General features: G+C 49.0%; 6 protein-coding genes across 24 annotated transcripts in view; 4 read left to right on the forward strand and 2 right to left on the reverse strand.

The window, feature by feature from the left end:
* LOC1269702 (vinculin) overlaps positions 1 to 1,639 on the reverse strand; it is a 12,998-nt gene extending 11,359 nt beyond the window's left edge. For 2 of the 3 annotated variants that reach the window (XM_061645612.1, XM_061645610.1), the window contains exon 1: positions 1,496 to 1,639. The gene's annotated coding sequence lies outside the window, so the exon portion shown is untranslated. Of the gene's footprint in view, positions 1 to 560; positions 1,386 to 1,495 lie in introns of those variants that run through there. The other variant, XM_061645611.1, reaches the window with a different exon arrangement.
* Positions 1,640 to 2,567: 928 nt separating this feature from the next.
* LOC1269701 (DNA polymerase theta) lies at positions 2,568 to 9,967 on the forward strand. Its single transcript, XM_564726.4, has 4 exons — positions 2,568 to 3,919; positions 3,986 to 5,224; positions 5,284 to 7,370; positions 7,430 to 9,967. Exons 1-4 carry the CDS (start codon positions 2,654 to 2,656, stop codon positions 8,829 to 8,831), a joined length of 5,994 nt encoding a protein of 1,997 aa, XP_564726.4. The 5' UTR covers positions 2,568 to 2,653; the 3' UTR covers positions 8,832 to 9,967.
* A 2,565-nt stretch (positions 9,968 to 12,532) lies between these two features.
* LOC11176104 (rhodanese domain-containing protein CG4456) lies at positions 12,533 to 15,741 on the reverse strand. Of its 4 annotated transcripts, XR_009764519.1 has the most exons (6): positions 15,586 to 15,741; positions 15,258 to 15,471; positions 13,684 to 13,869; positions 13,348 to 13,513; positions 12,914 to 13,073; positions 12,533 to 12,691 (listed from the first exon to the last, which is right to left on the reverse strand). XR_009764519.1 is itself a non-coding variant. In XM_061640928.1 (5 exons), exons 2-5 carry the CDS (start codon positions 15,454 to 15,456, stop codon positions 12,637 to 12,639), a joined length of 606 nt encoding a protein of 201 aa, XP_061496912.1. In that variant the 5' UTR covers positions 15,457 to 15,471; positions 15,586 to 15,741; the 3' UTR covers positions 12,533 to 12,636. The 4 variants fall into 4 exon arrangements, 3 of the variants coding, with proteins under 3 accessions (XP_061496912.1, XP_061496913.1, XP_001687900.2); XM_061640928.1 differs by lacking the exon at positions 12,914 to 13,073; XM_061640929.1 differs by lacking the exon at positions 13,348 to 13,513 and having other exon boundaries at positions 15,586 to 15,739.
* Positions 15,742 to 16,238: 497 nt separating this feature from the next.
* Positions 16,239 to 25,861, forward strand: LOC1269698 (mediator of RNA polymerase II transcription subunit 12). Of its 7 annotated transcripts, none has more exons than XM_061640921.1 (11): positions 16,239 to 16,364; positions 18,051 to 18,869; positions 18,950 to 19,737; positions 19,807 to 20,050; positions 20,133 to 20,257; positions 20,330 to 20,541; positions 20,614 to 20,873; positions 20,958 to 21,472; positions 23,813 to 23,920; positions 23,989 to 24,285; positions 24,359 to 25,861. In XM_061640921.1, exons 2-11 carry the CDS (start codon positions 18,425 to 18,427, stop codon positions 25,562 to 25,564), a joined length of 4,200 nt encoding a protein of 1,399 aa, XP_061496905.1. In that variant the 5' UTR covers positions 16,239 to 16,364; positions 18,051 to 18,424; the 3' UTR covers positions 25,565 to 25,861. The 7 variants fall into 7 exon arrangements, with proteins under 7 accessions (XP_061496905.1, XP_061496911.1, XP_061496910.1 ...); XM_061640927.1 differs by having other exon boundaries at positions 16,275 to 17,852; XM_061640926.1 differs by having other exon boundaries at positions 16,275 to 17,555.
* A 5,770-nt stretch (positions 25,862 to 31,631) lies between these two features.
* Positions 31,632 to 90,378, forward strand: LOC1269697 (mucin-19). Of its 3 annotated transcripts, none has more exons than XM_061650969.1 (6): positions 31,632 to 34,382; positions 38,813 to 38,871; positions 75,763 to 86,714; positions 86,787 to 87,174; positions 87,237 to 87,880; positions 87,952 to 90,378. In XM_061650969.1, the coding sequence occupies exons 3-6, from the start codon at positions 75,780 to 75,782 to the stop codon at positions 88,153 to 88,155; spliced, it is 12,171 nt and encodes a 4,056-aa protein (XP_061506953.1). In that variant the 5' UTR covers positions 31,632 to 34,382; positions 38,813 to 38,871; positions 75,763 to 75,779; the 3' UTR covers positions 88,156 to 90,378. The 3 variants fall into 3 exon arrangements, with proteins under 3 accessions (XP_061506953.1, XP_061506955.1, XP_061506954.1); XM_061650971.1 differs by having other exon boundaries at positions 87,252 to 87,880; XM_061650970.1 differs by lacking the exons at positions 31,632 to 34,382; positions 38,813 to 38,871 and adding an exon at positions 47,292 to 47,394.
* Positions 90,379 to 91,166: 788 nt separating this feature from the next.
* On the forward strand, positions 91,167 to 114,753 carry LOC4576491 (E3 ubiquitin-protein ligase AMFR). 6 transcript variants are annotated; one of them, XM_061650972.1, is made up of 11 exons: positions 91,167 to 91,309; positions 92,781 to 93,075; positions 98,536 to 99,268; positions 102,115 to 102,207; positions 103,717 to 103,800; positions 103,973 to 104,053; positions 108,146 to 108,301; positions 111,763 to 111,853; positions 111,916 to 112,279; positions 112,358 to 113,179; positions 113,258 to 114,753. In XM_061650972.1, the coding sequence occupies exons 3-11, from the start codon at positions 98,717 to 98,719 to the stop codon at positions 113,538 to 113,540; spliced, it is 2,526 nt and encodes an 841-aa protein (XP_061506956.1). In that variant the 5' UTR covers positions 91,167 to 91,309; positions 92,781 to 93,075; positions 98,536 to 98,716; the 3' UTR covers positions 113,541 to 114,753. The 6 variants fall into 6 exon arrangements, with proteins under 6 accessions (XP_061506956.1, XP_061506958.1, XP_061506959.1 ...); XM_061650974.1 differs by having other exon boundaries at positions 111,934 to 112,279; XM_061650975.1 differs by having other exon boundaries at positions 91,172 to 91,309; positions 92,582 to 93,075; positions 111,934 to 112,279.
* Positions 114,754 to 141,365: the final 26,612 nt, after the last annotated feature.

Below are 141,365 nucleotides of genomic sequence, written 5' to 3' on the forward strand. Positions count from 1 at the left end.
GCTTATCAGTCTTATCGGTGGATTGCTTCAACGCACGCTGTGCATTGCGTTAAAAATGTCGAATTCCACCGCTTACATCTAGAACCATTTTCGAGCCAAATTTAAATGCCGTCGTTTGGTGTGAGATCATGCCCACTTTTTCGAGCTGTAAAAGAAACGAACACTCTCCAAAAGAAAGAAAGAACCATCGCGACCGGGTATAAACAATTGTGCTTCATTGGCTGTGGCCCACCGAGGCAGCATTCGCATTCGGTCATCGATAATTATACACACATTCCGTTCAATGCACACCATAAACTTGACTTTCTTTGCAAATGCCACCCTTTTTTTGCTTCAATTTAACGCTCACACACACACACACGCGCGGGTTTGTTCCGCTGCTGGACAAGGGATCAACCGAGCAATCGCGAGAGGAATGCAGTCGTTGCACTTTTTACTGGATCCGGATCTCTTGCAAGATCACACGGACGGTTGGGGGTAGTTCGTCTCACCATGAGCAGCATTTGTCTCATCCGGGTATTCACAGCCTCCTGCAATCGTCTTCCACATGGGGAACTTACACTGGCGCAAAGCGTACTGCGATCGTGAATGCTTCTAATTCCACGGTAAGCACGCCTTTTTAATTTACTTCCACACGATTTCCAACTTCTATTCAAACACCACCGTTCACCAAAAACGGGCACAAAACTCGGAACACGGGGCGACGACGGTTCTCGCCTCACCTGCACGAGGGAATCTATTCAAGTGAGACACACCGCAACACGCAGCTGAGGATGGTGGGGTCTCTCGCGCGCTGAGATGAGATCATTCGCGCTTTGCGCGAGAGTGTGTTGTGTGTTTGTGCTTTACCTCCCTTTTGCTTTCTTTGTTTTTAAGATTTTCTTCACCGCACACGCCACAGACACACACACACGCACACACTGTAGGGCGGCCGATCGGCCAATGCATTCTGAGATGGTTACACCGTTACTCGAACAGCACACCGCGGATGTGTCGCGGATTCGCTCTTTGCTCTCGCACGACATTCTTCTTCCCTCGCATGGAAATCTGTTGCAGGCGGATTAATCTAATTTGCTATCGCACAAGTTGCTTCTTCGCGTTATGAAATAAACCTTAAACTTGCGTTGCGATGCGAATGCGCCACCCAAACAGTATCTGGGTGATGAAGTAACCTTTTCTTTCCAATAGAAACCGCAAACACGCTCCCCAACCCCAACGCTCACGGCACCACACCAGCAGGCTCCGCTCCAACGGGAGCAAATCACGTCTTCAACTTCTATTTTCTCTACACACAACACACTCGCACGCACGGGAGCAATTTTACACCGTACACGGAACACAGCTCAACAGAGAGGAGCAGAAGAACGGTGCGTTTCCTTTTATGGGCGATTCTTAAAACAACATATTTCTATGCACAATTCTTCGCTGTTCTATTCCAAACGACACTTCCAAAGATAAATTGTAGGAAAAAAAGAGAAAAAAAACGGGAAAATACCTGTGTGGGGGAGGCACTTTGTACACGCTTCGGCTGAGGGAGGATTATGCGAGACGTTTTGATCAGGGTCCGCGGTTTGGGACAGCACCACCGCTCGCACGAACGTTCTGTATCAGACAGAAGTGTGTTGTTCTTTTTCTCCTGGCATTTCATTTCATGGCCCAGCGAGGTGTCGGTCTCGCACGTCGACAGCGTTTGACAGCACAAGTGTCACCAGAAATTACGCATGTCGATTGTCAAGGTTATTTTTCATATAATTATCGTGAGCAAATAAACAATTTTATCTCCAATTATACCTGTAGCAAATAAACTTTCTTTTTCGATGGAAAAAAAAATTAATGTGTTACCAAGGAAATAACAAGCCATGGCCACACCTTCTCGAAACCACTTTGGCGCCATCGCGATGTAAACAAACCGCTCGGCTGTCAAAGTTTGTTTTCAAAATCCCGCAACAACCAAGGTGGATTTAAAAATATCAGGTGGTGGACTCTAGTGCATTTTGACAATTCGTCACTTGACGTAAGGTCCCCAGGATTCAAACTTTGTTTACATTTATTGAATTTGTTCATATAATTTATCTACCCCATTTTTTCAATTAAATAATCTTTAAAAATATATTTTGAACTTTGCGAGTTCTTATTTAACATTAAAACATAGATTAAAGTGTGTTATTTTGTGTTATTCCGTGAATTTATTCTATAATTCATTGTGTTTTCGACATTTTTGATGATAAAAACTAAGAAACCATTATATTTTCAACTTTCACATTAATTCCTCATTATCTACGAGCCGCATGGACCATTCACGTGAGATTAGAACTCTTACTCACATGATTTTACATTTCGTGCATAAAAACATCATCAAATCTTTTGTTAATATATCTCATTTTTTCGATAAAATCAATAGACATACAAAAATGCACATAATAACAAAGAAAACTGCTCTATTTGCTAAGCTTTGTGTGCGGAAACCAATGGTTAACGGTTTTAAAATGACGTAAAGTCCCTCAACTATGGCGACCCCCCAAAGGCCCTAATCCACCACCTGATATTTTTAATCCACCTTGCGCAACAACCGAAACCTCTGTTCCCAACAGCTGGGTGGTGCATTTTTACTTTTGTACCGTGTTAATTTTCAGCTAGGTGAACGAAAACAAGCATGTTTTCTCAGTCGTTACAGCTGGGAGATAAAACGTTCGACGCCCTGGAACGCCAGCTTGCTAAACCGGTAACGCCACTAACCAACGGTCGGACAACAAGATCACACCAACGGAGCAAAGAGTTCCAGCACGCACCGAGTAGCACCGAAGAGGCGATTGAAGAGTCTCCCACCAATGGCAAAGGTCATGCCGAGCTGTCCCGCCAACGGAGTGTGCGGGAAAGGCTGCAGATGGTATCGACGCAGTCGCGAGGACGCAAAACCAAAAATCGTACCACTCGTACGGCGGGTCAAGAGCAAAAGTCAAACAGCAGCGATAACACGAAGAAGGATGCTACGAGTCCTTCGCTTTTACGGAAAGACAATTTATCTGAGCTGTTTAGCAGTGATATTCAGTTTGATGCTAGTCCATCCATCCGAAGAGATACTTTGAAGCGCACACAACGGGTGCGGGAGAGCGCAGCACCAGCGGACGAAGGACCTTCGCCGGAAAAGCAACCCTCAATTCGCCAGAGCGATGAGTTCGATGGGCTGTTTCAGAACAGTGCCTTTTCCTTAGATGCCTTACGAAGCCAGTCGATTGCAGCGGGACAAACCATGCCGAAGGAGAAAGAAGAAGAGGGCAGCTTTCATACACTTTTTGACCACAGCGATTTTACGCTGGATAAGGAACAGCAAACGGTTCAGTATCCGGAAGCGGAGGCGAAGATGACCGAGAGTGAGCTGGAGATCTTTAGCGAAACGCTGTTCGATCGTGCCATCACGGCCGAACCGGCAATGGATGAGCTACTGGAAGCAAGTGACTTTGTGGAGTCGCTGCGTGTCGATTCCGCCGACGAGGATGTGGCCCTCGATATAGAGAATGTAACCTTTTCCCAGCCACTAGCGTCAGCGAGCATAGCTTTGGCACAGACACAATCACACGATGTCAGTGAGCGACGGTCCAAGCATACGGAAATGGACGATTTTATCGAGTCAGAGATGGCCAACTCAGTGCTGCGTATGCCGGTGGATGCTTCGCTAGCGGACACAGTGGTGGGGAGGGATGGGGAGAGCAGTGGCTTGTTTTCTGGCAGCCTATTGAACCATTCCACAAAACCAGAGACTGCAAAAAGGCCACCACCTACTAGCATGAGCCTGGACGAGACGAAAGATTTACGATTGCTTGCCAACTGGGGTTTGCCGAGCACGGTTACGAGCGAGTACGCCAAGAAGGGCATCGTTCAGCTGTTCCCCTGGCAGGTGGAATGTTTGTCAAGAAAAGAGGTATCATCGTACTCCCTGATGTTTGCATGCATCTTCCTTTCTAACGCACCGTTTCCCATCTTGTAGGTACTGCTGGAAGGAAAGAATCTCATCTACAGTGCCCCTACCTCCGCCGGCAAAACGCTTGTGAGCGAGTTTCTGCTCGCGAAAACCGTCACCGAGCGGAAGCTAAAGGCCATGCTGATCCTGCCATTCGTGGCCGTGGCACGGGAAAAGATGCTCTACCTGAAAGATCTCCTCGAGCCGGGCGGGATGCGTGTGGAAGGTTTCTACGGTGGATATCATCCACCGGGAGGGTTCGAATCCGTCGATCTCGCAGTATGCACGATCGAGAAGGCAAATTCCATTGTAAACCGTCTGCTGGAACAAAGCGCCCTAACCACGCTCGGTCTCGTGGTGGTCGATGAGGCACATCTCATATCGGACCCCGGACGTGGTTACATCCTGGAGCTGCTGCTCACCAAGATCCGCTTTGTGGCGGCCCGCTGCGAGCATCGGATACAGATCGTGTGCATGTCGGCCACCTTGCCGAACATCGATCTGCTTGCCCGATGGCTTGAGGCGGACCTTTACCACACCGACTTTCGACCGATCGCGCTGGTCGAAATGCTGAAGGTCGGTAACACGATCTACAGTGCGAGTGGGGAAGCGATCCGCTATCTAAAGGGCACCCTGCACGGATACACCGTGCCGAAGGATGCGGACCACGTGGCGCTGCTCTGCCTCGAGACGATCCTGGACGGGTGTGCGGTGATCGTGTTCTGTCCCTCGAAGGATTGGTGCGAACAGTTGGCGATCTCGCTGGCCAGCACGCTGCACACACTGCGCAAGGAAAACCATCCACACGACGAGCTGCGGCGACGGTTGCGCGAGCAGCTGGACGGAGAGCGCCAGGAGGAGGTACTGCTCCAGCTGCGCAACTGTCCGGCCGGGCTGGACAGCGTGCTGGAGAAGACGGTACGGTACGGGGTTGCCTTCCACCATGCCGGTCTGACGACGGACGAGCGCGACATCATCGAGGGTTCGTTTCGGGACGGTGCGCTGCGAATCATTGTGGCCACCAGCACACTGAGCAGTGGGGTAAATCTGCCCGCCAGACGGGTGATCGTTCGGACGCCCAAGTTTGGCGGCAAACCGATGAGCTCGCTGACGTACAAACAGATGATTGGCCGTGCTGGACGTACGGGGCGGGACACGCTTGGAGAATCGATACTGATCTGCACGCCGGCAGAGGAAAAGATTGGCCGGGAGCTGATTGGGGCTGAGTTGCCACCGGTACGATCGTGCTTGGACAGCGAAAACTATGTAAGTAAAAGGTGAATTGTTGGAGTATTTTTGAAACTGCATTGCTCGTCTCGTTTTAGGCTCATCTGAAACGGGCGATACTGGAAATTATTGCATCCGGCAGTGCGACCACAACACAAGAGCTGGAAACATTCGTGAACGCAACGCTGTACAGTTGCGAGCGAGATTATCGATTCGAAGTGAACGATCAGCTGCTGCGCCCGAAGGCTTCCAGCTCGAAGAAATTGCCCACCGGCGAAGAGGAGGACGACAATGAGGAAACCGATCCGATCGTATCGTGCATATCCTTCCTGCTTGAGTATGAATTCATTCGTTGCTTGCAGCAGGACATCGTGGAGGAAGACGGCTCCACCACCGCCACTCCAAAGTCGACCAAACGCACCGTCCTCAGTGCGACACGGCTCGGTCAAGCGTGTCTATCTGCGTCGCTTCCGCCGAAAGATGGGTTCCTCCTGTTCAGCGAGCTGCAGCGTGCCCGCCAGTGCTTCGTGCTGGAGTCGGAACTGCACGCCATCTATCTGGTGACGCCCTACTCCGTCGCCTACCAGTGGCAGCAGATTGATTGGATGGATTTTCTCGACCTGTGGGAAAAGCTGCCGAGCGCATCGAAACGCGTCGGCGAGCTGGTCGGCGTGAAGGAATCGTTCATGGTGCGGGCGATGCGTGGTGCCGCCAATCTGGACTATCGCACGCTGCAGATACACAAGCGCTTCTACACCGCGCTCGCACTGCTCGACCTAGTGAACGAGGTGCCATTGTGTACCGTGGCCCGTCGGTTCAAATGTTGCCGTGGATTGCTGCAGAGCCTGCAGCAGGTGTCGTCCACGTTCGCGGGCATTGTGACGTCGTTCTGTGCGTCGCTCAACTGGACGCTTTTGCAGCTGCTAGTGGCCCAGTTTCGCGAACGATTATTCTTCGGCGTTGCGCACGAACTGCTCGACCTAATGCGCATTCCCTCGCTGAACGGGCAGCGCGCTCGGTTGCTGCACGACGGTGGCATTACCGGGCTGGTACAGCTGGCCAACTCGGACCGGCTAGCAGTGGAAACTATCCTTCACCACCGGACCAGCTTCGAGGCGGAGCGTGTGCGTGAGAATGAGAACGAGTACGACGCGGAACGACGAAAACGGCTGCGTAATCTTTACCTCACTGGCCGGGCGGGCGTAACCGTGGAAGAAGCGGCCCGGCTGCTCATTCAGGAAGCGCGCACCTATCTACAGTTGGAGCATGGGCTGGCCAATCCGAGCTGGTCGCAAGCAACAGAAACGAAGCCGAATGAGAGCTCCTCTGAAGCGAAAGACGAACAAGCAGCGCAAGATGAAAGTAAACGATCTGTGGCGATGGTGATCGTGGAAGAACAACCCTCCTCCAGCCTTTTGCTGTCGAATGGGGAATCATCCAACTGTGCAGCAGCACACTTTCACAACTCCCTGCTGATGGCGGACAGAAATGGCCAGGAAGACAGGAAGCAAACGGACATGCATGACGACGATAGCAGCAGTTCACGAATTACAATTATCGACGCTTGCAAGGATTTAACGACGTTCGAACAGTTGCGGCAGCTCGTTACCGATAAAACTGCCATTACGATCGCTTTCGGGGTGGAGCAAGAGGAAACCTCTGTCAAGAAAGCGACCATTGGAAGTCATTTACGAGCAGTCGAAACGAGGAGGACTAACCACAACGCTTCACGGTCCTTTACCTTTGACGATAATCTTTATCTCGCTGGCATGGCCATCAAACTGCAAGACGACACCACGTCCACCGTGTACTATATCGATCTGCAGGAGGAAGCCACCGCCATCGATCGTGCCGAAAAGGTTCGCTTTGTACGCACACTGTTCGGCAGGGAGCAGCTGACGATTACGATGCTTGATGTGAAGGATCAGTTGAAGATCGTTTACCGATCCGGACTGATACCGGTCGCGGAAGGCGACGAGGTGCTGGTAGCAACGTTCCAGGATCCTCGGGTAGCCTGCTGGTTGCTGCAAACCGATGCGGAAACGCTCACACTGGATGCAATGATCGAGCGGCACTGTCCCACACTGAAGCAAGCGGAGCTGAGATGGACCGGACAGCGCTGGGTAACGCCCAAGTGGACCGGACACGGGTTGAACCATCACAGCCCATTCGATGCCAAGCAGCGGTAAGTCGGTTTAACCACTGCAACGGGTGTATTTTAAATCTCCGCTTGTTTCTCCACAGAACCGCCGTTGAATGTCTGCTCGTGAGCGAGTTGATGGCATGCGTAAGTCAGCGTCTTGCCACTGCCAACGGTGACTCACTGTCCATCTGCTTCACCTCCCGTGAGATGCCCGTCCAGCTCGCGCTAGCCAGTGCCGAAGTGATTGGCTTCCCGGTCGATCGCGAACGGCTCGGCGCACTGATCGCGCAGCTAAAGGCGTGCCGCGATCGTATCGCGGAAGAGGCACGCAAACTCAACGGCAACCAACGGCTTGACTTTGGTTCGTCACGTGCCGTTGCGAAAGCGCTGCGATTGGCCGGGGGAAACGATCGGAAGCAGTGCCGCACGGTGCGTCAGGTGCTGGAACGGTTGGAAAGCCCACTGGCGGCACTCGTTATCGCCTATCGGAAGATAGAGAGCAATCTTACCCGCACCATCGAACCCCTGTATCGGATCGTTCGGCCCGGTTCGAACCGGGTGCATGGGCGCAGCTTCTGTTTCACCTCCACCGGTCGCATTACGATGCACGAGCCCAACCTGCAAACCGTAGTGAAAGACTTTACCGTCCCAGCCAGGCTGACGGAGGGAGGAGGAGGAGGAGGTGATGCGCCACCGCCACTGTTCAGCTGTCGCAGCACGTTCGCATGCTCCGATCCGGATGGCGGGACGGTGTTACTTTCGGCCGACTTTTGCCAGCTAGAACTATCCATTCTGACACACCTGTCGCAGGACCCGCAGCTAATGGCAGCCCTGGAAGGCGGTGGCAATGAAGCACCAGGGCACACCGAAGCACGCAGCGACGTGTTCCGTGCGCTGGCGGCACGCTGGAACCACTACGAGCGGGAGTCGGACGTGAGTGACGAGCTGCGCAACCGCACGAAAGCGATCGTGTACGGCGTAATCTACGGCATGGGCGTACGCGCAATGGCGGCCGAACTGCAGCTCGACGAAGATGCGGCACGGACGCTGATGGAGCAGTTTCACGCCACCTATCCCGAGATCCGCCGGTACATCGAGCGGGTCGTGCGGTTAACCCGCCAGCTCGGCTACATCGAGACGCTTACCGGGCGTCGACGCCACCTGCCGGCCATCACGAGCGAGAATGCGCGCGAACGGTCCGAGGCAGAGCGGCAGGCGGTGTGCACCACGATCCAGGGTTCGGCCGCCGACATCCTGAAGAACGCGATCGTGCGCATGAGGCGCAATTTGCGCAAATATCGCAACGTGCTGGAGCTGGAGCGGATACGGTTCGTGCTGCACATGCACGACGAGCTGATCTACGAGGTGCCCCGCAGCCAGCTGCACAAGATTGCCAAAATACTCAAATCAAGCATGGAGAACTGTGCCAAGCTGAGCGTGCCGTTAAGGGTAAAGTTGAAAGCAGGCCCCAGCTGGGGCACGATGCAGGAAGTGAAGATATAGGTAGAAAGATAGATAGATAGGTAATAGTGTAATTTCATTAGAATGTAGCCTTTTTTAAAGTGACCGTTTAATAGCTAATCGATAAAATTAAAAGCAGGCTCCATCCAGCTCCATTGTTCACCATCCAGCCCTTTCAAAGTATAACAAAGATGAGTCAACGGTGATGCCGTTACGCCATAGCAACAAATTTGAATCTAGCTAGCTCTGTTACCATAAACATGCAGTCAAGTGTATCGCACACCACCACCCACCACCACCCCCCCCCCCCCCCCCCCATGATTATTATCACGACTACAGTCTGTTCCCGAGTTACCCGGTTTCTGCGTTCCCGGCGAATCCGCGTAACTCGAATATCCGCGTAAGTCGAATTTCACATTTTTTGAATAAAATACTATTCATTAATCAGAGTTTTTGATTTTATTTAGTACTTTTATACACTTTATCATTTACTTGATATGATTTGTGCGAAAAATTCTAATATTTCTGGCTTTTAAGCGGTTTCAATTTGTTAGCAAAAATGCAATTCATACCGAACTTGAAGCAAATTGTACTGATTTGACATTTGATCTGTCAAATTTAGAAAACCGCGTATCTCCGAATCCGCGTAAGTCGAGAACCGCGTAACTCGGGAACAGACTGTACTCTCAAACTGCGCTGCAAGCAATATCAACTTCCGTTTGGAGCTGGAACACACAATCGCTCCAGTCTTAGTCGGAGGGGACGATAGTTGGTCATTTGTAAACACTTTGGGTGGCTTGTATTGTATTGGTGTGTGCGAAATATGCTACAATGTATTTGCCAGTGCCGGGATCAAAGCCCGTTTGGTATAAAAACCAGCCGCACGTCCAACTTCAGCATCACAACCGTGTCAGAAAGCAGCTGAAACCAACGCTGATTCCACACACATTATTCAAACGCTACAGCTTAGAAGCAACACCGAAGCAACAACCATGGACAAGCAAACCGCGACAGGACAGGCTATCAAGGCTGCGGTCAGCTCCCTGCCTAAAGGGGCATCGGATGGTCAACGTCAAGCTGCCGTTACAGGCGCCATCAAGAGTGTCAGAAAGTAAAGAGATGCTACAAAATAAAAATTGGCCATTTACGTGGCAGAATGTGTTCTGCTAATTAGAAAATGTTTGTTTTCGTAGTGTACTAGCCGTCCTTTTGAAAGAAATTTGGGGAAACGCTTGGAATGTTGTTAGTGTTGTTAGCTATTTGTCCGCCTGAAACACACTTAGCACGGTCCAATCCGGATTCCTCCGTTCTATGGTCCGGGTCACTGACCAAAGGATCGACAGATAGCGATAATATGTTGGAAAGAGAGAGAGAGAGAAATAGAGAGAGAGAGAGAGAGAGAGAGAGAGAGAGATAAAAAGGCATGTTGAGGTTGCACTTGAGCTGCGATTTGTGCAAGTCGATGTCAGCAGGACCAGTGGTTATTAAACTTCGCTGACCGAATGAGCCAATTTGTATATAAATGATCGTAGAATTCCGTAGAGAGTTCGTGTACAGCCAATTTAATAAAGAAAATATAAAATTGTTAAATAGTTCTATGAAATATATCATATGAAGATGAAAAAAGGGCTCGCGCTCGCTCGCACTCGCTCGCGATCACTAAGGATAAAGTTGGCCTGCTAACTAACTTATAATTCAGGAAATAGTATATTAGTTTGTTGTTTTTTTGCCGTACAAGAGACGCTTGTCTTTATATTAGCATTGGTTTTATTTACGGTGCATCCGACACTACCCCATTGTCATTGTGATGAAAAGCAGATGGCAGGCCTCGGTCGCTGATGTGCAATTTATGTCATTTGTGATGACAAAGTTCAAATTTGCCCACAGTGGCCCAGGTGGCTTGTATTGCATTGGTGTGTGCGAAATATGCTACAATGTATTTGCCAGTGCCGGGATCAAAGCCCGTTTGGTATAAAAACCAGCCGCACGTCCAACTTCAGCATCACAACCGTGTCAGAAAGCAGCTGAAACCAACGCTGATTCCACACACATTATTCAAACGCTACAGCTTAGAAGCAACACCGAAGCAACAACCATGGGCAAGCAAACCGCGACAGGACAGGCTATCAAGGCTGCGGTCAGCTCCCTGCCTAAAGGGGCATCGGATGGTCAACGTCAAGCTGCCGTGACAGGCGCCATCAAGAGTGTCAGAAAGTAAAGAGATGCTACAAAATAAAAATTGGCCATTTACGTGGCAGAATGTGTTCTGCTAATTAGAAAATGTTTGTTTTCGTAGTGTACTAGCCGTCCTTTTGAAAGAAATTTGGGGAAACGCTTGGAATGTTGTTAGTGTTGTCTATTTGTCCGCCTGAAACACGCTTAGCACGGTCCAATCCGGACTACACCGTTCTGTGGTACGGGTCACTGACCAAAGGATCGAAAGATAGCGATAATATGTTGGAAAGAGAGAGAGAGAGAGAGAGAGAGAGAGAGAGAGAGAGAGAGAGAGAGAGAGAGAGAGAGAGAAAGATAAAGGCATGTTGAGGTTGCACTTGAGCTGCGATTTGTGCAAGTCGATGTCAGCAGGACCAGTGGTTATTAAACTTCGCTGACCGAATGAGCCAATTTTGTATATAAATGATCGTAGAATTCCGTAGAGAGTTCGTGTACAGCCAATTTAATAAAGAAAACATAAAATTGTGAAATAGTTCTATGAAATATATCATATGAAGATGAAAAAAGGGCTCGCGCTCGCTCGCACTCGCTAGCGATCAGTAAGTATAAAGTTTGCCTGCTAACTAACTTATAATTCAGGAAATAGTATATTAGTTTGTTGTTTTTTTGCCGTACAAGAGACGCTTGTCTTTATATTAGCATTGGTTTTATTTACGGTGCATCCGACACTACCCCATTGTCATTGTGATGAAAAGCAGATGGCAGGCCTCGGTCGCTGATGTGCAATTTATGTCATTTGTGATGACAAAGTTCAAATTTGCCCACAGCATTCGTATTACAATGTAGAGAATGTATCCAAAATATGCTAAAAAAAAGTCGGTTGGAAAAATGAAATGTATACATTGACTACGAAATGATACAATCGATCCAAATCTATTCCTAAGCAGAAAGTCAATATTTCCAGCCCCAATTCATTGCATTGCATACTGAGCAGAATGTATCCAAAATGTGGCAAATCACAACCAAACGATCAATATAAAGTAAACATGAATCGTTTATATAAGAATGTGTACCATATCTCGCAACGAATAGATACAATCTATCCATATGTGTACGGATTGTGCATTCCGTAAACATACCATATTGCTGTGAATCAGCATTAAAAAATCACAATTGGAGAGCAGTCGACATTAGTCTTGACAAAGAAAGCTAGTCAGGAGGCAGTACCCGTAGCTAATCATGATCAGCAAGGAAGCTGGAGCAGAAATAGTTCGTGAAGCCGTTAAATCAACTCTGACGGCCAAACACCAACAGCACAGCGAACTGAAGCGGTAGAGATATGGAACGAAATAAACGATCACATTCGGATTAGAATGTTCTACTCATCACACAATGCCATTGCGTTTACGGTTTGATCATAGTTAAATGTCTTACGAAAGAAACCTATCGTACTGTTTTACCTTAAGCAGTTGTCAAGAATCTTAAGCAAATGGAAAGCAAAAATGTTAATCGACAAAGGTAATTAAATAGGGTCATCTTTAGCGAAGTAATAGAGTCAAAGGACGATGTTAGGCTGAACGTATGTAGTTTATTCCACTGTCCACCGTAAACTGGGAATGTTGAGCTAACAGGCCTCTTTAAAGTAGAGTCTAAAATCCACTTCTTCCCCGTCTCACTTTCCCTGCTTTTCGGCCCACTCCGTCCAGGATCCCTTGTAGTTGCGGGCGCTAGAAAAAAAAGTAGCAAAACAAACCCGGTTAGCCTATTGAAGGTTCAAAATAAATAAAAGTCTTAATTGAACACATAATAGATGAATTTTAAAGACACCACCATCCAACCACCCCCCCATCATCAATAGGAAGGATGAATTTCAAAGCGCGGACGATGCGATCGCGTAATTTAGGCCCGTTCTACACTACTCTACCGATCATTTGCACCAAACTACCTACTTGGTGAATCCGAGACTGCTAGCCAGATCCGTCGCCTTTTGCGCCCTTCCACCCATCTTGCAGTGGAAAATCACTTCCGTGCTGGTGCTCGGCTTGTCGCGTCCGAACTTCGCTTTAAACGCTTCATCGTCCAGCTTCAATCCTTCCTCGAGCTGAGGCACTGGAATGGGAAAGTTTGGAGAAAAAAACAAACAAACACGATGCACTTACTAAGCATGATGGTATGAAGGCGCGGAAAGGGGTTAAGCAGGCAAAGAAAATGTTTCGAAATGTGCACCCGATCGCATCGCATCGCAAAAGCAAGCCCCTTTTTACAGTTTGGGAGAAATTAGTGAGCCGATTCGGTGATTGCGGAAGTCTTATTAGTATTATACCACCCGCTAGGAATGAGTTGGAAATCGACGGCGAGAAACAATATTTACTGCGGTGCTTACTTTCGATAACCAAGCTCGGCAATCGCTTCAAGTGCCATCTGACTACGCCGACCGGTGCGGCAGGAAAGGATCAGATAGTGATCCAGCCCCGGCTTCGGCACTCCATACTGTTGGGCAAACGTTTCGTCGCTCGTTTCCGGCCCGAACGCCTGCTTTACCTTATCCACTGTGGAGCGAATGTGAGCGTGATCCAAGATTGCCACGATTGAAGAAACGTTATCGTTAGTGTTGGTGTGCAATAAGGAGGAAAGCAATGGGGCTCACGGGGACAGCAACAGTGTGGAATAATTGAGAATGAACGTTTCGCTCCTTCTTAGAGGGTACATAGACACTTACGGGGAATATTAATGCTGGTAGGAATTTTGCCCGTGTCGGCCAGCTCATCCGGATTGCGGACATCGATCAGCAGTTTCTCCGGGTGGTTGGGCAGGTCCAGCACCTCCTCGTATGTAGCGATCGACATCGTGTTAGCACTGTAGCAAGCGTTGTTGTTGGCCGTCCTGTTGGCTTGTAGGCTTTGCACTGAAACGAACGAATATGAACGATAGAACGTTCCCAGACGCAAGTTGGTAAGTTGGGTATATTTTGGCTGAGTTGTTGGTAGATAATAGAGTCTTATCGGAGTCGGCAAGATAAGGATAATTTTAATTTGGCTGCCACAGATATGGCTGCCAACAAACAACCGTTGGATGTGATATTTTGGAAGCGATAATTAACCTCACGCTTGAACTTATCGTATGCAAAGGGGGAATAACTTTATTACACACTGCAAAGAGATGTTCCCGTTGGCACTTTGGTCACACGACTAAGCCTACGCTTGCCGTATTGTCAAACATGGGAACGTGAATGTTTTGGATTCCGTCGCAATCGTTGCCTTGGCAACATGTATTCTCTTTACACACCAAAAAAAAACGAGAAGGAAATGCTACAGCTTAAACTGGCAAGTCATGCTTTGCTGCGTACTCCAACCATGATCCGACGTAGTTCTTCACGCTAGAGCGAAAGGGGAAGTGAAATAATTAGGATTAAAAACACAGTTTCGAGAAACGTCAGCGAAATGGTAATTAAATCCGCCATATCTTACTTCTTGAAGCCCAACTGGTCGGCCACGAAAGATGCCTGCCCTGAGCGAACGCCCGAGCGACAGCTGAAGATGATCGGATCATTCGTAGCTGGTTTCTTCCTGCCATACTTCTTCTCGAATTCCTCCGGGCTGAGGCTGAGCTCAGTGCGCACGGTTTTTACTACCGAAACAAAAACCCCCCATTAAAGCAAACAATTCCACCAACGGCGAGTGAGGCGAGAAGGGGCCTCGTAAAACTTACGCGGAATGTTGATGCTGGTCGGTATCTGACCGGTCGCGGCCAGCTCGGACGGTTCGCGTACATCGATCAGCAGCTTCTCCGGATGGTTTGGCAGATCGTCAACGTCCGCAGTGGTGGCCACCAGCTGCGGTTCTATGCAGGCCGGTGCAAACCGATTCCCGTCACAGTCGTTCGGGGCTGCCGCAGTCACCGCCACCAGCAGCAACACCACGGTGCAGCGAGAAAACAACCAAACAATGGGCGCCATCAGCGAGAAAGATGCTTTCGTGATCGTGTTTCAAATGGAAATGAAGCTTTTGTCCGGCAGCAACCTCAGAGACAGAGGCGCTGCGAGACGAAAAATAAAAACCGGTTCCATCGGTCGGATGGAATGCGGCGAAACACAACATCCCACAAGCAAAAACATGCCGCGATTCATCATGTCGATCGTACGGAAAATGGTGATCTCATGCAAAGGAGTGTATGATCAACAACCGTGCACGTTTCGCTTATGATTGACAGACAAATGGACGCTGATAATACAGTTCGCTTATCATGCTTTTTTTTTGCTTTTTTCTCTCTTTTTATGTACGAAAACTCTCTTACCGGTAGTGGCGAAGCCGCGAATGTTTACACTTGCCATACGAAACAGTACGTCTTGCCGGATGTCGAACACTTTCTTTGGCACCGAACAACTAATTTGCGGGCATGTGCGAGCGACCATTACCCGCGGCCATTGACCGCTGTGGGAAAATCGGCGAATGTGTGAACCGACGCACCGTGCTGCACTTGTTCCGGGCAACATTTTGTCACCGCCGGTCTTTTGTAAGGGTGGGAAGAGATGGCGCGATTTCAAAGCACAGAATTTGACCGATTAAAGCTCCGTGTGAGCGGGTATGTATGCGTTCAGTTATCAGACAGTCGGTTTACTTACGTAATTAGAAAACTATCAGCTGGCAGGGCAATTTGCGGTGGAGATTTTCCGTACACTTGTTGCTACTTTCGGAATGTTTTGCTTTTAACCGCTGCCCCCTGCTGCCAGCTAGCTGTCAAACTTCAAACTGCTTCCCGGTGAAAAGGCTACACCACACAGAGTGACCAGAGCTACCGATTTATCTGTATTCCTACCGATTTTTGCTATGACTACCGATCCGTTCACAGATGATTACCCTAAAACTACCGATAATACAATTCAAATTGAAACTCCTACCGAAAACCGGCAACAAAAATCTGCCCACACTGATACCAATTCGCATTTGCTTGTTTTTGTTCTTCTTCTTCATTGTTTCCTCTCCGCGAACAACGAAACATTGGGCTTCAAATGGAGCGAAAATGGTCAAATTTACGCAAAAACGCATCTTTCGTTAAAAATAGCTTCGGCGTTTTGTGTTTGTTTATTTCTTTTCGTGCACGTTTTTGCCACCTATTTTGATGCTAATCAATATAAAATATAGTCCCAAACACTTTCCACCTACCATACCGATCCGTTTTGCACGTTTCCTTCCATTTTCATTCATTGTAACGAACCGATGCGTTTTCAAAACAGCGGAACGCGAAAAAAAAAACGATTGGACCTCGCGCAACTTGCGTGCACCGTGGCGCCACCGGCGGAGAATGCAGCAACTAGCAATTCTTTTCAGATCGGCGGCGCAGAGTTCGTCGTTTGTCGATGCCGGAGTGAAAATCGAATCGTTTTAGTGCTACGCAACGAACGTAAGTGTCGCAAACCAGTGCCAAGCGATGGTCAACAGCGTCGAAATAGGGAATCCACTGTTCGCGTACGTATCCGCACGGTGGTAAAAGTGTCTGTCTGTGGCTGCCCTTTTGCGCGATCGAAGGGGGGCTTTCTCGCGCGCGCGATCATTTTGCGATTGTGCGTAATAATCTGGCCGCAGCAGCAGCAGCAGCGTGCGCAACAGCAGTGTGCAAAGGAAAGCGGGCAAAAGGTCGTGATCGTGATCGGGGTTGGAAAACTGTGTTTGCTGGAAAATGGTGTGTGCGAAAATCAGGCAAGGGTGCTCCCTGAAGGAAGTTAGCGAACGAACGGGTGGTAGCGGTGGTGTGTAGTGTTGTGGTAGACGAGACGTAGAAGGCACACGGAACAGTGAGGGAGGGGCGCAAAGGCACATTCCATTCATAGCAGGCTCTTCTTCTTACTCGCTGCGTGTGTCGGGCGCAGCTGTCTCGCTCCGTCCGACGGCATTTAAAGTTCACACCAATACAAACACACACACACACAGAGCGCACACAGCAGCGGGCAGCGGAGACGGCTGGTTGGTCGACCGAAAGGTAGCAGTGGGAAGCCATGGGAAATCATCATTCCCCGTTTGCGGATAATCTAATCACCTGCGCAAAACATGTAAACATCAAATTGGATTAGTTTGACAGACAAAGAAGAAGAAGAAGAGGAAGAATAGGAAGCGAACGGGCAACGGCGACTTGATCGTGTGTGTAACCATCTCGCCACAAATCGCGTACCCAGTGCTCTGTGTACACAGTGTGCTGTGTGGTGCTACACACGTGAAGGTGTGTGCGTGTGTCCCTGGTTGATGAGGGACAGACATTCCTTTCGTCCCGCATTCCATCGGTGGTACAATTCACCTCGTTTTGCTGCCGTACCAATACAGTGGTGTTGTAAAAATCAAACACTCAACGGCGGCACTACCACCATCGTCGCGGAGTGGAGAGCATTTGCACACGCGATTTTGCAAGGAATGTGTGGAGGGAAGCAAGATATGCTCCCCAAACACACAACCATCATTACCGCCATCATCATCATCATCATCATCATCACCGTCATCATCCGCGACCAGATATCGGTGTTTCGAGTGCTCAAGTTAAAGAGCGCGCGCGGGAGACGCACGCACGTGGGGATGTGCGCGATGTGGCTGCACATTCCATTCCGTATGTGTCATTATTATAACCCTCTCGCATCTTCTTCCATTTTTCTTTTTACCGCGAATGGGAAGGAACACACATTCAACATTCTTTCCCGTGCGTTACCTCGATCGTTCAGATATATATATATATGTGTGTGTGTGTGTGTATGGCTCCCGATCCTGAACACGCCAGTGTGGACGCAGTTGTGCGTTGTGCTTTGTTTTGGAAGAGCAGCGCAGTAGGCTTAGTCGGGGGGCTAAGACGATTTTAGCCGGATTAACGACATTCCAGTCGGGCGCATTCTTCCTCACACCAGGGAAGGTGCGTCACACTAGTCTCTGAAGAAGAATTAAAATTTATCGTTTTCTATTGGTTTTGTCCGCTGGTAGTTAACGTACGAAATGCAAGTTTTATGCGCACGCAAAAAGGGTCTTTTTTGTGGTTTAGTGTCCTATTACTGTTAAGTTTCGATGCAAAGTTCTTCCTTTTAACACGTTTTATCTTCTTTTTCCGCAACAGGATGGAACCGTATGTGTGAACCTAAAGCAGCATAATTTATTCACGACCTAAGCAGAGTTGTGCGATCGAGAATCGAGAAGTTTTTTTTTCAATAACGTGTGTCCCAGACCCTGACCCAGTGAAGAGAGAATCTCGATTGATTTGGGAAATGAAACGAAACTATCATTGTGAGTGCTAATCGCTAAAGGCTCTGCCAAACGAATCAGAACGCGGGAAAGAGAACACAACATCAATCGCGCAGTTAAGAAACGTTGCCATCCCGTGCAATTTGAATGATCAGCGTGTGTGAATATCGCAGCAATACAAAGCCGAGTGTAATAGTGGTAGTGTAAAAACCAGGAGCCAGGTGCGAAAACCCTTTCCTCCAACCAATCATGTCACATGGAGGAGCAACACGCTACTCGCAGTACGCTTCGAACGGGGCAGGACCTCAGCAATCGAACGGAACCGGCAGCGGGAAAGCGTCCTCCAACAACGCGGCGCAACAGCAGCAGCAGCAGCAGCAGCCCCAAGTGCCGTCGCTTCCGTTCATGCGCCCTCCGATGCTGGTGACGTCGTCCGGTGCCTCAATGCTGCCGCCACCCCCGTGCCCTCAAACGCCACCGACCGGTGGTGGTTCCGGCGGCGGCGGTGGTGGTGGTGGTTTGCCCAAGTATCCCGGCTCACCGAACGGCAGCCTTTCCGGGTCGGATACGGACGTTTCGACCTCGAACGAGAACCTGTCGCGGGAGGAACGGTACGTGCTCAGCCATGCGCGTGTGGAACCGCAGGGCGAGGAGAATCTGCAGGGAAATGTGACACCGGTGAATGAGATCCAAGGTAAGAATTGATAAAGAAGGCAACATTTTGGATAGTTGGCTCATGGAAACACTCTCCTATTTCTATTTCACTTTGCACAGGACGATTCATTGGCGATAAGTTTTCCTCCAACACTTCCTCGGATTCGACACGGTACGCCACACCGACCGGGGGCAGCAGCAGCCGAAGCATGTCCGAAACGCGCGGCGGTGGTGGCGGTATGTACGCGAACATCGGTTCCGCCCCGGACGGTCCCTCGAACCGCAGCTCGATGGCGGGCTCGAACCGCAACTCGCTCAAGGAGCCAAACTCCAACCGCTCCTCGATGGATGTGTCCCAGTCGTCGTACAACACGCTGATCATCCACGACGACATCTACAGCTCGGTCGCATCGTCCGGGCGGGAGTATGCGGGCAGTCCGCCGCCGTACATGAAGAAGGAGCGGCCCCGCTCGTACGGTGAGGCCGCCCCGGCCGCTCCGCCCATGCAGGACATTTCGGAAATCAACGAAGAGTACATCAACAAGAGCCACGTGCTGAAGCATCTGGCGAAGGAGGTGAAGCTGTCGCGGGCAACGACCGCCCGCAACAGCCGGCAGCAGTCGAGCAGCGGTGGATCGGCCGTATCGAACGGTGGTGGGAGCGATGTTGGCGAGCAGAAAATGTCGTCCCACGGGACGGGGGGCAGCAAGGCAGCACGGCGGGGCAGCGAAGCGGCCACCGGCGGAGGGAGCGGGAACAGTGCGGCGAAGCTGAAAAGCAAAAGCCAACCCGACCTGACCCGCATGTACGACATCGATCCGGAGGAGGTGGAAGCGCTGGTCAAGGAGAATCAGGTGCTGAAGCAGCAGCTGAACAATTGCTATCTGAAGGTTGCCAAAAGTCAAAAGGTATCTATCCTGATGCGCATTATGGCGTCCAAATATTGATGTCTAATGTACTGTACTTTGGTTCTACAGTTGGAACAGGAAATAGCAAACATCTACCGAGTGCACGAGGAGCTGGTGCAGTCGTGCGATCGGCGGGAGCGTTTGGAGCGAGCGGCCCGCACACGGCTGCAGCAGGACTGCCGCCGACTGCAGGAGCTGAATCGAGCGTTCCGGGACCAGGTGGAGGTGTACCAGAGCCAGCTGCACGCGTCGTCCGATCATCAGCTCGGCCGAACGCAGCAGGACGTGCTTATCTCACAGCTAGTGAATCAAAGTGAGTAGCTTTTTATCGATTCGAGGGAAGCAAAAGAGAACATATTAACTGAACCATCTTCCGCTCCGATGCTTATTTGCAGACAAATCGCTAATCGACGCCAATCGACGGCAGTGCATCGAGCTGCAGGCCCAGAACGCGACGCTGGAAGAGCAGCGTATCCACATTAACGTGCTCGATACCGCCCTGAAGCGTCTCGAGGAGGAGGTTGGTGTTTGTAAGGTTGTTTGTAATAGACTGTGATGACTGAAATGTTGCCTTTTTTCGCCGAAATTCCAGTGCCGACAGAAGCAGGTGTACGTGGAGCGCTGTGCGCAACTGCAGCACGCACTACAATCGCTGCAGAATGCGAGCGAACGACGCGAACAAGCCGAACGGAAGCTGCGCATCGACTACGATAACGATATGGCGAACCGGAGCGGCAGCAGCACCAACAGCGAAACGGACAACCTCAAGTGGCAGCTGCGCGAAAAGGATGCGCAAATACTACGGTACGATCACATCAAAGCCAGTCTAATGGTCACTCATTCCAATAAACTAATACCACTGCTTACTCACCACAGGTTGGAAGCAGAATGTGCCCAGCTGGAGCAGCGCAATTTGGAAGAATCGAACGTGCGCAACGTGGCCAAGCTGGCGATGGAGCGCAACTCGCAGGAAACGGAGCGCATTCTGGCCGAGGCGAAGCAGGAAAAGATACGCTACCTCGACGAGGCACACGCGGCCAACCGGAAGGTCACGGAACTGCAGACCCGGCTGAAGCTGGTCGAGAACCGGCTCGCTGAAAAGGACGCAATGATTCGTGCGTACCAGGGACAGAAAAGTGTGTATTTTCCCATTTCCCCTTGCTAGTGACCGACCGTCCTTGGAATTGTTTGCTAATAAGTGGCTGTCTTTCGACTTGCAGTTTACGGCGGCTCGACAAACTCCTACGGATCGTACAACCTATCGTCGGATAGCTTCGCACTGAATCCACTGGGAGCGTACAACTCGCAGGCGTCGTACGTGGACGTGTCGAGCGGCGCATACGATGTGGCGACCGGGGCCGGCGCCTCCCTGCTCGACCCATCGTCCGTCGTCGTGGGGCCGTACGGTCCGGCGGCGACGGCGGCCGTCGTGTCCAGCTACGCGTCCACCTACGGCCCGACCACCGTCAGCAATGCTTCCTCCTTCGCCCAGAGCTCCCTCAATCTGCCCACCGGGGCCGGTGTGGGCGGCGGGAGCGGGGCAGGAGGCGGACCGGGCGGTCCGGTCGGTGCGTACTCGTCCCCGGGCAGCAGCAGCACCACCTCGAACTACAGCAGCACGGCCAACTTCGGCGCCGGCAGCGAGCACACGATCTACGACAGCAAAAGCTACGACGCGCAGCGCAAATCGATCGACGATCAACTGAAGCAGCTCGACGAGCAGCTGCTCAGCAAGGTGAGTGAACTGTCGCTGGTGGAGAAGCAGCGGCAGCTGAACCAGCAGGCCCGCGCGCTGGCGGCCAAGCTGAAGGCGGTCTCGGCTAGCGGCGGACGGGCCGGCTCGTCCGGCCTCGGCACGGCCAGCGAAACCTCATCGGCCGGCTCGAGCGTGGACGCGAACGGCAACGGTAGTACCCTGCTGCATGCGGCCCCTACTAACCTATCCAAGCCGAGTGGCACACGCAACACTGCCACCAGCACCACCACCATTGCTTCCTCCACTACCTCCTCCTCGTCGTGCGTCGGGGGCGCCGGTGGCAAACAGCTTCGCAGCAAGGCGCCCGCCCCATCGATCGCCGCCTCGACGAAGAAGCATGCCCATCACAGCATGGCCAAAACGACGTCCACGCCCGCAATCGCAACGAAGAAATCGCACGGTGCGGCTGCAACCGCGTCCGTGGGCACCAACACTACCGGCAGCGCGACGGTGGCAGGCAGCAGCAGCAACCATGGCAAGAAGCTGGCCGCATCCTGCAAAAACGTCTCCACCTCGGCGACCGATTCGTCGTCCTCCGAGCCGGAAACGTTCTACTGAGGGGCCGCCCTCTTAACGCATGTCCTGTCCCTTTTCTTCCCTTGCTACCTTCCGCATCCCTCACGACCCCCGCGACAATATCATTCCGCCTGCATGCCGTCAAAACACCAAAGATAGAACAAAACGAAGAAGAAGCAAAAGCTGCATCCTGCATCGCGCACTCGCCCATGGCTACGGCACAACTTCCATCGACAGTTGGCCCTTTGTGCGTGAGTTCGTGTGCGCACAAGGTCCTTTAGTAGTTGGCGTGTGTGTGTGTGTGTAACTGTTATAGTTTGTATTTATTTCTGGAAAAGATTAACTTCCGGTTGTTGCACACACGCACACACAATATATTTGCACACTCTGTGGCCAATCGTTGATCGATATATGGCACCGGGAGGGGTTAGAAGCTGTGCCCGGGCGCGCGCTCGGTCCCAGTTGTGATTAGTATGCTTGTTTTTACACATAATATATCGATATTTTCTTCCGGAAGTGGAAGTGGGGAGGGGGGCGGAGGGGGGGGGAGAGGGATAGGGCGAGCTCGCTGGAATGATGGGCACCGCGTGTCCCTTCTATACCTTTTACTATCATATTCTCCTTAGCATGTAAGCGGTGTAACTAATTTATTTTGTATAATGCGCTCTCCATCTCACGGGTCAAGCGAGCAACCCGTCGTAAGTATGCCTTTTTGGGGGAGATTGGGGGGCTATGTGTGTGTGTGTGAGTGTGTATGTTTTATTTTATTGGTTTTTAGCCCCCCTTACCCTTCCGTTGGGTTGCTGGGTTTTCTTCCGCTGAGAACCGCATGACTGCATGACACTAGCGATAATAAGTAAGCGCAAATGAGAAAGAGAGAGAGAGCAAGAGCGGGAGAGCGATAGGGAAGGGTTCGTCGCCTACAGTAAGGATTAGCTAGAGGAGCGCAGTAGGCCTACTACAAATGGGCGCACAGTGGAACAGAGAATAGAGCTTTTAGAATGGATTTAGTAAAGCGTTCTACAGTATGAGCGAAAGGGCAGCCTAACATACATAACCCCGCTTCTCGATAGGTAAGGGATGTGGAATTTTTATCCATCCCCTAGGTACAAGGTCCTAGATTGTAGTGTTGCCATCATCAACCATCATCAACATCGTCATGTACAGTAGGACTCTCGAGTGAACGTTTAGGAAGCGCTAGGACATGGAGGCAAAACAGACGAAATAAAGTCCAAAATAGATGCATTTAAAAAGAAAGGAAAAGCCTTTAAACGCGTTTTTGTTGAAGTGTGTGTGTGATTTTGTTTGTTTTTGTTTTTGAATGCTTTCTTCCGCAAGTGTGTTCCATTTGTTTTAGTGTTTTCCAATTTGTCCAATTTGTCGTTGGCTTTTCACTCTTTGCTGTGCCCTCTTGGCATTATGTTTGACTGTTACGGGTGCCGTTCGATGTGTGTTGTGTTTGGGTAAGTGTTTTTGTTGCTGCTTTTCCGCTGTGCTTTCCCCCCGTTTTTTGAGAAGTGTTCCGATCGGCCATTTCCAAACCGTTTGATGACATTCACTGGAAGTTACAAGCGATGCCACCCACTGCTTGCTGGATGCGTGTGCTCTGCGGTTGGTTTTGTGTGTTTTCGCGGATCTTTTCCTGCTTCCCAATTGCTCTACAAAACCGCACAGGTAAGTAAGTTTATTTATTTATCGATATTTTTATAAAAGAGAAACCTATCTATTAATGCATTTCAATGTCGCTGACCCCACGATGAGTCATAACCTTAGTTCCGGTGTATCGATTCTTCCCCATTCCAGCGAGGACTCTGCTGCTTCCCTAGCCTAACGACCAAGAAACCGATCCAATCGCTGCTGGCCGACGAAGTGTCCGTACTGTCGACGAACAACAGTGAAACGTTTCTACAGGTAATGCAGTAACACATAGTTCGCTGCTCGCTCTTCAATTTAATGCTTTTTTCCATCATTTTTTTCAGAATTTGGCCCACATTGGTTCGGACCGGCGATCGGAACAACCGCCCGATCGCGATCAGCTGAGCAACGGTGGCGCCGGCGGCCAGAAGGCGGACGATATGGTGCTGCTAGAGAAGCAGGGTCGTTGCTCGCAGAAGCTCCGGGGCGGCAGCAGCTCGTCCAGCGGCACACTGGGCAACTTGGCGCACGTGTCCCAGACGGTGGGACAAAACATGACCGACATCAGCAACATTGGCGGGACGGGCGGTAACGGTGACGCATCGAGCGGTGGTTCGGGAGTGTCCAGCACTGGCAATAAGGTAGCGTTTGTGTTGGAAAGTCCCTTTCCCCATTGTGTCAACCGTTTAACCCTCTTCAATCTGATCGTTCTAGGTTTCGAAGATGTTGTCCGGCGTTTCACAGCAGCGCGGTTCCTCTCTCCCGCCGAGCGCCCTGCCCAGGCCACCGAGGAGCTTGAAACCGCCGCGCAAAATCGAGTACGGTCGGCTAAGCGACGGCGGTAGCGATAGTGGGAAGAAAACGCGTGCCGCAACACCGCCCTCACCAGTGTCCTCGTCGGGGGCTAGCCAGAGCGGCGGTAGCTTGAAACGCTCGGGGCGGGAATTTTCACCCGCCAAGGGTGGCGGCTACGTGGAGATGAAGGACACGCTGCAGCTCACCAAGGACTATCAGGGTGGCACGTTGAAGCACAAAACGTACGGCTCAATGACGACGGTCGGTGGCGGAGGGATGCAGGCGGGTGGAGTGGCCCCATCCAAGTTTGGCTTCGGTTCGTCCAAATCGGGCACGGGGACGTCCGGCCCGGCGGGGAGTGATTATCCTTCCACGAAAAACTACCAACGGCTGGAGGACCCATCGGCCGGTACGTCCGTTGGCCATCATCACAACAACAGCTCGTCCCAGTCGTCGTCCCAGTCGCGGAAAAGCTCCGGCGACAGCTCGGGCACACTGAAGCGCTCCCTGTTGCCCAACACCGGCCGTAAGCCGAACGTTGGAGGCAGTCACGGCATGCCCAAAGGTGGTGGCTCGCGAGATTCGCTGAATTCCGCCTCGTCCGGGTCGAACCACTCGAACTTGGGACAAACGCGGTCCAGCCCGCAACCTCAGCCACATCCCGCCGGTTCGGGATACAATCAGCAGTCGCATCAGATGACTTCCCGCACGCCACCACGCTTTCTACAGCAGCAGCAACACCACCACCATCAACCATCGACCTCGGTCGAGTCGAACAAATCGAGCTACCACAGCATACCGGCCCAAAGCAGTGCTCAGCACTTTCACCAAGGGTTCTTCGCCAAGTTCCCTGGGTCGGTTCACGCCGGCTCGCCGGTGAGAACGCTGCAGCAGCATCCCAAAACGTCGTCCTCACTACCCAGCTCCAGTATTCTGCATGCGGCCGCCAACTCGTCGGCAACGTCCGCGATCGGCCAGTCGTCGACGGCTTCCCTGCCGCCGAAACCATCCATGCTGGACAAGATGGTGGCCGCTGGGTCGTCCGCCGGTAGCCAGCAGCAGCAGCAGCAGCGACGGGGCAGCAGTTTGGCCCGAACAGAGAACAAGTATCGTATTCAGTTTTGAGCCTGTTGCTGGAGTTGATGTGCAAACGAAGGATGAGTCAGAGACGTAACACATCACACGTGCCAATACTAGTTTGTAAGTAGTCTAGCGAAGGGGAAGTGGGATGCCTTAGTGCGCTGCGAGTGTTTGATTCCCTGCCCTCCCTGCCCTCCATCCCTGGTGAACCTTTCTGTGTATTAAACTCCCCATTTGTGGCTCCAAATTTTGGTATTTTTTATAGCATACGAAGCAAGGAAAGAGTGAGCTTATAGAAACGTACAGTAAATAAAAGGGTTTCCAAGATTCTCCGTCCTAAAAGACCGAATTTGTTGAAAAAAGGGGGTGTGGCGATGGGGCCTCACTCTCTCATATATGTGTTCACTTTCAGACACCGCACGATCGATCGCGATCGTCGATTACACAAACGCCTCGCTGGCTCAGTGAGGTGACCTCCTAAACGAGCGCGACTGAGCGATTCGTATCTAGTCCATTCTTCTTCACTAACGGTAACTTTCGCGATCTTCACCCCACACCGGTTCGCGATTTTGGAGCACGGCGGACAGGGCAGGGTGGCAAAGACCCCATCCGCCATCCGACCTGGAGTGATGGTTAGGGGAAGGGGTAGATGTGCTGGCAAAGTGAAACGTCTCCGATGCGCAATGCGCGCGCCGCGGTCCGCGGGCGAGATGAGAAGTGGTTAAACAACTTTCCCGTTTCTTGTTCCGGTTTGCTTGCCTGCGTGAAGTTTCCTCCCCCCTTCCCCGCTCTCTTTCCACCTCCAACTCGCACACGGTTCGAACTGCTGTTCCCCTTTCGCTTAGTTTTTCTCCTTCTTCGCTCGCAAGCAAGAGCGCGCGCGGCTGAAGAGATTTTATGCGTCGTGCAAGTTACGAAACTAAACCGCGCTAGGGGTGATGCAAAACTTTTCTTTTTTGTTTGCTGTATGGGGTTGGGAAAAGCTTTAATGACAAGATGGCGACAAGAAACCTTCACCCTTGGAGCCTGGAATTGTGGAATGCTTGGAAGGTTAGTGTTGCGCATTGTAATGCGCAGGCATCCATCCATTGCAATGCGTAAGTGCAGTTGAGTGGAGATGTTACCAGTGGCAACCATGATGGTAGCGAGGATAGTGTCGCAGATGACTCGGATACTTTCGACCAGGCAACAACCAACTGAAACATGAAGCAGCAAGTATTGTTAGAGGCTTTGAGTGTGCTATTGATATGGCGATCGCCTGGGAAGTGGTGTAGTATCTTCAGCCGGACAGCCACATTTACAGCGAAATCGAAAGATGCATAATCCAGGAGAATCGTATTTTTTTCAGGCTTCATGAATTCCTGTCTAAAGCTAAGCCTAGAAGACTTCAAGTGCACATTTAATGCCATGCACTACCAACATCAATCCAGGACTATCGGCGCCGATGATGGAACTACTCTTGGGTTCCTTAAGTCTTTATGTAAGAGCGATGAGATTTAGCATTTGATCCCAGAAAGATGAGTACCCTAGCACGTAGACCAAGACGGAAAGCCATGGTCCCATGTTCCTGATAAATGGCCCTATCTTCATGATGTATTCCACCTTCAGCGAGCAGTCTTTCAATCCCATTTCCAAGTAGGATATAGACCGGATATCTTCAAAAAGCAGTCTTGTAGCATCGTGCCGAGCTCTCCAAACACCTAGTCCTCTAATTACTACGACACCTACCTCTAAGTGAGTTTCGAATCGGCCCGTTCACTTCACCGTTTAAAGACACTTTATCGTTACGCCATCCGTTTGCAAACGTTTCCAGACCTTGAAACGTTTTCCTGTTAGATCATGGCCACCGTGATGCATGCTTTTTACATGATTTGCATAGTTACGTCAGGTTGAATCTTCTTGGTCGAAAGAAGGCAAGAGAGAGAGAGAGAGAGAGAGAGAGAGAGAGAGAGAGAGAGAGAGAGAGAGAGAGAGAGAGAGAGAGAAACCGTCCACCTTTTAAACATGCAAATGACATTCATTCTCGGCACACACAGGGCAACCTCAACAAAGAATTGGAAAAAAGTAGGTAAAATTGGTAAAACGGTGGCACTCTCCCCCCACCACCAAAGTTTGAAAGGAGTTTTCGTTTGGCCTAAATTACTCTGTGGCCCAATTCCCGACACCTTCTTCACACACCGGGGGGGTTGGTGGTAGGTTGTCGTCGTCGTCTTAAGTCCGCATTACAACATAAGAAATTATTACCGGAAGAATGCGATGGAGTAGGTGGTAAAGGGTGGATAAGTCAGAAAATTGAATAAATAAACATGTTGATCGTCTTTTGTCCGAAAACCGCCCCAGTCACCTATTGTTTTGCTTTATTTTACGATGCGATGCAAATTTCACATTACGTCAAAGAAAATTCCAACTCAAAATTAAAGTGTTGCGAGTCAAAGTGACGCTACGAAGGCACACACAGGCAATAATCAACAACAACAACAACAACAACAACAACAACAACAACAACAGCACCAAACGATGCAATGACGTTGACGATGATGATGATGATGATGACGCGCCGTCAGTCACCGCCTAACCTTCATGTGCGTGTTTCGTCGAATGTTTTCCTTCTCTCTCTCGCTCTGTTTTTCGTTCAGTGTGGAAGTGTGTGTGTGTGTGGTGGTGGTGGCGGTGGGTGGGTTACATTTTCGTTTTCAAATCACGCTTATCCTTCTTGTTTGGCGCGCTCGACGTAATTGACCTAGAAATGAATTTCGGTCCCTTCTCGTTCTGCTGCTGCTGCTGCTGCTCGCATCGCGCATCGCGGCTTTCTCTTTTCCCAAGCGCGCAATACACACTCTTTCTTCTCTCGGCCCGTCGTCAAGGTTTCACCTTGCACAACACAGACACACACCCAACTTCCATCACACCGATCCCATTATCAAACGGTAACAGCAACAATAGCAACCAATCTCTCGTTCCTTTGGTCAAATCCTTTAATGCGAACAGCGACGGAAGCCGCTAAACTTTGATTACGAGTTTTTAAAGGGGTTGTTAGATGCTGGTGTGTGCTTTAATTGTTTCGCTCTATCTCTTTCACTCCACCGTTGCGGTGTTGTTTTGCTTTTCTTTGTACGGATGATCCTGCCGAGCATTCCTGGACCTGTGTCTGTGGGGATTAAATGTCCAGATATTCAGTTTTTTTCTTCTGCCCAGCATTCCTTCCTAATTCCGACCAGAAAAACCAGTCCATGTTGGTGTGCCGGGGGGAAAAAAGGGAATGTACATACATAGTGGTAGAACACGCATTTATTGAGGTCAGTTCTTGCACGACGAAATGCGCTTGCACACCTGAGTCGGCGTTTTAAGACGCGATGACAGTGGGCCGTCTTCCGCTGACCTTGGGGGCGGCTGGGAAGGGGGGCTTCCCAATAAATGAGTTAACAACTGGGGGCGAAGGGAAGGTAACCTGTTTAGAGTGTGTGTCATAAATAATTTATTGCCATCCAACCGGGCGTCTCCAGAGATAGCCTCAATCCGCGGATGATTTGTGCTGCTGTTTAGACTAATTTCTCTCACGTCCGTTATTCTTCTCGTTAGACGCGTCCAAAGTGTTGCCTTCCTTCGATCCGTCGTCACCTGTAAATCGACACAGCTCCCCCGGCGGCAGCAGCGGCTCTACATTATTCTCCTTTTTGGCTTTCGCCGACCCCAAAACCTCGGCCCGATTCTTTACTGACTTCTTGGGACTTTGCGGCTTGGCTACATTACACACCGGTTTGGTGACTGGCTGTCTTTATCTCTCTCTCACTCTCTCTCTCTCTAATTCGCCAACTCGCTCTCTCGCACGTTCAAGCGCCCGCCGCACCAAGGGAACGAAATTGAGGTCAGTTAAGAAACGGTTTGAACGTGAACTACTACTTTACTCCCCCCACCGCACACACAGACACACACACACACACAGTAGTGGCACCACAGCGGTGTGTGCGAGCGGGGCACTGTACTTACGCACCCGTGCGGCAGCAATCTGTTAGTGTGTGCGAGAACGTCCAACCGCGCCGGGGAGCATGAAACAATGCCGCGAATCGCGAGATGCAAGTATGTTAAACGCACACACACAACAACACCAACCCTTAATGCTCCACCGTCCCCATGAAAGCCGGTTCCGGCGTTTTGCGATCCGTTGGTCACGATACGTGTATATGTGTGTGTGTGTGTTTGAGGGGGGTTTGTTTTCGTGTACACGTTTTTTTCCAATATTCCACCCCAAACGCGCTTCGAGAGCGCGTCATGGCCTACTTCTCACCGGGTTTTATGTTGTCTCGCTTAGTCGAGGGGGCTGTCTCGCTCACACCCGCGTTCTGTACGGTGGAGGGGGTTGGTCGGAAGGGTACGAATGGCAACGGTGGTTGGGGGCCCAGGCTGGGGCTACTACTACATTCTACAACAAGGTACAACACTACACCGAAACGGAAAAGATGCAGAAACCAAGAAGTAGCACACACGGTAGAAACAATGGGAAGAAAATGGTGGTAAGGTAAAACGGAACGATTGGAATTGGTGGATTTTTGTTTTCTTCAAAGCATTCAATTTTACAGATTTTGTGAAACAGTAGAAAGAGATTAAAATTGAAAAGTAAAGAACAGTGGCATAGGATTCGCTCCGTATCTCGTCGTCATTACTGAGGAACGGTAGAACCAATGTGTACTACGACCAAAAGATGGAAGGATCCTGAGAAAAGCTAGCAATTGCTTTAAAGCCGCCCCTGTTCAATCCTTCTGGATCTTTTCACAGATTTCTCATGTTGCACACATACGAAGAGTGGCCCTTTCTTATCACGGTTTCGCAGTCATCCCGCTGGCTTCTTCAACGCAGTGCAGGAGATGCGAATTTTTCGGTCAACGATTTTTTTTTTATATTGGTGGTGGACACGCTCGAATGGTTCGGTACGGAGAAGTGAAAGTTGTCCGGGTACCGATGTCTGTACAATCCAATGACGATGTTGGTTCCGTTTGGTAACTACGGATCAGTGAGCCTTATGGCAAATTGTTGAAACTATTCCTTTTCATGATGGTGTATCTCAAAAATCATCTCAATCTATCACAGAACAAGGTTTGAGAGTGTGACTCTGCGCCCATCTTTTGCATTCCCCTTCAAATGGCCAGCCATCCCACCTCTTCGCGTTAAATTTGACATTCAACCACCATCATCAGCTGTTGGGCGCATGTTGATTTGATATCGATTTCACCGGTTTCTTCCTTCCGGCATTCATCCCTCCTAAACCCCACCCCATCGGCACATTCATCGCTCTTTGCATTTCATGCGAAATGTGTTCAGATTGAGAGAGTTACGGGTTTGTTTTGGTTGGAGCCGCCGTTTGGCACATTTCGTGTGTTTCTTTGTCCATGTCCGAACGTCGGCGTTCACCCGCAACCCTTCCTGCGCCGCGTACAGTGGATGGCTGTAACCGACCAATCTGGCCAATATGTACGTCGTTTAGGGGTGGTGAAGGAAAGTCGGACGTCGGCAGAACCTTTTTCAGCCTAATGTCTTTGTTTGCGGATACGATTATTTAAAGGCCAGGATAATGATGAACCTTTTAACGAAACAGTGAGAAATGTAAAAAGAAAAACCATCGGAAGGTTTCCCCGAAAACTGTGTCCATCGAACAGCCCATTGTGTGTGTGTCGGCCTCCTTTGTTGAATGGTTCAATGGTGAAAACCTCAAGTACTGGGCGCGCACAGTATAGACGGATGCTGCAGGGCCCGTTCCACGAAGTGGCGTGGGCGCGATGGTGTGCGTGTCGCTGCGCTGCTTGTGTTTGTGTTCGGCTGCGGTGTGCCGTGTAGCGACTGGCACACTCATCTCGCCAATGAAAGGGGAAAATTCATAGCATTAGACGGATTTGGGAGGAAAAGGGTAAGCAAATCGCTTGTATCACCCTTTAAACAATAAACTAAAATAAAACACAATTTTTAGGACAAGAAACAACCCCACGGAAGGTAAAACGGATGCAATTCCAGCACAAAAACAACCCCCTTTCTATTTTGGCCAATCGCGAACCAGCCGCACACCGTGTGCGTTCGGGGGTTCGTGCCCGACTCGGGTGCGCGCTCGGGTCTGGCCTGGCCGCGTTCGCATCGGCCAGTACATTTCGTGTAGAACCGCGGTCGCGAACGGTTTTGGTTGACGCGCTGCCGTGCTGTAGTGCGCCTTCCGCTCCCAACACCCAGCCACAAATATAGAGACACACAAGGAGAAGAAGAGGAAGTGGAAACGGGGGAAAAAAACAGTCCAATGGTATTTGCGGCCGTGAATAGTACGAAAAAGAAGAAGAACTAGCAGCAGCCAGAAGTCAAGTAGAAGTGAAGCAAAAAAAAAAACGAAAAACAAATCCAACCGTCATCGAGTGGGCAAACGGATGTGAATTTGGCCGTCCTAACTCTAGCCCTTGTGCATCTCTCTCTGTGTATGTGTGTGTGTGTGTGTAAAGTGAATTGTTGCAAGTGCGCTCTGCGGTGAAAGAAGGTGCAACAACAGCAGCACGGGAAGAGGAGCAGTAGGAAAAAGCACTTCACTGCTATTGAGAGAAAAGGGAGAAGAAGAAAAAGAAGAGGACGGCGCATCGAAGTGAACATAAAGTACAGTTAGAAGACAGCGCGCACCACACACATTACCAGCCGGGGCCGCCTATTCAAGTGTGCGTGAAAGAAAGAGAGCGACATAGTGACAGCTAGACACGGTATGAAGGGGGCGGCACCACCGGAGGAAAGGCAAAGCAAACAGTTGGAATTTGGAGTCGAGGAGCGCTTGCTTTGTTTTCCAGTGCACTGCCACCACCACCACCACCGCCGCCAGAAACAAATGCACGACGTCTAATTTCGCGACCCCCGCGTGCGACGGAGCAGAGCACAGGAGGAGGACAAGAGCATTCCGTTGCACTGTGTGCGTGCGTGTGTGAGTGTGTGTACTTTTTTGTGATTTAAGTGAAAAAAGACACTGAGGTGTGCAAGATTTGTTTCGTGTATTTCTCACCCCCATCAAGAATCCCGCAAGCAATGTGTGTGTGTATGTGCACCGGTGTGTGTGTGCTATTAACGTGACGTGAGTGCGTGCGTGAGAGCAGTGTGTGTGAGTGTGTGCAATTGGCAGCTAATTAAGTGTCAATTGGCAAACCGTCCCGTATTTAAAAAAAAAACTCCCATCTTCACGTGTTTTCGTGTGTGTGTGCCTGGGGGTGTGTTACAAGGAGACCTTCCCTTCCCCTCGCTGCATCTCTTCACATACATAGTCGCACCTTTTTGGTGTTGGTTAGCAACCGACCAACCCCCCCTTTTGTTGCTGATTGAGTAATGCGCACACTTGACCGTGTGTGCGCGCGCGACTACTTTGCTAGTGTATGTGTGCGTGTGTGAGTGTTCGCAATAGTTAAGCACCATCAGTCAGGAAATTAAAGACGGTTAAATCCGTCTCACAACCCCCTCCCGACGGCTTCCTTCGAACAAGACGTGTGTTTGGTGCGTAAATCGTTCTGTGTTGTTGTGCGTGTTTGTATTGGGGTACGACCATTTCTTGTAACGCAAGTGAATTGCTTCCTACGCGTCCAACCACAACAACAACAACAACCCTTGTAGAGGAAAAAAAAAACACACACACGCGCCGTGCGCTGTGATCAGTGATCGTGTCGGTTCGTGCGCACTCCGGTGTGCGCCTGTGCGCTTGTGTGTAGTAGTGGTGATCGTGATTGTCCCTCCCCCTCCCGTGAGTGCGTGCAACGGCGGAGGGTTGCGAAGGGGTGCATTATCATCATCATCATCATCGTTGCGTTGCTTTGCCGAGTTCATCGTGTGTCTGTGTGCGGGTCTGTTTTTTTTCCTCATCTGTGATGCAAGTGGTGTGGCAGTGTTGGTAGAAAAAAGAGAAAAAAAGAAAGCCACGCCACTGCGCGATACAAGAAAAAGTTTAGTGCCCTGCAGCGATATTGTTTGGGAGGGTGAGCCACCGCGCGTGTGTGTGTGTGTGTGTAAATTAGTGGATCAAGAGTGTGAGAAAAGAGCAAAGAGCTTTGCGCATCTTTCGCACTGCTGCTGCAGCGTGTGTGTGTCGGAATGGTGAAAACGGTGCATTATGGTGTGTAGAGCAAATGCGATATAGCATTTTTGTGTTTTTTTGTTGTGTTCGTTACTCGTCCGCTCCCCTGTTGCTCCCCGTTTTCTATTGGTTTGTATTGGCACGCGCGCCATCCCTTTCCGCGCAACAGCTGCGTGCGGGTCGTGCAACACAGCAGCGCAAGTGACATCAGGAGCGTGTGTTAAAATAGAAATATAATTTAATTCCGCGCAATTCTGGCTCAGCTCGTGTGTGCTTGTGTGTGTGTGTGCGCGCGTGTTTGTGCATGTGCAGGCTTATGTGTAAATTGGCCGTACAGTGATGATGGAATTGCATCCACGGCTAGAAGCAGTAGTAGCAGCAGCAGCAGCAGCATCGATAAGGCGTACCACCTCCATTTTTTCGCTGCAGCGCAAGCCTGATGGCACGTGGGGCAATGCTAGTGCAATGGCAACTGCGACGACAGTGAGCGAAGGCCACCACCAGATCCGTAGCAACGGCAACAACAACAACAACAACAACAACTACCTGTCTACGTGACGTTGTGCAATCGGTGGAACAAATGGAACGGCAGCGTACCGTCATCGTCTGGAGTAAAGCAGTAAAACAGTAGCATCCGTTCTACTACTTCTAATACTCTAGCGCTAGTACTAGTACGACGATTACTACTACTACTACTACCACTTCCCAACTACAGTAGGCAAATTGTGCACCAAAGCGCAACACAGCACAGCAGAGATCTGTTCCGCGAGTTTGGTGTGTTTGAAAGCAGAGGTAAGAAAGTGCAGCTCTTTTGCTTTGCTTTGTGTTTTTCTGTCTATGTGTGTGTGTGTCTGAGTCCAACAAAGATCGCAAAAGGGAAACAAAATCGTTTACTTCAATTGCACTAGCAACCCCCCCTTCAAAATTGTAACTAATGTGGGAAATTAGTATCACGATTTTCCCACCACCGTTTGTGTCTCATTCTATTTTGATTTAACTCGCCATCATTACGTCATTTTGGGGTTTTTTTTAAATTTCATTCCCGTTTTGTTTGTTGTGCCATCGAGGTAGTATCTCCCTCTCTGAACGGTTGTTTATTTTGCTATCTTAATGCATGATCGGGATCGATAATTGTCTGCCAGCTAGCAGGTGGTTTTAAAGGTTCATTTTGTAATTTTTGTCAAAGTAATTACCATCAACAGATTAGCTTCATTCGGAAAAAAAACTTCATCACCCTCATCACCTATTAGGGGATGGTTCGATAAGGGATGATTTTCTGCTGCAAAATGTCACCCATTTGTGTGTGCTTTTGTTGTGCTTTTTTCTATGCAAATTTTTGGGGAAAACTCCTATATAATACTTTTCTCTCTAACAATGCGGATGATATTCCAACAAGGAGCTGCTGTTTATCTGTACTTTCCTCTCGGAACAGATCCGGTTTGGTGGAAACGGTTTGAGTGGCAAATTTCTTCGAAAATCCGATCTAGTTTTGTGTACTGTTCTGCAAAACACAAACACACACACACTCTTCGCTCGATACGGGGAAAAGCATCGGAAGCGGGTTGCTTTGTTACGGTACAGTCATGGCAAAGTTTTCCTCGCTGTGGAGAAAGGTAGAGAGCGAGAGAGAGAGAGTTGTGAAAAGCTGCAACCATTCCTGCTGCTGCACTCGCCATCGATGCACCTTTTTATTTGCATCATTAGAATCGTTGCCATGGCGAACGAACCATTTGTCTGTCTTGTTTATAGCCGTTTTGCTCGTTGTGTTAGAAGCCAGCAAAAAAAAGGAGACATACTAAAAGGAATCTCGAGTTTTATGCGAGTTTGCGAGCACTAATTAGATGTGCTGGCACGGCGGTACAACAGATATGACATGTTTATTGTGGCAGAGAGCATCGAGGAACGATGCTTTTTTCTTCCTGTTTAGCATAGATTGAATGGTTTATGTTTTGCCATTTTGTCGAGACACGGTGGAAATCTATCGCCCACGGGGCTCTGTTCTGCACACGGCGCAATTCAATTAGTCTATCGGCGGACTTCTAGGACAACCCTCACCCCCCACATCACCTTCCTCCCAGCTGGGCGTATTGTTGCGGAGGAAGTAAAGCTGCAATTCAAAACACTATCTCCTACAGTGTTTGGACTGTTTGTTTCGCCATGTACTCCACGGCCCAAGTCCGGTCTGAAAATGCTTCCGATGATGTGAAACGCGCTTTTATTTATTTTATATCTACCAGTGCGATTCTTCGTTCGAAGCATGATCATCGAAGCTCATCGTCGTCTTGCAGCCAGATTGGCAGCAGTTAATTGCGCTGCCCGCGGCATTTGCGTTCTTCCGACTGCAAAAATCGAACGCGAATCACAACAATGCTGTTTGCATACAATTCGATAACAACAGTTTGTGTTCTTTCATTTCTTTCCTTTTCTGTAATGAAATGAATGTTGTTTGTTGTTTGCTTCCTGTGCAATGAGGTGTGTGTGTGCGTTCGTTAAATTATTCATCGAACCTGTAGACGGGGGCGAGATAAAAACAAGCAACATAACGAGGCGATTACTTCTTATTCAGTGTTTTTTGTTTGGACGACAGAATGATTTGTTTGTCGATTGACGATAGGTCGTGGTTTTTGCTTCATTTGTTTTGACTACAGTCAGATGAATCATTGAGTGAATTGTTCTTCCCATTCTTTAATAAAAATCTGCTAAAAGCTCTCACACAAAGCAAATGTTTGCATGCGCCTCAAGCTTATGTGTGTGTGCTCTACAAAGCCTTAAACAAGTGTCACTACCACCATCGATCAGCCCGGCCAGTCGGCGCTGCTGCCCGCTATTATCAGCTGGCCCTTCTTCCAACAAATGGCATATTATTTCAGCTCGTATAAATTCGCGTCATTTTACACAGACACTGCGGAGGGCCGTTCCCGAGGGTTGCGGGTTCGGGATCGTTACATAACACTGAATCAGCTCACGCCTTCCACTTCCTCCCATGCCCTCCCTCCTTCCCAAGAGTTGCCTGTCCACCCCGATATGTATGTCATCGTGTTTTGCTGACACAGATGTTCGAGTGCAGAAACCTCAAGTTTCACGGGAGTTGTTTGTGCGTTGGGTGGCGGACTTCTTTCGTCTTCTGTTTTTTTTTGCTGCTGCCTTTTTGCCTTTCCAAGAAAACCAAAAGCCTCCTCACCCTCGTTTGCCTTCCCCGCTAGAGGGCTGTAGGGGTTTGTTGGGGTAGGTTTGGGAAAATGTTACGTATCCGAAGGCTGTAACAGACTCTGTTTACCTGGGAAAAAAGAGGACGCAAAGGGGCAGTGCTCCGGGACGCGAGAATTCGGCAATGGAGCCGATCTTTAATGGAAGGGAAATGGATTGGAAATGGCCTCCTCATACGAGATGATTCGTTTGGTGGCACTTTGTTTTTGGGATACGAGCAGGAGAGCAATTTCCAACCTAAAAAAAGACGCTAGGATAAAACGTTACACTTTCATACGATTCCGGGCCGGGCCGGGCTTTATTTGCGCCAGCCAGAAAATCCAGGCTCAATTTTATGGCACCGACTTTTTGATTGACCGTCGTACACTCGGGGCTGCTCTGCCGTGTTTGTCCCTGCAATACCAACATTGTACAGTGCAGAGCGTAATAGTAGCACAGAGTCCCCCAGCAACCTTTGTTCATTGTGTGGTCGATGGTCGCCTACTTCGATCGACACACACACTACACTTTTGTAATGTGGCAGAGTTTAAGGTTATGCTTGGCACCGTACTCCTGGACTGGCGAAGAAGAGGAGGACTGTGTATGGCGTTGAAGCTGTTGGTTGTGCACGCGCTTTCAGCTGGGGCCTGGTGTGCCTGGTGGCATTGAAGGTGAATAGAGCTGTGCTTTCGCTGTGTCAACGTCGTCGCTCAACTACCATTCACAAACAAAACGTTTGTGTTGAGCACCACCGGGGAGAGGGTCATCGGGGAAAGGAGGGATCGGGGCTTTATGCTGACCTAGGCATAACAGACAACGGTCCGGTGCAACGACGGCACTGGCTGATGTTGGGTTTGTTTGCCAGCGAGTTTGCCAACTTTGCTGTCGGTTCACTGTGTTGAGCCATCTCTTGCTCTTAAATCTAGCATTTAGTCCTACTAATGTCTAGGATGTTAGGAACCTATTTAAACAAATCAAATTGACACTTTTACCGACAAAATACCAAATATTGTTTGTAGCAGCATTCGTAAAATGGTTGCAATTCCAATGAAATGCCAACAACTTCCGGTGCGTCCAAAAGGATGCTAGAAAACGCTCAGCGCCTACTCGTTGGTTTCTCCTACAAAACATGGAAATGATTGTTGATTCCAATATGAATCATCAAACATTCCAACGGAGGAACGATTCGCGTTTGAAGCGGCTTCCTTCGTCGGGAGGAGCTGAGCTTCACGTGGGCAAGGGAGGGTGATGTTTTGTGTGTGTGTGTGAATTTTCTCAAACAGCGGTAATCATGTTTAAAAGTTCGCCGCAAAGGCAGTGCGCTGAGCTGAGCCTCTGAAAGGAGGGCGGCCTTGAAATTGTGATAAATTTTGCACGTGCTTCGTTGCCGATTTGCCCCAACGGTGGCCGAGATGGGGATGGTCGGTTGGAGGTCACGGTTCGCTTCCCCTTCCCATGCACAACAACTGCCGCCACCAAGATTATATTGGCACGGCGTATGGGATTGTGTGTGTGTGTTTTTCTCTTTCAATAATCGAATATTCCCAAAGAATAACACAATTGAATTTGTTGTAAAACTTTGCCGTCGATATTATGACTTTGCCGTCGGCAGAGAGGAAGGAAGAGCTTAGTTGTTGTTTAGATAGTGAATAAGCCGTCCCGTTGTACGCGCCGATCCGATCCGGGTAGGCTTTAAGGCAAGCATAAGGGTTAGCTCAGGGTTAAAAGAGCACGTCACGTCGCTCCACTCTTCCTCTCTTTTCGACTCTTTCCGTTTGCGTGGCGGCTCCAAACGGCCGATTTAACGATCGTGTTGTAGATGTGTGTGGTTGATTCATCGGGTTGGCAGCATACCAAACCCTCTCGTCTCGTGTGTGTGTGTGTGTTTGTGTGCGCAACAAAGCTTTTTCATCACGTGTTTCCATAAGTGTACGGTATCGATGTTTGAATTGGTTTTTCTAGAAAAGTTTCTTTTAGTATTAAAACAATACATTTTTACTAATAATGTTTTCTTATACTTGTATGTACCGTTTCAGATTTTAACAATAAACACACACAAACATCGTGCTCAACATTCTTCTACCATTAGTTTAAGGTGAGTCAACAAACTAGTTTGTAATGTTGGGATCAACAGTAATCTACCAACATGAATAAATGGTAACAGAACATGCTCCAGAAGCATAAGAAATGAAGTTCCTGAATGGGTGTGATGTAAGCTCTCCAGTATCAGCGGTCATTGTACAGTTTAAAGAGCTTTTCAACGTTTGCTTGCCACATTCTTCTGTACGCTTTTTCTTTTGATCGTAGTGAAGAAGGTTTTAATAGTGTTTTCGACTAACTCCCATCGCTCTCAGTAGCATTAGAGCTACTTTGGGTTAGATGTAAACGTATTTGTACTTAAAAAAAGTAACCATAAAGCTTTAAATTAGCCCGAAAAAGAATGCTCAGAACGGGAGTGTAAGGCATCGCAACGCAACTAATTAACTAATTGAATGCGCTTCGGCTACGTTTTCATTACTTTCACATTAATGAATCGTGAATTGAATTACGCGGTCCATAATGTGTACCAGCTTTTTTAATATACGTCCTTATCACACACCACATCTGCAAACAATTCCACCCAACCGGGGCTGTGGGCTCACTTGTTTTTTCCTCCACAGTGCATTTACATCCACAGCGCCATCGTCAAACAACTTCGCTTCCCTTCTGTTGTTCGCACACCACTACTAAATACACTGTTAACAAAATTCCCCACAAATTGCATCCTTTTTTGTTTGCAGCTGCGCCTAGCGTGTGGCGAGAAAAAGGATGTGTCACAGTGCTCCATTCGTCCGTCCAACGAGAGAAAAGGATGTGTGTGGCGGGTGTGGTGAAGGGGCAATGTTGGTTTGTGATGCTGCTGCGCGCATCAACACCCCTTGTTTGTGCGTATTTGCAGCGTATTTTTTGAGTTTGCAACCATGCGCTGGTCTTTGTACGCTGCTGGCTGAAATTAGTTTTTCGCCTCGTTTGGGTATCCGAAGCGAGGTGCGAGGTGGAGCAAGAGGCACTGGTGACGTTTTTTGCTGCTACTTTGTGCATCAAAAGCACTTCCGTTGCCAAGGGAAACGGATCCTGTGCGTGTGGGGGGTAGTGGTGGCGGTGATGAGGATGGTGCTTCTGCTGGGATCGATTTCATCACGAGCGGCGGGAAAAATGGTAAAAAACACCAGCCCGGAATGCCGGGAAAGCTGAAATGTTGCGATGATGTGCCGGTGACGTACGAAAGGTTCCTTTTTTGTTGCTTTGTTGTCTGTCGACAGTGGTGTGCGTTATCGTGTGCCAGCTCACCATGGAAACTCATCGGCGTTGCCGTACCCGTGTGCGGTAGTGTTTGTGTGTGTCACCGTTCGAATCGACCAGGAGCACAGGAGCATAAGGACGATGCGTTGTTGGGTCGTGGCTTTAGCAGTTGGGGTTGAGACTGAAGTTACACTGTTGTTTTGCTTTTGCCTCACCTGAAGAAAGTGTATGTTCACCTCCCCCCCCTCCCATCGCTTCTTGGCAGTGCCGGTAGTGTAAAGGTGCGGTTGAAGTTGAGAAGTTGACGAGTAGTGAGTGACCCACTTGTAGCGAGCGTATATGACGCACAGCAAAACAAAAAACAACAAAAAATCGTTGCTGAGGCAACCGGAATGATTGGATTTCGGTGCTCGATTGTGACTGCATGATTGGGATTGATTTTTCGCTTTTCTCTTTTTATGCCCACACATTTACTCATTTCAGCGTACTGTCCGCGCAGAGTACGCAAATGATGCATTTAGTAGTGAGCGTAAGTGGAGAGCGTTTCAGAGAAATTGGATGGTAAATTAAAAAGGGTGCAACATCTTTTTTAAATATTGCATTCTGTGAACGATTAAAACCAAACGAATTAAGAACATAAAATGTCAATTGTCTTGCTTGGTTTTTATTACGATATTAGCAGTGCCATAAATCGGGTGGTATCTTAGCGTCGTGCTAAGCGGCTGGATTGATACTCTAAAGCACGTGAGTTCAAATCTGAAATCAACTGTGAGTGTGATGAGGCTCATATGAGGCAAGACATTTTGGTGTTGGATTTACGCTATTTAAAGATATAGCATTAGTTTAGCCGTGTACCACACTTCCTTCTCTATGCCAAACACGTATTATATGTACTGGGATTATTCAGTCAGAAATGAGTAACTAACGAAATCTCCTACCTTTTGATTTTGCTATTATAATCTGACACAGTTGTCACATTGACGGACAAGACTGTGTTGTTAGCTCTAAGGACAGTTAAATCCTTTTTAATTCGCACACCTCTTATGCTGTTTTATGTGTGTCACTGCCGCTACGAAGGATTGAAACAATACCCGGTAGACGAGATAAAACACACTTCTACCGTGAGAATCGATTCGAATCTTGCCTTCACTGCCCTGCTCCTTATCCATCAAACCTGTGGCCAAACTCGTACGACAGACGAAGTCGACGATTTTTTCTGCCAACTCTTGCGTCCTCCGTGCCGAATGCGTGAGAGAGCCCGTTTTAGCATACAGATCACGTTCGATGGTTTCGTTTTTCCTGTTTCTCTGTCCCGAACATACACCGCCATACACAGTGTGTCCATCTGGAGGCTCAAGAGTTAACACACACCTTCGGAGCGCTTCCATCTGCCGCGATTGCGTGCTCTATCGTCGATTGTCTTTCCAGGAGGGCCGAGCGTTTGAATGTGTCGCCGTGAGCGATCACGAACTGAATTGAGCCTTGTTTCATTTTTTTGTTCTTTGCTTGGCTGTTTCTTTTCAATGTCTTGTTATTTTTTTTGTCATAGCGCTTCTCATTTCCTGTGCCCGAAATAAATGAAATTCATGTTTTAATTGGCTCGCTGTGCTGCGCTGTGCGATATTATTTAAACCCTAACTCCTATCACTGTGCCAAGCACAGCTATCGGCAAAACAAAATTTTGATTGTGTTGTGCAAAAATATTTGCCCTCAAAAAATCCTACTTGTCGTCTTTTTATGCGCTCTCATGGTGGTGGTGGTGTATGTGATGGTGAGCGCCTCTTATGTAGGTTACAAGCATGAGCCCTTCCTTGTGCGTACGGCTTTTGTAGGTTTGCGTTTTCTTTGCGCGGCGTTTCCTCTACCGGGTGGTGGTGCGGGGTGCGTATGTCATTTTTTCGACTTTTTGCCATTTCATCAATTTCGGGTCTGCCGGTTGAGGGGCCGGCTCTCGGCGGTCGTTTCGAGCCTATCGGGGCACCACCATCACACGGCCCCGATCATCGCCAACGACTTTGTTGTTGCGTATTGCGTGCTGCTGCTTTATGCTTGCCCTTCTTCGTTTCCTCCTGCTCGGTGTGCCCTCGATTTTGTGGTCGTGTTGGTGGTGGTGGCCACTCTGCCACTTGTTAGTGACCCAAATTCCACTGGCTCTCTTGTACGTTGTACCAGACGGAGTTTGTGTGTTTTTCCTCTTCTTCCTTTACAGCCATTTCATGTGGCTGTATGCTTCTGTGTGTGTGTCTGTGTAGGATATTACAACTCACGCATTGGTTGTGTCAGATTTTGGTGGACATACATTTAGCGCTTGCTTTCCGGCGCAATAGGGAAAGGTATTTTTTCGTCGGTCCATTTGATTTTGTCTTTTGCGTCTGTGTGTGTGTGTGTGTGGGGATGAAGAAGCATAAAAGAGCAAAGCTTATCTCTTGTACAGAGATGTTGAACATTAACAAACTTTGGCCCTAGTAAACATCAGAAAACGTGCCTCAAAAACACATTCGCCGGCAAATGACTTCAAGATCTGTGGAATCGTCTTTGGTTACATGGGTTGGCAACACAAAAAAAATCGGCGTCATGAGATGCAGACAAGCTGAAGCCAATGTTGCGAGACTCCGGCTGAAGAAGGATACACGTACGTGAGCTTGTTAGAGGTCGACGGAAAGTGGTGGTGAAGAAGAAGGCAGGGAGACCATTGCCTTCCGACAGCAGCAAGTAAACGCAAGCCATAGTAGACCAGTTCTGTCCTTTTGGCGTGATTGCTTAAGTAGGTCACATAATGAGTGTCGGTACGGCTGTGTATATACATAGTTGATTGCATGCTTTATCATGTCGTGTGTGTGACAAGGTGATGAGGACGAATTAATGAGCGGGGCTGCTTAGCACTAACTATTTAGCGAGGCTTTCTGACCCAATATTGCACAATATTGACCTTGAAAACGATAGGAAGATGTGTTTTAAAGAGTTCAAACACAGTCCTTTGGTGTATTGCAGACTTTGATGTTATCACCTTTACCACGGGGCATTGGGCAAGCTATAAGAAGTTAATGTGTTAATAAACGCTACATTGATACAAACGATTGCGTTACATGCGTCTCTCACATTCTGCGTCACATACCTTCACTGATGTGATAATGCCATCATTCAGCAACATCCAGACTACCCTCGTCTCGGCCTGTTGCAGAGTGATGAAATTGAGCCACGAGACAGCGGGCACACAAGTACACATGCCCTCATCATCTCTTCCCTACTAGCGTCATCACCTGCTGCGTTTCAGAGGTTGAGATCAGAACGAGAGAAAGGAAGGAAGGAGAGACTGTATGTAGCATATCAACACAACCTACGCACACACACACACACGAACACCAGACGTATCAGCAAATGCTGCCAATTGCAAATGATTGTACGCAGACCGAAATTGTTGGCAAAACCCAGCAAAACAAGCTCCTTCCACACAAAGTCGCGCTTTTATTTGCTCTTTATGCGCGGCATGAGCCTTTGCGCTGCGAGCTGTGAGCGATCAATACCAAAGGAGGAGAAGAGGGTCCCGCATCTTCGTAAAATGACTGCTCCCTTCCCACGTCCCCTCGCAAAGTTGCCAAACTGTCTGTGAGGGGGTCTGTGGGTGGGTGGTGTTTTGTAGGACGCCGGGGGAGGCGCTCTTTTTTTTCGGGAGCATCATTTTCAATGCCAAAGTAATTGACCCAATTGTTTGCCGATGCGATATGCTTCGGCGGGGGCTGCCGCTGCCACTGAGCTGTTGCTACCGCTGTTGTCTTTTAGGTGTGTGGGTAAGACAGAGGGTGATAAGCAGTCTGTTGCTGGCGTTTGAAGATAAGGGAAGTCACAGTCACAGTCTGAAGCTTGAATGCATTTTCTGTGCACAAATACGCTCACAGAGAAGTGAATCTGGGATTCCTCTCTTTTGATTGGGATCAATAAAAAGCCCCCTTTTTGCGAACGATAACCACAATAACACTTGTCACAGAAAGATCTAACGAAGACGATTTCCTTCAGTCTTCAGGTCTTCGTTATGCTGGGCCTAGATTCTTTTAAACTTGTAAGTAGCATTGCATTGTTGTGGTTATTTCACTACAACGATTGTACTTTGTATGCGCTTTTTCGCCGTACAAGCTTCATTCATTCAGCTACAAGGAAATAGCTGATTGCGAATAAAAGCTTCTCCCTTGGGGCTCTTACTTCCCATTTACCCTGGAGGTGTGTCGTTTTTTGTTGCTGCTGTTCTGTTTAAGGGCCGTCGTAGTTTTCTGCTCCGTTTGTGGAAAACTGCACACTCATCCTGTGTGTGTTGTGGGGAAACGGAGAAGCAAAGAAGCACAACATCCGGAATGCTTTAGTGTTTGATTTGGTTTGTGTGTGTTTGCATCGCTATGAGGTTTTCGCGAAAAGAAACCCTGGCAATAGGGGGTGGTATATGGGAAGGAAGGAATAAAAATCCCGACCCACTACACTGGCAAGTGGTATTTCCATCATCAATCAAATGATACGCGCCAGTAGAGAGGTAGAGGAGGAAGAACGGCTCCCAAGGACACACAACCACAGTCCTTGCTGCCACACACAGAGGGGAATCGAACGATTTTCCTCCCTCCCAACACAACTGCAGAACTGCTTTGTGTGCGCTTGCGAATAGTAGAGGTGTCTCGTGCTCCATTTACGGTCTAAGATGGTGAGACTTTTTTGTTGTCGGTTATTGGTGTGTTTGTGCCCCAAAGGACCTTGTAAGCAACAATTTTCTGTACGCGAAGAATGCGCGGTTGTTTGTCGTCCCTCTTCCCTTCCCTCGCGCTCGGAAATGTCGTCGTGTGGACGGGGTGGGATAAAGTTTGTTTTTATGTCCTCGGCCAGGCCACTCCCCTGCCGTTCGTTAGTGTTCCGTGGGAAAGAAGGAAAAGTTTATGTTGCCTTTTCCTCCACCCTCAATGTCCCTGACACTGCTGAGTTGGTGAAGGAGCTGGGAAGAAAAGAGGGGGAGAGAGGGGCGGGTTTATGATGGTGCATCGTTTCGGTAGATTGAACTTTTTTTACACTTTCATTACTTCCGACATCTTTCTTTTTAGTGTGTGGGAGAAGGGGTATAATATATTCTTTCCGTAGAGAAAGCTCTTGCTTGTTCACAACACACTAAAAACGATGCACTGTTTATGATCCTTTTTAAGGGGTTATTTAAAATAATGCGCGGTGTGGCGGCTGTTGTCCTTGGGTTGTTTTTTATTTGTTTTTGAAAAGCTAACTTCTTCTCTTCTTACACATGCTTGGAGTGATGAGAGAGTGAGTAGAAGAACATGACGTAGCAGATAAAGATTTCAGAAGTTGCATTCGATTAGTTGTGGATGTGATCCTGAGGTGAGATTCGATCGGAAGCCCGCAGTGTATGTGATGTGCCTCTTATCGATTGCTATATCAAGGTCGTCCGGAGTGGACGCTTTAATTCGCCTATATGAATCAGTGATCGCAAATGCATGCTGTAAAGCTCATTTGATAGGAGAACCTTTGTGTAAATTGTTGTAATATCGATTGGTGGGTTTCGCTCTGTAATATTAAAAAAATATTTGTTTACTCTCTCAAATACGGATGGTAGATAGGTAAACAACTGTAAAACTCACTTCGCGTCCCGCCGTATCGTTTCCCCGTGCCTCCTGTTAGCGTTCAGATTTTGTTTCGGTGTGTTTGTGTGGATTAACTTTTCCACGTAATTTCGCTTCGCTTGAATGGCTTCACAATTGTTGCGTCGCCAGCGCGCACACCAGCTCGCGGTGTTATGCTGTGTGCTGCGGGGCGCAGTGTTCAAGAGTGAAAGCGCGGTCTGACAAAACACACCTACCTCTCCACCACGGTCTCCTCGGCATCGTCCTGCGGGGCAGTTTGGCACTACAAAAAGCGGTGAAAGCGATACTGCTAGATGTGTATCCTTCCTCTCTTGCGTTGATAATGGGAAATTGTGAAAAATCATCCATGCTTTCACTGTCAAGTACACGGAACACGGAAGGTAGCATGCATCAATCCCTGGAGAGCGACATGTTCGGGGGAGATGAATTTGAATTTGATGAGGCTGCTGACAAAGATACTGGAAAATCGGCAATGAAACTCGTCATCCCAGAGACACACCGTGTTGTTGTTTCGGAATGTGTTTCATTCTTCAAAATAGACCAATTAAGAACCTGCCTTGGGTGGATTACATTTACATATCTTTGGTACCATATTCGGGAATGTAATGTTGACATGTATTGGGAAAAGAAAGATACATGTAAAAATAGATATTGAACGTTTTGGAAGAACGTGTGTGCGTGAGTTTTTAACGAAGACCTGCGGTATACGTTTTATGGTCACGTCGTAATTCGCATACTTACCTTTATCGTCTTTCGTAAGGTTTCACTTTCGATTTTTACCTCCTCCACGCTTCCTCTTCTACCTCGCTCCCTCCCTGGCGGGGTTTTATTGCACTTTCAATCGCTTTCTCATTAACGACTTCTTTTTCTCCTTTGTTTGCTGTAACTTGTGTTACCAGCGGCAGCACCGCACCGGCCACCGGCAGGGATTCCTCTTGCTTGATGACGCGATATAACAGGCTCACTCGACTCGACGAAAAACCGACGACCATTATCTCAATGTTGCTGTTGTTGAGACAAACGCTCATGATGATGATGGCATGTGCTGCTGCAACGCTATTACTTGCGATCATTTACCCTTGATCGGCTACCTGCGCTCGCTGGGGATGAAGAATGTGCTCACATCCCAACAGGCGGAACGCATTTTCTTCGTCTCCGATCGCTAGAGGACGTACCAAAAAAAAAAAAAGAAAAGGAAATGCATCACACTCACTACTGCAGAGGCAGGGGTTCACCCTGTAAACGCTCACTGTGTCGTCGAGTGTGTGTTGTTGCGCTGGTTGGTGGCTGGCAGGTTTGGAGTGTGCGTGAGAATTAACCGCTCGATTGCACTTTCTTACCGCTCTCGTTCACTCTCCCTCTCTCTCTCTCTCTCTTTCTTTCTCTCGCTTTGTCTCCTTATTTCCTTCTCTCTACTCTAACCGTTTGCTCGTCGACCCAACCTTTAATCAAAGTGCGCAATGGTGTGTGGTGCATTTTCTTCACCGTGCGCGCCAACTCAAGTGGAGCGTCAAGCTTCAGAGCGCAGTTCGCTCGTGCCTCGTGGTACGATCGCAAAGTGGAGATCATGTGCTTCTTGTGACTTTACGATGATGATGATGTGAGTCAGTCTGTGTATGTGTGTGTGTGCGTGTATTGAATAGCAAAGTCACTCGCGCGGTGAAAGTTTTTCCATCCGTTTTTTTTCTTCTCTCGTTTCACTCAGCTAAACGGTAAGAGCAAAGCATAAGCTCAATGTTTTAGAGGGTCTGTTGGAGGGGTTTTGAGTGGTGTTTGATTCATGCTAGCATTTAAAGCATTTTAAAGATTATTTGTGCAGTAAAGTTGAGCCTCAGATAATTTACAAGGAGATGAACATTTCCCAAAACTGTTCCCATATATCAGCATTATAGCTCTCTGTGGGGCAGTATCTTGATGCAGCATGATGATGGGTGCATTTCGGCCACCCGTCGCACCACGCAAAACATCAACTGTGTAATCCCCGTTGTGCACGGGTGATCTATTTTTGTGAGGTGAAAATTACAAGCCGCTCATATTGCAACAAGATGATCGAGAGAGAGAGAGCGAGAGAGAGTGTTACAGATGCGTAGAGTGACTGACAGCGATTTGAAGTGAGACGCAACGGCGCAGTTAGAGCGATCCCCGTGTATACTCCGCGGGGAAGTAGATGTCTTAAGGAGCGGGCGGACGACGGGTCGGACGATAAAATCACATCTGTTGGTGTGGCAGCGTTGGGTTCGTTACGCTGTGAGAACGCTAGAATAAAGACCGGAAAATCAGCACCATCCGGAAAACATTCGAAATCACTCAACCTAACCTCACTGGCGTGTTCGGGAGGGAGGGTTGGTGGTTGTGTTTGAATTGTACGGTATTAGTTCATGTGCGTTATTGTTTCAGAGCACGCCACACACTCACACTCACACACACACAGAGTAAAACACAGGCTAAGGCGAATGAAGTTGTGTCTTGTGCTCAGTATCACAGGAGGTGAGTGACACTTGTGGGTTAATGACGCACAGGTTTTACATTGTTGGCGGGCGTCTCGACGAGCTCGACGAAGAACGCACGAGAACATACAAGGGATCTTAGTGTAGAACCGGGTAAAACTGTACGGGTAAAAAAAGGACCCACCAACCGATCGTTCAAATGTGTCTCCTCTCTGTGTGCGTGCGTGTGAGTCATTGATTTTTGGGATGTTTGAGCGGGCGGAACGACCGAGTTCAAGAACGGTGAACCTGAGATGTCTCTGTATGGTTCTTTGCCTGTTTTTTTTGCCGCTTCTCTCGTTCTCGCTCGCAACGGCTTTACTAGCTTAACTCTGTCCCGTTTCCCGTGGCAACAACGGCGCGCGTTCAGGCCCCGGCAAGATAAGATCCGCATTATGCCTTCGCACCTGAGAACCCATCGACTGCAGCCGCCGCCGATCTGCAAAGTGACGTATAGGAAGCCATTAATCAAACATATAGACACACCACCCACCCCCTGTACCTGGCAAGATCTTCATTGCCGTTTGCATTGCCGTTCGGCTCGCTGCAATAAAACTGGAGTGCGTACTGTGCGCGCGGCTTCAAGGCCATCCTCCAGGTTCAATGGCGCAGTGAATGCTTCACGTCACTACCCACACACACACAGACAAACACGCTCGTTGAGCAATTCCTTCCGGAATCGATCTTTCTGAAGCGGGAGGGGAGGGAAGGGGGTTGGTTTTGTTTGTCCTGCTTGTTGACGAAACACACCGACGGACAGAGAGGAGGGGGTCCAATATTTAACACATATTTCTATTAACATTGCCGATCGTTGACAGATCAGCTATGACAGTCGTAAGAAGAGATGTGAGCCGTTTGATTACAACAAGCGCGCACGCACACACCCTTTTCACACTCCGATTGTGACAGTTTGACAGGAAAAATGAGTGATCTTTTTAGCTAGGAAGGAAGGTTTTAGCTTCGCCTTTTGCTCAGGGAACCACCGACCGACCGACCGACTGTTTTGCAGTGGAGAAGGGCATGTGTGTCACTTTTATGATGTGCTTTAACATATCTGCAAGCTCATCCACTCGTCCCCGGATATGGATGGGTCGTTTTTTTTCTTTCCTCACATTAAAATGCCAAGGACGTCCGCACAAGAAGACGCAAGACACTACTGTGGTGTATCCTTTGCACCCGGTCTGCCCGGTGTGCGTCCCCTACACAGTATGTTTTATGCGCTTTGGAATTTCCTTCACCCAGAAGGTCACTCAGAGCTTTTATTCCTTATAACTGCATAAAAATGCAACATTTGTTGTCATTTTTCGAGATGCAATAAAACCACAAGGTAGAAGAAATTGTTCTCTATTTGGAATACATTCTTCGCAGGGCCCATATTACTTTACAGTGCTGTAAATGTTAAATGGTAGTGTGTTTTAACCGGTGCAATTCTGTTTCGTTCCACCACACCCCGATAGAGCGAACCAACAACAACCACCACCACCACGTGGGGCTAAAGCTCGCGTTCATTCGCGGTCAATGATTCGTGCGAATGGTGGTTCTACGGGGGCTTTTTTGTTTCTTCGTTTTTTGCTGTCCTTCTTTGCTTTAGCGCTCAGGTTCGGTTGTTCCACCTCTGTACTTCGAACGTTATGAATATTTATGTATATATCAAACAATTTTAGTCCATTGCTTCCGCGCCGTTTCCCCGTCCACCGCCGCCGCCGTGTACAGTGATAATCGTAACATTAGGGTTATCAGTTGCTCAGATGCTTGTAGAATTGCTTCTACCCGATTGCTGGCGCGCTGTGTTTGTGTGGTCATGTTTAATTATGATGGGTGTGTGTGTGTGCGCGTTTCTTTGTAAAGAAACTCCCCATTGAAACAACAATCAATGGGAAGCAATTATGTAACAAGCGTGGCAGTACAAGTTGGCAATACATTTGCTCTTGCTTGCTGCTGTGTGGCGGTGTATGATGTTGTGCATCGTTTGCCACTGGCTGATTACGCTGCTGATCGTCGTCTTATCTGCGGGCAACCGTCGTCGATTCGTCATACTAGTACTGTGTACGAGTGCTTTATCAGCAAAAGATGTTTATAGCAGTGTGTGCAACTTTGTACCGTTTGAGAAGCGGGGAAATACTGAACGCCCGATCGGGCATTAGGAACACTGCGCTTCCTTTAGTTTTTATCACAAGGGAGTAAAGAGAGATACTTTGGGATATTGTAGCTGATCTTAAGGGAAACATTTCGGCTGCAATTTTAGGTAATAAAAATCGAAGAGACACTGCAAGACCAAAACCTTGGAAGTCCATAATTTGTTATGGTTGTAAAAACCCAAAAATAAGGGAAAAATTCTATGTTTTGATGTTGTTGATTGAATCTGCGCATCCAATGTGTGATGTAGACCTGCCTGCCTGCGGAGTTGCTAATTTAGCTGTGAAAATAGACATATGCCTAGATTCCCTTTACCGGGGGAGGTACACGCAGAAGGGCACGAACCTATTTATAAACCCTCCCTCTTTGGGATCAAAACTCGGGATGGAAGAGAGTGGTTGATGATTGCCAGAACTTGAGAGTGTTCCGCATTGGGATTTTACTTCTTTTTCTGAGTTTGTTTGTACCTGAGTGAAGAGTATATGGAGTTTGGAATTTCATAACATAATCCTTGAGTAAAAACTATAAATCAGGGTGCTTGCAGTGCAATAACTATGCCATTGAACCTGGGGAGCCTTAACCTTTCTCCTTTTCCTACGTGGCAGCTGGATAGAAGAGGTTAAATTTTGATTATGTATTCATATGGGAATGATACCAATTCCAACAACACCAAGCCCAAACAGTAGTTTAACGATTGCGGAAATTAAAGCAACAGCTCCATATAAATGCCTGACCAGCCTTTTAGAACCTGTTCTGACATCGGTTAGCATCGTTAGTGTGGCTCTCCCAGCAGCTCGAGGGCAAGGCGCCAACAACAACGACGAAAGAGAAGAGGTAAATTATTGGGCCTTGAGCTACCAAGCCCGAAACTTGTAAACTGAAGCCATCTGCATGTTGTTGTGGACGACCCTGAATAAGTGGGACATCGCTGCTGCTGCTCCAACGAAGAAAAAACTGTTCGATTTATCACCGACACTCAATTTTTCCGAGCGGAAGCTCTCCATTTTCGTCAGACTCTCAGTGCCCGTTGTTCTCGTTCGGATTTTTTGGGGGCGCAATTTGACGAAACTGCCCTCATCATCCCCCCCGGGTGTGTTGGAATTCCCGGTCCAACGGGTGGACGCTGATCGTCAGGGAAATCTCTTTGTGTGCGCTACAGCTTCGAAATTCCCTCAAATCATCAAATTCCAGCAAGGGAGATAGAGAGAGAGCGAGGCGCCCTCATTGGTTTAGGCACACACGCGGGATTATCCATAGCTATTCTTGCGGACTAAAGCGTTTTTTTTAATGTGAAAACCTTCCCTTGACGTGTTCCGAAAAAAAAAGCAAAAGCAGCCAAGACGACGGCAGGAAAGGGAAGGAAGGCGCACACGAACTATCATTGTGTTCTTCGCGATCAAACACAAACGTGCGCGAGCGCGATCTTGACGACGGCGGACGACGTCGATTGGAGTTCATGAACGAGCAACTGTGAACGGGGTTTGAACTGGTTCCGCTGGCAAGCCATGAAGGGCCCCATGGCTCCCGAAGGAGGGGGGGGGGGTGCTGGGGGAGGGCATGATTGTGCGCGATCGAGTGATCGAAGACGCGCGTTGCGGCAGCAACACCACGCAAACCGGTTTGTCCTTCGGCAAGAAAAGATGTTGGAGAGGGTTTTCGGTGTGTATGCTGCTTGGTTCGCCTGACTGTGTTAAGCTTAAACTTCGTTCGTTAACTTGCTTACATACGGGGGGTTGTACGTGTGTGTGTGTGCTGGTTTTTTTTTCTTTCGTTGCGTTGTTGTTACTCCCTGTGTGCGCCTTCAAACTTTCGAGGTTCCACGCGGTTCGTTGTTTCCAAAAGCGAAGGAAAAGACAGACACCCCGTCCCACACACAGACACACACAGTCGTCGTCCCACTTCGCTTGGAAAGGAGAGAGATCCTTGGAAGTTTTGGGATTGATTGGTGCTCGTAGGACGAAAGAACGGTTTGTGAAGTTAGTTCAATATTTTGTAGCTTATCGTTGATTAAGCTTGCGCCATTGTGCTGAACCGAATTTAGATAGTGAGTGGCGAGGAGAGGTGAGCCAAATGTTGATTTTTCGTTTCGTGCTTCTCCCGACCGACGACGACGCGTTGATTCATAATGATGGGAACTTGATGAAACATTTGCTCATTAGAAGGAAAACTTTTGCTTGAAAGTAAACGGGGAATATAATGGGAGAAAGGCTGGCGCGCGATACCAAAGGGCGTCGTGTGTCTTAAAAAGCGCTGTTTTCGCATGAACCTAAATTTTCTAGACCTTTATTTTATTGTTTACCACATTGAAATGTTGTGTTTTTGTCTATAGCAGCTATAAAAAGGGCTTCCATCAAATTCCCTTATTTTAAGGTATTTTTGGTTCATTTTTACGCACAACAGTATTCCTATGCGGGAACGCTTGAGATGGGAATAGAACCGGCTACGGGCTTGCAGATGCAAACGCTTCTATTCCTACACCAGCGAGATGTTCCAAACGTTTGAAGATTATTTAGAATCTGGTTGATATGAGTTGAATTGGGAGCTTAAACTAAAAAAACACAAATATTTGCGTCCAAAACAACCTTCCTGACCATATCTTTGTACTCCTTTAAAGTGTACTGAAATGAGCTTGTTTACTGCTCGGCACTGTTTTCGCCTTTCATTGGCGTCATGTGCATTATTACACTCAACCGTCGGCGGGGAAGGGGGGTCGCACATACACAAAATCGTAGAAATTCTATTACGTCAACGAAACGGCCGTCGGGCCACTTCTCGCGGGGCCTCTTTGCCGAACGGTGTGCTGGGGTCCGGTCACTCACTATCAAGCTCGACGCAATTGCACGTACACTTGGAAACACACACACGTACTCCTCCCGGCCCTTCCGGCCGTTCCCTTTATCTCTCTCGCACCGAGATTATGGCATTCAACACGGTCAACTGTGGCTGTGTCAAAGCTGTGCTCGGGAGACCGACCGACCGGGCATCATGGTGCCCACGTGCCACGTGAGAGAAGGTAGGGAGGGCGAGAGGGCATGGGCCCTATGATGCGAGATTGCGTACAAACACACGAGCCAACACCGGGGATGGAAGCGGGGGAGGAGGCTGCTGTGTGCGTGTGTCAAGTGAAGCAAGCGAAACATTCCACTCCACCGCCGCCCGGTGTTAATGCCGAATGATGAGACCCAGCCATCGAAGAACTCGGTGGGAGGGCGGGAGGGCGTCTTACTCACTTGCACACGCGATGTTGACCACCCCAAACCTTTGCTGCTGCCCACCCGCCCCTGCAGTTGGATGGACAGTGGACGGAAACGGCCACAAGGAACCTCTCGGCTGCTGCTGCTCTGCTGCTGGCGGAAAACACGTGCCCTTGCTGTCTAAAATTAGTTCAACCCGGCCCCGTCGCGCACTGGCGTGTGTTGTTCGCAGCGCGTCAGCGGTTTTTCCTCGGGTTTTTCGCTTTCCCGTCTAGAGTTGTGTGGGCAGAGTGTGCGTGTGTGTGTGTCTGTGTTTAGGGCAATGCTGTACAGAAGGGCCCGATTTCGTCTATCAAAAATGGGATCCAACTCACACACAAACGTTGGGCGGTTTTACCGGAAGGACGGTTTTAGGGCAGCCGGGAATCCGCTCTCGGCCCAATCACTGGCTTTGATGGATTCTATTTTGTGTTCCAAATAATGATTGAGTTTATAATGGTTCGCTGAGTGTGTAACGCGGTTATGGGAGTGTTCAAACGTTCGTCGGTTTAACGCGTTCAAAATCATTTTAAAATCTGGATATAATTTTGCAGCTAACTCAGTTTTGGACAACTCAGTTTCCATCGAACTGACCTGCCCAACTATCAATCACAAGCGGGTCGTTTGCAGTGACTTTTGAATGACAATGTAATGACAGTCACACGCTTTCATTCCAAACAAGAGTGCAACAAGTGGGGCCGGAGCAATTGCAAATGTGCCATGCAAAGAGAAGAGACATTCTGCAACGATACAGACACATTTTCTCACGAAAAAGCCATCTCACGAACTGGCCATCTCTCATCTCGGTGCGCTTGGGCGCTTGTTGCATCTTTCCCCCGTCACACACACACATCACGACGCGAGTCGCGGGACGTGACGACGCTCAAGTAGGTGTGACGTCGGTTTTGCGTGCTGATTGTGTGACACATGACCGGCGGAAGGGGGAGGGGATGGTTGTTGCAAATTGCATCTCAGCATGTATGTATGCCCCCCCCCCACGGCAAACGAAAAGCATGACGCGAATGAACGATAAGCAAACGCAAGAGCGAGCTTATCGTCGGTTTAACCCGGCGACGAGCCCGAACGACGAGAACGCGTCAATGCTGCGTCGGCGGCGGTTTGTTTTTAACCTTACTTTCCGTTTCCCCGTGCATCCTCGTTTTTCTGTGTGTGTGTAGAACCGGAACCCCGTCCCGTGCTGCATCTTTTTCGCAGAGACACTCGTGCAGAAGAAGAAGCAGGAGCAGCAGGAGCAGCAGTGCCGAGAGTCAGTGATCTTTTTCGAGCTCATCAGTCACACACCACAATCTTGGCCCCTTCCTCCTCCTCCTCCCTCTGAGTGTGGCTAAGTGGCGGGCGAATGATAATGTTCATGTTGTGTGTTTACGGCTGCTGCTGCTGCTGCTGCTGCACCAGAATGGAATGGTCAACGTTCGCATTGCGCCGTTCTATTCTGAGCGTCGAGCACATTCCGAGGCCGGTCAGAATGGAGGGGCGAAGTCTCATTAGTAGGCGATGGGGCAAGAAGAAGGAAGCGCGCACACACAAACCAGTTAGTCAGCTGCTTCGTCTGTCAAAAACCTTTTTCAGGGCCGTCCGGGCAGCAGCAGCGGCAGCAGGTTTGCGGTTTGAAGCGCGGGATGATGTGCGCCTTGCGCGTTTTTTCGGCAATTTCGGCGTTGCTGCCTCCGTTCTAGTTTCGCAAACCCCCCGGGGGGATGGACGGGGTGGCCGAACGATGCAACGAACCATTTTGAAAAAGTTATGCGACTAATGCCCTTTTGCATGCATGATCTTTCGGAAGGAAATGTCCTTACCCGTCGTCATCTGTCTGCGTGTTATGTGGCGAGTTAATTGTTTCAATGGCCTCGCTCATAAATTCATTAACGACCGACACCTGTCAGTTGGTCACTGTGACAGATCCTTCGTTGTGCTCGAAACGATCGACGCGCACAATAAAACGCTTGCCTTTAAATTGATTTGTCATGCAAATAAGTTCAACAACTCGCATGACTGACTCATTCGACCAGCGAAAGAGGTTACTGACTCTGGGCCGATGCGGGAATGTCTGTAGACTCAAACTTCCACAGAACAATTTAGAAGCACGATCGATGCGCGTGTGTGGGTAGATTTCCGTTCTACAGCTGGTGTCGACTCCCGCTGGATCTTCTCGGACGTTTGGTTTGTTTTTCCCCCAGAGCACACACAGAGAGAAGACACAGAGAAGAAGGAAAAAGGAAGGAATTGGTATTATTTTCCATTTCCCCAACATCATCATCATCATCATCATTACGCCAACATCATCATCATCATCATCCGTTCGCCATCCATAACGGTAAACGAAGGCTAGAATCCATCTCGTGTAACTTGCCTGCCCGCGCACTTCACCTTGCGTTCGATTTCCGCCTTGACTTCAGTGGAGGATGGTTGGTGTGTTGGTTTGGTTGCCATTTTCTCATTTCCCTCCCACTTGGTGTGCCGGTTTTTTTTCCTCCACCTCCCCGCTTGTCTAATGTTCTCATGGAGTAGAGCATTGTAGCCACTATTTTGTGGTTGGTTGGTTCCTCCACAGTGGGCTCTGTGAAGGTTTGGCTTCCTGGTTTTTAATTGGCCTCGCACTCGCGTAAGACAATCGCCTCCCCGCCTGTGGCCAAATCGGCGTGAAAAAGGAGGTGAAAGAAAGTGCAACCAAGATCTCAATGACACCCCATATCGCGTCACGTCACGAGCGCCTTCGCTCCGAGAGGAGAGCAGGAAGGAATGTGGTGGTGATGATTATCGGCGAAGGGGCGAAGATCGCCTTTTTAGCCCAGCCTGCGTTGTTCGCGGGCCACCCGGTCTCGCGCAAACTCGATCTCGAAGGAGGTTAATGGCAATGCAACAACGCGCTGTAGCGTAAAACACGAAGAGAAGGAACTGAACCGACCAACGACTCTCCTTGCCCACTACTGCGCTACTGGAACCGGCTTCAGCCCTTCCCTTCGTCACTCCCGCGGGTCTGTGCGTTTGGAACCGGTTTATCTAACACACAATCAGAGGGGGGGGGGGGGGCATATACAATGTTCCTCCGGTGTGTGGTGGCCTCGTCGGTGACCAAGTGAAGTGGCTTCCCGTTCGCCGGAGGTTTTAGGAAGGACAGGGGTAAGACGGACAGTCGGGAGGAGATGGTTTCTTTTCGTTTTGTGCGACTTTTAACGCGCACGTATTTTTCCGGAAGCGGGCACACGAGGAAGGAAACTGGAGATAATCGGTTGACTTAAGGAGATAGAGAGAGAGAGAGAGAGTGAGAGAGAGAGAGAGAGTGAAAGAGAGAGCATTTTTTCGTTGTTGCTAAAATTACATCCGGACACAACGTTTGCGATGATGCGCTAGGAGAAGAAAAACGAGATGAAACTTCCGCTCTTGTAGCCGAAGCAAGTCCACCAAGCCTCTTCAGTATGTCTGGACCACTTTTGTATGCTTAAAATGTGTTTCGTGGAAAGGATTGGGGGACAACACATCCTTCTTCTCTACTTCTCGATTCGCTAACTCACACACAACGGACATTCTATTTCTGGTGACACTTCAGATGAGAATCGAACTACGTCCGTGTTTGCTAGCGGACCAACGCGTCTACGATTAGACCACCCGGCGGCAGCTTTAAGAGCACCTTAAATTACCCTTTTAACATCCAATGTTTGTCTCGACGAGTTATATAGCTCTGCTTGAAATGATGCTTGTGATCGTAATTGCAATCATCCATCAATCACAGTAATGTACTACAATCGCACCCGATTAACCGAATGATACATAACCAATAGCCAATGGTGACGTGAAATACGCGAATTAAAGTGCGGAGAAGTTAGTGTAAAAATAAATTTTAACTCCCTGCACGTGTTACCAACGCGCGCTGTTGTACACAAAAGAAAGCTAGATGCGACCGGGAAAATCGACCGAGTTAGAAGGGCTATTTGAAAAGGGGAGGGTGGTGGAAAAGGGTGGGAACGGGAATGGCCAACATCTGGTTCTATTTTCCGAGCGTAGTGTGCGATATTGCAACGCTCTCTTTGTCCCGCACACACGCGCTCAGCGACTTGCCGCTTTGCTTGCGTCTTTTCCCTGCCGGAAACTTGTCGACGGTTTATTTTCATTAACGCGGAAAGGGAAAAACTGCACATATGTGCACAACTGACTCCTTCATCTAATGGGTAGGGCGGGGGCCACTAGCTAGCTCGCTCGCGGTAGCGTTTGGTGTAATATTTTAAAACATAATCGTTTCGGTGTGGTGGGTGTTGGGTGATGGTGGACGATGCTATTTGATGCCATTTTAGATGAGAAGTAATTATCTCCAGCTCTGGCGAACGGGTCTTCTGTCTTGGACCAGCAAAGTAAGGGAAGTATCGTAAAGTTGGGGAACTTTTACTTGAAATTTCCTTTCTATTTTCCTTAAAATTGTACCTTTAACAACGTTTGTTTAGAGTTCCTTACACGGTTACAGGCAGAATGCATTTTCGAAATCATCCACCCAAACGAACCTGCCCGCGAACCGGCAACAGAAACGCAGTAGTCGCGCGGGTTTATAGCCAACGAAATGCCGCGTTGTAATGTGCGTGTTGAAAACGTTTTCCCTCCTTAAGGTGGCTGTCAAGGTGGGCCTGGGGGTGGACTGGGTGACACGATGCGAATGAAAAATTGTGACATGCTCTTGTTTGGGAAGTTGGCGAGTTGTCGTGTTTTGAAGGTATTTTTAGAAGTGTAAACACGGTGGGGTGTGAGGTGTTCGCTGCTGCTGCTCCTGCTGCTACCCTCCCCGCGAGAAGTTGTGTTAAGAATCGTTTAAAAGCGCACACAAACACACGTTCATTGCTATAGTTGAATGATTTTGTGCCCTTGTGTCTGTGTGTGTGTGTGGGATGGGAAGATATTGAAAACGCTGAAGCGTTGTTTATTGATGCTAAAGCGGAAACGATCGCGGATGGCGGAACTGTTGTGTGTGTGTGCAAGCGAAGGGCTTAAATTGTTAAAGTCAGCTTAAGGTGGGATTAGTTCGATTTAATTATAGCACTGCCGGGGGGAGGATGGCATAATTCGTGGCAATTTGGGCATCATTCAATGGTGGTTGGGACATTGTAAGATTTATGCTTTGAAATGATAAAGTTAGTTTTTGTGTATATTTATTAATGATTTTTCTTCTCTCGTTGTTCTTTCGTTACAGGTTGGTATTGAAATTCAAACAAATGACCCAAATGACACTCATCTGGCATGTTGTACGGGGTATGTTTACGGAAGAAAAGGTGCATCATTCTGAATGTAGTAGCTCCTCTTTGTGTGTCACCTCCATCAACACTCCCCCGACCACGATTTGGCTTCGCTTCTCGATTTGCACAACAGCGTACAGCGAGCGTGTGCATGAAACAGGGCAGAACTAACGGCGCCGGTGTGTTCTGTTGGCAAAGCAGACACTATTTATAGGCGGGTATTTCCCCGGGATGAGCAAGAACGAAAAAAAAGACGGAAGAAGCGCCACGCGTTCCATCACGATAAAAATAGTGCATTTGTGCTCCATCGGACGAACCGAAGACGACGATGCAGCAGCAGCGGGCGAAGCTAACAAAAGGCGGAATTATGTTTGGAAATGGGTTTGGAGCTGGACGCGGCACGAGAGATGCTGTTGGCTGGGCTGTTGTTGAAATCTATTTCCACCACTACCCACCACCACCACACGATCGACTTTCTTGTGGAGCGAAATTGCGGCAGCTTTTGTACATAATGGACGGAAGGGGAGATGATGGGGGTGGATATAATGAAAAAATCGGTCGCATCCCGAGTGCAGAGCGCGATAAGGCAACGAATGATGAGGCACGATTGATTTAATATTAGATCGAGGTTAACAGCGGCAGAAATCCTTATGGAAAGAAGCCGTTGTTGACCGAAGCATCGTTCCCAGAGCGACTTGGACGACCGGCGGTGGCAACGGCTGCCCGTTTGTTAGCTCATTTCCATTTGTGCGGGAAGAAAATCAATCAAGCTGTGCCGCTTTCTTCTTGCCCGTTCTATTGTACCGCTGGGAGATATTTGTTTTAATTTTCTCCACTGCTTGCTTTATGAACATCGCTCAACCTTTAAAACCGCCTTGCTGCTGCTCGCTTCTCCCGACCGTTGATCGATGTTCGCTGAACGAACGATAATTTTATCGATCAAAGCCAATTCACCAAATGGAAACGCTTTTGATTGCCAGTCCGTGTTTGATGCAGTTTTGTGTGCACACATGTGTGTGTGTGTGTGTGTGGGTACATGGAAAAATGGGCATGAAAACGCGCTCACGCGCTTGCCTTCGCTATTGCACGGTTATTTTGCTGCTGCACTCTTTAATAGTATTAACCTACGGCATCCACAAACCAATGAAGCGTGCAGCGGGAAAGGTGCAGCAGCAGCAGCAGCAAAAACAACGCCCCGGGAAAAGCGTACTACGTTGGAAAAACCCACGGAAAAAGGGAAAGGTCAGTGCGCTCGGATTTGCCTACGGTAATAACTGGGGTGTGTGTGTGTGTGTTTGTATGAGTGAGTGCTGTGTGGGGCGTCGAGCATATGACCAATTCCTCCTCCTTCCTTGAAAACACTGGCGTGAGACACGGTAGGCGGCGGTAGGAGTGGGAAAAGCGAAACAACAACCACCAACACACAACAACGTTGGGGTGTTATTCACCTTGTGCGCTTCTGGAACGAAAAACTCTCCGTACCTTTTCCTCAGTAGTGCAGGTGTGTGTGTATTTGGAACGTTAGTCATGCAAATCGTGGCGGGATGTTGTTGTTTGTTTTTTCATTCCCCTTCTCACACCACGTCCCCCCCATTGTGCTGCTCCACTACATTTCCCAACAGGGTGGAGAGCGCAATCAGGGAGAGGAAAAGGAGGTGTTTTTCAGGTTCTTCTTCCGGGTTCTTGTTGTGTATGGGGGTCTGGTGGAGAGAACGCAAATTTGTAGTCACAAAGCCGATCGAAGAAATGCTTGGTCCGGCACAAAATGTGTGTCTTGGCAATTATTCATGACTCTCTGACAAAGTGAATGATTAGAAGAAGAAAATGCATTCAAAGTGCCTTGCTTTCACGCTTGAGCGTATTGAGATTTGAACCAAGGAAGGACGACACACACGCGTTTATAGACAGTGCTTTTACCGACTCACCCATTTGACAGTTATTGCCTGGTGACAATAAAGAGCATATAAAAGCTACTTTAATTCCGTTGAATTAATGTCATTACAGTTCACAAGGCAGTGAGCTGATTAGTATGTTTTCTATATTATTCTAATTGTAATCATTCTTTGATAAATTAATCGAATGCTCTTCTTAAAGTGTAAAATAACCAAATGCGCTCAATTAGCTCTTGTTCAGGCATGTCTTTGTTGATGGAAATGTTGCACAAACTGAAGCTTTCTATGACCTTCAACATTTTGAAGCAACTTGAAGAAGTCATCTGAAGTCATCCGACGTTATCTTCTTATTATCTAACTTCGCATACGAAGGAAAAACAAAGCGGGGAAAGAGATTAGTGCAATAATCGTCTGACACATGGGAGCATTTTTTCGCGAGCCAACCCAACCATCCAAACACCTTCTCCCCTGTGCTTATGTTGTGGCAACAGAAAGTCATTTTTTGCTCTTTTTTGCGTGTGTTTATGTGCGGTTCATATGCCATGGATAGGCACACAAGGTTGTCTAGTCACGTTCACGTTCCGGGTGAGAGAGAGAGAGAGAGAGGGATGTAGGTTGGGTTGCTGCGGGGTTGTTGGGCTTGCTTTCGTTTTGGTTCGGATTGCAGAGGGAAACACTTAGGGCTGCCGAAGGGAACCTGTGTGCAGAGTGTAACCTCACTATCCTCCCAGAGGAAGCCGTTCGAACAGCATGTGGAGTTCGCATTTCGTTCGTTTTCGTTCGTCCCGTAGGTCAAGTGCAAAATTCGGAACGAATATTGATTTTGGTAGCTTCACGTGCGGGTCGCGCACAGTGTTTCGTGTGCCGATGGGGAGGACGATTTCGGATCGGAAGCCGTACGGCGGTAGACCTGGCTGGCTACTGGCTGTTTTAACCATGCCGTACCAAGTAGCGATTGTAGGGGGCGACTGTAAATATTTCAAACACACATTCTCGGTCGAAACGTTGGGTTCATACAGGCAGTAGCAGTTAGGACTTCCTCTCGGTGATTTGACACTCCGGGAGAGTTACATCATGTTTAATGGCACGGTAGCCACATTGATTTATCAATATCATGCAGAAGTGGAGGTTTGGAAGTGCCCCACTGATCAATCCACCGGAGGTCATTGTAATATGTCTACAACGTTACTTAAACATTCAGTGTACTTTTGTGGGTATTTTTAGCTTGCTTCATGGTCACGAAAAAGTGAATCTTGTACGCCCACCACCGTGTTCCTTCCTTGTCGGTTGATGATCAACGTTGCAACTTAATTAGCCTGCCTTGCACACGGCACATATTCCACCGAGAAGGAACCAAAGAAGTCGTCGTAATGGCTCAGCAAAAAAGCATCGAATTGAACGCGAAGCCAAACAAAGGGAGTGAAACTGGAGCAACTGGATTTCCGGGTGCTATTAATTTTCCACCCATTTCCACCCATTTGGGACACATCGGACAGGGCGCGGGGTCGTTTTCAAACTCGGGGCTGTGTGTGTGTGTAGCTCTGTGGTTTGTGGTAGCTAGAGACAGAGTAACCGGATACTTGAATCCTCTTGGGGGAGTGGATCTTGGGACACGCGTGAGAAAGTATATTACAAAATCATCATGATCATGGATGGAATGGTAAAGATACACTGTTGCTGCTGCTGATGCGCTCGCCTTATTATTCCCTTATCAAACGCTCACTCGCTCGTTACGCGAAGACGTCGATTTGGTTTGCCATTAGACTGGCGGGTTTGTACATGTGAGGTCCCACTGGGAGAGAGGGTGGTTTTGTTACAGACAGAGCCTGGCCGAATTTAAGGGTTGCAAATCAACTCCCCGCTCCTTTACTCCAACACACACACACTGTGAACTATGCTGAACCCCCAAAGGGTGGGAAAAAAGCACACAAACTCACACACACATTCCCTGACGGTCGACCGTCGTGTGCGCGTTGGGTTTACAGTTGAGCGCAAATGAAGATTAATGGTTCTTTTTCAACCGGCGCAATGTTTTGTTCCATGTCGCAAATTAGCGTAACTGCTGCTGGAGAGTGTGGTGTACGGTATTGGCAGAGGATGCAGAGGTGTGTGTGTGTTAGTGGCATCTTTGCATTGACGAGCGGAAGGAACTTTATTCGCGAAAATCGTTTCGTGGGGGTTGCGTGTGTGTGGCGTAAAGGGGGTGAAACGACGCTCTTTGAATCGTCGGAATCGTCTAATCTGTTTGACTGTTCTGGGAAAAAGTATTGGCAGTGTTACATGGCGTTCCGGGAATTTGGCTCGCTATGGAGTGTAGCACAACACAACTTTCCTTTTTATTTCAGGTGCTTCATCTTACATTACAAGGCCTACATACGGATGAAATTTAAAAGGCATTGATCAAACACTGTCACTTGATGTCAACACAAGGGGGGGGGGGGGGGGGGGGGGGACAGTAAATATGCAACAATGTAGTGAAGAAAACAAGCGGAAAACATACCAACGCCCGAGTGAGAGGGCAGCTTCTTCATCTCGTCAAGCCCGCAAACGTCACTTCCGCGTCTCAAGGGCGGCGGGCGCGTGGTAGAGAGCCGAAGGAATGACGGAGATGATAATAAAACCGTGTGGTGGTGGTGGTGGTGGCGTGTGCGCGTTTCACATTTTGCACGTCGCGTTGTAATTTCACGAAGGAAGCAGCACCGCGTTAAGAAGGTTTACAGAACGGCGACACCGTTCGCCGGTGACAGAATGTGTGTTGTTGTGTGAACGTTTCTGTTACCTTGTTCACGCTTGTGGCCTGCGTATGATAAGATTATGCGGCTGTGAGAAATCTTCTATCGAAGCTTTGCGTCGTCGTCGTGTGGCCCCTGTAAGTGGAGAGGCATTTGTTTACATTTCTTGCTTCGTCTTCGAGTTGTTTTGGGGAGGAGGGGGTTTGTCCTGTTATCATGTAAAGCGTTCCTCTACGCGTGTGTCTGTGTGTGGTCGTGTTTATTTATTGAACAAACTAAACGAAGAGTCCACCGTACATCTCAAGTCCGCGTACCGGTAGTGATAAGGGGGCAGCGTAGATTCGTGCTGTACGAAATTGAGCGTTTTTATAAACCCTCTGTCGCGTGTAAAGGCGATGGGGTGGGGAGCAAGAAGACCTTCACGGATCGTTCGTGCCGTTTGGGAGCAAGATCAAGTTCACAAATCTTTGAAGACATTTGAAGTTTTTTTGCAGTACATGAAACACTGTTGTAGAATGGTTGTTTTGGTACCGTTTTCGACGACAAATGCGTACAATTTCATCTCAATTTCAATTCAAAAACTCCATTGTATTCAGACATTTTGATTGCGTCACAATTGCTCCTTTTACATTGGTTGGGTGCTTATAAATGTAGCGTTTAGTACTGTACTGAGCACACGTAGACACTCACACCGACACTTATATACGTGACCGTGAGACCTATTCATGTCGTGATAATTGACAGCAACACGGGTTGACGTCTGATAAATGTCAGTAGATCCGACAAAGAAGCAGAGAAGTTCACCCCAGAGAAACCGCCTTCCCCTCTCCCTGCTCCCACTCCACATCACAAGCCACCACCCCCTAGTAATGTCATGGAAGCGCGAACAGGGAATCAAAACAATGCGAAGTAGCAATTACGCTTCGTTTATCAGGCATCCGCGCGATTGACAATCGCGTTCGAGTGAGTGCTTACTTGCAGCAATCGATTTTATTGGCGCTCTAGTGTGGTAGTGGTGGTTGGTAATGCTTTTATTACAAGGAATGCGAGATCCGTCTTCTTTTTGTAGTGTTTGGAAGCTTTCGCAGGGCTTCACATCTTTACAGCGAAAGCTTCAATAACAGCCGGTTTATTCTGATGCGTGTTGTTGCGATTTTGTTTCCCCTTTTTGCGCATATTTTTGCGTATTTCAGAATTTTACTTGTTTGCTCATTTGACACCCGGACACCAGAAGATCGGTCCTATTTCATTGATATGAAACAAATTCACACTCCCCAGGGGAGGGAAACGATTCCTCTGTTGTGTAACGCTGGTGCTGTGTGCTGTGGCTGAGGCTGTGCAAACAAAATGACGCCATGGCCTACGCCAGGGCGTCGGGGTGTAAAGTGTACTCAAAAATAGCTCCAAATTCGTACATGCATCCACGGGGGGGAAGAAGATGGTGGCGAAGGAGGAGTACGCGTTTACTGGCGAGGCGGATGCGGTTGGTTGAACTTCAAGAAATTAAGTAATCAAAAAGACAACCGAGAGAGCAGGAGCGTGCGCGCACGGCGGCGCATACGGCGCACAGAGCAGGCCCCTTCGGCGGGATGCGTCCGATTCGGGCCAGGCGTGCGACAGACGACGGACGGACGCGCGCGGACCAGGGTGGTGTGTTGAACGTCACATTCCTCTCGCGGGCGAATGCGCTCTGGTAGACCGCGGCGAGCTATGTTTATCACGGCCACCACTAAATGCAACGGCGTAGGCAGCCTTTTGCAACATTTTCGCCCGGCCCCGTCGTTCGTTCGGTCGCCGTGCCGTGCATCAAATCTCAGTCTCAGTCCCCCCAAAAAGAATTGGCAGCAAAACAAAACAAATCGAAAGTGCACTGCGAATGACACATCTCGAGAAGAACGGCAGATGTGTGTTTGTGTCTTTTTTTAATTATTTTGTACCGCTTGATATTGTGAGTTTTGTGATGTTTCGAGCCCTACATTGAGCGAGAGCCCCAAGTGGTGGTGGAAGATGTTGAACCTTCTCCTGCGCATCCCCATTCGTTTTCTCTCACTTGGGAACACATAAATTCCAACCTACCCGAAGACGACGACGACGACGCACGGGGCCGTCGGCGTGTCTGTGTGGCCAGCTGGGAAGCAGGGGAAGAGAAGGGGCTGGTTTATACCCTTACCCAATGGTGCAGGAGATACTGGGGACGGTCGACGACCTCCCGCTGCGCGATCGTGGCAGATTTCTTGGCTTGGGTAATTGTGTGGCGCGCCACCCCTAAACACACACACACACACACACACGCACACAGTGATGGTGAGGAAATTTGCACCCGATTACAGAGCCGGGGAAGTTTTGCTGGCCGTACGTAGAGATCGAACGGAACACGATAACACGGGGTGAAGTGAACCCGTTTCTAAACCGTTTCGGGTAGTAGTATCGTCGTTGAAAGCGGGCGAGAGATAAGAAGTTGGTTGGTTTGGAGAGTGTTAAAATTAGCGCAACCAACAGATAAGCCAGCAGCAGCAGCAACACAGTAACAGCAGCGTGCGCGAGATCAAGCGGTGACGCGATGGAAACGATCCGGCTCGAAGGACCAAACGCAACAGCAAGAGCTGAGCGAGAGAGCATGGCGAAATGGATATTAATTCTAAACCGTCCCCGCACTGTGACTGCATTTAACCTTTGACGAGCAGCAGGGGGCGATTTATCATGTCTGGGTTTCGGGCGTTTTTTTTTGTGCAAGAATACACTGATGCGTGACGTGGCAAAAAGGACGCCGAGGCGAGATCAAAGTGTGCTTTGTGGAAGCGTCCTTCTGAAAAAGGAGAGCGCACAAAAACGAAACAAGAACCCAAGTTGGCCTTGGAGCTTGGAGATTGAGCTGTCCTCGTTTTGCAGTGTGTGTGTGTTCGTATATTGTGTCGAAATGGGAAAAAGCGTAAGCTCGTTTTCGTCGGTGTGGATCCTTGGGAACGGAAGCAACAAATTCGATTAGCAGACAACCCACGATAAGTATTATTTTGTGTCTATTTTTGAAACATGTGAAAAGAGGTGGGGCAACGAAAGCACACTTATGGCACTCGCAAACCAACGTTAAAGTGCCCCCAAAGGTGTCTTTAAACCGGGCCCCAAAACATGACATCAAACACCAACACCAATTAGCGAAATAAATCCACCATTTCGCACTGCTGCCGCTGACGCGTCAGCTAGCTCTCTCCCTGGCGCACAGGCAGCACCATTGTTATGGCAGCCAAGCAGGCGTTGGTTGGACGAAAAGGGAAAGATCCACGGAAAGAGCCGCTGTGTGCCCATTTATCCTTGGCATGGCGCATGGGTTGTTTACGTTTGCGTCTGGTCTCTTGTCTTGTGTCTGCCTGTGTCTGACTGTGTCGACGGCGCTGAACGGGCTGAAGCTCTGGAGCTGGTTGTCGTCTCCCGGTCGTCCGCCGGCCCGTCGCTGTCGGCGTAAAGTGACAGACCGTGTTGGTGATGATGGCACGGCGAAACGGCGAAGCCATAAGCGAGAGAAGCCGCAGTGGCGCGGACACACACACACAGAAAAAAAGGTTATCAGACGGGAGGACACGGGAAATGGAGCTTGGTTGGTTGGTTGGTGGGAAGGGTCAAGGTCGTCGAAAAGTTGATTTGGCGTGTTCTACACGCGCCCGCGCGGTACCGGAGGGACGCGCACTGGTTGACGCGAATGAAATCGGATCCCCCATCGTCGCCCCCATCCGCGTTTCCCCTTGGCGTTTTCGGTCGCTTTCATTCGTCATTTCATCATTGGATGTCGCTGGAGGGCGTCGCGCATCTCGTCGTCGACGACCTCGTGTTGCTGCGCCCTTCTCGCACTATCATCCGTCGTCGTTAGTGTGTTCCTCTTCTTCTTCTTCTGCTAGTCGCCGCGTCTAGCCAGACTTGAGTTGTGTTGTGTTGGGTGAGCTTTTTAAGCTTCACTACTTCCCTTCCCTCCAACTGTCGGTTTAGAGACGTTGTTGTATGCTACCTTTTCCATGCTGCCGTCTGATACACTCTGCCCTTTTTTTAGGGACCAGAAGTGTACCAGGGTGGTTTAGTGGTTGGGAAATTGTTAGCGTTGACACAGGAACAAAGAAAACCCCCCTGACGTCAGTGTGTGCTCAGTGCCAGACTAACAAGGGGTTCCGAAGTTATCTTCAGCGGCAAATCACGACGAGCCTCTGAAGCAGTGAAGTGGCACTAGATGTAAAAGTTTTGCCTACACACGAGACAGCACCTGCATATTGAACCTGCGGGTTGAACAAACGGGCTGATTTGACTGCAATTCGTTTAGCATTATTAACCCACGTGCTTTGCGCGTCTCGCAGTAACTCCAAAGGCGCTCCCTGCAGACAGTAATGAAGCAGCAGCTCTTCTTCTTCATCTTCTTCACAAACCCCCCTCTCCGGCTCTTTCTTATCGCGTGACTCTGGGCATTGGCGTTGTTCCAATCCCTCTCTCCACGGCAACGCTGGAAATGTTGTTTTGATATTTTCGCATGAAATTAGCAAACTTTGACTTTCCATTTCAAACGGTCGGTCGTTCGGACGTGTGTCTGTAGCGGATTCGCAAATCAGAACGGTTTTCTTCGAGGGGTGGTTCGGTTCTCGTTGGTTGGCTGGTGCACAATTCAAATCGATTTGTGGTCGTGTCTCTCCCTGGCTGTATTTGTGTAGGGGCAAACGGGCGCGCGTGTGTATGTGTGTGTGTACACACAAAGGTGACGCGAGGGCAAAGTGGTCGTTCTCGGTCGTTCGACGTCGTCGTTTGTGGTGGTGAAGGCGGTATAAGTGTTATCAGCTGGCGTTCCCTTGGCGGCTGATTGACCTACTTTTTCGCCGGTAGGATGCATCGATTTTTTTTTAATTCGGGGTGGGTAGAAAGGTGGTAGTCGGTCGCAACAAAACAAACCACCGGATGCGCTGCTAAGAGGTGCCCTTTCTAGATGGCATAATTCTAAGTTCATTTAAAGAACTGTTTCGTAGGTTCAGCTCAACGGCAACATCTCGTTTGTAACATCATCAACTTCATCGAAAAGATTTCGTAATGAAAGCTTCTTTTTCCCGTGTCGGAATTCTCCACGAAGACTTTTGGGATGGGAGGATATTTGAGTCGCAAAATAATAATTTCACCCTGGCCCGCGCATCTCTTCGTCCCCCCAGGTGGCGGGGTGGCATTTGATCGTCGTTTGAGGTAGTCGTGTTCGATTGCGCAATTCTCCCAACCCGGTGGTCACGAAGGGGGAAGGAAGCCACAAGACGGGGAAGGGGAAGCCACGGCCACAAGTAAACGAAAGCAATTGAACATTTGCGAGCTGAAATTGTATCTCGTTTGCTTCGGTTTTTTCGTGCGGCGGCTTGCTCTCCGGTCTGGTTATTACCGATCATAATTTCGTGAAATGGAAGCAAAAGCTCCAGAGACAACCGGGGGGACGGGTAATGGTCGCGATGACACGAGAGACGGCACACAACACTGTACGCAATAGAATGTGTATTACCTTTGGCGCTTTAAGGTGGTGGTGGCCGAAATAATGAGAAACTTCGTTTCTCGCTTCGTTTGTGGCACAATTTTGATGGAACTGCGTGGGATGGTAGGCGTAGCAGTGATCTTGTTAGTGGTGCCTAACGATGAAGAGAGAGAGAGAGAGCAGACGTCTTGGAGGGGAAGGGTTATGAGCTTGGCTGAGTTGTTGCTCCTACTAGCTTAAATCATCAAATAAATGAATTCTGTGTGGGAAGAAAGGTTAGGTCTTGCCCACCCCCCAAACGTCTCGCAAAGAGAAGGATCATTGGCAGCTACAGAAAGAAAGCCCCGGACAGAAGATGACTGATGTTTGCGTGTTGCGTGTCGTGCTGCTTTCTCCTACTGGTTCGCCTTAGAAGTACAAATATTTTTCCCGTCTCCCCACCGAAAATGCTGAAACGAGGTCATGAAAGAACAGAGATTAAACGGAGCAACGGAGATATAAGGGAGCAGTGGAGTTGGCGTAGCCCAAAAAACCATCCTCTCCTTGCGGGAGGTCCTCGTTCCGAGACACACACGGCACACACAAGCCCACGCAGCAGCGGTATGATCTATGCGCAACGGCAATGGACTGGCGAAGATCATTATGCTGCGTGTACATTAGCATACAATCAGTTACGCATAGACGTACAATAATAACGCAGGTTGGGAGAGCAGCAGCGCACAGGGGCGCACTAGCGTTCTTCTCCGCAACAAGAAGAAGCGCTGTACAGCAGTAGCAGGCGGCGAGTCTTGGCAACGAACGATGTGGGCTTCGTTTCTCCCCGGGGCGTATAATTGAGCACAAAATGCGAAACCATGGTATGGTTGGAACATCTGTTTGCCCTTTTTTTTTTGGCTGCTACTGTGTTGGTGGGCTGAACTCTGCCGCCCTTTAAAGACTTTCTGAGGGAGGATCATACCGCAAGAGGGGCTAGAATAATGAACCAGCTGCTGTTTATTTTTGTGTCAACTCCTGTGGCTGTCAACAGTTTGTATAAGGACCACCACGTGTTTGATCTTACGCTGTCATCATTGGAGAAAATCATATTTTGTGGGGATGTGTAATACAATGCTTTTATGGAATGGAAATCACTGCGTGTTTCATTCTCCACAAATATTTTGCCACAAATAAACCATGTTGACCACGTGTTGAGCTCGCGAACGAGCCGAAAAGAGAGTAAAAGGAACTCTGGCACGATCGCGAACCGAGGTACCGTTACTTTCCCACCAGATGGCAGCACTTGCTTGAGTAGCTAGCGAGATATGGATGTTTCGAGTTTGATGCGCTTTGCGTTGGTGTAGTGGTGGTTGTGACCACCATCGGAAAAGCAAAAACTAAAACGATCTTTTAATAGCATTAAGGTGTAAAATCTTTTCCAAAATACGCGCACACACAAGGGTGACTACAGTGGGCAGAATGCGACCAAACGGATGATAATTTTAATGGGGAAAGACGTGAAAAAGTAGTAGTTTGATAGAAGTTTACTTAGCGCACTGCTTTACGGAATGTGTTTCTGTGTGGGGAAAATGCGTGTAGGAATAAGACAGGCACCTAAAACATCGCAAAGTCACTGGTCTGCGCCAAGTGTGTCGAACTCTTCGCGGTGTGGGGATGGTCAATGATACTTAACCGCTAAAATGGTTCCCAAATCTAGAGTGCATTGAGAGTGAAAAGTCTATTTCCATGCTGTAAATGTTTCGTCTTGCGGATCGACTCTCCGACCAACCATTCTGCTAGGCCTCGTGCCAATAAGTTTTACACCTTTGCCTCAAAACGAATTGGGAAGCGAGGAGCGCACTGCGCACGAAACACGCACGTCCTCGTCGTCGTCGTCATCGTCGTCCAGCAACCAGCGGCAAGAAAGTGGAAGAAACGGTGTTTCTTTCTTTTTGTGCTGCCCTCCTCATTCATCGTCTCGGCAGCAGCAGCGCCTGCTTGGGTTTGGTTTGGTTTAATGGTTTTCTCTCGCCGTGGTTACAGCACACGAGACACGCTGGAGAAACTGTAACGCTTGACGCGAACAAAAAGAGCGAATGAGAGAAAGAAAACAAGAAAAAAAGTACCGTTTTTGTGCGTCTTTAGGTATTTCGCTGCTATATGTCTCTCTGTTGGATGGAAGGGTGTGGAGGGGGTAGAGTAGCGTACGTACGACGTTTGTGTGTCGCTCGGTTTCACGGATGGAACCCCTGGAACACAGGCCTTGCCTGGCGACCCCGGCCTGCTAAGCACCATGGGAACTTTTCGAAACAGTGCTGCTGGTGGTGGTGGTGTGGTGGTGTGTGCAGTGCGTAGCTGAGGGCAAGCAATGAAATAAATATAATGAAACATGGCACAATGCAGGGTGCGGGGTAGGAAGGAAGGGGGGGGGGCTTCATTTTTTGTTTTAAACTTAATGAATAAGCGAGACGGAAGTGAGTGTGGTGTAGCAGTAATCACAAGCGAAGTGGTGGATGGGGAGGTTTTCTGCTGTCTTGCTGTTGCTGCAACAGGTGACTTGTTGGATGAGCAGCCAGCAGCAGCAACGGTTGAGCACGTGAATGGAGCATGAAATAGGGGAAGAAAGTTTTGCGCGAACGGAACGGAAAATTGCAGCATAGATGAGTTGGTGAGCCCTGCGGGAAACTCTCACACACAATGTAATGATGTGTAAGTGTGAGTGATTAAGCGCGTTTATTTTTTTTGTAGCAGAAAATACGGAAGACATCTAGAGAGGAAAGCTTAGTGAGAAGAGAAATAGTAAGTTTTTATAGAGAAATTATTTGCTGGAGTGATTTGAAATCCTGTTTTACACCATTTATTTGCATACAGCTCAATCAGCTGCTCAATAGTTATTTACTCTCTTTAATGTTGCGACCATACTTAGTAAGGAAATCTTGCACATTTCTGCAGAAAAGATCCATCAGTTTTAAAGTAATTCAACCTCCAACACCATGCCACGATATCTTTACATAAATAGAGTCGATCGTTTAAAGACTCACCTCTAATTTAGTCGCGCTTTGTAACAATGTTGAGCGATTTATTGGAGCTGTTGTTTTACTGGCCACTCAAACAACACATTCCACATATTTTATTGTGCTTCTTCTTCAAGCTACTACCGGTGGGGTAAAAAGGCCCATTTAAAAAGAGTAACAATGATGAACGATTGATTGATGGCAAAGAGTGTCAAGTGTCATTAAATTCATCGCCAAATGGACAAAAAATTCCAAGCCAACTACCCCACACACTCACACACTGAGAGATTGGTGGCCTCAGGCTGAGAGCAGCATCTTGAATGAACTGAAAAAGGGGTTTATTATCTTCTCCCATTGGCCCACCCGTTCTTCCGTTGAAGTAAACGTCTTAACTGTGGGACGGAACGGAACACAAAGTCACGTTAGAGTTGCGCGGGGGGAGGGGAGCGTGGGTAAGAAGCAGAGCAACAACACGCGCAAAACAAATCCACAATCGATCGACCGCCGCCTACTCTGCTCTGCTCAGTCGCTCACTAAAATGCACTCTCTTGCTCTGTGGCTGGACGTCCATTCCCTCTCCTCCCCCCCTCCCCCTTCGCCCATTTCCTAACCAACCGGCTCGATATCAGTTCCGTCATTTGCATTGCAAATTGCACACCACCACCACCACCACCACCCAACAACCAAAACCGCCCAACCACACCTGGGAGCGGATGGGGTTGTTGTGCAGCTTCGTTGCAGTGTAAAACCCTGCACAAGAGCTGCTCCTGCACCCTGCCCCAACCATCCTTCTCATCCTCCCTTCTGTGCGTGGTTTTGTGCCCGCCTGTGCCCTCGTAACTCGCGGCACACTGGTAGTCATAAAAATAATCATACCTTTCCTCCTCCCCCCTGCCCCGTCACTCACCCCTCACGGGTGCACGAGAACTGTTGCAGTTGCAGAGTCGTCGTCTCGAGCTGAGTTGTGTGTTGTGTTGTGTTGTGTGCACGTCGAGAGCACTATTTGTTGTACGATTATCGTGTGGTGTGAGGAAAGGGGGGAAGGTGGTAATTTTTTTATGGTCCGATTGGCGTGCGCCGGCTGTTTGGCCTTCGCCATTTGGCCATCGCCACCAGATGCAGTCCGCCCGCTCGCTCCCACCCGGGTGCAACCTTTACCTTTGCGGCCGTGTGCCGCGAGTGGCCAAGGATGTTTGGAGCAGGCCTTCTTGTTGGGTTCTCCTTTGGTGTGCGGTTCTATTAAATTGTAATTAATTTAAAGTAACAGAACCTGCGCCCCACGCTTTTGTTGCTGGGAGTAGTAGTAAAGCGAGTTTAATGAGGTGGATGATATGTTTACGAGCGACAATAAGTAGAAAATAAATATGTTTATGGCAGTTTAACGAAATAACCCCTTCTGGCGATGATGGTCGGAAGGGAGATGTAAACTTCTTCTTGGGTTGCTTCTTTGGTCTTTGGTATGTTGTGTATGTATGTTTTAATAATGAATAAAACCCATAAATGCTGCAGTATTAAAATAAAATACTATGAACATATTAACATCTTAAACAAACCATTAAACAAATCGATAATTCCAACCAAACTCAATGCGCCATGCTTACCCCTCCGATGCCTAATTATTCATTGCATATTGTTCGTTTTTTTTGTAAAAAGAAATACCCAGCCGGCCACTTTTTTATGGTCAGACAAAATAAAGTACCCCATCGTAGTACTGTCAAGGTCGTTGACCTAAATATTCTGCTCCTCTCTCCCTCTTGCGCGCGTGTGTGTCTGTTGTTGCGCTCATGCCGTTGTTTATACACACACGCACACGCCAATTTGTTGATGCGCTCAATTTTGCGCAAAGAAACAGATTCGCGCGCTCTTTCTCGCGGGTTGGTTGGTTGGGGCGCAAAGGGGGGGCCCACATCATAACGCCGCGCCGCGTCACGGTCACAACGAATGGCGGCAAACCGGATGATGGGGGTCTTGAGGGGGTGGGGTATACATTGTTGTCGTCGGCATACATACGGGGACACCGCGGTTTCGGACTGTTGTCATGTAGCGTGTCGCCCTGTGTGTTCGCCCGTGTCTTTGCGTTTTCGCAAGCGTGTCTCTTTTGTCGCAGTTTCGAGTCGTATTTTATATTGCTCTCTGCAACCTTCTACTCTTTTTTGTCTTTCTGTGTGTCTCTCTTTCTCTTGCTCTCTCTCGCCGGGATGCACTTTCTTGCAGAACCGGTCTCGAGACGCAATTTGATTGCCCGGCAGAGAAGGGGCGACGGTGGGGTGGGTTTATTGAAGAACATAAAAAGGAGGGCGCACCATTATATGGAGAAAATGTCCAATGAACCGGCGCGCGAGAAGTGAAGAAGAAGGAAGAAAATGTGCCAGACACATACCAGAGAGAAGGGGGAGAGATGCTCCAGGTCGTTTGATAATAATGTTTTCGAGCGAGAAAGTGTGAGAAAGCAGCAGCAGCAGCAGCAGCAGGGGAGGACGGGCAGTAAAGTGAAAGACGTTCCTCTCACGTCGGGGCGAGAAACGATCACGGTAGCATAAAATTTGCATTCCATCATTGTGCACCCTCCCTCCCTTCCTACCATTCAACCTCCCCTCTTTTCTCCCTACTGGTCGTTAATAATCGTTTCGTTGTTTAACGGACGCCTCCACGCGGTCTCCGCCAACCACGGACGAGAGTAGAGCCGTTTTTGTTGGTTGGTGTGCGCTTTCTCCACGCTCTTCTTGCGACCAAACATCGCTATTTGTTGCTCCAGGATGGTGTTCCTCTCGCCTACTTGTGTGCCCGGTCTATTTACTGCCCCCGGTCCTACACAAAACATGGGCGCCATGGTGATGGCAAATTGACCGATTCGGCGTTGCGAGTGAGCAGTGTGGTAGGTTTAATATCTCGTCATACCACACAGTAGGCGACAGTCGCTAGGTCAGTGAAACCCCTGTCGATAGATAGAGACATGAGGGACTGGGTGGCGTCGGGACAGTCGGCACGTTTGGGGGGGGAGAAAATTAAATCAGCTGGAAAGTGATTCGATTCGATTTGATACTACGGGAGTTGCAGCTACACTGGTACCGTTTGTTTGACCTCTTCCTCCTCCTTGTGTTTGTTAAATTTGATGCAAAACCCGCGACGGTATCGCTCTCACGTTCTCCCTGTTTGTCCCGATTGTTTTTCTCCTCCCCTTCCCCCAAGAGACAGGCTTGATAGAGCGTGCCTAACAAGTGATTGAAAAGAGCATCCCTTTAGCGGTATCAATTGCGTGACTTTGGGCGTTTAATGCGCGGGCAAATTTGCCTAAAGGTATGCAATTAGCATTACAATTAGCTTCGTGTGTAAAACCGTACGTGCTCGTTTGGAGAGTTTAAATTGTTACGTTTGGATAAGAGCGCCACGCACTCGCAGGACAACGTCAACCAATGCTCAACAGCTTTTTGTCGTCAATATGACCACGCAGATAATATTGAATATCACCTAACCTACATTTTGCCCTACCTTTTGGCAAAAGTTGGTCATTGCTGTGTGTGTGTGCCAACGACGACCTCGAAATTTCATTATCGCAAAACGCATCGAGCTGCAGCGAGAGTAATTTAATTGCAAGCCACCCTCCCCCGGGGTGTGTTTGGATCCCGTTATCAGCAGGGACACAGGGCCAGAAGGTGGGTGGATAATTTACGAGCGAATGCACAGAGCGATGATACGTTTAATTGCAACTCTGGTTAAGTGGGGACTAGGCTTACGCGTAGCAAATGGAATTAGTCTATGTAATCTGTTTTTCCAAATTATTGATTTGTGCTGAACATCGCAAGAACTTACCTACTGACTCTACACATATTCCCTGAAAAGATACACATTTACGACAGTGTGATTAATGGTTCCTTTTCCATTTCATTCTTCTTTGCAGCATCAAACCAATGAACGATGGAGTCATCACAAGCAGCAACAGTGTCGGCCCCTGCAACGGTAGCTGATCCATCCACAGAGACATCTACAGCTTCCACGGCTACGGCACCGTCAGCGGCCGTTAAAAGTCAGTCGCCTGATGCAGCACCCGTCGCTGCCTGCACCCCGGCAGTGGAAAAAGAAGCTCCGGCAGCAGCAGCAACAACAACAAACAACCCAGAACAAAGTGAACCAAAAATCGAACAAGTGACTACTCCGGCCGACATGGAGACAGAAACGTCACCGTCGCCAGTTAGCACGCAGCAGGAGGCCGTCGATCCACTAGCAGTTCCGGAAGAATCGCCCGAGATTAGTACCACCTCCGTCGAGGGGGAGAAATCGACAGCAGAAAGTACGCTAAAGGAGCCTAAACCAGCGGTGGTGGTGGAGAAGAATCCACTGGCGTCGAATGATGGGCCGATGGCGGACCCGGTTGCAAAACCATCCACATCATCCAATGATCCTGCAAAGGATGAAGTGTGCTCCAAAGAATCATCTTCGGAGCTCTCCGAGTCTTTACCCACGTCGACGTCCTCTCCCGGCGGAGATCCAACACTGAGCAGTAGTAATGTCGTGGAAGAAGAGACGTCTGCAAGGAGAAGCCCCCCAGTACGGACTCCACCACCGGTGGTAGAATCATCTACAGCTTCACCGGAAAAGATGAGCTCACCGGCTGTCAGTGACTCGCGTGTACCATTGAAGGGATCAGCGTACTCAACGTCATCCACGGTGGATAGCAGCAGTAGTGATAAAGCTGGTGACAGCAACGCCGACGCCGCCGAAGAACGGCCTAGCAGTAATTGTAAGGGTAGTGATAGTGTAAATAGTATTAACAACAGTGACTGCAGCAGCAACAGCAACGAGGCAGAATCTCAAGCGACTGCCACGGACGGTGGCTCCAAGAGCCAGGAAGCGAACACGACAACATCCGCTGCTCCGAACGAACGAATACGATCACCACCATCTTCCGAGATCGCTGTGCCGACAACGGCAGAGGTGACTGCGAATGCTGTGATAGGGAAAGAGTCCAGGCCGGAAGGCAATGTAGACCCCAGCGCGAATGGAGTAGTGATAGAGGAAAGGCCAGAGCCTGGCAAAGGCGTAAAGGAATCTGAAGAAGGATGTGAAAAGAAACCGAACACTTCGGCGATGGATGACTCCGGGCGATTAAGTGGACGGGAGCAGACGAGTGAAAAGAGTAGCAGCAGTGCTTCCGACGGTCAAACAAGCGAGGAATCACAAGCTGCAGCGAACAGCAAGGGTGTGAAAGAGCAACGAGAAGGCACGGTTCTCGAATGTCGTGAATCTGCAGCCGTCCCACCGGAACCTGATCCCGGTCCACCCGTGGCGGAAGAGTCCAAAAGTGCCGAAGGCTGTAAAACTCTTCAAGCGAACGATACAGCGAACAGTAATAGTAGCAAAGTAGAACATCACAGCTTGATGCAAGCGTCCCAAAACGCCGTGGCAGCCGTGGAGTCGTCGCCGAGAGAAGACAAGACGAGCGTCAATAGTGATAGTAGTAGAACGATGGGTAGCCTCAATACGGGAGCACCCAGTCGGCCGGATTACCATCAACCGCAGCAACAGCAACCACCGGTGTCCGCCCGCAATCCACTCCAGTTTACGGAGGTAGCGAACGACGAGGTTGAGCTGAAGGTGGACGGTGGTCATCTGCTTGATCGCGTGATCAAGCTTTCACTGCTCAAAGGTCTGCAGGATAGTGGGAAACGGTTGGCAAAGAGTAGCCTAATCATTTCGGGAGCAGGAGCTAGCGTGGGCGAAGGAGCGAATGGTGAGGCAACGCTGGCGACCACTTCCTCCCTGAGCAAAGCGAAAAGTGCAGCTGCCGGGTTACGGTTGATGGAGGAACATAAAACTACACCACCCGCACTGGTAGCCAACGGTGGAGTTGGTGGCAGTGGTGATGGAGCTCAGGTGCCGGTGAAAGAACCGGCAAGCAGCACGAAGGAGGTGGCAGATTCTCCCCAACAAACACCTTCGGGGGGAAGAATACGTCATTCAAGTGAGACTACAGTAAGCAGTAGTCCCTCGGGAGAGTTGGACGGTGGAGTGCGTAGCAGCAGCAGCAACAGTTCGCTGGACTTCCGAGAAGAGGAACGCTCTGGACCGACACAGGAGGTGGCATCGCCAGCGTCCTCCAGCTTGGAGGCATCTTCGAGCCGAAGTTCCGGATCGGGACGTGACTCATCGGTCGCTCCGAACAGTAACGACGGGCATCTGCCCGTAAAAGCACGCAAACCACAGTACTACGCCAGTATTCCGGACTTTTCCAAACAACAGTTCGCCTCGAGCACATCCACCTCCTCCTCCTCCTCCTCGTCCTCTTCCGTGCCAACGTCGACCACAACGGCGACGAAGAGTCTCACCCAGCTGCACATGAAAACGCCCGACTTTAGTTGCCTAGCGTCTGGCACGGCATCATCGGTACCGTCCAGCCAAACGTCGCCGTCATCGACCACCACCAACTCAACAATCTCGACTGCCGCTTCGATGAATGTGCGTACGACGAGCGAGTTGAAAATCTCCAATCCAGACTTTACCAAAGGGTTTGCGGCGCAGCACGCGCACTATGGGGCGCATGGCAACTACCCGCCTACTTCGAGCTACGAACAGCAGCAGCAACCTGGCAACAGCTCCTCACCATACGTATCGCAGGATACGTTCAGCAAGCTTATCAAGGAGCGAAACTACATTGCGGATTTACAGTTGAAAAATCCACCTCCGTCTCAAGGCCCGCCCGAGGGTCCAGTGGTTGTGAAAGGTGCTAGTTCCCAGAACGAGTATCCGCCCTCCTCCAGGGGAGTGGTGGTAGACACTACATCTTCTTCATCATCATCATCGTCATCAGCAGCAGGAAGTAGTGCGTCTTCTTATGGACACGCCCCACAAACGTCCAACAATCAGTACCGTCGCTCAACCTCGGGGACGGAGAATGGCGTGGAACAGGAACCGAAGGCACATGTGATCCACAAAAGCGTGGCACCCCTGCCACCGCCACCTGCCTCTTCTCAACCCATTGGAGGACATCATGCACCGAAAACGTGGAATCCTCCCGAATTTAGCAGCAAACACTTTACTCAAGTACCACCGGCGGCATCCCATAACCGTCCTTCCAGCGGTGCGAATGGATCTGGACCATCCTCGACATCACCTTCGTCGCGAGATCCATCACCCGCTCCTTCATCATCCTCACCACATCAACCGCCGTACGGATCGGCCGGTGGGTTAGTGAACTACGCCGGAAAAGCTCCCCACGCAGGTCCAACGTCCGTCGTCGGCACGGAGCGTATCATTGTGAACAATGTGCGAACGTACTATCCGGAGGCATCTGTGCCACCTTCGGCGGCGTCGGCACCAAATGCAAGTGCCCATGCTCACCCCGCTTCGCCATACACTTCGTTGCCGAAGGTGAAGGATCCTGAGTTTCGGTTGGATCACAACAAAGAGCAGCTACTGCTGCAGGAGGGAACGATCGTAACGGTGAAACAGCCCTACCCAAATCACACTACCGGACGAGGTCCGATACCAGGGCCTCATGCTCCTTCTAATCCACCTTCAGCAACCCGATCACCGTCCGCCGAGAGACGCGAAGCGCAGATGATGCAGAATTCGCAAGATATCCTGTACCGAGATTACAAGCAGCATAAAAAGCCTACCAGCAGCAGCACGGTAGGGATGAGCAGCAGTGGAAATAGCACGCGTCCTCCAGGACCTGCGGGAGTACAGATGGACCGTAGATCACCGTACGATTCAGCGGCGTACTACGCGCATCAACACAGACCACCAGTAGTTCCTCCGCAAGCCGGTGGGTTGATGCATCCACCGCCACCGAATTGGCCCGCACCTGGCCCAGGACAGCATCACCCGTCGCATCAACTGCAGCGAGGTCCTGCTGCCCCAGGCGCACGCAACAGTCCACAAGACATGGGTGCAAGTCCGGTTTCATCACCTGCTCCACCACCACCAACGAGCCAGCAGCAGCATCATTATCAACAACACCAGGGGGCATATTACGGGCAGTACAAAAATGCACCCAGTCCCGTGTCGGGATCGACGTACGGTTCCAGCTCGTCTCCTTCTCAACCGCAAGGAGCGGGTGGAAAGTATCCTCCTCAACAGCAGCATTACGGTGGTGGTGGGTCTGGTACGGCTCCGGACAGACGGCACGAAGTGTTGGACCGTGGTGTTGGACCCGGCAACTACAAGGGGCTGGACTACAATATGGAGCAAAAGTTTGCGGAAGTGTATCAGGCACATCAGGCGAAGGAAAAGCAGGCGGCAGCAGAAGCGGCACATGCCGCTGCGTCCAACCCATCGGCAAGACAGCAGGGTCCGAGACATGGGCCGGCTGCTGGTGCGGGCGGTAGTCCGGGAACTTCATCCACTCCCGGGGGACCACCGACGAAGGGACCGGCACCTTACGGACCAACTGGGTACGAGCAGTACCATCCGTACTACCAGCACTCACAAGCGACACCTTCTCCAACGTCTACGCCATCGCCAGTGCCTTCTCCACACCATCGGAAGTACAGTGGTCCTCCGTCAAGAGATCCTTCCCCACTGGGACAGCAACCACAGCAACCGCCACCGCCACATCATCGATATGGTTCCAGTGAGCCGTTGTACCACATCCCACCTGGAGCAGGTCCTCCGACAATGTACATGCATTCGGGGCCACCGAAACCAAACGAACAGGGAGTTCCATCGCATCCTCCCGGACCGGTTACTTCGTACTATCAAAGTCAGCCATCGTCGTCGTCCTCCTATTCGAGTGCTGGGTATCCCAACCGTCCGCACCATGCTGGAGGTGTTGTTAGCCCGAGCCAACATCATAACTCCTCCCAACAGTCTGTGATAAGCGGTAATAGCCCGTACGATCGGTATGCTCATTCGTATACTACCGGCGGACCGCCTCAACCCACACCCGGAGGACAGGTGCAACAACAGCCCCATCAACAGCAACAGTCGTATCAAGCAAAGCCTTCGCTTCCCTATCCACCGGCAGGACGTCAGCAAGGTCCTCCACCATTGCAACCAACTCCACCATCGGCAGGTGCTGCACCATCCGCCGTAATCCATCCACCTGTGGCGGGAAGCAAGAACATTCCCGTGCGTGTAATTGCTACAGCACCGCCAGCATCATCATCAGCATCGGCTTCCAGTGCGGGCTCTAATACACTTCCCACGGTACAACAGCATGGACCACCTCGATCGACGGGACAATCCAGCGCATCATCCTCGTCGGCACCTGTGCCACCATCGCAGGCAGCTCTGGCAACAGGAGAAGGCAGCCTAAGCACGCAACGAGACATGAACGCTACCGTCGTGGCAACGACCCCAGTAATCATTGCTCCGAAGCGTGAGTCTCCGCTGGATCTTTCTGTGAAAACGGTTAAGACTAAAGCGGACTCGACGGGGTGTGATGATTACGCGACGAGTGCCAGTAACAGTAGCATCAGCAGCAGTAGCAGTAACAGCAGTGTCGGGAATGGACGACCACGAGAGGTAGTACCCAAGGTCGACTTTAGTCCAAACTTTCAAAAACACATTCCTCCAAGAGGTGCTCCGGGACCGAACTTTGCTCAAGGTTCTTCTGGTCCTCCGGCCTTGGGTGGTAGACTACCGGAACCGCATCTCCCACCGCGTCCAACACCTTCGCCAACACGTCACGTTTCGGTGATAAGTCCAGCAATTCCTCCCGGCTATGATAAGAAAACGGATGCCTACTTGTCGGCAAACTATCGTGCCGTTGGAGGACCGCTGACAACTCCGGCATATCAGTATCCTCCCTCACGATCCGGGCCTATGCCTCCGGGAGCGTACGAAGGCTCATCGTCGTCAGTTGGATCCGGATCTTCCGTGGCCTCGGCAAGCAGCAAGAGCGTGTACTATCCTCCAGCGGGACCAGAATACGGACGTCCTGGTGGAAAATCGGGATCCGGAAGCATCGTAACAGGGCAAGCGGCCCCATTACCAGCCGGTGCCTCGAACTCTCGCTCTAATCCACCGTCGCACGGTGGTGTCATGGCAGGACAAGCATCTGGAGCTTCTCAGCCGCGCATGGACGATCCCCGCATCGAGGATCGCAAGTTTGTGGAGAGTATGCTGAAGAAGAAAACGTCACCCTCGTCGGATGTGATGGCGGACCTGCAGGCAGGCAAGTTTCCGACCCGCATTCCACAGGGTTTGGTACCGAAGAAGCGAGCGGCAGCGGCCGCCGCAGCTGCAGCAGCAGCAGAAGCCGCCCTCACCAAGCAAGGTCCAGTTCCGCCGGGAAGTAATTCTCCTGCAATAGCTCCAACACCCGCCAAGGTAGCCAAGTATGAAGAGCCACAGGCGTCACGTAGTCAAGCGCCTCCACCACAGGGATCATCGCATGCATCTGCCCAAGGAGCTCCGTCATTCGATGGACGTTATGGACCTTCGCGGGAAGGTCTTTATCCAAGCTACGGTCCTCCAGGTCATCATTATCCGCCCGCCGGCAAACGTCCATCGCCACCTGAAATGTCCAACGGTCCACCTGCTGTACATCCATCCGTGATAACGACCAACTATCACCACCATCCACAGGCCATTTTGCAGCAACATCACCAGCAGCAGCAGCAGCAGCAGCAACAGCAGCAGCAGCAGCAACCACAGCAGTATGATTCACGCTACTATCAGCATCATGCTGCCGGTATGCCACCAAAAGCTCGCGACGATCATGTGATGCCCGTGTACCATCAACCGCACTTGAGGGGTGGAAGTGCGGCAGCACCGTACACTGCCCATGCTTACGGTGGATACGCGAAGGAAGAACCGAACGCTCCACCACATCCACCATATCCGCCGCATCCACATACCGATCCGGCGGCATATCACAAGGAGTCTCAATCGTTTCGCTATGGCGAGTCCTTGAAGCCACCGCAGGAGCATACGGCTGCCGTCCATCATATGCAATCACACATCCACTATACCGGTGGCAGTGCCGGAGGAGCTATGGCTAAGGTTCCACATCAAATGCCACCACATCCACAGCAGCAGCAGCAGCAGCTTCATCATCAGCATCAGCAGTCGCACAGTCAAGCACCCCATCATTTACCGTCTTCACAATCGACAGTAGCGCCAGAAGCGCCGATAGGTGTCTCTCAATATCCACCATCGGTTCATTCCAACTACGGACCGGCCCAGCATCATCGCGGAGCGGATCAGTCGGTGATATCGAAGCTTCGCACCAGCCTGGAGCAGAAGGAGTACGAAAAGCAGCGCATCAATCAGCTCCGCAAGCAGCCACCGGGAGTGGAGCAACCAACGGAGGAAGATCGTTCCCAGAAGACATCGATCGCCAGTGCATCTCCGGTCGCAGCCAGCATTGTCCCTCCGATGCATGAAATTCCTTCACCGTCCTCACGGTTTCGTACCAAGGGTGAACTGAAAGGCTATACACCATTGCCGACGCCGAGTGTGGTCAGCATGCCGCCGGCACGATCGATCGACGATCCTGCTCAGCTGAAGAAGGACGGACAGGAAGGCGCTGGTGGTGAGGAAACAAGTGATGATAAGAAACGGTCAATTGTTCCACCGGCAGATCTGGATGGTGCGTCCGCATTGGACATCCTGGACTGGGGCAGCGCCTGCAACGAGTTTGTCGAGCAGTTGCAAACGGGCAAGAAGCGTGGACGACGGAAACGAGCTGCTGGGACGACGGCGTCAGCCGCATCGACCAGTGGTCGCGGTTGGCCTGCAATTGATTCCCTCGAACCGACGGACCCATTGGCTGAAGGTGCGTCGACCGATCTTTCGGCAATTCCGAAAGAAGTGCTCAACTCTGCCCGCTCGCCGCATCGTCTGAAGGGTGACCGCAATGGAAGTGAAAGCTCAAGCGATGAGGACAAACCGCTGCTACTGCTTCGCCAGCAGTCCCAGCAACAGAAAGAGCAGGACGGCAAAGGGCCAGTGCAGCCGGAAAAGGTGGCACGCAATCATCGGGAAAGGCAGCGCTTGGAGCTGGAGCAGAAGCACGAAGCAAAGCTGGGTCGCTCGAGCAGCACGGACAGTGAAACGGCACGCGTCGCTTCTGCCGCAGCACAGCGCGCGAAAGCACGTGTTCGGAAGCTGCGTCATCGGTCGAGCGTTGCACCGACGCTGTCGCTGAAATCCTCCGACGGGGATGGTGATGTGACGGCCGACGGGGGTGAAGAGGACGGTGGCAAACCGGGCTCAAAGCGTAGGCCACATGCGCTAGCACCAAACGCAAAGCGGAAGCGTACCCGTGGTCCCGGATCACGATCGCCATCGTCTTCCGCTGCGTCTTCCTCGTGCGGGGAAAGCAGCGAGCCCGGGACGAAGAAGTCAACCGGGAATGAAGGGCCCAAGAAGCGAGGTCGACCGAAGGGAACCAGAGCACCTGGCTCAAAGCGTGGACAACAGTCGAGCAACAGCCGATGCCAGAGCGGTGCTATCAAGCAGGAACCCAACGAAAACAGTGATCTTAGCTCAGACGACGAACCTCGAGCCGTGCGTACGCCGCACAAAAATGGATCCAGCGCGGCGAACAACGATTCAGCACGGAAGCGCGGTGATGCAACCGGTGGAGGGGGTGGTGGTGGTGCGGGAGGACCCTCTGGAGGTGGTGGCAATGCGGGCGGTAAAGCACAGCACGGTCACAAAGTGAATGAATCGTCCGCGTGCAACGGTGGGCAAAAGGACAAGAGTGCCAGCGCGAAGAAAAAGTTCGTAAAAACGCGTACTAACTCCCGCTCGAAGGCAGAACTGTCGTCGGACTCGTCATCCTCCAGCTCGGGCTCTTCATCGTCCGAAGAGGAGGAGGAGGAGGAGGAAGCAGAAGAAACTATGACACGGTCGCGCAGCAAGCGGGAAGCCGAACGGCGCCGATCGAACAGTAAAGTGTTGCGCAACGATAAGATCGTCGAAAATTGTCCCAATCCGGGGCAGAATCAGCGAGCAGCGGGCACGCGGAATCGCGTGGACAGTGAACGAACGCCGTCAAAAAAGGCCAAAAAGGAGCGTAAACTATCCGCCGGGGAACCAACGACCAAGCGGTCCAAGTCGCGCGTGGTGGAGTCGGATTCGGACGGTGGAAAAGCGGCCGAATCATCCGCGGTCGTGCCGCGCAAACGTACTCGACAGGCTTCAAAAAACGCGCCAAACTCGTCGGCTGGTTCAGGCGAGTCGGCGAACAGTTCGAGTGAGGGGGAGGAAGGGCAGGCGGATATGGCGGAGCGGTTGCGCTCGCGGAAGGTGGCTAAGAGGCTGCCCGTCGACGGTCAACCCGCCAGTCGAAGGCAGTCCACGGCTAGTGCCACGAAGGGTGGATCGCGCCGGGCGAGCACTACGTCGACGGCGTCGTCGGCGAGAAAGAAAGGCGCGTCCGGCGCTTCCAGCAGCTCCGCTGTGGCTGGGGTGAAGAAGTCGCTCAAAGAGCTCAACCAGCAGACAGCCGTCGCTCCGGATCACTTCTATCCCGGCTGGGAGAAGGAACTGTACGAGTACAAGCGGTCGCTGAAGGTACCGCCCGAGCTGATCACGATCGACGGTGGGTTGTACATGCATCGGATATCCACGTCCCTGCCGGATCTGGACTCGCCGCACCATAGCGATGGGTCGGAAACGTTCTCGGAGATTGTGAAGAAGCTAAGCCAACGTGATGTCGGATCGGCACCGCCCAAACGTTTCAAAACGAAGGCTGCTGCTAAGCAGCAGCAGCAGCAGCAGCAGCAACCGTTGCCCGGGACGTCATCCTTCGCCTCAACCCCACCAGTGCGTGTGAAGGAGGAGGAACAGACCCGTCAGGAGCGCAAGAAGCTTGACGATAATGAAAAGTTCAGCTCAATCATTGAGCTGCTGCACCGTCGCTGCCTTGCGGCACAGGTCGCGAAGCCTACCGTCTCATCGTCGTCCGGTCGGGGTAAGGGTGGAAAGGGCGCAGGTAAGGGCGCCAACAGCAACAACACCTCCAGCAGTGAGAGCACCAAACCCAAGCAGGAGTACGAACTGTTGCCTACTCCCGGTGCCGAATCGGAGTCACTGTTCAGCAAGAACAGCAAGAAGAAAAAGTCACTCTTCGATACGGCCATCTTGAAGTCGCGTACGCGCACCGAACAGAAGGCGATGCAGAGCAAGGAGATGATCCGCGAGGTGTTTGGAGGGGATGGTGAGCGGCCCCAGTCGGCGCCACCGCTCAGCTGCGACCCAGAACCGCCGCCCCTGTTCGAGGAAGGTCTGCAGAACGTGACGTACGACGAGAAGTACAACGAGCTGATGCGCAACGTCGATCGGATCGTCGGGGAGCTTGATGGTGGAGCGGTGGCTGCGGCGGCGACACCGACCCCAGCAACGGTCAAGGTCAAGCAGGAACCGCCGGAAGAGGAGGAGGAGGAAGACGAGGAAGACGATGAGGACGATGACGATACGCAGGATGGGAGTGTGCGGATGAAGGATTCCGAGCGGGACACGCCGTCGATCGCTTCCGAGCGTGGAGAACGCGAACTTCCCGGTACACCGCTGTCCTTCAATGGAGGGGCAGCAATCGCGAACGGGAATGGTGCGAATGGAGTTACAACCACCGCTGGACAGCTGACGGTACCCCCTGCACCGAAAAAGCGTGGCCGTGGCCATCGTACATCCCGTCGGAAGGGCAGTTCGGGGTTTGACTACATTCGCAAGAAGAAGAAACCCTCGCAACAGCACAGCCAGGGTAACCATGGCAACCAGCAGCATGGAGCGTCCGGTGTGAATGGCGTGAATGGAGCGGTAAGCGTGCGCAAGGTGACTGCGTTCGAGAATATGGAGGGCAAGGACGAGACGCACATCAGCAAGGAGATCCGGAGCTGGGTGCTGAACAAGGGTGTCGGCGAGAGCGTCATGCATAAGGCCGCCCGTCTTGGCTACACGGTAAGTGTGTGCTTCGTGGAGGAGTCGCTTAAGCATGCGTACTAATGTCAGATTGGTTGTTTGTTTTGATAGGACGTCATCGTGTACTGTTTGGAGCGGCTGGACATGGATCCCGACCTGAAGGACAATGCTGGGTATACGCCCCTGCACGAAGCGTGTGCGAAGGGACATCTGGATATTGCCAACTATCTGCTACAGTACGGGGCGAGCCACTCGGAGCCAGCGCCATCGGGGATGCGGCCATTGCACGAGGCGGTGGAGAATTCGTTCGTGGAAATTGTTCGCCTGCTGCTCGCCTTCGGTGCCGATCCGATGCTGGCGACGTACGCCGGCATGACACCGATACAGCTAGCCGAAAGCGATGATATGACGCTGTTTCTGGAGCATCACCTGAAGGACGTGCAAAGTATGGCACCGAACAAGACTGGTTGGAAGTTTGATGGACCTTGGAAGATTCACGGTAGGGTTCGAGGGTGGCGCTGTGTAGGTTGAGTGCACCCAATACACGCTTACTAATTTTAGTCAATCTAACCGTAGATCCAGAAGAGAGTGGCTGCAACGTGTTCTCGGACATTCCGGGATTTGAGGAAGCGGATAGTGGGCTGACGACATCACTACTCAACACAAGCGGCACCAGTAGCAGCGGTGTGCTATCGTCCACCTCGAGCAAGCAGTGTGATTCCAATTCCAACATAATGCACTACGAGGTGGGAGGAAGTGCTACCACCACCACCACCACCACCACCAACAACAACAACAGCACAACGACCGATACAGACGGTGGACCGGCACGTAAGCGCAACGGCATCACGGCTATCGCAGCCGCCACCCTGCCGGCTGGGTTGCGGAATGGTAAAATCAAGCGCGAGCTTCCGAAGCAAGAGAGCGAGCAGTGTCGTCTTCCGAATGGTGGGGGCGTTGAGCCACGGCCGAAGCTAGTGAATGGGCAGGTAAGGAAAGACGGAGAGCAGCCAGATCTGGAGCTGCACGATGCGGGCAGTGAGGATAGCGAGGGAGGCGGCGAGATTAACTTCGAGTATGAGGAGTCGGATCGTCCCCTGCCACCGCTGTATGTGCTGAAGGACGAGTACAACGAGCGCTGGATGCTGATGAGCGATCTTTGCACCTTTCTCAAGTTCAAGTCAAAGGAGGCCGTGCTGAGACAGGTAGATAGATTGGATGATGGTGTGTCCGAACGGAATGGAGTTACTAATTGGAATGTTTTTGTTCTTTTTAGATATGTCCCAACAATTCGCCAACCAATCAGCGCGAGCTGATACGGGAGATGAAGATCGAAGAGTTCCTGACGCGGGCCAACTGTCTGCAGCTGTTGTGCGCCGGCGAGAAGCTCAACATACACGCCTCCAAGGTGGTGCTGGTGAAGTACAACGACAGTGTCAAGAGTCTGCTGCAGGTGCAAAGCTACGCGACACGCATCTAAGTAGGCGCTGGTGCTTTCCATGTTCGTGCGCAAGACTGAACCGATTAGAGAACAACAACATTGGAACAAGAACAAAAGGGCGGATGGTGGTGAATATCCACAAAACGCGCATCACACGTAAAAGATTGAATTAGTAGACAGAGGGTGTGTTAGTTAGTTAGTGGTTTAGTGGTATCGGTAAGGTCGGTAGCAATTTAAATGTAATTATGTTATTTCTGTCTTTCATCCCCTTTTTGCTCCTCCTCATTCCTGTTTAATTAGTTGTTTTTTGTTTGTTTTGCGCAGCAGTTTCTACTAATACATCAATGTGTGTGTCTGTGTGTGCGTGCGCGCGTGTGAATGTAGGAAATGAATGTAGCTTAATAGAAGAAAGGTTTGGGGGAGAGAGATCGACAGATCGTGATGTGTCCTTACGCATCCTCCAGGTGGAGGAGAGAGATAGAGAGTGAGAGAGGTATTTAGCAAAAAAAAAGCGATCGTGTTATTTGATAAGACATCCCTAGCCTAATGATTGTGATTTAGACACATTTGTGGGGTGGTGGTGTAGGTAGGTGTAGTAAAAGAACAGGTTAAAGCATATATATATATATATACCAGCGAGATTGTGGCTAGCATATCCGGTACGGAAGCTCTGTAGCATAAGCAAGCATATTTATTCAAACTTCCCTGACACGCCGACACCACACTCATCACTGTACAAGCGTGTGTGTGCGTGTGTGTGTGTACTCATTGATACAGTTACACTCCTCCTCGTTGGTTATGTACGGTTTGATTCGTTTTAGCAAACAAAACAAGGTGTATAGTGTAGCTTCTTTCTTTTTTTAAAGTTATGTTAGTATTTTGTTCCGTTTATGTTTATTCTGTTTTTTTAGCATAATTGTGTCTGTTAGTTTTAGACTTTCGTTTAATAGAATCGTTTGTTTGTGTGTTGCTTTCGTTCGACCACCCCCCCTTTGTGTAGTGCGGACGGAGAAACGGGGAGCTAGCTAGCAAAAGGTGTAGATATGTGGCAGTTTGTTCAGTTTTAATCAATTTCGTTGAGCTAGATAGTAATGGTTTTTTTGTGTTTATTATAAGTTATAGGATTTTTTTTCTTGTTGTTTGAGAGTATCGTTCTTTTATCGTTGAATGCGGCGGACAGCTAATCCCTATTTTGCACTGGAGAAGTGGACAGAAGGGGGATACTCGAATAGATCGTGTTGTGTTGTTGAGCAGTAATTTAGCAAAAAAAGGAAAAATGGTGAAAGGAAGAGACGGAACTCATTGACTGATTGTTCACTATTTCTTTACATTTTTTGTGCGTGTGTACAAGATGGTAGCGACAAAGCCTAAAATGGAAGTAGGAACTGTGAACGAGGTTTGGGGCCGTAGAGTGCAGTGCAGGTGCCTAGAGAATGAGCGACAGCTACGAGGTGTCAAGGCTAATGATAAGGAAAATGACAATTTGAAGGTTTCACGGTGGTGTGGCCCGAGCGGTTCGTGTTGTCCATGCGGGGACCGTCCCCGTTACGACACCCCACACTCTCTGGGGTAGGATTGTTGAGTTTTTGAATGTTCCAAGTGCAATCATAGATTTGCAAATTTTAACGCAAACAAACCCACGCAACAATGATAAAGGGATGAAGGACGGGTTGTAGCTAGCAAACGAGGCAGAAAAAGGAAAGAAAGAAAGAGAAAGGAAGGTGCAGCGTGTAAAGTTTTACTACACGAAGGGACAGTTTCGTAACCGTATATATTATACACACACAATTCGTAAGAGGGTGACTTTCGCGTCATCTTTTCAACGGCAGCGGTGCAACAAGAATGGTGTGTGACAAAGGAAATTAGGATACGTAGCGTAATTGGAATGGCAAGCAAAACATGTGATGATTTTCGAAACGAGAAAGAAAAGTAAAACTAAAGCGGAACACTTTATAGATAAGCGAAAGGGGATAAGCAAATGGCGAAAGGGAGGGTATAATAGATGCAAACCGAAAGCTGTTTGGTTAGCGAGATAGAAGAAACACAGATATAGAGAGAAAGAGAGTAATATTATACAATTATTATTATTATATGTAATGGTACTATTAACGAAACAACAACAGCAACTAAAAAACGACTCCGTACATCCGATTACGAATATTTCTCTGCGTGCGTGCGTGGAGCATGTGGATGAAACATTCATATGTGTGTGTGTTTGTAAAAGGATAAATGAAATGTATTCGAAGCAGATGTGTCGTGAAATGTTTGTGTTTTTGATTTATGTTCTATCTGAGCAATATGATGACATTAAAAACTGTTTGCAAATCCTTTGGTATATACTTATAGGTGCGATCTAAGGCTCTGAGCACGTGTTGAGTTGTGCTGGCATGCTTTTGCTGACTTAATGCAGCCCTCTTTCCATACACATGTGATTAAAAATAAATTGAAATAATAAAAAAAAATGAATAACTGAACTACACTGGAAACATTCCAATTTCTTCAAATTGACCTTCATTTACTAAAGTAACTTATCAATCCACGCTGTGTAGAGGGGCAAAAGTGCTGAATCCGTGAGCGTAAACATTTCCTATGAACAGATTAGGCCGCGGTCTATGCATGCCATACAAATACCAAGCACATACAACAAATGAAACATTTATCCGTGAAGCAACAATGTCGTGTTTCCTACAGTTTGTGGTACGCTGTCCTGTTTCACACTGATTATATGTGCCTTTGTATGGAAATGAAAATAACATCATAAAAAGTGACCTAAATGATTATTTTTGCAATTTTCATTTCTCCACCACAAACCGATAATAAACAAACACAAAAAAACGACTGCTGTCAAAACTACCCTTGTCCCATTACTGTCAAACGAACGCTGCACTGTCAGTGCGCGACACTGCGAGCCGACCTGGCCACGTGATCGCCTCCCCCCTTCGATACCGTTACCTTTTGGGCAGCGCTCGCGCATTGTTGTGATTGTTTGTTCGCGAAACAGTGTACGCGAAGATATACCTTTCGTCGCCGTCGTAGTCGTCGGTCGCAATAACAGCAGCAGCTGCCGGGTGTACACGCGTGTGCAATTTGCTCCAAGGAAATACAGAAAGTGAGAAAGACAAGTGCAGTAGTGCTTGCGACAGTGTAATATTATTTTGCACAACTTCGTAGCCGTCGCATTTTTCTGCCGGAAGTGAGTAGTGTGTGCTTGCGTGCGTGCGTTCGTACGTGTGTGTGTGGGGGAGTCAGATGATCTTTATTTGTGTTTGCCATCGGGCAAGCAGCAGTAGCAGCAGCAGCTGCAACGCAATCATCTCGGTTCGGTTCAGGGGGTAGTTGTTTGTTGGGAAGAAATTTGCCACAGCAGCAGCAGCAGTAGGCACACAGCTGCAGATTGCATTGTGTTGGTGCGCGTGTTTTAGAAGGCACAGAGTGTATACACATTAGTAGGCGGGGGAACGGGGAGATTCACGGAGGATGCTCTCTTTTCTATTTGTCTGATAGAACTCGGGCGATGAAACACACTCGGTGTGTGCTCGAAGTGGTGAAATATGGACACTTTACACACGCTGACGTAGCCAGCGCAGGTTGGAAGTAGTGCCGCGGTAGTAGCATACAAAATACACAATCTTCGACGGTGTGTTCTATTTCTGTTCGAGGACGAATCGCCTTTTCCACTGTCCTAAGCGTATGTTCGTCGACCGTTCGCCGTTTTCTCGCTTCGTCTCCCAGGTGTTTGTTGTTCTGTGTGTGTATGTGTGTGTGAGTCGAGTATTTTCGATATCGATTGTGTGTGTGTGTTTGTAAAACAAAAAAAATCGAAAAGCCAAAAAAGAAAAGGAAAACCCGTCATGTTGCGGTAGAAGGTATGAATGGGTTGTTCCCCCCTCCCTCCCCGGGTGGGTGGATGATGGTGGACAATGACACCTATTGCACAATGCAAAAAGCCGATCCAAGTGGTTGTGATAAAAGTGTCACTTGATAAGGAACGGAGGAAAAGGTGCATCTCCTTACGCCAGCGGGAAGAATGTAAAGTGGCGTTTTTCCTTCCCTTCTTAACCTATTCTCTTCAATCCCCCCCACTCTCCTGTAAGAAGGTGTGTAGCGTGCATATGTGTGTGTATGTGTGTATTATTGAAGCGAAGCGGTGGTGGTAGTGGTGGTTGATGTCGTCTTGGTCGTCGTCGTTGTCGATTCCTCACGGCGGCAGATGAAAATGGGTGCATCATTGTGTCACCGACAACGGGAACAACAGCAACCACCACCATCACCACCACTACTGCTGCTGCTGCTGGGTGCGCAGTGCAGTGAAAGTTGGCCGTTTATGGGTTGAGAAATATCGAAGAAAAGAACGAAAAAAGTTCCGTGTGCTGCGAAGAAAGGAAGAAAAATCGGAGGGGACACTACACCACTTCCATACACACAGTAACACTCACAGATCACAGCCTACTAAAAGGGAGAAAAGGTGCATTTCAGGTGCGGTCATCAAACACACGGTGGAAAGGAAGGAATGTCCGAACAAAGGCACCACTGCCGGGTGAAACTAACTGAACAAAACACAGTGAGGGAAAGGAGCAGAAAAATAGAGCATCAGCGATCCGTACGAACGGGGTACTGAACGCCACGAGACTGTTATTTATTTGATTTCTTATTCCCATCTCAAGTTACCGCATTACCGTTGCGAGAGGCAGCCGGTGAAAAAGTGTGTAAAATTTTCAATCGGTTTTGTGCGAGTGTGTGTGTGAGTGTGTTTGAGCAAAAGTAGGTTATTCCGTCGCCGAAGCGGCTAAAACGGAAGCAAAAACACCGGGTGTGATTAGTAACGCCACCGCGGACGACGGGCTGCCGGGTGGTTTGCAGCTGTTTGTCTCATCAGCGCAGTGTGTGTGTGTGTGAGTGTCCGGGACCGGGTGTGAAAGGAAGAGAAAGAGATCGAACGGCGCGGCGCGGTTGAAGTAGGTAAGTGAGAGTGCGGGCGGAGGAACGGGAAGTCACTTGCTGTATTGCCTTATCGGTCATCTGCTGTGTGTTGATTAAAGATTTCTAGGACGACGAACCGGGGGGGATGTGTTAGATAAGGTGTGTACACCATGGGTGGATTGATGATGAAGCAATGTTTAATGTTCTTCACCATCTTGGAGTATATGTCGCAGTTACAAATTATTCAATAGGCATATCAAATTGTATTCTTGGGACATATCGATCTTTTGAATCGTTTTGAAACCCTCGGAATGACAGGAACTTAACCATTTTTTTAAAGAATTGGTAGCTAGAAGGAAATGTTGAAGATTTGGAATTGCATTTTGACTGACATCAATTGAAGCAAGCGTTGGAGTTGCGTGACGTTTGATGTCATTTGGGGTAGGTTTTAGGTATTTCATGGCATACTGCAAACAGATGTTCAGAATATGTCCCGACATGTGTCCAGAGAATAGTTCTGATTTCAAGAAAATTCTTTCCATGGGGGCCTTCACGATTCTAGTTAGTTTTTTGTATGGAGTTTGACAGTTGGAGGCTGAAATCATGTAAACAATCCATACAAAACCACACAAAAAACTAGCCTGCGATTTTCAGTCTAGAAAATTTTAGCCTAAAAGCTAGAATTAGATTCGAGTACCTGCTCGAAAACACGGGTTTGTTTACATTTATCCCAAGGTGCATTAAAGAAATCAGGTAATCGAATCTGGAATCAAAGTGTATGTAGTCCAGGTGGTCTCATAGCATTTTTTATAACCTAATTTGAATATCACTTTTTGACAGAACGAGTGAAAACTTTAGCTCCAACGAGCTTTCTGGAGGCTTGACGAATATTCAAAACACTCTTACAATCTTCCTTCAGAAGCAGAAGCGATAAAAATCAGCCTTCTAAATTCATACTCCTTGGGATAAGCTCACCTGTATATTATACTCACTTAGATAGCTGCTCGAAAACTGCTATACAATGCAAACAGCTGATAGGCTGAAATTTCAGCCTACGAGCTTCAAACGGAAAGGGCCCCCATGTTGGTGTCATATTATATCTCAATATCCATATCATCCACGAGTTTCGTACTGCACACTCCGGTCCTCTGGTATTTACAAGATTTGATCCAAGATCCGCGTGGAGTTCAAGCCTCGAATGGACTGTGGCTCCATATGTAGGACTGACTATCCTGCTATGGATAAACAATAAGTCACTGAAAGCCAAGCTCCCTAGTGGTACAGGCAGGACTTGACCGACTTAACGGGTTGTTGTGCCAAAGAAGAAGACGAAGAAGATCCAAGTTCCAGTTCTGTAGAAGTCGCCGAATAAAGCATCAGATCCTTGTTGAGCATCTTAAGAATGTTGGAAGATTCCACTGCTATGGCAACGTTCTTTTACGCAAGACCTGATCCATAGACATCAGACATCAGAATCACCGTTACCCAGCTCCGTACTACAACCTCGGTAGTAACAAAAGTCTGGGTTTGCTTTCCCACTTACTACCTTTACCAGGAAGTATGTCACAAATATTTGTAACAATGTCCACTTTACTTTGCCCCCGGTGACTGTTTCACATTTTAGCACGTCCGTGAAGGTGTGTGCAGCCTGAGGAACAGCAGCAGCAGCAGCAGCAAGTTTTCCGTCCTCTTCTTTTATTAGCAGCAGGTGAGGGAAAAATGTTTTCCGGAACACGGCTATATCATCGCGGGACGGTGAGCGCATTTAAAAGACCTTCCTACCTTCCCTCGAAACCCCTGCCCTCCTCATTTCGAGTGAATGGCTTTGCGGTTTTGTGCGCAACAAACGATCCGCTCTTATCAGCAAACGAGAGCGAAGATGATAAGAAGCGTTGTTTACACTCTTTTGTTGTGCTGGAGGTTGCGAGGAGAGCAGCGGAATGGGCCCCTTGTTGGCGTTGTAACCAAACGTTTGCCGTCTGCGGAGTTGTTACAAGTGGTGTGGAGCTTCTAATTGACCTGGTTGTATTTATCTTATCTTGGTTGGGATGGGGGGATTTTAAAGTCCGTGACAACTGATATCTTCCTTCCGTATGGGAGAGAGCAAGATCGTCGCCCAGTGTCGCCTTCGTGGCTCGTCAGAATACATCATACACCATGGGGGAGTGGGTTGTACACAATTCGCTGAAACCCAATCGATGCAAAAAGACACAAGACAGCCACAACCTCTCGACGGCTGCTGCTGCTGCTTTAAGGTATACTAAAACCGGTTCCTATACCGGTTGGAGCCACGAAGGGCTACGCAATTATCTGCCCTTTTGCCGGCGTAGCTCCCAACCTCTCTTCCTCAAGCGCGCTGTAACCGCGCCGGACCGGTTCAAGTCACCCATGTCCCGGAAGAAAGTCAGTCCGAGGACTACCGAGAGTGGTTACGTGATCATCCTACACGACATGGCGCCTACACGGGTTAAGCACGGGTTGGCTCTGGTCTGGTGGTTCAGCGCGTGGTTGTGAAAATTGATTTTAATTTGCCAATTTTCTGGCAATGTTTTTTTTTGCAACCCGCATTCGTCAGCTCTCCTTTTGTCAGGCGCTCCCTAATTGCGGGATGATTATTTATCGACACAGTAATTGTGGAAATCGTTTCGTCACTCTGTGTCATGTTGACACAGTTGACAACTTTGTAGTGGAAGAAGTTACTTCAGGCGACACTAAGAGCATTCCTCGATCAAGCTCCTCTAACCCACCCAAACGAGGGCTGTGTTTTGTTTTGACTGCAATTGTTCATCCTTTTCTCGAATGATGATGGTATGCGTGTGCGAGCGTGCGGAAAATTTGAACCTTTTCAGCACGGTCACAATTATGTCATGATTTTGTGTAGCAAACAGCGCTGCGCATTATGCCAAGCATTGTCGGGTTAATGAATTCGAGTTTACGAATCGCTGCTGAACCTGACCTTCACTTCTATTTGGTGTGCGCCTTCGTTGGGCGTGAAACGACAGTGGTTGTCTGAAGAAAGTGGTTTGTAATTTGAACTTATGACAAGAGAGGGAGCTGAGAAACCCTGCATCACCTGATTGATGCCATGGAAGAGCTTTGGTGGACCTATTTCGTTGAATGAAACGTTTTGCAACAATTCGCGCTTGCTTTGCTGCATGAATGCCCCTGTAGCAGCTTCCCAGGTGGTGGTGGTGTGTCCCCCCTTTACCATCTCTGGGACACCAATTCTATCCCGGCTGCTTTGTTTGCTTTCTCCTCGGGTCAAAATTATGCGCAATTTTGTGCTCGGTGTACCACACAACACACTAGCTCGCCGCGATCATCGATGTGCTAAATTTAGTTGCGCACAGTAGGCCGAAAGACGAGGAAGGCCTGTGTAGGGAGCGGTTGCTTTCGGTCACACCATTTCATTCACCTTTGTTAGTGATGAAGACGAAAAAATGGCGCACATTTCTTAGACTGTTGTTAGCTTAAAAGGCGTAGTAAACGAGTGTAGAAGGAAGAAGGTCCCACAGAAGTCCACACATGGTTCGCGATTGTTCAAGTAATGCATTGGCGCGTTGTCCTGGAAGAACAACACACTTGTCACTTGCGTTGGAGGGCAGAAAAGAACGATTTGTTTATAGAAGAAGCAACACGGCGTAACGACGACGCAACCTAATGGAACGCTTCCAAACGGGTAAACTTCTGCTACGCCCCATGGGTTTAGAGACCAGGGGCGCGCGCGCTTCTCGTGTGTCCTTCGTGGGTGGGAGACGCGCTTGTATAAACAGGAACCATCCACACCCACAACCCACGATGGAGGTGGTCCGCGGGCAGCAAGCACTACCGGCAGATAGATAGGGGAATAATACTATGTTTGTTTGAGTGTGCGGTTGGAAAATATTTACTCTGTAATCGATGGATGGATCCAGCACAAAAACAGCAGTGAAGAAGAATCCGTCCCGTGATTGTTGTTGTTCAGTTGTTCTGATAGTAGGAGCAGTTTGGGGGCGTTGGGGTGCGTTTGTTTTTCAAGAATTACGTATTTAAAAGCATTCTAATCTTCCGGTATTTATGTAGCTGCTTGCTCTGGAGATGGGGGATTTGTTTGACATTTGGGCTGAGCAGGGGCCAGGCTTATCGTGCTGTTGGTGCCTTGTGGAACGGTGGAAGCAAGTAAATTAATCCACAACTGGATTGCAGGGACAGGATGATAATTGTTTCGTTTGAAATTACTCCCCCACTTGAGGTAGATCTTGTCATAAGACCCTTTGTTGGTCCACTTACCCTGATGGGATTAGTTTAGCCTTAGGCTAGGGTTTATTTGACGGCCAATTGTCACTGCTTGGTAAGCAAACAAACTTATCTCCCGTTATGCTGTTAAGTCCACCATTGCCAAGCGCTCGAAAAAGGAAAAGATTAATCAAAACCCTCTGCCGACTAACGGCGCTCTAAACAGGGGCACTTAACAATCGGTTAGGACCTGTTGCCAAAGCGGTTAGATCATTAGTGCGATGGATCAGGATCGATAAGGCTTATCTACGGGGGCACATCGAAATTGAACGACAGTGGCCCCGTTTTTGGAATCAGTTGAAGGAGCTCCACTTTTGCGTTCGTGTGGGTGGATGAGAAGGTCAAGGTGTTAAACATTTTGTTATAAAAAAAAGGAAAAGATGTTTCTTTTTACGCCTCTAATCGTCTAATCGCTGCTAACCTTCAATCGTCGTCGTCGTCTTCGGACTTTATTGCACTGGAACGGTCGCGAAACTGCTGCTCGCCATCGTCACGCCGACCATCCAGGGACATATTATTTTGCGGGAAAAATACCCTTTTCTTTGCTGTTTTAGAGCGTCGGAGAGGGGAGAAACAAAAAAGTTTGACCTCAAAACAGGCGAAATATGATTCTCGCTTCGAAATAATCAATATTCATAAATCATGCTCACTGTTCAGCAGCACCATTGCGGCAGGGAGAGTGGCCAAAATTCTTGTCCTTTATAGTAAGTTGGACGAAAAGAAGTGTGTGCGTGTGACATTTTGATAAATTATTAAAACAAACCTTCTTATCGAGGTTTTTTGAGCGGAAAATCCCAAACCGGTTTGCCCAGGGGGGGATGCCAGATGAACCGCTGTCCAAATGCCAGCCCAAAAATAATCGAAAGAGCGAAAGACAGAAAGGAGATCGCGCGCGCGCTGGCGGCCTGGCCTTGTGTCGCCGGATGGGACCTTGTTATGGGGGAGCGACGATTTATCAATGCGATTGTCAATCGCATCCTCGTCCGTCCGCACCAGCTCCTCCCGGGATTGTAGTGTCCCCGGTTTCCAATAAATCAATGTCCACTATCTCTCTCGGGCGGCGCCACCTGTCAATCTCATCAAATCACTGGCGGAAAGCTCGCGCGCGACTGTATTGCGGAATGAAGGACACATTTTTCTTAATTACTGTTATCCTTTTCAGCGAAGCTGCATAGTATTGACGTTTTACTAATGGGTTTGCTTTTAATCTTTGTTTTATTTTAGCACTGAACAAGGAACGTGGAAGAGCACGCAGTTTTTGAAAGTGATCGCTGCAGAAGAATCTACATAAATGGACTGAAAAGAGAAAGAGAAAGATAGCAACCGACCGTTACGTCCAGAACAAACTGATCCTGCGACAGCATCCAGTGCTAGGAATCCAAATCCCGATCTCAAACACACCACCATGCCGGTTGCATTGAACGGATCCGTACCGTTGCCCTCGGTGCGGGTTTACACCAGCGTCACGGTACTGCTGATGTCCGCCTGCCTCTACTACGCACTGGCCATGACCAGTGATCCAAACTGGAGGCAACACACAAACATCACCAGCAGCACGACGGGCGGAACGGTACCCACGGCGGGTGGAACGGCGTCCACAGCAGCAAACACAGCCACCAGCGCCGCCAGTTCCGCCGGAGGACCGGCCGGTGTGATCGACGGTGCGGTAGAGGGTGCTGGGGGTAAGCTGGGAGAGGTAGGAGGCGCCAGTGCCGCCTCCTTGCTGTCGGTGAAGGAGATCGACACGCTCGAGGAGAAAATATTAGCGGCCGCCGATCTGTCCGACCTGCGCCAAATGCTGCAAGGGGGCGGCAGCGATGCACCAGACGAGGACGACGCCCGGGAAGTGGAGGAAGGGGACGAGCGGTGGCTGGTGGTGGGCAACGATACGCGATCGCTCGGAGCGTACCTGAAGGATACGGCATCGTTTATGGCGACGGAACCATTTTGCATTTGGGTAAGTGAGCTGACGGTCTCCCGCGCTATTTGCTTAACGTTGCGCTTATTTGTAGAGCATTTAGTTGACATAGCATTCGAATGGCTGACTGCTGCAAGAATGCCTTCGTTCTACGATGACACAATACCCACGTACGTCGGCCGGCACACGACCACGGCTCTTCGGCTCGTTACTGGGGAAGCCGGGTGTGTTTAGCTTTGGCACACACACAAGCACACAAGCCAAGAGGAGAGGACCGCCCGAACGGAATCCGATTTCCGCAATCCATGGACAAACGAGTTTGTTATTTGGTGTGTCGGTTGTTGTTTTTTTACCCGAGCTGGGGACGATTGGACAGAAGAAAAAGGAAAGAAAGACGCAAAGTGCCAGCAAAAAGTGAAGTAGTTTGGTGACCTTGGCGAGAAACGAGGGGGGCTGGCTCTTCGAAGCCGAAGAGGACACCCGCTTGACGATTTGCTGGTGTTTTAACTTATTCCTCTCACTCGAGCCGAGACGACGGGCAGCAGAAAATGATCTAGCCGGACGCCGGTGGGTTCAGTTGATTGGAGCTTTAAAACATATCGTGAATCGTTAAGTGAGTGAAGTATTGGAAGGAGAATAGCTAGCCAAAGCCACCACTCTTGAGGGAACCGTTGGAGTGTTTGCTACTTACCGCTGGATTCAATTGGGCTTTCGAGGTGTACCAGCGTGAACGTTACGGGTACTTGGGCCTTCTAATTGGATCAGCCTAACTTCCTGTCACGCTACCGAATAGCGTCACAGGGGCTTGCGGGCGATACCGATAGAGGGTGTTGAGTCGTCCCACCTGACAGCTGCCTTGGTCAGTGGTATCTGTTGGAGGTAAAGTAGCATTTCACTGTCAAGTTCAACCGGTAGATCTGCGCTGGGATGTGCCTCCAAAACGCAGATGATCTCAAGGCCGACAGTGTGTGGGGCTTGAGCCGGCGACAATCTCCTAGCGCGTTAGCAGCAAACGTTTTGTCATGACATTTTATGTATTGGAAGGAGACGTTTTGCCGTAGGTTTCGCATGTTTTATGCATGGTGATCGTTTATTTCATCCACTGTGATGGTGATCGAGACTGTTAGCCGGAGGTACTCGAGCTCGATCGTATGGGGGAATAGTTGGGATCTTGGACTTACCGATCTTGTATGAGATCATTAGCATAGAACGAGGCAATGTGAAAGGAACGTTTTCCGGGATATTGGTGGGTTTTTACCCGCCTGTAGATTAATGACTCGATAAAAGTGATCTGTATCCACTTCACTACTCAACACAAGTATGACTTGCCGCCTGGTGCTACTCGATCGCAGGGGTTTTATGATTATTCCATCGCCGCAAAGAGTAGGTGCGCTCGCTGGTTCGCCTCCAGCTCGCAAACAATAGGTTGTTCTTTATAGGTTGCGGTCAGATTTCATCATCTAAAACATCATATGCCAGGCAGCCGCAGCCTTGACACCCCAGCACAGTGGAGAGTTGGTTGGCTGTGGAAGCCACAGGAATTTGGAGCTTATTTATCGTTTGAGCGTGTCTGAATTTGAATTATTGCTTAGCCACTGGCGAAGGTGGAGCTTCCAACCGTGTTGTGTACCATTCCTGTCATTAAGCTATTCTCCGGTCAGGTGAGCTGCCTGACTGACTGACGGAATACGGTTGGTGGGTGCATTAGAACGTATCGAGGTTTCGGGCGTGCGTTCGCATGTTCACGATACACCGGCGGCCGGTGCCATTGGCCTTGTTTCCAATTCAGCACAGCGAAGTGCCACAATGATTCTGGAATTTTAACGCAAGTATGGAGGAGAGGCTCAACGCGTTCTAAAGCCATTATAGTTTTATAGTGATAAAAGAAGTACGAATATCCACTACCATTGCTACACGAAACAGATGAATTATTCAACGAATGCAATAGAATTGATTAATGTTTTAACAGTTGGGCTTAATGTTACGGTTCTTATCAGCATTTTGGAAGCAAGAGCCGGTAAAACAATCTACTTAAGATGCTACTTTCCGCCTCGATAGATCCGTTAGAGATCGTTCATCGCTCGTGGCATGGGATGCACAAGATGATCCCGCAAGAAGCAGCCAGCCAGCCAACTGGTTAGGCGCACATCGGGAAGGTTCATCGGCCTGCCGAGTCCCGCCGATCGGATCGGATGGGATTTACGCAACCGCGTAAAATTATGCATCCATATATACATACTACGCAAAGCACCGCTCGGCAGGACTGGATTCGTTTCCGTGCGGAATATGTTACGTGATGATCCGCTTTCGGGTGTAAGGTACGACCAGATGATGACCAGTGTTGTCATCGATTCCAAAGCTGAGGTTGGTTTTTGTTCTTTGCGGCGTTTTCTCTTCTACCATCTAGCACGGTTCGATATATGTATATGGCATTAGGAACAGAAGACACCTACCTGCAGTTACCTGCAGTTATCACCCTCCCCGCTTCCTGGTGAAAGGCCGTGCTAAATTGTGGAAAGCGCGGGATAAAGGGTAGGAAATTAGCAAGTTATAGCCTTCCACACAATATATTTATAGATATTTTTTTTGGGGGATAAATTTGAAACTTTCGCAACGACTTTCACTTTAGCCGTTGACGCCACGAACAACGATCGAGACAAGCCTTTGACTACTTCACACGACAACTCTGACTTTTCTCGCTAGAAGAGCAACGTTTGGTGGCGAACGTTACCGCGTGGTTGCTGATCAACTTCGATAGATAATTGTTGTTCTAATGTCCTCTCTTTTTCTCGTGTTTCTCTTTCACGCCTTACCGGATCACCGTCGTCACCGTACGTTCGATCGATGGAACTGGACTGGAACCGGATCGCGCTCGCTCTCTGCAGACGTTAATCAACACCGCGTACTGCTGCCTGATACTGCTCGGCAAATCGATACAGAAGTTCGTCTTCGGTGAGCTGCGGATATCCGAACAGCAGGTAAGGAAAAGGGCACGATCGTGTGTCGATCGTCTAGGGGGGAAGGGGGGAAGGATGTGTTTGCTTATGGACGGCGGCGCCGCGACCTTCGATCGGTTCGGTAACGCAGCAGCAGCGGCAGCATAATTATGCGAATTATGATTGGGGAGTGCAGCGAGAAACGGCGTGGCTTGTCTGTGTGTCTGTGTCCGGTGTCAAACGTGGGCAACTCTGGGCAGCTCACCGGTATGTCCGCTCGGAGCTGAGCGGATATGCGGTGGCTCAAGACCTACCATTAGCCTAGATTAACTGTTATTTTTTGTGTGGTGTATTTTCTGACTCGCCCCGTCGATCACAACCGGTGAAGGATAATGCAATCGATCCTGGGGTGTGTGAGTTTAAGATTGTCTACCCTCTCCTCTTGGCTTGAAACGAAACAAGAGGAGGGTGTGTAAGGAGGTGTTTTCTACTTAGATTCTTAGCGGCAAAGGTGAACATTCTTTGAAATTGACCTTGGCGATCGTGTCAGACTGGTTGCGATCTCGCGCGTGCGCGCTGGCGTAAATTGAAAGCGATCGCTTTCGCTAAGTCAAAGCCCGAGGGGCAACCTTTGACTCCTGTCGATGTCGGGGTTGTTTAGGAAGTGTAGCGTTGTTCCAACTAACATCAAAATGTCTTCATTGAGAACAGGACTAGCCCGGCCAAGTATCGGCCACATCGAACGGAAATGAGAGTTTCCCACCGCCTTTTTTTAATCCGATCGAGAGCCAAACGGATGGCAAAACCGGTTGTCTTACTGTGTGTGTACAGACGATAGATATATAAAACAGGATGAAGTTTGGCGTTTTTTTGGTAATGATTACGCCATCCGCGAGCTTTCGTGCTGCGTTGGAGATTTATGTGGATCAAGAATAGACAAATGGCATCGCTCAAAAAGGCAGCCAAAAGGTTGTGAAAGATAAACTGATCAATTGATCTGGCTGAGCTTCCAGTGCAGAGTTTTAGAACGGAGCTGCTTAATTATTGCCTCCGACATTTCGAAGCATTTGTGTTGTCTTCTTATCATGAGACTTTGCGAAGCGATTAATATTTAACGTCGTTGTATTAATTTGCGATCGCTGCTCCGAGTGCTCTGCTGCTGCATGGCTGTCGTCGTTGCTGGGCAGTTTTGTTGTTTATTTCATCTTCTTTTTTGCTGTACATCAAACACACTGGCGCTCAAAATGTTGAGCTCTCTTAACCCGTTTGGCTATTCTGTCGCCGCGTTGTGATATTGCCGCAAATATGATTGGGTGACATTTTTCGTCGTTTGTTTTGAAGCTGCCCCGTCTGTGTGTGTGTAATTCGTTTCGTTTCGCAAAGGAAAGTTTGTTTTCTTTTTTAACATCTGTGGCATTGTTGACGCAACAAAGGACGGGCAAAAGCGGATGGATCTACCGGTTTCTCTAGAAAATTCTCCCTGAATGAATCATGTGTTTGTAATCAATATTTGTTTCGTTCTTTTTTTTTGTTTTGTTTTGCTCATTACAGCACATGAAGGACAAGTTTTGGAACTTTATCTTCTACAAGTTTATCTTCGTCTTTGGCGTCGTGAATGTGCAGTATTTGTACGAGGTAAGTACTTACGATCAGCCCTTACGGCGTCCCTGACATATGAACTCCTCCCGGGCAGAAGTGTGCCTGTTGATGATGATGATGATGATGATCGCTGATGATGTGTTTCCCATTACCTTTGTACGTCCAACTAATTCCTACTCTCTTCTTTCCAACCCCCGTTCCATTCCAGGTCATACTGTGGGTGTCGTGGTTCTCGGCACTCGGATTCCTACACCTGCTGTCACAGCTCAGCAAAGATCGGTTCGAGTATGTAAGTATCATTTTCCAACGGCGGGGTGCGCTGGGGGTTAATGAAAAGGATGGTCGCAAATAGCAATATCGAATGACGCGTCGAACCTTTGCGCACGTACACATTAATCACCGCCACCCTCCTGCAAGACGACGCAACGCGCGGCAACGGCAACGGCGCGGTGCTTTACGTGACGACTTGGTTGGTCGGTTCGTTTTGGGGCGGGCGATAAGAATCACTTCCTAAATATTTACCTAAAAGGGACGAATGTTTGGTGTTGCTTGTTTGTCTCTATCGGGTCTGGGTGTGTGTTTTTTCTTCGACCATTTGGCTGTTTTTGCTTTAGACACGATGCAGCATTGGTTTTATCTTCCACAAGCGAACACCACTTCCTACAGCGATTAATGGCCCCGGGGAACTAGTTTATTCGGCACAAAAAAAAGGTATTCAGCGCACAAAATTAAGAGGAATAAGCGAAAGTTTCTCCTGCGCTGACCGTTTTTGCTTAGAGATGAGATCGTTGATCGAGACGTGTTTTTTTGTTGTTGCTGTCGTTAGTCTCATTACGCGTGCGGACGAAGTTGCTGGGATCCGTTTGCAAGAAGCTGAACGATTAGAAAGTGACCAAAAGTGTCCGCAATAGGGTCGGGAAGGGTGGTACCGGGTTGGTACTTCAATTGCTGCGCACGTTAAATAACGCTCACTTTACCTATCAAGCAGAGCACCAAAGCCGCCAGATAGTTGAGACGTAATCATGCGCACACCACAACGAAAGAGTGTGTGTCCCCGCAGCGAGCAGGACCCGGGATCAGCAACAACTACCACCACCACCAACACGCACCAACACGTCCAGAAGAAAGTGCGCAAAGTGCGCCCAAAGTGATCGAGCGCTTGAATTGACCAAGAGTGTACTTGTGGCGTCAGCGTGTTTCTGGAAGGCTCGAAGGGGGAGTGTACTTTCGCGTACGGAGAGTGCACATTATTAGTGTTAAGTAATCGAGGCGTTTTTTCCCTTCTTCTTCACTTCACTCTCGTCTGCTGAACGATCACCTTGATTGGGGACAGTGTGTGGTGCTTGATGATGATTGGGCCGGGTGTACACGCAGGATCTCGTGTGTGTGTTTTTGTTTATGTTGTCGCTATATAAGTGCTTACGGGTTTTTTTTTACTTCATCGAAGACATAGTACCGGGGGTTTTTGTGTGTAATTCACGCATGCATTGGTCGCTTTTTTCCTTACTCCTACAGCACGTTTGCATGCAAAAAATTATATGGAAGGGACACTTTCACTTTCTTCAGATACTTGAATTAAGCGAGACTGATGGGGTCACTGATGTCCTGCTGCAGCAGGCTGCAAATATGAAGTAAAACAATGGCTTTCCGTTGCAATTTGGAAAGCCAAACAATGGTTTCTTGAATGGTATAACGTACACCGTTTAGCTACAAAGAGTTGACATATGCCAAGAATGTGCTCTGTGCTGTGTGCATGAAGTAGGCAGTAGAACCTTAACCGTTCACACACTTGAATCATTGACAGCAAAGCAACTGATGACGTCCGTCGGACGTCGATCGTGTGAAACTGGGTGGCCCCTGAACGTCTTGCAACATTAGCATACAATGGCTAGTACCCAATTGCGTTCATTCATTTCGTTGAGTACTCTCAACCTCGTGACACCTACTACTTTACCCCTGTCACAATGGCGGCGCGCATGCCCTGGAGGAGCAGGAGGAGGAGGAGTGCAGTGTTGCATCTCGGTCTAATAAAGGGGTTAGGTGTACGTGCGAATGGAGGGAAGCAAATTAGACGCAGCCATGTAAAGTTAATCGCTGGATTTGGTGAGGAATTGCTCGAAGGTATGTAGGAATTGAGGAGAGTGTCTTGCGGAACTCGGTGTGGTAAAAATAACACACCGATAACATACCGTAACAAATGGCTTCTTGCATCTCCCCACTTCCCCCTTGGACAAGGTGTTGTGACGTACGTACCGCTCTGATGCAAGAACTTTTCCGAAGGGAAATGTTAAGCCACCGCTGAGAAAGCGTGTGTCGCATGGGAGCTATTTTCGTCTAATTGAATTTAATTAATCTCTTTCCTATTTATTTGATTGATGGTTTGCGTGTGTTGTTTGCTTGTTGCTAAAAATGTAAAGTGCGTGGTGGTGGTGGCTCGATTGTTCCAGAACCTTCACTGCATTCGGCGGTGGTGAATGCAGTCTGTCTGTTTGTGCGCTCGCTACAGTTTGAAAGGCGTCGTTTTCCTGTAGCCCATTTTTGGAAGAACTGGTATCAATTACGGCTACGGCAGTGCGTCTCGGTACTTGTTTTTCAAGCTGAAACGTTTCCAGTTGGTCGAATGGCTCTGCCATTGGCGAAGTGAATTACATTCTAAATATATCGATGCTTTCGATGGTGCGAAGCGAAGGACATCAAAGTTTATCAAGTTTGTAGGGGGAGACATACGCCTGTTGCCCTTTTACTAGGGCACGTAATTTCCTCCGAAACCGGTGTATGGCAGTGTGTGGTTCGTTGGCAACAGGTAGCCAACAGGCTACCTCGCTGGGTTGGTTTATTTCTTGTCGTGCATATATTGTAACGATGACGTCCACCGTCCACCGCCCACTCCCCTGGATTGGCCAAGAACCTTCGCCTCGCGAGAATCGGTCAACGATGATAGGAAAGGTTCTGTGTTGTATGACATAACAAGCACAATATCATCGTCGTCGTTGACATTATGGGGAGTTGCTGGTGGCTAGAGGGAGCGGTCAGTGCCAGTGACAGCTCTTCCCCTGGCGAAGGTGGACTTACATATTGAGCAAGGAGGAGGGGGTCGTTGTTGCGTTGAGCGGCGATTTATCGATTAGAACCAATACACTTGTCACGGCGGCGGTTGCGGCACTGGGGTACACGGCTGATGTGTATCTTCACCGTTTAGCCGTGGTTTGCGTGCCCGACCACGCTCTCCACCGTCCATTAGCCTTGGAGCAAGGTTAACGCGCGTTCTAGAGCGCCTTCGCCTGCATCGACGTTGAGTTATCATCATCATCTCCGTCATACGCGCCTCTCCCTCATGCGACGATGCGGAGTGCCACTTTAGTCGTGCCGGGCTATGATGCAGCTAATTTTGCATCACGCCGTAGTTACGGGGTGTTGCGATCAATTGATCACTGTCACTGAGTTAGAGCAGTGAGCTGGGGGAGATTTGCCTTGGCGTTTGGAATCAGAGGAGATAGAAGAAAGCTAAAGGATCTGTAATGTATGAAACTTATTACATAAAACGGAAGTAAATGAGGGAATTTAATTAGCCACAAAGAAGGACACAATTCGATGCTCGGAAAAGGTTAACTCCGGTGGATGATATTTGAATCCCTTCTCCAATTGGAGCATTAATTGCAATTTACTCACTGCATGTCTCCAGCTCCTTCGTGCGTTCGTTAGCGTGTAGTTCGAATCAACCTTATAAGCCTGCATTGACGTAGACAATCTATACCGGTTTCGCAATGCAATAACCGGTAGCGCTTTAGTTGAAGCATCAAGTGAAACAGCCGTCGGAAGGGAAATCGTAGCCTTTTTTGTACAACGTGACGCTAGAATGGCGTTGCTCGCTCTGTAGAAGGAAAGGGTACATTATTGGCTGTGTGTATGCTAGACATTGGCTAGAGACCGGTATCAGTAATCCAGTCACCCAGAACCACCGTGTGCGTGATGAAAAGCTTGAACTACGAGATAGTCATGCCCTGTCGCGTTCCATGTTGGTTGGCCTTTCGATTCCGCTGGGGCTAGAATTTCTTGGGTAATCTTCGTTCGTTCGTGCGGTAGTGCGTGCGTGGTGGCTGGTGCTTCTTGCTGCCTTCGGGAGTCGTTGGCCTTGTGCAATGCACTTGAACATGAAGCCGACCGTTGAACTTGTTCTTGGTTGCTGTTGAAGCTGAAGTTACCTCAGAATACCTTCGGTGTGGACGATCTAGTTAGTAACTACGGTTCTGGAAAGCCAACTGAAGCAACCAACCAACCAACCAACCATGATCGTGCGTCAAGATCGTTGGCCTTTATGCTCCCCCCCCTTGATATAAGCAAGTTATTAAATTCTTTCTTTGTCTTTGTTCGTTTGTTCCAGCTCTCCTTCTCGCCAACCACTCCAGGATGGTCCCACTTCCGGCTGATCTCGCTGCTCGTTGCCATCCTCGCCCTGTCCGGGCTGATGGTGGGGATCTCGATCGGTGTCGGCGTATTCTTCGGTGGCTTCAATACGTTCGCCTTCATGGCGGCTGAGGTGAGTTGATATGTCGTTGCCGCGCTTAATTACAAGGCGTCCCTCGCGAGCCGCCTTGAATTGGAAGTGGTAGCGCCCTTTTCCCTTGACAGACATGTCCCTCCCCTCCACCGACCCGTGACGAGGTGGTGGTACGGGTCATCGGAGGACAGAGAGACACACACACGCGCACACACGCGAGATAGGTTAGTGGGTTACTGGAGCTTTTGAAGCCAGGCAAACAATGCAGCAGAGAGTGACTGTTGTCGGTCAGGGTGATCTGTTGTGTGCTGCTCGTATGCGGAAGTTTTATGACATCGGGACATATGAAGCAACAACTAAAAAAAACGGGGAAGCTGCGGAACCTTCCGACGAGACAAGACGCGCCCCAACTGCCAGACAATAGCTCCAGACACTCGTTCAAACACCGTCGTGAATATGATGTAGGCATTATGCATTCACCTCTTGTCGCAAGGTTTGGCTTGGCGGCGCCGTTTGTGTCATGACCCCATTGGAAGTGCTGCTGGGGGATCATCGAGCGTGCTGCAGCGTTCGATCACGTTCTCCTTTCTTGTGTTGGACTTTGCTGACACGGCACTAAACCCACTTCTACCTTGGGTTTGTAGATCAAGTGATAAGATTAGAATCACAATAGGGTAGGTTCCCCATTTTTTTTTTGCCCCCCCGAAAGGCGTGGCAGATCTATTTGGAGACTGTTTGAGGCTACAGACTTTTGTGTAACATGTTTGGTGATTTATTTGTAATTTTATATACATCTTTTTAGCCCCCGACACCTGCCACACGGATTCCCACGAGACGAGCCGGGCACAATATGGAAGCGGCTTTCTGCACCTTTTGCATCGTCAATGAAGCCGTCTGACCATCTGCGTCCGTCCGTCGTCCGACACTGTGACAATGCAATATGATCGTACAATTTGTGCAGAAATTATGCATTCGCCTGACCGGCCGGGCTCTCATGGGAGTGCAGAGAATTGTGGAGGGCGTATTATTTTATTTCGTGACGGTTTGTCAGTACAGTCGAGCTGCTGGTGAGAAACGGTGACAGACAACGGCTAAAAAAACGGGGAAGGACACATACCAATGAGCTTCTCAGGTGGCCTTGAAAGAGCGCGTATGGTGTACGGCGGGGTGGTGTTGTGTGTATTTGTCGCTATCGCGCACAGTGCGCTAATTGAAGGCCCTTTTCGGCGTGACACCCCCCCGCGAGAGCCAAAAGTCGAAGACGGTGAAGAACTCTTGATGGAATTGTTCGAAACATTGAAGCGACCTTCTTGTTGGAGGCCCGGCGTGGTGGTGTCGCCTCTTGTGCAGCGAAAAGGGAAGGAAATGAATTCGTCAAACACACTGTACCGCAAGTGACAGAGCTGTGGTTGAATGCTTGTGTGTACCGGCCATGCCATAGGTCAGCTTCGTACGTTGTTGTTCGTACCCGTTCGCTTAGGGTCCCGCAGTTGTCGCATTTCGATTCGCGATTATCCACGAATCAAATTGTTCAATTTAATCCGATTGCGCGTGTGCGCGTTGTTGATCATCGTTTGCCTCCCTCTACTGCTGTGCCACACCACGGCTAACACCGGTGGATGTCGCATGAATCACGTAGTAGAGGTGCTCGCTCCAAAACGGCAGGGTCTTTTCGAGGGCACCACCACTGCCACCCCGCACACCATTACACACATGATCGCCTTCTCTCCACGATCGTCGGTCGGTGTAGACGATTTGTATGGATTGATTGCCGTTGCCATTGCGCCGTGATCTAAAAATAGCTCAAGTTCTCCAGTTGTCTGCCTTCGTTGAGGGGGGGGAGGGCACTGTTTGTGTGTGTGCGACGGAGCAGGGGGAGATAGCAGGCAAAGGGGGGGGAGAAGTGTATGGATGTAATGCCATCACACCTAATGCATTGGCGGAGGTGCTTCAGTATGCAATTAGAACGTGGCCTAAAGGTTAGAACACAATCACAACCAGTTCTTGGCCAGACAGAACAAACAGTGTGGCTTATGTGCGTTTGGCTGGTTTAGCTTAACAGTGCGCTATAAAGGGGTTTTTTTTTTGTTACGAAAATGATAACGAAAACTGCATTGCGTGCTGACGGAGAAGGAAACACACACACACACACAGGTGGTTAATACATGCGCATACGCATTAGATTGTAAGGTTGATGAGTCAATCGTGTTTAAGGACGATTGCATTTTGGATACGATCGAGTGATTCACTGAAAGGATCGCGTTTAAAGGCAATTGTCGTACCTGCAATCTTCCCATGCTTACTGATAGCGTGACTCTCTAGGCGTGGGTTTGTACCAAAAATAGAAGGGAATGGTGCGTAACCTTAGAATGATGGTGTTGGTCAGGACGTTCATATAGAACTAGAAGAAACGGATGAGCCAACTACCTTTACGTGGGCTGCTGGCGACTTTAAAATAATTGCAAAACCCTTTGAAGCGTGACAATACCTCAATGGCTCGGGTGGTACATTTGCTGAAATTTAATTATTTCACTTAAGTTTTAATTATTAAGTTTTTAAGTTTTTAAGTTTTAATTATTTCACTTTCAAAAAAACGCATCCCCTTTTGCTCTAGTCGTCGTTCCGATCGATTGATTTTGTTTTATGATCGCTGCTAAAACGCCACTTTCGGCGCAAATGATCGATGAAGCCTTTTAACGGTCATCGAGTGCTAACTCGCTCCGATGTTTTTGTAATTTTAAGCTCTCCCACGGAAAGGGCTGTGCTTGCTACTGCAACCCTTCCCGTCGACCGGATCGAACGCCGTTTCCACGCTTTTTTGCACTCACGTGTCTCCCTGTGTAGTGTACGATGCCGCGTGTGCCGTGTCGCCGCGCAAAACCGCACCAAACCGCACACCGACGAAAATTACTCTCGCGCGACCCAACACCCCAAACCGCCGGCCCAAACTGCTCCTGTTGTCGCGACTCACTCTGCACGCGGCCACGTTTTTGTGTGCGTGCTTTCAATATTAGTCGGCGATGATATCGGCGTCACCATGTGTGCACGCGGCAAAGGGGGTAGTCTTGCCACCAAAACGCAAGAAACAATGCGATACAAACTGTTGCTGTTGCTGCTGTGGTTGATGAACAACGCCAGTGCTAGTCGATAATCGTATGACACTAAATGGGTATGGTGCGGTACCATGACTGTGGCGTAGCAATTGCGTATCGGTATTGCGCTATCGGCTTTTCGGGCCGGCGTATGACGAACCCCCCGCTCAGCGCCTACTGCTCTATGCGTCACGCGTAAAAGGTACAATCGTTTAATTGTGTCATAAATGTCGCCGTGTGTGAGCGATCGATTGTTTTGTTTACGTTTCGTTCACTTTCAATGTCAGACGGGGTGTTATGATGGGCTTGCTAATGCGTTTTTGAGGAATACAATTGTTTTCTAACATAATCGTAGCTTTCAGAACAATATACTAATAAAATACAATCTCTCTTTGTCTCCTTTGGCAGTGTATCCTACTGAGCATACGCACGCTGCACGTGCTAATACGCTACGGCATGTTCCTGCACGATATGCGCCAGGGCGGAATCGCGAATGAGTGTAAGTAACGCGACGTTTTGATCAAAAGAATTCTCGACGCAGAAGCAAACTAACAGCAGCAGCTTTCTCATCCTTTCCAGCAATCTCCTGGGATAAGCGTGGCCCGGTCGCGTACTACATTGAGCTAACGTTCGAGGTGGCCGCCCTGATGGTGGAGCTCGTGCACTACATCCACATGATGCTCTGGAGTAACATCTTCCTGTCGATGGCGAGCTTGGTGATATTGATGCAGTTGCGCTACCTGCTGAACGAGATCCAGCGCAAGATCAAGAAGCACCGCAACTACCTGTGGGTGCTGAATCACATGGAGAAGAGCTACCCGCTGGCGTCGAGCGATGATCTGAAGCAAAACTCGGACAACTGTGCCATCTGCTGGGAGAAGATGGAAACGGCTCGAAAGCTACCGTGCGCCCACTTATTCCACAAGTAAGTGTGATTGTTGGCTTTGGAGCAAGCGCAAAAAGCAATGATTTAACACTATCGTCTTTGCTCGGTACATTTTAGCTCGTGTCTACAGTCCTGGCTGGAACAGGACACTTCCTGCCCTACCTGCCGTCTCGGGCTGAGCGTGCATCAGAACGGTGGTCCACGGGGCAGTCCACTGCTGCCGGATGACATCCGCATCGACGACCAGGACGGTGCGGTTGGGGGCGGTGGTGGCCGTACGGCCAACAATCACTTCTTCCACTTCAACGGCTCGCGCTACGTGTCCTGGTTGCCGAACTTTTCCGTCGAAGTGACGCACATCAACAGCATGCTGCGTCCGTCGGAAACGCTTCCGATTACGGCGGCCGCTGTGGGTAACCATACGTCGCAGGTGCGCAACATGGCCCGCCACGTGCAGGAGATGTTTCCCCGCTATCCCCTTTCCGTGCTGATCGGTGATCTGCAGATTTCGCGCTCGATCGAGGTGACGATCGATAACATTCTCGAGGGACGGCTGCAGGTCCCCGCGAACAGTCCCGAGGACGAGGACGAGGAGACGCTGGGAGCGGCAAGTGTTGCCTCGATGGCCATGAGTGGATCGATGGACGGAGACAATGGCGATGATGATGATGAGCTGTCGGGAGAGCTTTCGACACGATCGCTTACGAATTCGCTGTCTGCGTCGTCCCTGTCGTCACTGTCCTCGCCGGCCGGGTACGAGGTGGAACGAGGCACTAACATCTTTGGCAATTACGATGCATTATTGCGGGACGATACGGTCGAGGAAATTTCATCGGCAACGTCCGTCCCGCTGGGGGATCGGTTCTCCAAAAGCCCTGAGGAGCGGGAAAAGATTCTGCAACGCCGCAAGGAGCAACTGCTAGCGATGGCTCGAAGAAGGTATATGTTGAATGGAAGATGGTGACAGGGGAGAGTCATAACTAACGATCGGTTCCTCTTTCCTACTCCATATTTTAGATATCTGGAGAAGAACAAATCCGAGCTAAATCACCAACCGTCCACGTCTGCGACGGCTTCCACCTCGAGCACTGTTAGGCATCGAAACAAAAGCTGTATGGAAACGACAATAGTCGAAAGCGGTAGCAGCAGCAGCAGCAGCGGCAGCGGCAGCAGTGGAAATAATCTGTCAAAGTTAAACCCGTCCTTATCACCTAGCCACCATCAGCAGCGGCTCTCTGTGGAACAGCAGCAGCCGCTGGATGAGGTACAGCAGCTGGATCATTCCGACAGCAGCTTTTAAACGGAAACCGGAGGCACTGATCATTCGTGTGACCAAAACAAGTATCTCCCGATCGGTGTATTATGTGCGTGTGTGCTTGTGGATGGGTGTGTCCTACTCACAATGGCGCCACAAAGCTCCGTTTAAGAAAAAGAAGAAGAAGAACTGTTCCTTGTGGCCGGCGGTGCTGTGAAGATTTTAAGTTTCAATTTTATTACTTTTTTTTTATAAAGGCAAACCCCTCTAGACGACTTTTCTCGCTGATCGTATATTTTAGCTTAAATCTTTCTTATCCTAACGTACGTAGCCTTAGTTGTTTAGTTTTTTGAAGATATTAGTCAGTCAGTGTGTGTCAGTCATGTGAGGGGAGAAGGCCGAGAGTGAAAATGCAAAATTAGTAACAAAAGAAGCGATCATGGAGCATGGAGAGATATCATGTGTGTCATTTTCGGGATAAGTGTAGTGGTGTTGTACACCGAGCTGGCTTGGCTTTCGATGAAGATCAGCTTTGTTAATTTAGGCAAACAGAAGACGGAAGACGGTCGAACAAACTGTCGGAAGGATCAGTTTAGATCGTAGTGGCCAAATCGATCAGTGACGGAGGTATGTAGGATACAAACAAAAAAGAGCCACTGACTTTTACCTCCAGTCGATTTGCTCACCTGCTCAGGTGGGAGCGCAATAGAAAGCTGCTATGGGCGAATCGAGAGGCGAGCGATCGCGGGAGGGGATTGAATGAGTGAAACTGAAACTAAACACGATAAAAACAAGTTGTGATGATATTTATTTTCTAGGAAACAAACAAAACCAATCAATCGATTAAGGAAAAAAGGGCGCAAACGCTAAAACAACAAATCATACTGTAGTAGTCGTCGGGGTAGCTTTCTTCCTTCTCCTCCGAAACACGCTTGATAAGGTGTAGAGAGAGCGAAAGAGAGAGAGAGAGAGAGAGAGTGACCGAAGCAGAGGAAAAAACATTTGGTATTAATGTGTTGAAGCTGCAGCTAATGGGATAGAGGGTGAAATCAGCAGGACGAGGAGACGGATTTCGTTCGCTATAATCGCATCACCGTAACGCGCAGTACGACGGAGTATGCAGTAGTCAAAATTGGCAAGTAAAACACACACACATTTAGCGACAAGAAAGACTCAAACCAACAAAAACAAAGCAGAATAATAATAAGCAAAAATGCAAACACAATAAAGAGTAATGTTCGTTGTTATTTCGTTTTAAGCGGTAGTTCCGGTGCCGGTATGTTGGGTCCAGTGGGGGCGAGCACATATTTCCGAATTTCGTATTGGGGGACGCTGCTGGTGTTGATGATGAGTGACAATTGTAACGGTTTTTGTGAGTGCAGGGTGATGGGGTTTGAATTTGAAATGTTTCACGGACGTTCAACGGACAGACGGCACTCGGTAATCGTTCAAGCCGTAGCTATAAACTCAATCCGCTTCACAGGGTGGCTGTACAGATGTGTCTGTACATGATTTTTGGATTATAGTTTTATTTTCAATAAGATTCGCTCGTTTTGCAACACTTATAGAATGTATAGATAATTTATCATTGAAAGAATACAATAAAATTATAAAATGCAATTTTAATACGTTTGAAATACCGCATTCGACAATACAAAACTGCTCCACAATCCGCCGCACCGGGTTGACGAGCCCTGCATCAATCAAAGTCGTTAGAAAAAAAAACTCATCCATACATACAAATCCACCACTGAGCGCAGTGGACATGGAGAAACATATGCGTTTGTTTTGGTTGTGCTAAGCTGGAGGTAAGACGCACGTGTGTCTTCCCGCTGCCGTATCTATTTCGTGTGCGGTGTCGTGATGTAAAAATGTGACTGTGATTAAGCGGTCAGTGCCGAAGGACGAAGACGAAAAACGCAACAAAGTGTCATTCTAGCCGGTGAAAATCGGCACAAATGCATACGCCGCAAATGGGAATTGTGTGCTGATAGTGTGGTTGCCGAGATTTTGACGGCCTGCTGGTGTACCTGTTCTCTATCGCGAAAGAGTGCCAAGTGCGAGCGTGTGTGAGTGAGTGAGAGAGAGAGATAGTGGCAACGAGTGGAGATAGAACGAACAAAAAACGGTATGTAAATAAACAAACCCGATAGCTCGCTCGCTCTCCCTCTCTCTTTCTCTCCCTCGTTCTCTTTCCATTTCCGCCCTTTCGGTCATGCGTTCGGGCAAGCTGACTGGCAAAAAAGCCTGTGTTTTGCGTACTCAAATTCACGAATTTTGAATTGAAACGATACACCGGAAAATGGACCATAACCGTGGCCTATCAATTATCTCCTCCGGTTCGGGGTTTTTTGGTGTCGCAAAAACAAGCGGATGATGTTTACAAGCTCTCCCGCCCCAAAACCGGTCATTTTAACGGGTGTTTAGTTATGCATTTCCAAACAAAAATATACAAGTTTCCAATATCGTGTTATTTCCAAACGGGATACAGTTTTGAACGAGCAGCCCGAAGGAGTGAGCGGGCATTCATCACAGACGGCGATGGTCGTTACCATTAGGCACGTGGACGGAATGATTAATCCAATGCCTGCTGTGTCTTCACCGTGGAGTTTCGAAATCAATCCAGCGACGACGACACACGATCGTGACTCGTGGTTTATTCTGTTACAACCCCTTTTGGCTGCAAGCCGTACCTAGCGAATGGCCCCGGGCTTCACTTCAAGATGTACTTGGAAATTGTGTTCTGAAGATCGTTCTCCTCATCTCATCTCTCGGAAGAAGTGCTCTTGAAGCTGTGGGGAAAGTGTCTTGAGTTCTTGAGGCATGTTTGTTAAAAACACAGACCACTTTGATCGATTTGTGTGTGTGTGTTCATACTTCCTTTGCATCATCCACTGCGCATGATGGTCGGAGGATCGATCGATCTGATCTCCTGCAGAGTGCGTCCCAAAATGTTCTTGGGTGGGCCCACACGGCCCCTTGTCGATAAAGTTGTTGCGCACGTCGGATGACGTTTCGGAGCCGGTTCAACGAGTTCCGAGGCTCATCCAGGCTCTTAAGATAAGCCAGTCTCGGATCAAGTGGAAGGCTTCTCAACTCTCCTGTGCATCACAACGATCGTGATCGCGTACCAAAAAAAAAGGGAACCTCTTTACTACTTCAAACAAAACTTGTTTCAAGAATGTTCTTCTTATCCTCCTTTGGCCCGTCCCCGCACACGCCGTGTACGTGTTATTCAAATATTGATTAGCGCCAATGGCTCCCCCGGGGCGGTATAATCAGCATTGTCTCTCATTAACCCCGAGCCGAGCGGTTCTTGTGCCTGAGCTCATCAGCCCGGGAACGGAGTGACAACGGAATATTAATACCGCGCGAGGGATGGTGCAAGCAAGTGCAAAATGGTACGAATTTTGGGAAAAGACCTACCACGGTAAGAGGTCGTAAATAATAAATTTATTGCCCAAACGGTTCGCCGATAACATGTGTGTATGTGTTTCGAAAGTCGCGAAAAGAACACGACATCTTCCCCGGTGCTCAGGTGGAATCTCCGAAAATCCACATGTAGTTGCACGGATTATCCCCACATCCTCCAGCGCATCTGGAACATCTTACACCCCCTTACACTCAAAACGGCCAAATGTGAGGGACAAAAAAATAATACTAAAGCCTCACAAACGCTCTCTTCCATCCGCGCTGGGTTGAATAGTTAACGCGACTGGAAATTGGAAATTAAATAATTCAACAGCTTATGACACGGTTTTCTCCCAAAAACCCGGCACGAAGTCATCGCCGTAGTCGTCGTCGTCGTCGTCGTCGTGACATTCATAGAATATTCCGGGCGACACCTTTCCTTTCTGGAGGCCGTGATGTTTTTTTTTGCTCTTTCGTTGTTGCTGCTCATGTTTTTGAAGGTCTCTCGGTAGATGGGTAGCACACAACAATTCCAATTTCACTAGAGAAAGGATTTTACCGAAATTAACACACAGAACATCATAACCCCGAGCACCGAGACTCGGTTTGTGTCACGGCGGAAACTCTAACCGGATCCTCGGAGATCCTGGGTGGTGGAGGTGTAATTGGAACCGTTTTCTGACGCCCTTATCAATAGGGAGAAAGGTGTCATGTACTGTGCAAAGCGCACTTTCCCAAGAATTTGCTCCATCGTGCTCTTTCCATCGGCTTACTTCTTCATTTTTGCCCTTTTGCCGGATGTAATAGCAGAGAAAGGAAAAAAAAAGCCGAGAGCAGAAAACGTAACAGGAAAGAGATCAGCTGTCATTAGAAATTCCACATCATTGGTCTCGCTCGGCTTGATAAATCTTAATTAAACGAATAGCACGATTGTGTTCCCGCGACGGACTCCTTCTGGGAGAGCTAATTCTAGTGCTTTAAGGAGGGGGGGAGGGGGTTGGTCGGTTGGAGAAGCGGCGGTTTTTTTTTGTGTGTGTCGTTCCTTCCGCTGCCATCCCACGTGGGAAAGTGGGAAAAGTGACCTTTAAGCCAGAATGCATAATAGACAAGGAAGCAGCCGCACAAAAATGTCGGAATGCGGATGGGTTTGTTAACAGCCATCCTTTTTGCATGATGCGGAGCATGTGGAAGCGAGATAGCAAGCAAATGAATGAGAATTGTACAGGAAAAAAAAACCCCACCAAGTTCCTGTTTGAATTCTTGAATCCAATAAGAATTGACAAGCTCAGGGCGATCGATGTAACTATGCGCCGTAAAGTATGCAAACGGCAATGCAAAATGATCCGTCAAACCGCTCACAGTGTTGCACAGCATCCTTGGCGCAACAAAATTCCGTTGCGTATTTACTTGCAGTTTTGGAATTTTCTTTAAACAGACACCCCCCCGAACTACAAATCCTGGCTGGCGGTGCACGTGTGCGCGTTGACGCAAGATTGTTGGATAAACGCAGGAAGGTAAAGGCAGCCAGAGCAACACACACACATAGACACGTGCACACGGATGCCGTGTGGAAAGGAAAAACGATGCAGCGGGATCGTTCCGCTTAATGGGAAATCCATAAACAAACCGTCCGGTGTTGGCTCTCGCAACATCAACACCACCATACAAGTACCGAAACACACATATTTGCCATTTCTTTTCTCGGGCCCATTATTCTCTCTCTCTTGGTGCCATTTCTCCCACATTTATTATCTCGAACTGCGCTCCAAATGGATGGTCGTCGGCGTTCGTGTCGTTCGTTCGCCTTCGAACGTGTTTGTGTGACGCAACCTGTCATCTTCGAGGAGAAAGAGCAAGCGAGCCAAAGAGAGAGAGCGAGAGAGAGAGCGAACGCTCGTACAAGATTTGTGTTGCTGTGTGTGGTGTGCTGCGTTGAGGGTGAGATTTGATTGCTCTCCGGGTGCGCTTGCTCTCGCACACGAGATTTCCAACCGGCACGCATACACATAAATAAGGGGCCGCGAAGGAAGAAGAAGAAGAAAAACACAACCACCTTCACTACCCCCGTTTCACGGTCCCTTGCGTCATATTTCACACGGCGAATGCGCGCGCTTCGGCGAGAGAGAGAGAGACACACACACTAACACAAGCGCGAAACCCACGCTTCGGATTTTCTTCCCTCCCACGGGGCTGGGCCGGTGGGCTGTCTCGCTCGCACACACTGTGTGCCGCTTCGGGGTGGCGCGCCGTTGCCTAGGAAAACCAGCGTCGAGGATGCGGCGTCTCCATCGGCGTGTCAACATGTCGTTCGTTATCTCGTCTCCCCCTTCAACCCCGCTGGTTTTGGGTTTGGTCGGTGGTAGCTGTAGTAGTAGTGGTAGTGGTGGGTTTTCCCTTTTGTTTGAATTTACGTTCGAGAGAGCTCACCCGCTCTCGTGCCTGGAGAGTGTTGTGCGGTCCACCCGACGAATACCACGCTATCAGCCGTGTCTCAACAACACAACATCACCAGCAGCAGCAGCAGAAGCATCAACAGCAGCAGCAGCAGCAGCAGCAGCAGTACAATTCATCTCGCACACACACCGGGAGCTAGGAGCTTCTGTGTGTCAAAGTTGGCGTAGTTTTGGCAAAGTGAAGTGGCGTGGCAGCAGCAGCATCCCAGTCTTCCAAAGCAAACGGGTGCGTGTGTGTTGCCTGTCATCGTTTAGCTCAATCGAAGCAACCATTTCTCAAAAAACGTATACGAGAGAAGAAGTACGTGGGGGCAATCCATCTGCTGCTTCCTCCTGAAGGTTAGTATTGCCAGTTGCCTGCCAAGGTTCGTCATCTTTCGTCGTTGCTTCGTCGTCATTGAGTGAGGAGTGTGAGTTAGTGTCACCAGGACCTTTTTCCTCTCGTGATAGTGAAGAAATTCCACGCTTTACATGGAGTGTATTATTCAAGATAACTCCTTAGCCTAGGCACACCGTGCCCGTTCGTGAAGTGTTTCATTGACGGCAGCTTTCGGTTTGTTTACCTTTTCACTGCTGCGTTCGCGTTGTCACTGCCTTTCACCCGTCCGTGCCGACACGCCATTGCAAACATCGTTGAATTTATGACCGAGTGCTTGCTTTTTCTCTTCCCCACACACTCTCACGCAGGACCACGAAGGCTCACCGCTCGCCTCGGAGGGTAATTAAGCGAGGTCGGGCCGGAACACAGCGACTAGTTCTGCTAACACCTACTGCCCGCTACACTCCTTCCGGTGGAGATTGATCATATCAGCCCTGATAAGCGCACCGAAACACCTTTAACCGTGGCCGCCCGACGTTGTTGTTCAACACTCTCACACTCAGCAGTGCAGCAAAAGGAGAGTGTGCGTTCGCTAGCAGTGTTTTGTGGTGGTCCTTTTGATGCTTCCGGACTGTGTGTTTGACACGCCGCCAGCTTTGACAGGCTCCCGAGGAGGACGGGAACGACTACTATGATGAATGCGTAGTGTTGCGGCGCGCGTACACACGCAGCAGTAGTAGTAAACACAGTGCAGCTGTCAGACGGTGTTGTTGCTGTTCGTTGCTCTGCTCTGAGGCAAAAATGCGGTGCATCATCGTTACTTGAAAGAGTTGCTCGAAGATTCGCGTGCGTTGAAAGTGTAATTTCGGTGGTACACAAAACAAAGCGGTAAAGGTCGAAAAGTCACATGCCAGCCTTTCTTTTTTGTTTTTGTTTCGCGTGTGTTCGGTGTTCGTGATACGCTGGAAGGAGATCCTAGTGATGATGTGTTGAAGTGTCCGTTTTGGTCCACAAAAAAAGTGAAGCAAAGGAACCGTGACCGCGGGGAGAATCAACCGAGGAAAGGAAACATCCGGCGACGTGCATTTCAAGTGAGTGAATGTTTGAAATTAATGTCTTTTTTTTTGGTAACATTTCAACATTTGTTGTTCATTAATTTGTACTAATTGATTGTTTTATTGATTGGACGATTGCTAAATGGAAAGGCAAACACATCGTTTTGGCATTTTAAAATCGATTACGCTTTCTATTTCTACAAAACGCAAGCGAAGAGGATCGAAAAAAAACCACCAACAAACACTTGGACACAAAAATAACGATTTTTGGTGATAATTTCTACCACGAACGGAGAACGGGCGAACTCTCTGAAACATGCGGCATATTTTGCTTCTTGTTTGTCCTCCGCTGGCACTGCTCTTCTTCCCGTCACCATCACCAAATGTGAGCATTCAGCAGCGCCACATGTTTCACATTATCGCATTGCCAGCGCACCAGTATTTCCATCATCGAACCACACACACAGGCAGTTCGAGGCGTGTGTTGGTTGTTTTGGTCATTTTCTCACCCCGCGAGACCAAAGTACACCCATTTGGGGTGGTGGGCCATGGGGGGACGGTTTAGACGGGCAGAGCAGCAGACCTGGTTCGGCTGGTGGATTATTTATAACAAAACCCATTCGCTTTAAAATGAAAGCCGATCTTGAAAGAATGCGGCAGTCCCCTCCTGTGGGGTGGGAGTTTTTCTCCCGCACACCGACCTCCTCCCTCGCCCACCCCCTTGCCTATGGATGCTTCCAAAAAACAAGGGGTTAATTCTAAAATTGTGTCCGTTTTTTCGCGATGGTGGCAAAGTCGCATTCGTTTCCGTCGCCGTCGTCGTCGTCAACGTTCGTTAGCAAAGCCAATCATCATTTTCGTCCAGCGATTTGCTGACGTGACGCTTCCGTTGCAGTGTCGGAAAAGGGGGAGGGTGGAGGCCAAAGGTTTGGCTGTTGAATTTTCACCCAGCCGAGGGACAAGTCGGTGGAAAAGTTTTGCCTTTCCCTCCGAGTGCCTATGCTTGTTTCGTTACGTTCGTTCGTTCGTCCGTTCGTTCGTTTTCCTTAACGGGAACGGTGGAATGGAGTGTAAGGAAGGGCCAAAAGGTCGAGGCAAAATGGTTGCAGCAGTGCGGCGCGTATATCCTCCAGGGACGCACAGTTTGATGACAGTTTGTCGGAATCGTTTGTCTCAATGGCCACCTCGACGCCTCGAAGTTGTTCGGTAAATGATTTTTTTTCCCTTTTTCTCTGTGTGTATGCCTCCTCCCCTCCTTTGCGGATGGATGGATGGTCCCTCGGTAAATTTCGATAGGAAAGTTAATGCGACTTTAGAACGGGATCGCTTTACGGAAGGGGGAGAAGAAACATGAAAAAGTTTCCTCAAACGTGACGTTTAATGCGGTACGTTGAAGATTTGGGCAGGAATGAAAAAAAAAAACGATTCCAAATCATGCCTTTAATGCGTACAGTGGCACAACAAAACAAAAAAGGATCAATATTTACGAACTTTTACAGAAGAAACTTCTTGCCCCAACTTCACGTCTTTTTTCGGGACAGTCTCTCGAGGACCTGTCTCCTGTACCTTTAATGCGCTGAGTGAAGCAATCTTCATTCACGGTCTCGTTTTCGTGAATGCTTTATTACTCGACAAATCATTTTACTCGCAGCCACCACCTTCCCGACGGGGTGGTGGTGTGGTAGTAGTAGTAGCGTAAAACAGAATTCCAAGAAATACCTGCCAAGGAGGGGAGAAAGCCCCTCGAAGACGTTTAGGAAGAATTTTCCCCATGCTTTGGCCCGAGACACACGGGTGCTTGATTTAATGAAAAAGGGACTCCCCCGACGGCGACGGCACGAGACGAGAGGTTGGAAAGGTACTTGTTGCCTTTTCCCTCCCCCCCCCCCTTCGCACACACACACAGTGCCAGACAGTGCGTCGTGGCCGGTCAGACGAAGGTCGACTGCGCTCCGCCCGCAAGATAATAAATCTTCCTGGGAAAACCCCCTCGGACTCCAGCTCCCTTCTTCTCGATGACGCGCCTTGATTTGTAGCAGTAAGGAAAACGTTGTGGTAGGCCCGGCTGGCAGTCACTGGTCTGTGAAGGTGGATAAACAGCAGCAGCAGCAGCAGCTCGAACAACAAAGAAGATGGGACACATTTTTCGCAGTGCAGAGGGATAGATGGAAGAAGAGAAGGTTATAAACAACAAGACTGCTTCGCTTCACCAAGAGATGTACATCATCATCATCGTGGTCCGTCAGTCATCGTAGTCGTTTTTCGCAATGTTCGCCATCTGACACAGTACACAGTTTCCTTGAAGATTCGGGGCGGCAGATTCGTTTGATGCAGCTATCGGGCATACTAGCACCGGCATTAGATGGTGTTCCCTTTTTGGGAGGTCCCTGCAAAACTACTATTACTGCAGTGTACATCATTAGGAGTGGCTTTATCTGTGACAATATTCACGTCACCACCGTGCGCGCTCCATCGTGATGATGAGGAGCTAGTGCGCGCGATTCACTTTCGTTACGGTCCATATTGTACGAAATCAATCAAAATGTTTCAGTTCGCTGACACACACACGGCTGTCTGTCTGGGCAGAGAGATGATAGAGACACAGGTTCAAAAGGCTGCGACCATTTTTAAGTGCCTGTATGTAGTGTCGCGAGTGCCGGGTTTAACGAAGGAAGGCGCAGATTCGGCACATCGTTTGCTGCTGCTTAGTTGTGGATTTGCTGTATTTGTTTGTGCGTGTGCCCTCTTTTCCTTTTTCCGCGGCCGGGTAATTATGCATCTCCCTTCGGTTACGGTTGCCTACACTCGTACACAGTACAAACAGTAGGCGATGATTTACCACCAGTACATCCATCCATCCATCCATCCATCCATCGGTCGAAGGCTGTATTGCATGTTTCGGGATTACTGCGCCTGAAAGGTAGGCTACGCGCATTACGGCACGATGATGATGGAACTAAACACAAACAACGGCGGACCGAGACATAAATTACGTGTGTGCCTCTGTGCGTGTGTGTCCGTTCGTTGAATTTCCGCTGTTTTATGCTGCACGCGGCTTTTTCCGTCCTGATTCCATGGACACGGTGACTAATGTTTTGAGCAACGTCGTCCTGCTGAATGTCCTCGCGGCCTTGTGTGTCGTCAGTACAGTAGGATTGAAGCGTTCACAGGACGTCGTTAGTACGATTCGTTCGTAGCATAGCAGCATGAAGTGGATGTAAATTAGGGCTACTTTATTCCTCTTCGATACGCAACGAAACACATAGTGTGAGCGTAGTAAAACGTTTGTTTTTTTGGGACTTTGATTCGAATTGTCTACGTTGTGTGACTCTCGCCGATTGTTATAGTTTCGGTGGTTGTTGTAAGCTGTAAATTAGAGCCAAGAGAGGGGGGTTCTGTCCCGAAGATAACGGTCCAATGTGTCCTGCATCCCAGCAGGACGATGGTCGTACAGAAATCCCGAATGATACAACCCTGTCTGACTGTTGCGAACACTGGTTCTGCGTTTTTCGATTTCACCACAACAACGCAAGAGGAACGCACCATGCATCGCTGATCAGTTGTTCGGTATCTGGTAAAACCGTTGATAAGCTCAAAGGTTCAATTTTCACGTTTAGCGAAAGCTTTACTTTCTTCTTCTTAATTGGAGGATGGTACAATGTATGGAGAATGTATCGTTCTTTCAAGAACTTCGGAACTCTCTTCTAAAGTCGTGCTGTTTCAGCGAATTTTGAGTAAAGCAAAGCAGCACTAATATCTCAAATAGATTTTCACAAAAGTGAGCTGATGTCATATCGTTGATTGTCCGTATTTTACCAAACTTTTGACAAAACTCTAGCACTATAACCTGAGCACACAGCCACTGATGAAAAGCGCCGAACGGAAAGAATGTCTGATTGCATCGGTTCGTGAATTGGTTTTGTGTGCGGAGGACTGGTGAAGGACAATACAAAAAACGAATAGAAGATTGTGGCCATCGTGATTCACGTCCCGTCCTGTTATGTGTGTGTGGTCGAAATCGAACGCTCCGGACCGAATTGCCGGATGTCGATTCTGGAGATTTTTAATTTTTCCACCACCATCCTACCACACCACCATCATTCACTCTTCCACGCTCGGATGGGGAGAATTGGGAAAGGTTTTCGCAGAAAATAGTGGTTTAGACAGTGAGAGGGATTTGTTCACGGCGGAGAAAGAAGCAAAGAAAGATGAACAGTTTCCTCACGTTTCTGTCGATGTCCTTTCAATGTGTGTGTGTGTATTGCAGTTTCAATCGATTTTGACCGTCTGTCCTGGTTCTCGGGGTTTCGGATACGATTCCGGTTTTCCGAGCCTGATCAGTAGTCTGTCCGTTCGGTTCCGCTCCTGATTGACAATCATCGGTAAACAATGATCATCGTGTTCGCTTTCTCCGGCTCTTCCGCTTTCCTGGGTCTCTCTCTCTGTGCGTCACCAACAAATGGCTCCAAAAGCTCGAATAGAAATAAAAGGGCTAACGTCAGCGCGAACCATTTGGAGATGGAGATGGATGAAAGATGAAAGATCGGCGAACCACACAGATTTGCCGTGCAAGTTTTGCTTTCTTGAGCTGAGATGTTTGCCGTCTCAATGGACACAGACACACACACACACGTACCCCTGGACACTATTTGAGTGCACACATTTTTCAGACTCAGCATTCATCTTCTTATCTATATATGACTGACGGTGGTCCCGCGCCCCACTTGTGTGCCGCTGCTGTTGTCTCTGTGTGTGTTGCCCAGTGTAATAAATGGTTATGCTAGCAGATTTTTTCCATTGGTGCTTTCCTTCCTATTGATTCCTTCATTTCTCTCTGACAGAAACACTCCTTTTTCGGATTCGGGAGTCGGTCGTTTGCCATTTGGGCTCGTCATGCCATGTCAAGCAAACACCAGCGAGGAGAGAGCTGTGTGTGTGTGACTGCGATTTGTGATTTAGTTGCATTCGGACATCGTTTCGCCGTATCCTCTTCCGGTAGACAGGCTCTTGGGTAGGTCTCCGAACTGATGAAAGTGTCTAGTCATGGGAATATCATTCTTTCTTTATAGTGGATAACCTTTTTTGATGCATGAACGCTTATTGGACAGAAATAAGGCAATATTTTAGCTTTACTTTATAGCCTTTTCGAGCGTTTCACTATTTGATGCGGGGAGAGTCACTATTAGTTTTAGCAAAAATATGTAGAATTCGTTAAATATCATAAAACTGTGAATAAGCCAAATTTGATAAGCATATTGCATACTTTTAGGCGTGTTTTGACACATTGTGTCGAACGTATTCAAAGAATTCGTCCTGAAATTGATCATGTTTTGATTTGGCGCAATTCAAATATGTTTCCGGACAAATCAACAATCAAGCGAAATGTCAACATACCAGCAAATGATTGACTCGCAAACAGCAATTTAATCACCAACAACAACACTATTGATGTGCCCATTTCATGCCCATTGATGGAACTTGGATTCAGTGTTTATGTTGTCATGTACACGGAACTCCCTTCCCCCTTTGCGGGGAATCAAATGTCACCCATCTGTGGATGCGTTCACTAATCCCCGTATACCAACTGGCTGCGAAGCAGCATCAGCACCCCAGCGCCCATCCACATTCCTCCACGCCCCTCCAAGTGGACAGATAATGATGTCATTCTTATGCATAAGATTAGATTCATTTCATTCCTCTTTTCGTCGTCATCGGCCAGAGGATGGATTTGGTTTCGGTGGCGCAGGGGTTTTTGTTGGATATTTGGCAAGCACATTTCTTTCGCTGGGGTTGTTCTCTTCTTTCCTCCTGTGTTGAATCATCCCGCCACAAGGACGCAGCAACTGTCGTCATCGGTAGCATCGGTACAAGCCGGGCTGCTGCTGCTCTCTTCTTAGGAAATAAGGTCTCGGAAATGGTGAGGTAGCGAAGAATACCGTGTGTAATCAAATTAGCCAGCGGTCTAATGTTGTTGCGCGCAACATTGTTGCTCGGAAACATATCGCTGAGGTGGTCTATGAATGTTGCTAGCAACATTTCACTTTGACATTGTTTAGCGTCAAAAATTAACCAATTAACAGCTCAGAGTTTATTTTTTATCATTCACTTGTTGAATAAAGTTTTGAAAAATAAAATATACACCAAAAAATGTATTATAAATGCTTAAAATCCAAATTTAGCGGATGTCAACAAAATACACACAGCTGCTGTGTCATTTCATACACCCGATTACAATGACCAAGGTAAATACAAAATGTTGCCAGACAAAAATCAAATTGGTTTGATTTTGGCCGGCAACAAAGTTGCGCTAGCTGTCAAAATCCATACATTTTGCCAGCAACAATGTTGCACGCAACAAGATTAGACCAGTGCCTTAGTACTCGAAGATGGGTACTCTCGGGCTCCTAAGACGCTGCTTCCCGACAAGGAGGCACTATGATGCGCACATTTTCGGCACCGGAGCGCTCGAACTCGATTTTTGCAATAGATATAAGAACTTTTTCAGTGCGTACAGAGAAAAATACAGTCTTGCGTATATTGGAGAGGAGGTAAATTTAATCGACAATGGTAGCTCATCCTTGCAGAACAATTTTGTCCCCAACGCGTCTCCATCTTGCCTGGGTTGTAGCAAGGTGGGGGCAAAACATTTTAATTTAATATGTGAACACGCTGGGTGGAGATTTTTCCGGTCGTATCAAATGCTTTCCCCATCGTCAAAATATAAGAAAAAAAAAGTGGGACACACAGTTTTCAACAATGTTCTGATTGGGGGGAAAATCGCTAAAGATATCAGCAAAGGGAAAGAGCACGTGGCCGATGATGGGAAAGTCAAGATAAAAATCTGATTAAATTTAAACATTCGCTTGGTCGCAGCTGGGCCGGGTTGGGCTGGGAATTAGGAAAAGTGTAGCGTTGTTGGTTAGGAACCGTGGGGTTGCGTTTGTGGAGGATTATGTGTTTTGCCTGTTGTCATCGTGCTCTTTTTCCGAGAGTGTTTCCGAGTGTTTGTTCATTTTTTTAAAGTTTTTTTTTGGTTGCAAAATTATGATAAAAAACGCTCCCTTTAAAGCGTTGTTGTCGTTTAAAAAATGTACAAATTCAAGGGAACTGTGGCTTGGTCGACCGTGCAGAGGTACTGAATGATTGGATGATTGGCAGAAATTTCCTTTTCCATTTCACTTTCACACCCAAAATAGCGTGAATAATGTGGAAAGTCTCAATTTATTCTCAGCAAACAGTAAAAACTACTGCCGCCAGAAGCGCGCTCTAGCTTAGGGGTGGAAATTGCCTCTCCCCCTGTTTGAGGCGTAAAATGATGCGCGTAAATACATTTGACACGGACAGGGAGGAGGCGCGCAGTAGTAAAGCAACACACCACCACCATGTGTGTGTGGCATTTTGCGCGACAAACCGGGCTGCGAACAGTTGCTACACCACCATGCTGCTGCCCCACGACGGGGTTTGCATTTGCCTTTGTGTCAATCTTGGACGGTCTTGTACGCTTCAGTACAACATGCTTTTGCTGCAAGTGCTGGCGTAAGACACGCACCACCAGGAAGCAGACCGGTTGTCGGTGACGACGTTTGACGAGTGGATGAAGAAGAGCGAAGACGTGGTTTGCTGGAAGGGAAGCGAGGGGGGGAGTTGCTCTTGGTGAAGGCCATCGGTGCGAATATTCTAATAGCGGGTGGAGGAAGTCGGGGTCCGATGCACTAGAACACCTTTAGCGCTTTGGGAAGGCGTATCGAAGCAGGCGAGCGAGCAGGCACACGAGCAAACGGTCGAATTGAATGGTCGAAGGAGGCAGCGACGACGGGTTCGGTAGTTGATTTCGTCGTCGTTTGGCGTCGTGCTTGGCTTCTCGCTTGTGTGTCATGTTGGTTCGCTTAATGTGCCCTGCTGCTTGTGCTTGGGTAGGGTTTGCCCCGGGGGAAATTAATCATCATCATCATCATCATCGGGATCGAAGAACAACGTCTTGGTGTGGTGTGGTGGTCCTTTTTGCGATGTTGTCCTTGTGTGCAATGTGCCAAGGTATGGCAGCAGTAGCCGCCATCGTTATCCTATCGAGTTCGACCTGTGGCTCGGTGTGTTCCGTCGTGTGGTTGCAGAACCAACGAGACCGGAGGGAGACCTGCCTGCTCGACTGTCTTGTCGACTACCGGCTACCGTCGGTGCACCGAATCCGGATGATGTCAATGATCGGTTTATGGTGTACGCGAATTGCGCCATAACAATCCCCCAGACGCGTGAATCGAGAAGACGCGCCACCATCGCGTCATGCTGCCATGGACGAGATGAAGAATGAATTTGCAACGAGAGTAGTATTTTGTACGAAGGGGAAGAAGTAGTTGGTAATACCCGCTGTGTACTGAATTCTGCGCCATTCTTTTAGCCAGATTAGCGCAAACGAGGGAAAGAAATTAGTGCAGGACTTTACCTTGAAATTATGCGCATGGCGGAGAGACGTCGTCGTTTTCCGGCTTGCGTTTAGGGTAGCGTCCTGTGCTTCATAAGATGCAGATGCGTCATACTTGAGCGTCCGAATCCCATCCCTCATGGTTGGCAGAGCAGCGCTGAAAAAGGGCGTTTCTTTTCATTTTTGTCCACAAAATTCATGCCAGAATCATAAAACCCTCGGCAACATTCTTTCACATCACACAAATGACTGCTGGTGCACCATATGTGGCGTGCGCGTGTGTGTTTCCGTTGAAGGTGGTGGTGGATTAGAGCGCGGCAAGTAATTTAAAAATGAATTTATGAACGTCTCGCAAGCAAGATGATGCGTCTCTGGCGTGTGCGGCACGTGTGAAAAGAATTTGTTAATCTCTCCTCACTCGCTCGAGGTTCTTCCGTCGCAAGACGCAGACACGGCTGGGTTGGGAAAATGCTGTCCCCAAACTTAATTTCCTACTGCATCGGCAACGCCCGAGGTATTCCGTCTTTAAGTCTTTTAACGTACCGCTGCGATGCGTTGAGGTGGAAATATTATGTACGAAAAAGGAGACTTGCTTGGGAGGGTGATGGAAATAATCCTTCCGAAATTTCAACTCGTGTGTGTGTTAAATGATGCTCGGGTCTTCACATACACACACGTCTCTTTTCTCACCCTCTCTCTGGAGTGCATTCTAATCGAATCAACCCCTTTTCGGGAGTGCGCAGGAAGTTTGAATTATCCTTTGCAGGGAGGGAACGACGGCTGACGACCACCACCACGTGTGCTGTGCTGTGCGTGTCGGTGAGGTTATGAAAAGGAGCACGATTTTCATTTCGCTTATTATCTGGAGTAATCGAGAAGCGGCCAAAACTCGACGACAGATCAGAGTTTGTGTATCTTCTTCTGCCTTTTGCGAAAGGGGGAGATAATATTGCGTTTCGGGAGGGTTGCCGGATTCTAGCCGAAAATTGACTTTTCGTCGCCTAGCGAATTGTTCTCAACCCCTTTTTTTCCTCTCCCATTGTCGTCGTTCGAGTTCGAGTGGGTTAAATGTGTATTTTCTGATGAGGGGAAACATCTAACCTTCATCTTAAGGGGCTCTTTTTTGCTGTTGTTTGGTTTGAGATGCTGTGATGCCATAGACGCCCTAGAATGTCTCAGCCCTAAAACCACATAAACGGAGAGAGTGAGACCTCACTTTGGTTCCACTTTTCGCCATGCGAAATGCGTTATACTGTGTTGGCGTTTAGTGTTTTTCTTCTGCTTCTTCTTCTTCTTCTTCCTGGAGGGTATTTGTTTATGATGCTGCTCCGTGATGCTTGTGTGTGTCCCACTCTCTCGTGCAGCACCTTAAAGGCGATTACATGTAGGGCGCAAAATTGGGATCAATTCTTGTGCTATTGAATGTGCATGGAGGTGCTACGTTATCAGGTGCTTTCATTTTTGCCCTTCATCGATAAAGCGCCGCCGTAGCCGGCGAAGGAGGCGAAAGCGAACCCGTGCCAAACACCAGTGTGGTGCTACACAATTCCAATGGGTTTGATTTTTGTGTCAAGTGCGCGCGGTTCCAAAGGTTCTTGGGGAATGTCCTTAGGGGACATTCTCCACTTACTGTGCGCTACGGTTACACGGTGCGGGAATGAAGTGGGCGAAGAAGAATTCCGCCTCCCTCGTACATACTTTCATCTGCGTACGAATGCAAACTTCTTGTTTGCGGCATGATAAGAAGATTCCTGTCGGCGTGTCAGCAGGAACATCAGTGCGCGCTTCAAACGGTGGAGGCGAGGGAAGTGGGCCGGAAGTTGATGCGATAATATCGGGTGCAATGAAGAACCGATTTTGACTCACTTCTCTTTGCCATCATCATTAGGCGTTAAAGAGGCGGTCGCTCGCGCGTGTGTGTGTGTGTTGATGCCATCATCGTGCCTATGCAAACAACGGGAAAGAATGGCGCTGAGGGCGGTGTTAACCTTGCGGAAAAACGGAAATTGGGAACAAGATGTCTCTGAGCATCGGGTTTCAAGCGTTTTTTCATGTTGGTGGCTCTTTTCGAAGAGTGTGAATGAAGATTGAGATCACAGATGAGATCAGAAACGGGTTAAGGTGGACGAGTCGGGGAAGGCTATTTGCAAGATCAGGCGTGTGACATTTATTATCCTTCTTATCGGAAGGCCGTACGAGGGCCGTTCCCCCGAAACTCAGAGTGTGACTCCTCCGTACGTAGGAAGGACTTTTTCTTCAACACCTCCTGTCCATTCGGAGCGGTCCTCAACGACAACGAGGAGCAACAACACAATGGCAAGTAAGGGGAAGTGCACTAAATTATTCAGTTATTGTTTGTTGATTGAATTTTAACGTCACCCAGCGTGTGCTGTTGGTCGTCGGGTTTGGGAAGTTGATGAGGCTTCGTCCCGGATCTGGACTGGACATGCAGGCACACACGACAGTGCCGCCTGTACCGAATGAACGATGAGGGAACATGATTGTCGTGCTGCTCGTGCTCGTCCCGTGTCTCGGGTAGTTTGCATTTCAATTTCCAAAACGATCCCATTTGGAAAAGCCAGCCAGTGCCATTCTGCCACAAATTAATAACCCAAACACACACACACAGGGCGGCAGGATTTTGTAATTGATTGGAATGCTTTTTTGGGAGTCGCAAATCCGTTTTTATCACCCATGTGGGGCTGGTTTTGGTTTTTTGTTCTCTTCTAGTGGCCGTTAGAGACAAATTAATCAGTGTGTGGCCTATGTGTGTGTGTGTGATACTTCAATTATCATCCCCCGGTTAGCTTAATAGGTGGCCTACATTCCGACGTTTAACTTGAGTAATGTGTCAATCAGGCGAGGCGAACGTCTCTTTACAGAGCAGGTGTGCCCCTCACAGTGGATGATAAATTGAATTTAGGAGCAAAAATCAATCGGCTTGTTGTTTGCTGAAACAATGTTGGTTCAGCACGCAGCAGGTGAAAAGTGTGTGAAATCAACAACAAAAAATCAACCTACTCCCTTCTATGTTGCGCTTTCTGCGTATTCTCTCCATCATGAACCTAGGTCATGATGGCAAGGCACACCTGAACCTGATTCAACCGCTCGCTAAATGGTAGGTCATAAATTTGATCCACAACCGTGTGCATTGGTCGAAGCAGTAGGCTACGATATTTGCACCGTACGGGTCGGGTGCATGCCGATCCTTTCGCAGTTTGTGTTTAGCGCGCGCCGGCTGGACATTTGCAAAAGCGTGTTGAAAACAACACCATAACATCAATCAATCGGGGCAAGCACGGTGAAGACAAGGGCCTAGGAGCTTAGCTTAGGTATCGGTTTAAACCATCAGCAAAAGGTGATTGCAAACATGGCGGCGAGGTCACGCTGGGACGATAGTCAGTTTGTGGCCGTATTTGCACAGCTGAAATCGTTCTCGATTTCGCACGAGAACAACAACGACGACGGGCCTGCGATGCTCGAGTATCGCTTTTGAGCGGATGTGTCACCACCCCACCCCGTTCACCAAAGTTGGGAGCCGTTTTTATGTGTGTGTGTGTGCGGGTATTTATTTGATGGGTGTGATTCGATGTGATACCGCCTACGGTTCTGATGTGTTGTGGCCTGGTGGATGCTGAAGATGAAGAGCGCTCGCCTGCACTGAGAACCAGAAACCTGAACCCGTTGCTGTGTGTTTTCAGCACACAAACACTGAGGGCCGCCCTCACCGCTGGTCCACAGTTTGATTTATCTACCTTAGTTTTGATCCATCCATCAGCAGCGTTCATGATAGGACGGTCACATCACAAGCACCGGACGAGACACACGAGCCAATCGGGTCCCCGTCGTCAATGACGGGGTCAAGTCATCCATCAGCAGTGCGCAAAGTCAGCCATCAGGGTTAGTTGCGTACGAAGCAGATCGACCGCAGCCAGCGCCAGAGGGCGTAAGTAAATTAAACCCGTTTGTGAAGCTATTTGTTTGAGAAACAATTTTACTATCGGGACACGGAATGTTGTATGTTATTTGGGTGAAAATCTGCTATCTTGCTACATCATCCTCTATGACGTCTATGGCGTCTGTGCTATATAGATATAGTACAGTACAATATCCTTTTCATTTGCCGAACTGGAGGAATCATTTTTCCACTTTGCTGCCAAAGCCAAACACTGCTCATCAAAAGCAAGAAATCCGCTCGATTCTCTTTGATGGTTTCATCTACGACTATGAAGCTCGATAAGCTCCAGCACAAGGCGACAAAACGACGAACTGTGTTGGAACGGAAAAACGAGGTCTTTTCAACGGCGCGCAGTACAGTCCTTTTGGTGAGGACGACTACGGGTTGTGTCAAACACGTCGGCGACGAGTCAGACGATCCCAGTGCAAAAAGGGGGCGCCGCCGGGAAGACCCGCGGGAACAGGAAATGGACATTGGATCAGCGACACGTTAGCCGACGTTTGTATGAGTGTGTGTAGCCTGTGCGATTGGAAGCCGGGAGACGTATTGGACGTTATTCTGCCGTCTTTGACATCGTGTTGGCACTGTGTGTGACTCCTCCTTTGAACAGTGTCATTAACATCGAATGGCAGATAAGATACGTGTTAGTTTCGTACACGCTTTCGCTAGAGAACGTGTACAATCGACCAGGGTCGGTTTTCGGTTCGAATTCCTCCGAGGGGAAGGGATGTTGGGAGGGAGGGAGTACACAAGGAAATGATACCGGTGCGTTCTGCAGGGCAACGATGACTTGTACCCGGGATGGATAGCAACTATATATTTTTGGAAAACTTTTGGAGTGTAACGTGTAAAACACACACACACTGGCACACTGGCACACGTGTACATGTCCAGTTTTCTCAATATAATCACTAATCCCCGGGTCTTTTATGTTGAACGTATTTATTTACGTCCTCTTTTTTTTGGTCGAATATACTGTCACACACTCACCTACCGACCGACTCCGTCTGTCATTACATTAGACGTCATCCAATCAGTGTGGCTCGAAATGACGACGTTGGGTTGGAAAATTGTGTCTTAAAGGCGTGAATTGAAACCACGATTATCTGTCTCTTTCACGCGCTCCGGAACTGATGTCCTCTGGTTCGGGCTTCATGCTTTGAACAACCTCTTTCTCCATCATAGTTTCCGGAGTGAAATATCGAACGCTAGGTTGCTCCAAATTGGCGCTTCTTTCTCGCTTGCTGACCTGGCTGACACCAACTTCCTGTGCAGTGCAGTATCAGGTCGGAAAAAGCGGAAAGATCTTTACACCGTTGTGGCTGGTGGTGAAAGATGATCTCTTGGTCATGAGGAGGACACTCGATGCCTGGAAAGAAAGTCTGAAGAATGGCATCTTCAATCGAGAGTGATTCCAAAAAATTGTAGTTGTGCAGAGCAGCAGAATATGGTTTGGAAAGTTTGATGAGAAAGTACGTCAGCCAGTAACTTTGAAATGTAATAAATTTATTTCAATCAAAAGAGCTCCATCTAATTCTTTTTTTGAGGAACTGTGATGCAGCTCTTTGGGTCGTTTAGTTAATTGAAAAAGTAAACAGTAAGAAGTGTTGAAGGTTATTTTCTTTGCTAAATTGTAATTAATAGATTAGCATACTGGAAATGGAATGGCATTAATTAGATAGAACCTAATCCGATGGAACAATGTCTACAAATTTTGAACCAAATTTAAAAGCAGCAGCGTCAGTAGCATCCAGTAATTGATTCTATTCCGAATCTTGTTTCGTCCGAATCCTGCTCCGCCCAGGCCCGATAGAGAACAAGAATCGATTAGTACGTCCAAAAATCTTGAGTACCACCACCCCGTCAGGCATTCGTAGGCATCATCCACCCGCTTCCAGCAACAGTGAGTCAGCGCCTCTACACCCCAGCCGCCGTACGGACAGAAGGCGTTTGGTCCTAAATTAAACAAAAATTTAAATTAGCTCAGAAAAGTGTCCCGACACTGCTGAAGAATTTTTCACCAGCCGCTCTTGTTTTGTTTTCCCTTTCCTGAAGGGAGTGGGGGGTGGGGGGGGGGGTGGGTGTCGGGCCCAGGAATCGACAGCAGCAATAGGGAGCTTCTGTTTTCGTTCTGTGTCTGTGAAATGTCGTGGCATTCGCCACTATAAAACGAGGAGCGGAAGGAGGAGTCGTTGGAGGCGAGCGAGAAAGGTTCTTGATTTGCCTTTAGTTGGTGCAAGGGGGTTTCTGTCTCTAGCAACACCACGGTGGAGTGATTCTGATGCTCCTTGTGTGTGTGTGTGTGTGTGTCCCCATTCCTGGGTGGAAGGATTTCATTTCGACACTTGAAACAGAGAGTGACACCACATCGTGTGCCGCAGCTTAGCAAGAAGGAGCCCGGTCGACCATATTTTTTCACTCCAAACAGACACACACACACACACACACGGTTGTACTCTGTATCCTTTTTGGAGCATGATGATGGCTGGTTGCTGCTGCTCGGCTCGGTTGAATGGGAACTTCTTTCTGTTGCCTCATTTCCATCCAAGATGAAGGCGGGTGAAGAGTGGAACATGTTGAGGGGAAAGTGTGGGAATGGAAAATGAGACGAACATCGTCGTTGTTTCCATAGTACAGTACGGTTGGAGCGACGGGGAGGGAAAGGGAGAGGACCCACTGCCGCTAGTAGGTAGTAGTGGTAAAAACAAACAAATTTGCATAAATATGTTATAAAAGAAGCTTAAAACAGCACCGAGAGCGGAGCAGATAACAGAAATAAAATTCTCCCTGCGACGCGGACGAAGAAGGAAAGGAAGAAGAAGAAGAAGAAACAGTGCTCGACACAAAACACGAAGGGCCTGGGCTACTGTGATGAGTGAATCGAAGAGCCCGATGCTGTGTTCTTGAGGATTGGATGGAAGGAAGGAATGATCGGAATTGTGGAGAGTTGCGTTGTGGCGGTGGTGGTGGTGGTGGTGGGTGGTCGTCCTTTCATCTCGACTGCAACGCTTGCCACCACCCACGCGTCACCGCCTTTTTGTTGTTAGTGGAAGATTGGCTAGATGGAGGAGAATGTCGTCCGGATGGAGTTTTGGAGTGGATAGAATAAATAAGGGAGAGAGAAAGAGAGGCAAACAGAGAGATAGATACACTGACACTGAAGTGGAAAGACGAGATCCTTCGAGATCGTCCAATGCGCCAGCCCCTACGCTCTGCTGTTAGTAAGGGAGGGGGGTCGGATCCGGGTTGGGTTTTGGTCGAGTGGAAAACTCACCGGACACTACGGCAAACGCTTGGCCTCGAATGCCTTTCCCGACTAGTGGGCACGTTGTTTATTTACATTCATAAACAGTCGACCCTGCCGTGGGGTGGGGTGGGAGTAATGATGAAGCGTCCACCGTGTGTTCTCAATAAGTACAGTAAGTGCTACTTATTGGCGTTCGAGAGAGGTGGCCGAGGCGCTGATGATCACTAGGCGCTCGAAGGTGTCCTTTTCGGCCCGAGTTGCATTGGCAGGGTTGGCACAGCTCGATAATGAAAGTGGACACTCTTGCACACTCGAGGCTCTCGGGTGAACTGGTCCAGTGCTCACATTGCCCACTCGTGGGTGATATGAGTTGCAACTACTCGATACGACGGTGAGTTGCGTGTGAAGCAGGGGAGCGTTTGATACACTGGCGTGATCTTGCCACCGGGTTTGTTGGTGGATGCTTTGTGTTGGTTGAAAACCGTGTTTCACTATTTCATTCTCCAGTTTAAGTGTAAAAATATTCAAAACAGGAACAACCCGGCCGTTTCTTACAAGAACGCTCCATTCGCTTCTTCTTTACCCATTCTCTGATTCAGGAAGAAAACCCAACTTTCCCCAAGGCCACATCCTCACAACGAAGAGGGGGTTACACAGCGGAGGTGTTTCGCTCTTCGCTCGTCCAGGGAATTGTTTTGAATAACATAGAATTTTAATTTTTAATCCATTTTTATGTTTCACCTCCAACTTTTCCTCATTCTTCAGCGTTGTCCTTGATGTGATTCCTGAGTAGAATTTACCGTGCCTCTTTGCCCTTAGCTGCGCCGCACACCACCGCTCCGATGGAAATGAAGCTCAACGAAATCATGGTGGAGAAGTGGCATTGTCTCTTGTGGCACAATGTAGATTGTTGAAGAGTTGTCGAAGGATTATTGGGTTTAAAAGTTTAACCCATTTTGAGGAAGAACTTTCCAAGTACGTTCACACAAACACGCCTGTGCTTTTTGTGTGTGTTTGTGTCTTTACTAATCCTGTTATTCGCTAAGAAGATGAGGCGCTTAAGAAATGTGTCCCAATGTCAAGCTTTCTGTCGTCGTCGTCGTCGTTGTCGTCGGTGGCAGCGGACAGTTATTATTGTTCGGCCGACAGTCCTGTTCAAGTTTCAACTAAATTAGACATGATTGAAGGTTACGGAGCTTGATGAAGTCTCCTTGCTCTAGTTGGAGCTGTTCCTTTTTGGCTCTTATAATTACGGTTTCTAGTTAACCCTCATTACTAAACAAGACGTGCGTATAACTTATTCCTTTCGCAGCATTTCATCCACCCTCAAGAGTTGGTGACGACCCACTTTTAAGCTATCTTTTGTGACGATCGCTGCACAGAGTGGGGGCCGTCGTATCCATCCCATCGATAATATTTGATTTAATTGGATTTCCCTTCATCAATCGACGGGCCCATTACATGCCATCACACTCTCGGTTTACCGAAGAGGATCATAAATTTGTAGCATTTAGTGTTTCGTCCCAGCTGGACGACGACGACTCGTTGGCAGTGGTGGTGGTGCCGCTGGTTGATAAACAAATTTCGTTCCCCATATCCTTTCCCTACAAACGTCCGAACGCTACCCGAACGCAGTAAGGGCGAGAGTTTTCCCACAACTAAATTAACTTATCCCCTTGTTGTACGTCGTACGAGCAAAGAGCGCATTCCCCAGCGAGACGTTACACATTCCCTCGGTGTAATCTCGGGTGCGTGTGAGTGGACAGGGCGGCTCACAGGGTGGAACTAGCGAGGAGAAGGTTTGAAAATTCATCCCACTCGATAATCGAGCCCCAACCAAAAAGGCAAAAAGAAGGCCAATGCCGGCAAAACGCCTTCGAACGGTTGGTCCGAAACGCTCCGCTTGCGAACGCCGCCCTCGCCTGGTGGTGGGTTTGGAAAAATCATTTTCTCGCATCTCGGACTCGGAGGGCTCCTCCGCCCAGCTCATTTCGCTTGCTAGAAGCGTCGGCCTCGAACGTCGAACAGCAAAATCCACTCCAGTGAAGGGGGAGGACCAACCGATCCGACCCCGACTGAACGGGCAGCAGCAGCAGCAGCATCAGCGCATATCAGGCCGGTCCTTTCATCGCGGGCAGGCGGACGGGCGGATCGGGTAGATTAAAGACCATTTCCATGCCCCCGCCTTTGAGTGAGGGCGAGAAAGTGTAATTTGGCGGTGGAGGGGTGGAAGGGTGGAAGGGAGGAGTGGTTAGTTTATCGTGGCTGATATGCGTTGTTGTTATGCAAATGTATGGCAAACGTGGAGGGAAAACCTGCTTCGGTTGAAGCTTGGACGCACGACGATATGCTCGGTTCCTTCATTCGTCCGCACGCTGTCTTTGGTGTGTGGCTAGATTGAACCTTTGCATATTCCACATTGATACGTTCTTCCTCTCCTTGTGTGTGTGCGTGTTTGTTTGTCCCTCTGCATAGATGAATAAACAAAACAACAGCAAAAAAGATGCAATAGAAAATGGAAAATAGAGATACATAAATGTTGACCAAAAATATGGTCCTGGCGTTGTTGCTGTTGGAAAAAGGCAATATTAACCATTCGGAAAAATGGAGCTCCTCCTCCACATCCAACCCAGATAGTGGAGCGGTGTTGACGGCTTCAAACTTATACTCATTAGCTTCTGGGGCTAGGATTGCATTAGGGATTTAAATTTAGCTTCGATCGGCGATTAGTGGAAGAGTGGCCATATCCTCAGGAGGAATCGATCGGCTTTGGCTTACAAAGTTGCGCTCAAGCACCACCTGGCCAACATGTCATGTGCTGGAAGTTGTGCTTCGTCGCTCGATTTTTGGTAGTTTGTTGATCTTTTTCAGCTTGAACTGTTCATTGAAACCAAAGTGAGTTGATATATCAGGTGGGCTTATCCAGTGCAATTTAACGTCTAAAAACGTTAAAAAAAAGAAAATCTGGTTTGACAGTTAGATCCATAACAAATTGGATGCTTTCTATGGACTCACTCCTAACTCTCTCCAAAATTTTCACAATTTCACTCGAGATTTGAGATCAATCGGTGGACTGTTGAACAGGACCAAAGGATATATGCGCAGGCACTCTGATAAATTCCTCACTTTCAGTATAAAATCATATTTGGTTCGGTTGGTAGACTGCTCCTTGCCTGCTGGCAGAAAGGATTCAATCATTGTTGCCCTATGTATCAGATTTGGCGAAAGAAATGATCTTTTTTGGAATCTATAGTCTTCAAATATTCTTTTTAATCCAAGAACTGACTGCCACGTAAGTTTTTTGGCTTCTTTCTTCGTGCTACGCCTGAGTAAAACCACATACAATTTCTGCGAGATTTCGTTGAAACTTCAAGGCATACTAGATTTTGTTATGGAACAAACCGTCAAATTGTGTGTCGATGTATTGGTGAGAAAGAACAACATAACCCCACCTGATATATACACTCACTTTGATTGAAACGTATCCCCTCTCTGTGGATGAGATTAAAATTCGCAATAGTTCAACGCTTCATTAGAAGTGTGGTGTTGGAGAATAATTTCCCGGATTAATGTCTGTTGGAAACTAAATGAGAAGATTGAAATTCTCTGTCACCTTGCTTCGAATTTAAATTTCTCGAACAGAAGCCGAAGCTTGAATTGTCACTCTATAACGCTCTATCAGCTACAGAAACTGTCATTTTCTCCTGCAAAGGTACAGCTGAACTAATTTACTTTGTTTGCTGGAAATTCCCCAAATTTCGTCGATACAATTTTACCAGTAGTTTGGCTGGAGGTGGTGGTGGTTCTTCGCGCGCTTTCTCAGCCCAATCATGCTGCCGTTTTCTTCGACGACAAATTAAAACCCCCGCTTTTCAAATGTCGTTGTTTGGTGTTGGGCCATTCTTTATCAATTTTCTCAACAGTGGAAAGCGGGGCGGCGACAGTCAGCAGAGCAGAGGAGGCCCATTCGAACGCGTGTGTTGGTACAGAAATTAATTCCAATTTTATTTCACCCGCTCGGGGAAAATGCAAAATCGGCTCGTTTTCTCTCCTACCATTCCTCTGGAGAACACTGCCCCCCCTCTGATTGTGTTCCCCAACCGAGAGTAACGATAGGCCCCGCAGCCTGAAACGTATCTGGGAATCAAAAACGTGTTGTTTTAATTATATTTTTCGTTCAGTGCCTTTGTTTGGCTTTAATGTTGCCTACCGTCGTGTGCGCCGTGGCCTCTTTGTGGCAGTAGAATTGGCACCGGAACAAAACAAAACAAAAAAATCAATCCCAACTGCAAACGGCTGGTGCTGGTGTGTGTTGTGTGTACATTGTGTCCCCCATTTGTTTATAACATCTCAGGAATTCTTAATTATTTTTAGCGCCAAGACAGTGATCTCAGACGTTTCCCGGCGGGACTGGAGCAACTGTGAACTCACGGAACTGGAGAAAGTTGGCTTTCGATATTGAAATATTTGCATGCTGCAGTGATGGAAAATTTAGTATAATTTTATAAAGCTAATATAGTGGGAAGAAAGCAGATTCTTTATCTCTTATGTACCGGCATCACAATATTGCATATCCTTCCCTATACTAGCGCGAGGTGCTAATGTTGTCCAACGAGCGTCGATCACTTTCTTTTCACCCGGTCGCCTTTTGCTTAATGACGTTTTCCCTTAAAACCACTGAGACATTGCACTGTCGTCGTACCACCACACACACCCTATCTTGCGCTTGGCGTGGACAATCTGCCGGAAGTCGTTTTTCTTTTATGTTTCGTTTTTCTTCATCTTCTACCTTCTTACTCTGTTCTCCCTTCCTAGCTGGCTGGCTTTTCGGTTAATCATCGGGCACACGGGACGAACGCAGACAGGGCCATGAAGAAGGATGTCATTAGGTTGCTGAGCTGGGCAGATTTAGCGGCCGATGGCTTTCGCTGTCGATAATATTTTAAACGGTGTGGGTGATTTCCGAAAGAGCGGGGGGGGGGGGGGGGGGGACACAAGACACATCCTA

This window comes from Anopheles gambiae, chromosome 2 (genome assembly GCF_943734735.2).
Source record: "Anopheles gambiae chromosome 2, idAnoGambNW_F1_1, whole genome shotgun sequence".
In the NCBI taxonomy this organism is placed as follows: domain Eukaryota; kingdom Metazoa; phylum Arthropoda; class Insecta; order Diptera; family Culicidae; genus Anopheles; species Anopheles gambiae.

Excerpts from the sequence above, each read along its gene's own strand:
- LOC1269701 (XM_564726.4), top strand. The coding sequence starts at position 2,654 with ATGTTTTCTCAGTCGTTACAGCTGGGAGATAAAACGTTCGACGCCCTG. Across the intron at positions 3,920-3,985 it reads AATGTTTGTCAAGAAAAGAG|GTACTGCTGGAAGGAAAGAA; the intron begins GTATCATCGTAC and ends CCCATCTTGTAG. Across the intron at positions 7,371-7,429 it reads CCATTCGATGCCAAGCAGCG|AACCGCCGTTGAATGTCTGC; the intron begins GTAAGTCGGTTT and ends GTTTCTCCACAG.
- LOC11176104 (XM_061640928.1), bottom strand. The coding sequence starts at position 15,456 with ATGTTGCCCGGAACAAGTGCAGCACGGTGCGTCGGTTCACACATTCGC. Across the intron at positions 13,870-15,257 it reads TCGCGGCTTCGCCACTACCG|TGCAAAGCCTACAAGCCAAC; the intron begins GTAAGAGAGTTT and ends CGTTCGTTTCAG. Across the intron at positions 12,692-13,347 it reads GCCGAGCTTGGTTATCGAAA|CGCCCGCAACTACAAGGGAT; the intron begins GTAAGCACCGCA and ends TTTTTTTTCTAG.
- LOC1269698 (XM_061640921.1), top strand. The coding sequence starts at position 18,425 with ATGTCACATGGAGGAGCAACACGCTACTCGCAGTACGCTTCGAACGGG. Across the intron at positions 19,738-19,806 it reads AGGTTGCCAAAAGTCAAAAG|TTGGAACAGGAAATAGCAAA; the intron begins GTATCTATCCTG and ends TTGGTTCTACAG. Across the intron at positions 21,473-23,812 it reads ACGAGCAGCTGCTCAGCAAG|CGAGGACTCTGCTGCTTCCC; the intron begins GTGAGTGAACTG and ends TCCCCATTCCAG.
- LOC1269697 (XM_061650969.1), top strand. The coding sequence starts at position 75,780 with ATGGAGTCATCACAAGCAGCAACAGTGTCGGCCCCTGCAACGGTAGCT. Across the intron at positions 87,175-87,236 it reads TGGACCTTGGAAGATTCACG|TCAATCTAACCGTAGATCCA; the intron begins GTAGGGTTCGAG and ends TACTAATTTTAG. Across the intron at positions 87,881-87,951 it reads AGGAGGCCGTGCTGAGACAG|ATATGTCCCAACAATTCGCC; the intron begins GTAGATAGATTG and ends TGTTCTTTTTAG.
- LOC4576491 (XM_061650972.1), top strand. The coding sequence starts at position 98,717 with ATGCCGGTTGCATTGAACGGATCCGTACCGTTGCCCTCGGTGCGGGTT. Across the intron at positions 99,269-102,114 it reads CGGAACCATTTTGCATTTGG|ACGTTAATCAACACCGCGTA; the intron begins GTAAGTGAGCTG and ends CGCTCTCTGCAG. Across the intron at positions 103,801-103,972 it reads ATGTGCAGTATTTGTACGAG|GTCATACTGTGGGTGTCGTG; the intron begins GTAAGTACTTAC and ends GTTCCATTCCAG.